Below are 144,179 nucleotides of genomic sequence, written 5' to 3'. Positions count from 1 at the left end.
TCCCCAGTTTGCCTTGTGTTCTGTCTGCCACCACCGCTGGCCGGAGCTCTCCCAGGGCAGGCTTGCAGCACATTCCTCTTTGAACCCCCTACCTCCCAACTTAGTATCTGCACATAGTAGAGGGTGAACGAATGTTTGTTGAGTGAATATCTCTACCCTGACTCATTGAGGCCAAGTAGACGGGAAGAGACTTTCCCTACCGATCCCCACCTCCCTAATTTGTTGAGGGGATTATGGGACTGTGGTGGCTGGACCACAGCTTGGGAGTGGGACCTGAGTTTGTTTGTTTAAGATTTTATTTATTTATTTGACAGAAAGAGAGAGCGCGCACAAGCAGGGGGAGCAGCAGGCAGAGGGAGAGAGAGAAGCAGACTCCCCGCTGAGCAGGGAGCCTGATGTGGGGCTCGATCCCAGGACCCTGAGATCATGACCTGAGCGGAAGGCAGATGCTTAACCAGGCGCCCCTGGACCTGAGTTTAAATCCTGGGTTTTCCACTCCCTGTCTTTGTGACCTCAGCCAGGTCACTTCTGCTCTCCGATCCTTAGGTTCCTCATCTGTAAAATGGGGCTAAAGTGACAACCTCACCGGGTTGTCCTGGCAACGATGGTGCTCATCCGAGCGTGGTTATGAGCGGGCAGAAATGCAGAACGCAGACTATATGCTATTACTGCTCACATTTCTTTTTTTTTTTTTAAGATTTTATTTATTTATTTGACAGAGATAGAGACAGCCAGCGAGAGAGGGAACACAAGCAAGGGGAGTGGGAGAGGAAGAAGCAGGCTCATAGCAGAGGAGCCCGATGTGGGACTCGATCCCGGAACGCCGGGATCACGCCCTGAGCCGAAGGCAGACGCTTAACCGCTGTGCCACCCAGGCGCCCCTACTGCTCACATTTCTTATCTGGCCTTGGGCCCAAACCTTTCTAGAAGAATGGGCCTGGCCTCCATGTCCCTGTCTGGGGAGCTGCCAATGCTGTGGGGAAGCAGCCAGGCCCCTGACTCTACAGCTGGGGTGGCCGGAGGGTCTTTTCTTTATGGGCCCTTGCTCTATTTTATTTAGTCCTCACAGTCGCCCTGTGGGGCAGGTTACCATTACTATCCCCATTTGACAGATGAGGAAACTGAGACCAAGAAGCTCATTAACCTGCCTAAGGTCAGAAAGCTATCTGCTGTAGAGCTGACAGCCCCCAGGCCTGCTCACCCCTTCACTTGTGCTGTGCCCCTGCTCCCCGAGAAGTCTAAACCCCCTTCTTCCCTGCACCTTGGTGACTCCGCTCTTGTTTGCACTTCCCACAGACCAAGGGAGCCATCAACATCATCTGCCCCTGCCAAAGCGGCTTGAGTTGCATATCCAAGGACCCAGTCTGCCCCCGCCGGTGCCATTTGATTTAGAGGAGGACACGGGCTGGTTGCTGGCACCTCTCCTGCCGTTGGGGCCAGAGGCCTGAAGAGCCCCCATCTTGCTCACAATCCAGCTCCTGAGACATTAAAGTCACTTCCTGACTCTGGCCTCTGTCTGCGCTTCCTGGGAAAGGGAACCTGGTAGGGATTATTCCAGTCCAGGGGCAGGAAAGTTCAGCCCTATCTGGAGGTATGGTGATCTTGGGGCAGAACTGCAGGAAGGGAATGGGGTAGGGGTAGGTGAGTGAAGAGGCTGGGTGCTGGGAGAGCGTGGAGGGCTGTATGGGAAGGGCGGGGATGAGGAATATGGCTGGAGAGTGTATGTTGGGGTGTCCATGGACGAGTATGTGGTAGGAAGGACTAGAAGCGAATATTGAAATGCTTTCCAAGGGGAGCCCAAGGGTGGATCATTGAGAGAATGTTGATGAGAATGTGTGAGAAGTGTAAGTGCCAGAATGTTCATGCCTATGGTGGGAAAGACCTGGTGTACTGAGGTCTCCAGTCTCTCAGATTTTATCAGGTCTGTTTTATGGGTAAAGAAACTGAGGCTCGGAGAGCTACATGACTCCCAAGGTCACACCATGGGGGTATCAATGAGGAGTCTTTCCACTGCAAGAATCCAGAACAGCCCAAACTGGTCTAGATGATCAGGAAATTCCTGGGTGGTCAGAACTAGAAGTTCAGTGGCAGACGGGCCTCAGGTCTGGCTGAATCCAGCAACTCTATGGCCCTGAGGATGGATTCCTTCTCAGTAGCCACAAAAGTTCCAGGTGTCACCTAACAGTAACAGCCAGGATTTCCTGAGCGCTTATGCTCCACACACGGTGCAAAGTGCTTTCTTATCTGTATTAACTCATTTTATTGTTACAAGTTTAGAGTAGGTCCTATAATTATCCCTATTTTACAAATGGGGGGGGGGCGTCTGGCTGGCTCAGTCAGAAGAGTATGTGACTCTTCATCTTAAGATCATGAGTTCAAGCCCCATGTTGGGTCTAATGATCATTAAAAAGTAAATAATTAAACCTGTTTTACGAATAGGGTGTTGAATACCCTTCTCAGGAGTTCAGAGTAAGGGATCGGGGTGGGACTTGAACCCAGGCTGTCTTGCTCCCTAGGGCAGGCTCTCAATCACAAATCCACCTCGCCTATGCACACCATGCCTTCCAGAGAAAGGAAACGGCTCTGTGCCACACTTCCTCCGCAAACCACCTAAGATTGTTTCTGACTGGATTGGCTTCGTCCGTGTGTTCAACCCTTGAACCAATCGTTGTAGTGTAACTTTCTGATTGGCTTCGCCTGGGTCACGTGCGGGGATGGGGTCAGCCTCCCGGGAATATTCTAACGGCGGTGGCTGCCGGTTTTACCCGGTGTCTCCACAGCTGACAGGGCACCAACTCGGAACCCCACGCCCATTCCTGGCAGATCCTGATGAAGATGCCTGGCCTCAGCTCTGATGTGTGGACCCACTCGCCTGGGTCAGACTGGAACCCTGCGACCCTACCTTGCCCCCAAGTTCAGTTTGTCCTGGAAGCCACCCTGCCCCGGACCCGCTCGCCCCCTATCATTTGACATAAGGACAGTGTAGCTCAGAGATCCTTTGCCTCACACAGAAATCAGGACTTGCTTTTTCCTATATTATTATATCTTGATCATTTCCCTCATGTCACCGAACTCTTCTTTAAAACGTTAATGACTGCCTAATTTTATTGTATTATGCGGACCATATCTTGCTCAACCATTTCCCTCTGGGTAGACGTGAAGATCATTCCCAAATCCAAACCATCTATTCGGATACAAGTTTCTGGCTAAGGAAACAAAACCCTGCTGAAGCAAGGTGGATGATTTCTCCCGCACCTGCTGGTGGGGGAGGCTGCAGAAGGGCTCTGCTGGGTGAGGCTGTCCTTGCGCCCACGGCCTTCTATCTTCCTGCACGGCCATCGGGTGCTCTCCTCCCCCTCCTCCCCCTCCCCCCCTTCCTCCCCTCCTCTCCGGCCTCCCTCTCGTTTGTTTCTTTGTTGCCTTACAGGAGTTAAGAGGCAAAATCAGAGGCATTGTTTTTCTGCATCTGAACGTGCAAATATTAATATGCTCCTCGCATGGACGTTTTAGAGGAATAATCTTAATGCTGAGAAGGCAGAAGCTCCCGGCCACCTTCATTTAACCAAATCTTTTTCCTCCCATCTGATCAGCCTTTTCTCTGCCCAGACGTGGTCTCTCGTCGTCTCCCTCAGAAGCCTTATTTCTAAGGTGAGGTCTCTCCCCTGCCACCCATAGTTTCCTTTCTTCTCCTTCTCCTTCTCTTTCTCGTTCCCCTCCTCCTCCTCCTCCTCCTTCTTTTTTTTCCCAACACAAGGCAAGAGACAATGCTATGAATTCAAGTCCCCTTTCATTTTCTTCATCCTTGGTACCAGAGGGATTGCTTTCGTTACAGGTAGCTCGGGCTGTGTGAATACTTCTAGCCAATGAATGACAGGTGTAACTTCTGGGCCAAAGCAGAGAAGCCCAAGTGTGACACAATAAAAAGCAAGACTCTGTTTTTGATGACTGGCCGGTGACAGCTTTGAAGCCCCCACGCCCCTTCTGCGCCACACATAAGCAAGCCGATAAGACATACGCCCCCTCCCTTAGCACTGGTGGGCAGTGCAGACCACCCAACCCCAGCCTGCCCTGGGGAACCCTCACTCTGGCCCCAGCGCCTAGCCTAGCCACAGTAAAAGCCAAAGCCACACACCCCTTCATCCTTGCTGCTCACACCTCCTTGTACCTGCCCTGCTGTCCCAGAAGGTTCCTGTGTTCGAGTAATAAACCTTTTCCTATCATCGTGGTACGCGGGTGATCCAAAATCCAAACCAATTTGGGATGAGAGTTGATTTCCCCCTCCATGAAGCACCCAGAAAAGCCTGGAGTTCTCCAATTCCCTTGCCATGTCCAGGTGGTCAGATGAGGTGGTGGCTGGGGGTGCCCGGATCTCTAAGTCACCACATGAAGGATGGCTACCCCGAGAGTGTCCTGATTCACAGCCGACTTTGCGGGAGCAAGAAGTCCACGTGTGTTGTGTTGAGCCTCTGTGATTCCTGGGTTCTCTGCTCCCGCAGCATTACCTAGCTTGACCTACCAGCCTCTGTGAAAATGTCCCGCTGCTCTGCCCTCGGTCTTACCGGGTGTTCCCACCGCCCAGGCTCAGTCACGTCATGGGTTGTCAGCGCCACAACCCACCCACAGGTCTGCGTCCTGGGCTTGTAAGTCCTGTGCTGGCCTGCGGAGATGCCTCCAGGCACACAGGAACTTTCTCAGGAGGGGGAGTTATTGAAATTCCAATCGAGGGGCGCCTGGGTGGTTCAGTCAGTTAAACACTGGACCCTTGATTTTGGCTCAGGTCATGACCTCAGGTCCTGGGATAGAGCCCCACCGTGGGGGCTCTGCCCTGAGCGTGGAGCCCGCTTACATTTCTCTTTCTCGGACACCAGGGTGGCTCAGTCGGTTAAGTGACTACCTTTGGCATAGGTCATGATCCCAGCATCCTAGGATCGAGTCCCACATCGGGCTCCCTGCTGAGCACTCTCCCTCTCCCTCTGCCACTCCCCTGCTCTTGCTCTCTGTCAAATAAATGAAGAAAAATCTTTTTTAAAAAAGAAAAGATTCTCTTTCTCCTTCTCCCTGACCCCCCACCCCCCTCCCCCCTTTCATGCACTCTCTCAAAAAATTTCTAATTGAAGGCCTCTGGGGGGAAAGAGTGGAAAGATGAAAACTAGAACCTCACTTTCTGCTACTTGAAGCTTTGTGACTTTGGGGAGGTGTGGCAACTTCTCTGGGCCTCAGTCACCTCATCTGAGTAACAAAATATTCATAATACTATTTATTAACAGTAATATACAAGCGGATTCCATGAAAGAATCTTTTCAAATCCCTCGAACTCAGAGACCTTGGAATTCTAAAGATAATGAGAACTGCTTCCATACATCGGGTGCCGACTCTATAACAGCACCTGTTATTTAATGGGGAAGTGACGCCGGCCCCTGCGTTGACTGCATTAGCCCCCGTGCTGCCGATGGTGAAGCGGGGACTCGCGGAAGTTAAGAAGTCTGCCCGAGATCACACAGCCCGTAGGCAGCGGAGCTGGGATTTCAACCCAGATGGTGCCAGCGCCAGAGCCCGAGCGCAGACTAGACTCTTCTACCGGCGGCCAGATGAGTGCAGAAAAGGGTCCAGGACACAGCAGCTCTTCTGGGGAAACTCCCGCTTTCCCCGCATTGCTTGTTCCTCTGTCCCGTTGATCTGGGAGTTGGCAGCCGGCCTCTCCAGTCAACCCTAGGAACGGGCATTCGCACCAATTTAGCTCCCCTGCGGGCCTGAGGCACCGGGCAGCCACAGCCGAGGAGGGTGTTCCGATGGACCTTAGAAGCCACCACTGGCTCTGGGCTGTGGGGCATCTGCTGTTCCTGCTCTTCGTCGCCCTCCTGTTTGCTTCCTCCTCACCAGTGGCTCACTTGACAAATCGAGTATTTGCCAAGGAACCTAGAGCACACAGTCACCTCCTCAGCCACTGTGCCAAGACCTGTGCTGTTTGGGGAGCTGGGTGGGCTCAGAGGCTGATGCGGGGGAGAGCCGGAAGTTGGGGACAGTGGGGATGGTTGGGTGGAGGGTGTCGGGGAGGAAAAAGAAAACCCATCCTCGTCATGGGAGCTATGCCAGGACTGTGCGAGGTGCTGCCACCGACCGCACAGGTGAATGTGACACAGGACTCCCCGCCTTGGGCTCACATCTGATAAGAGAGACAGGCATTCATTCGACAAATTTTACTACTATATGGAAATTATCCTTCTAGGTGCTAGGGATAGGGCTGTGAGCAAGACATAAAAACCCTTGCCCTTGTAGACCTGACATTCTGCTGGAGGAGGCAACTAGGTAAAATATTTCCATAGCCCAGGCGATAAACCCCTAGGGACAAAGAAAACAAGGAAGGGGCTTCAGGTGTGGGGGTATAAGGAGAGGGTGCAGTTTGAAACAGGGGGCTTAGGGAAGACATCATGGACCAAGCGAAATTTCAACAAAGACCTAAAGGTATAGAGTATTACAATATTCTCCCTTGTTTAGCACTTACGCGTTCAGCACCTACTGTGCGTGAGGACTTTAGTCCTTGGGGCTAAGGACTACGGCAGGGAGCAAAATAGGGAGAGAGACTTGGCCCCCTGGAACTTAGGGTCTAGCAGGCGGGAGACAGAAAGTTAAAAGAAGAGAGAGAGAGAGAGAGAGAGAGAGAGATGAAGATAATTTCAGAGAATCCTAGCGTTGTGAACACAGTGAGGGCAGCTGATGGGGCCGGGGGGCGGCGTGAATCTGGTGCATTCAGAGACCCAGTGGCGGCTGCCAGGTGTGTGTGTGTTGGGGTGAGGCAGCCAAGAGATCTAGTGATGGGCTGGCAGCCCTGGGATGAGGAAGCCTGGCAGGTCCCATCAAGCGTTTTGGTATCTAAATGCCTTGGGAACTCCTTGGAGGCTTTGAAGCAAGGAAATGACATGATGGGATTTACCTTTTAAAAAAGATCCCTCCTGTTCTGGGAAGAATTGGGGAAGGTGGGGCTGTGGGGGTGGAGAGAGCCTTGTGAGGTGGAGGTCAGAGTCCTGGGCTGCGTTACTGGGAAGAGTGGAATGGGGGAGGCTATTGCCAATCCAGTCCTCTCCTGCTTTATTTCCTTTATAGTACTTGTCAAACATAATAGATATGATTTTACATATGTAAGTGGTAATTATTAATACTAACACATATACGTTAGGTAAAAATTATGTACAGTGAAATGTCCCAACCTTGATTTTACATTAAAATTAGTGAATTTAAAACCCATGCAAACACCCTCATAACCGCCCCCCAGCTCAAGTCACAGAGCACTTCCCCGCACCCCACGAGGCTCCCCTACATTCTCTGCCAGTCTGTAGGTCCCAAAGGTAACACTCTCCAGACCTCTTTTGTTGTAGATTAGTTTTGCTTGTTTTTGAAATTCGTATAATGGAATCACACAGTATTTTTTGTTTACGGCTTCCTTTGCTCAATGTTTTGTCTGTGACACCCTATTTCACTTCTTTATTATCTGTCTTCTCCCCTAGAGCTGCGTGCCCTTGTCCAATAGCACAGTCACGAATCCCACGAGTTACTTAAGTTACAATTAATTAAAATTTCAGGAAAATTTAAAATTCAGCTCCTCAGTCCCCCTCACTACATTTCAAGCGCTCATTAGCTATATGTGGCCAGTGATTACCAAATTGGAACATGCAGAAAAAGCACATGCTTGTCGTTGCCGAAAGTTCTATGGGACAGCTGCCCTGGAATGTCAGCTCGAGGAGGGCAGCAGACGGCATTTCTGGGCGTTTCTGTTTTTGTTCCCAGCTGCATTCCCATTGCCCGACACGCTGCCTGGACACGGTGGGTGCTCAGGATTGAATGCTTGTTGAATGACTACTGCACTTGCCTGGCAGAGAGATGAGGTGGCCGTGATAGACGGTGTCATGGCCTGCGCCCCAGCACTAGGGATCGCTATGCGGAGCCTGTAGGAGGCAGGCAAGCCCCACTTTAAGAATAAGTAGGAGTTGGTGGAGAGACGGCTGTGCAGCGGAAGGAACCGCCGGAGCAAAGACAGGAAGGCCTGGACCACCAGGTGTGTGCGAGAGAAGTAACCTACTTGGGGTACACCAAAGGCAAACCTGTAAAATCTCTTTAGCCCCTCCGGGCACAAGTGAGGTCCCGCGGGCGCCCCTGCGCACAGACATCCGCGATCACCAGCTCCAGACCGCCGGGCCTGGCGGGAGTGGGGGCGCTGGTGAGGGCGCAGCGCGGGGAGTGCGGGGGAGCCTGCATGTAGGAAGACCCGGGGCGCCGACTCCCCGCAGCACACCGGGGCGCTCTGCATCCCGAGCCAGATGTGCAAGAGCAGGTCCGGCCGCCGGGCTTTCCGAGGGCTGCGAGTCGCACTGCGCCGCCACGGCGTGGAAGAGTAGGGAGTATCACACGCAGGTGCGTCGGCGCCCGGGGTGGGGATGAGCGGGGTGGGCCCCGGGAAAGGAGGGGCCGCGGCCGACCCGGCGCCCAGGGGGAGGAGGGGCGGGGAGGTGGGCGGCAACGACCGGGAGCCGGGAATTGTCTGCTGCTACTGCACCTCCCAGCCGCCTGGGGGAGCCCGTGGACAGACCCAAGGTGGGACCCCCAACCCAAGGGCTTGGAATCCCGGGTGGGAGGTGTGGGGCGTGGCGAGGCCTCTTTTTCTAATATGAGTTCCGGCTCTCGAGGGGTAAGCTCAGCAAACTTTGAAAGGAGCATTGTAAATGGGCACAGCTAGAAGGTGTGGTCCTAATCATGGTTCTCGGCCCATCCTTCTCAACAGCCCCAGGGGTTGTGCTGTGGCTCCAGGTGTTCCTGGCGGGAGGTGGTGGGCAGAGGTAGCCTCTGAGCTGGGTGTGCAGGAGAGGGGAGTTGGTTTGCCGGTGAAAGGACTTAAGGAGAAAAGATGGAGGCCCCCTATGGGTAGGGGTTCATTCACTCAGGATAGGCACATGGGTTAATGACAGGAAAGGTGATGCCAGAGATTGAACAATCCCAGGGGTCAGCCTGGAGGAGGCAACCAGAGGCACAGACTGAACAGTGTCTGAAGGGGGTCCCTTAAGCCCAGGCTCCTCTGCTGTGTGCAAGCAGATGGGCCCCAGAGCTAGACGGGGGTGGAGTGGGGCTGCCCCTTAGGGCTGAGGGCTAAGCAACCCCCAAGGTCAAGGTCAAAGTCCTGCCTTTCCCAGACATTCCTGGACCTGTATAATGAGATGTCCCTGTCGGCTGGACCTGACTTGTGTATTTCTGAAGAATGAGAAATCATTTAAAACCACCTGTGGCCATTGTAAGAAAATTGAAAAAAAAAAAAAAAAAGTCCGCTAAGAGATTTTCTTCTAATGCTCCCTCTTCTTTGCTGCCTCCCCCTCCTCCTCCATCCACGCCCATGCCTACCCAAAACAATGTTCTTGCCCCTGGTCCTCAGCCTCCACCAGCAGGAAAGGGTGGGAGGACGGGAGGACGCATCATCATTGAAAAAAAGAGCTTTCAGTGGTTGCTGCCCCCTGGTGCTGGGGGCTGGGGAGGCCGAGCTGGAAGGCGCATGGCACAGGTTGCTGGGGCTGAAGGGTCAGAGAGGCAGGAAGCTTAGGCTTGGGCCTTTCCTGTATTGGGGCATGAATAAAAATCCCCCAGAGGAGACTTGAGCTCCCCTCCCCACCCCAATGGGCTTCAGCCCATTCCACAATCCACCTTCCAAAAATTTAGTTTACACCTGAACTCTTGGTTCCCCTGACCTTAAATATCAGAAATGTGAAAGAAAATATACAAGACAAACGTGTATAAAGAGTTGCAGTCTCAGTTGGTACAGCAGGCAACACTTGATCTCAGGGTCATGAGTATGAGCCCCACATCGGGTGTAGAGATTACTTAAAAAAATGAAAAGATTTGCCGGTGTTTATGGAGCATTTACTATATGCCAGGGGCAGTGCTAGATGCTTTACAAACATGATTTCAATTAATCCTACAAAAAACCTTATGAGGGATCAGAACTGTTATCACCCCTATTTTACAGGGGGGAGCCCGAGACGGATGAGCACCTTGCTCCCAGTCACATGGCTTGAAAGTGATGACGCGGACTCTTCCGGGAGAGAAGAGAGAGCAGGGACGAAAAAGAAAGGAGAGCCAAGGAAAGAGCTTGAGGAAAAGAAAGATCGGAGCACCTGCTGTGCTGTGGGGATTTCTGGGGAGAGAATGAATCAAGAGGAGTTTCAGGAAGTTGTGAGGCTCTTGGAGCCGGATGCTAGCTCTCCGGCTGTGTGTGTCGTGAATTCCCAGCAGAAGCAGGCGTCGACGCAGCCCTTGCTATATGCGGGTGATATTTTGGAGATAACTCAGGTTTTGGACCCAAAGTTCTATACTCGGCTACACTTCTGATTCAGCGAGCCCCAGACCTGAGTCAGGTGTGCCCTCCAGGATGCCAGGCTCGTGGCGCAAGAGCTCAGGAGTTGAGACAGACGCTGAGGTTTACTTAGAGCACCCCCTTAAGTCCTAGAGACACTATAACCCATGTCTTGGTAGAAATTGCTCCTGTACTCAATGTGTCAGATACCTGGGGTTACACGGACATCAGAAAGACACAGGATTACTGTCCATGGTGGTACACGAGCTCCTCTTATTTGGAGAAAGTCTAGGAAACACCCTTGGAAGAAGAGATTGCAGGCTGGAAACCCAGCCTCCAAGGATGCCAATGTCTTCAAATTTAGAAGGGGAGGGAAAAGATACGCTGCTGATATGATTCAACTGGTTTCATGCAATGGGAGGAAAACGTTCCCTCTACCCCCTTAGGTTCAGTTTTTGGGGTCTGCAAATTGACAAAAAACAGATTGGCAAGAGAAAAGACAGGTTTTCGGTTTTCAGTTTTTGTTTTTGTTTAGATTTATTTATTTGTGAGAGAGAGAGAGAGAGAGAGAGAGAGCAGGGGGAGGGGGATGGGTAGAGGGAGAGGGAGACAAGAAGACTCCCTGACAAGCGGGAAGCCCAGTGTGGGGCTTGATGCCAAGACCCTGAGTTTATGACCTGAGCTGAAATCAAAAGTCGGATGCTTAACCGACTGAGCCACCCAGGCACCCCAAGACAGATTTTTATTCACATGCATATGTGGATAGAATTTACAGAAAAAGGTGACTCAGTGAGACAGTTGGAATTTGGGGCATATAAACCATCTTAATTGGAGAAGGGGGGTGGGGGAGGGACACTTTGGAAAATGGCTTCTTAATAGGAGAAGGAATGGGAAGAAAGGGCACTTAGGGGAAAGTGAATTACTTTTAAGAAAGATAAATGGGCCCTTAGGAGAGTAGATGACAGATAATGATAGTTTTGTGACAAAGTCTACTTAGGTGCGGTGCTGACTTCTCCAGTGGTAAGACTCCAGTGATAAGAGTCAATCTTTCCTGGTTGCAAGAAACCTCCCCAGGAGGGAATTTATGAGTTGAGTTCTTTTGCGAGGCTCTGCTTTTAGGCAGATAAGAGGCTTCAGAAAAAAAGCCTATTCTCAAATGCCTCCAGCTTAAAATAGCAGCACTATTCAGTGGAAGTGAAATGTGAGCCTATATGTAATTTTAAATTTTCTAATGGCCATATTTCAAAAGTGGAACCAATTTTGGTAACATATTTTATTTCATTTTATTATTTATTTTTTAAAAATTCTTTATTTAAGTTCAATTTAGTTAACATATACTGTATTATTAGTTTCAGGGGTAGAATTTAGTGATTCATCAGTTGCATGTAACACCCAGTGCTCGTTACATCACGTGCCCTCCTTAATGCCCATCACCCAGTTACCCCATCCCCCCACCCATCTCCCCTCCAGCAACCCTCCGTTTGTTTCCTGTAGTTAAGAGTCTCATATGGCTTGTTCTACTCTCTGTTTTCATCTTGTTTTATTTTTCCTTCCCTTCCCCTATGTTCATCTGTTTATTTCTTAAATTCCACATGTGAGTAAAATCATATGGTATTTGTCTTTCTCTGACTGACTTATTTCACTCAGCATAATACCCTCTAGTTCCATCCATGTCATTGCAAATGGCAAGATTTCATTCTTTTTGATGGCTGAATAATATTCCATCATACAAATATACCACATCTTCTTTATCCATTCATCTGTCGATGGACATCTGGGCTCTTTCCCTGTTCTGGCTGTTGTGGACATTGCTGCTATAAACATTGGGGTGCAGGTGCCCCTTCGGATCACTATGTTTGTAACCTAGTAGTGCAATTGCTGGGTTACAGGATAATATATTTTATTTATAATCCAATCAAAAATGTTATTTCAACCTGTAAAATATTTGAGATAGTTTACATCCTTTTTTTGGTAATAGGTCTTCCAAACCTTCCAAACTTGGATTTTACACGTACCCCAGTTCAAGTGAGCCATACGTCAAGGGCTCAACATGTGGCTAATCGGTACTCTACTAGACGGCATATGTCTACAGGGTCCGGCATGAGGAATCTTTTTGGATTCAAGCCTGCAAATACCCTTGCCTCCTTCTATAGCTGAATTTCTAGCAGATCTAGAAAAAAAAGGTACAGCAAGACAGGGAGCTCCTGGGATTAGAATATTAAGGTAGGACATGTCAATGGCAAGGCTACAACCTATAGGACATCCTTTTTTTTTTTTTTTTTTGAATAGAGAGAGTGCGCATGCGGGAGTGGGGGTGAGGGTTAGGGTGGGTGGGGAGGAGCAGAGGGAGATGAGAGAGAATCTTAAGCAGGCTCCATGCTCAGCTCGGAGGCTGACACAGGGCTCAGTCTCATGACCCTGAGATCACAGCCTGAGCCAAAATCAAGAGTCAGACACTTAACTGACAGAGCTACCCAGCACTCCCCCCAGGACATCTTTATGGGAATTAGAAAATGATGACTCCTCTGGGCTCCAGGCTTGGTGAGAGGAAGGTGCTTTCAAACAATAGCGACATAACAACAAATGCTCCCCTGCTCCCAGCAGTCTTGTATGAGTGCAGAAAAACAAGAACCACTCCAGAGGGTTCAAGTAGAAAGGATGTAATACAGGGAACAGGGGCTTGGGGTCTTTGCCGCTTGCTTCCACAGAGCCCAGCTTCCCACCCACCCCTGGAAATGAGGGACGTTTCCCTTGCGTCCTTTACAGTCCGTAACACAGTGCTGGGCACTACGGTCATTCAGATGTGTGAAGAAGTGAATGAATGTGGATCTGCACCCAGGGCTGAATCTGGGCGCCAAGGAGTATGACCCAACCCTGCCTCAGGGCCTGAGACCCCTACTGGGTTAAGGTCTTGGAAGCTACTCTGGGATGCCTGGGTGGCTCAGCCGGTGAATTGTCTGCCTTTGGCTCAAGTTGGGATCCAGTCCTGCATCGGGCTCCCTGCTCAGTGGGGAGTCATTTTTCTCCCTCTGCCCCTCCCCCCCTCGCAAAAATAAATAAAATCTTTAAAAAAAGCAAGCAAGCAAGCAAGCAAGCAAGCTACTCTGCTTGAGCACTAACTTAGGTACGGCACTACTTGACTCCCCAACAGCCATTGCCCACCTTGCTTACTAACTGAACCCCAGTACTGTTGGGGCAGTTCTGTGCCCAGCCCTAGGAGAGGGATCATAGTTAGTCCAGGCCAGTCATGGGGATCCCGTTCCTCTGCCCTGCACCTGCTTTCCCAGCCTCCCTGTGGCCAGAGGTGGTCATATCACCCAGTTTGGAGCCATTGTGATAAGAAGTCAGCAGGGAGGCTTTCGGGCGAGATGAGAAGGCATGCTGGGAGAAACGCTCTGCCCTCACCCCCCTGTGCACCCACCCTCTACGCCATGCTTCCTAATGGAGAATATGGTGAGAAAACATGACGTTAGGAGCTGCTGTGAAGGCAAATGCCAGTCGAGAGGAGTTCGAGAACGGCAGGGCGGCCAGCATCCAAACAGATGCCAGCACTTCTTATCTCCAGACTTCTGGAGTCTTGAGAAATGTGTGTCCCTAGTCGTTTAAACCATAATGGCATGGATTTTTTGTTCCTTTCAGGTAACTCTATCCTAACTCAGAAACCTAATGGTTACTCTCAGGATTCATTGATCATGAACTACAGAATCCTGGGGCTGGGAGAGCATCTCAATTTTAATTAGTTCACTCTCTTCTTTCTTTGAGTGCATCTTCTCTCGTGCACCCCCACTGAGGCTCAGTGAACCTCCACTTGCACATGTCAGTGATGGGGACCTCAGGACTGCCTAAGGCAATCCAGGCTTTTCGGCTCCAGGGAGTATAACATTTTTTGTATTAAACCAAAACCAAATTCCCTACAATTCCACTCATTTGCCTTAGTATGAGTAATTGGGAAAGCACTGGGAATTGCAGAAGGGGTAGGGGGGTGGAGTTAGATGGGGGTAGTGCCAACTTTTTCTAATTATGTGACATTGAGCTAGTTACTGAACCTCTCTGAACATTAGTTCAGCTACAGAGACAATAAATTCTCCCTCCTGGATCATCGTGAGGACTTGCTAGCACAGAGTCAGCTCACGGCAATTGTTCGTGGTCTGAGCCCTTACACACGGGCTGTGTCAGCTAGGGGGCACATCTGGGAGCTGGGCCCAGAAAGAAGGTATGAACCCAGGACAGGGACCAGGAAGTTTTGATGCAGGGCAGGAGTATGGGCCATTCTAACTCCCCACTATAAGTGTGTGAATATGTGTGTACACACGTGCACCTGTCTGAGAATTTGAGGGCCAAGAAGGGCATCCCAGGGAGGTGTGATTGGTCCCCAGATGGAGAGGTTCCCGGAATGGCTGCTTCACAAACTTGTCTCCAGGCTGCCCAGACTCATCCACCTGGTTTCAGACCCAGCCATCCTTCCTCACCTGTTTGACACCTGCCTTGATGAGCCAAAGGCTTGATGTGACATCAAGGAAGGTACTGACTCAGCAAGAACATTCAGGAGCCCGGGGAAGGTTGCAGGAAGAGCTTTAATTGCTGGGAATCCAATCAGAAAAGGGAGGTGCTGGTGGGGGGCGGGGCAGGGAGGGGTGGTGGAGGAGGAGCATCCTTTCAGGGGTTTTACTCCCTGGAGCGTCCAGCATCGTGGCAGATGCCGAAGTTGGTATTGGTGATGGAGCCCACGATGCTCTTGTCACCCTCACAGCTCAGGCCCCGCTCACAGGGACACTTGTAGTAAACCCCATAGAGCGTCTGCAAAGACACAGAGCCAGTGGAGTCACAGGCTGGGGGCGGGGGTCTACTTCGGGCATATCTCCCCCCGCCCCCCAGCCTGACCCAGAGAACCCGAGGCCCGGCTCTTTTCAGTCTGTCCCCTCCCGACTGCCACGCCAGGGGGCGCTGTGGGCCTGGAGGACCCAGGTTCTGGTTCCCACTCTGTGCTTCTTTCGCGCTTCCGAACTAGATCTCTCTGGGGAGCCTCTATTTACCCATCCGCGAAGTGGGGATGACGAATCCCCGGCCCCACCCACCTCACTGGTTAGTTGTGAGGATCAAAAGAGATGAGCGGATGGTCAAGCCTGTTGATCTCCCTCTCCTGACGCCAGCGTTCGACGTCCAGGCTGCCCCTCCCCCCTGCTCGTACCCCCAAGCCGGAGGGCCCTCCTCCTCTGGGGTGTCCCCCTTCCCACCAGCAGCATACCGCGCCCGCCGGCACCCACCTTGGCAGAGCACTCGCTGTTCTCCCTGGCCTTGGGCGCGCAGCGGGCCAGGCTCAGCCCGGTGTCCCGGTGGCAGCAGCTGCTCTTGCACTGGGCGCTGTTCAGGCAGAGCTCGCCGTCTTCCTGCCGGGACAGCCGGTTAGCCGCGACCCCTCCCCTCTGTCCCTTCTCTACCCCCACCCACCCCCGCCCCGGCCCCCTCTACCGCTGACAGGGCCTCCCGGAGCGGGCGTATGTGGAGGAACCCGGCCGGGCGGCTGACGGCCGGTCTGCACCCCCACCCCGCTCGTGGGAGAAACGCGCGGGGCCGTGGCTGCGAGACGGGACACGGGTTCTAGGACCTGCGGGGCCGCGGGCAAGTCACTGCCCCACCCTCTGCCTCAGTGTTCCCTTGGAATGTGCACAGGTGACTCAGAACAGGGTTTCCAGACGTCTCTGGCTCCCCCGGTCCACTGAGGAGTCTAGGGAGGTGGAGGACCGTCTCCCTGGAAAACGCTTCCCTCCCTGGACAGACTTTTACCTATAACCTCAGGGGGATCCTGGCCCCTCTGAGCCAGGCAAGGCTCTGAGTGAAGAGCCTTTGGGTAGAGGGGCGACGTGGGGCAGTGGGAGAGCGCGGCTCTGAAGCCACCAGCCGGTTTCCCAGCGCTGCTCCGTGCGTTCCAGCCACGTGCCCTCGGGCAGGTGGCTTCACCTTTCTCTGCAACTGCTTTCCGTCTGAAAACGGGCTGGATGTTGACAGTAGCTGCCTCGCGTGGTTGGTAGGAGAACCCAAGGAGTAAACGTTCCCGAGACACTTTGAACTGTGTCTGTGTGTCCCTTGAGGTCAGAACCAGAATCACTGGGGGAGCTTTTTAAACTGCTGGACCTTCTGAGCCAGGGTTTCCAGGGCGGGGGCCTCGGGCTCTGAACTTTGATAAAGCTCCCTCAGCCAGGCCAAACTACGGCTCTGAGCATGCTCCCTGCTGATCAGCCTTATCCGAGGCCCCCAGGGGAAGAGGCACAGGGCAGACATGGGCAGGAAAGGGAGAGATGCCTCGCCTCTCTGCCTCTGGGCAGCTCCAGGTGGAGACATTAGAGGTAAAGACCTAAGTTTTAAAAAATCCCCACCTGGATCTTCAGATGACTCCTCCCCTGACATCCGGCCCTCTTACCAGGTTGATAATTATCCCCCGAGGGTCAGGAACTGCATAGACCACTGCAAGGGCTACAAGCAGAAGGACAAGGACCTTCTCCATGATGAACGGGGACAGCTGGGTTAGGTAGCAGCTGGCAGGTCAGGTGGCAGAAGACAGCCAGCCAGGGCGGTGGAGCTATAAAAGGGGTTCTGCCCACGTGTGACCCACCTTCCCGGTCCCACAGGGCTGGACCTGAACAGCGGCCCAGCTGTGGCCAATCTGCTGGGGGGCGTGTCCGTGATAAAGCAGCTGGGCGGCACCTGGCACCGTGTGTGTGTGTGTGTGTGTGTGTGTGTGTGTGTGTGTGTGTGTGTGAGAGAGAGAGAGAGAGAGATACTGTGTCATGGTTCATTGTGGACTCTGGACACTTGGACTTGTACAAGTTATAAACTGGGCAAGTTATCAGTTCTGAGTCTCAATCTCCTTATCTGTCAACGGGGGATCATTTCAAGGGTCGGGGGGCTGAGGGAATGAATGTGTTAGATATATCTTGACACACATAGATCTCACTCTGGGTGTACTTCCTTCCTGCCCTCAATCAGCGGGCTGCCTCCATGAGTCATCTCAGGGGCCCTAGGACGGTGCTCCTCAAATGATCCTTTCCTGTTTCCTTTCCACTTCACTTAATATCTGCAATCCCAGACTTAAAGGCTCAGCCCTGCAGTGAAGACTTCCACTCCCCCCGCCCACCCAAGGCCACATGTGAGCATGTACTGTAGTCGGTTCTGGCTGAGAGCGAGGCGGTCTCGTGAGGTTCGGTGGCCCTGGGGCTGGAGGCTGGGAAGGGCGCAGCTGCCCGAGTGTGCTCAGCTGCGGGACCAGGGCGGCTTTCCCTGGAGGAGCGGTCATTGCGGCCAAGGCCCCCTCCGCATCCCGGGGCGTGGAAGAGTGCTCCACGGCGGAGGCCCCAGATGGGGTTGCTGAGAGCAAGGCTTTGATCCAGACAGACCTGGCTCCCAAACTCAGCGCTCACAAGCTACGTGGCCCTGGGCAAGTCATTTCGACTTGTAAGCAGTCTGAGCCTCCGTTTCCTCATCGAAGCAAGGAGGATGATGGCTCCTCCTTTGTAAGGTCGGGATTGAGTGAGACAATGAATGTGGGAGTGCCTGGCCCATAGAACACCAGCCCCCTCCCATCCCCCTTACACCACTAGAGGGTGGAATACAGGGGAGCACCTGGAGGAACCACCCAGGAGACCCTCAAACTGGGAGAAACCCATCAATTCCAGACACAGAAATACCACAGGTAAAGAAACACTGCTCTCATATTTATGGATCTCAGTGTCTAAAAACCGCTTCTCCCCCTTGAGCTCATTCTGGCCCCTCCTTCGCTCCCCCCCCCCAATACCCCTGTGAGCTGAGCCACAGGGAGGGTAATTATGCTTTCTTTCTCACAAGTCAAGGCCAGGAGGCCTGGGAAGGAACTGGAGGAGCAATTTCCATCTGTGAAGGGAGCTGCGAAAAATGCATCAGTCTTCTCTCCAGCTGGTCACAGCCAGCTTCCCACGGGAGAAAGAATGGGTTTTTCCTTTATAAATGAAGAGTATAGCAAAGAGAACTTTGACAAATGTTTGTGCTTCCAAAATGTAAGCAAAAATTAGATTTTTTTAAGTGGGCCCCACGCAGGACCCAAACTCATAACCCTGAGATGGAGACCTGAGCTGAGATCAAGAGTCAGACATTTAACCGACTAAGCCACCCAGGTGCCCCAATTAGATGCTCTTTTATTTATTTTTTTTACCAAAACCTCGTAAGGTTTAACCACCCCTTCCCCCATCTAAAGAGTGTTGTGCTTTGAGTTTGTTCTCTTCAAAAAGGAACCCCACATGCAATCACAGGGATTAACCTCAGAGACACAAAGTTGAGTGAAGAAGCCAGACACAAAAACATAGATGGTGTATTACATCTACGTGGGGTTCAAGAAAAGGCAAAACTGGGGGTGCCTGGGTGGCACAGCGGTTGGGCCTCTGCCTTCGGCTCAGGGCGTGATCCCAGCGTTATGGGATCGAGCCCCACATCAGGCTCCTCCGCTGGGAGCCTGCGTCTTCCTCTCCCACTCCCCCTGCTTGTGTTCCCTCTCTCGCTGGCTGTCTCTATCTCTGTCAAATAAATAAATAAAATCTTTAAAAAAAAAAAAAAAGAAAAGGCAAAACTGAGGGGCGCCTGCACGGCTCAGCCGGTTAAGCGTCTGCCTTTACCTCAGGTCATGATCTCAGGGTCCTGGAATGGAGCCCCACATCGGGCTCCCTGCTGAATAGGGAGCCTGTTTCTCCCTTTCCCTCTGCTGCTCCCCCTGCTTCTGTTCTCTTGCTCTTTCTCTCAAATAAATAAATACGATCTTTCTTTTTTTTTAAGTCTCTTATGGGGGTACCTGGGTGGCTCAGTTGGTTAAGTGTCTGCCTTCCACTCAGGTCATGATCTCAGGATCCTGGGATCAAGTTGCCCATTGGGCCCTCTGTTCAGCAGGGAGTCTGTTTCTCCCCCCACCTTCTCAAATAAATAAATAAATAAATAAATAAATAAATAAATAAAATCTTTTTTAAAAAAGTCTCTTATGGTTTATTTCCCTATCTCTCTTTCCCCCCACCCCTTCCCATATGTTCATCTGTCTTCTTTCTTAAATTCCACATGAATGAGATCATATGATATTTGTCTTTCTCTGACTTATTTCGCATAACATAATATACTCTAGCTCCATCCACGTTATTGCAAATGGCAAGATTTCATTCTTTTTGATGGCTGAATAACATTCCTATATATATATATATCTATCTTCTTTATCCAGTCATCAGTCGGTGGACATTTGGGCTCTCTCCATAGTTTGGTTGATAATGCTGCTATAAACATCGGGGTGCATGTACCCCTCCAAATCTGTATTTTTGTATTAAGATTTTATTTTTAAGTAATCTCTACACCCAAGGTGGGGCTCGAACTTACTGAGCCAGTCAGGAGCCCCTGATCCCATGTTCCTTTTGCTCTTGGTCAGGATCTCTGCTGATCAGAGTTCTTTGGGCCGTATGGGGGCCCAGACCTTCTATTCTTGAGATGTCTGGGCCTTGATGGGCCTGCCCCTGTGTTGGGTTACTAAAGTCTTTATTAATTTATTCCTTACTTCCATTAATTTCACAACTACACCTGACAGCAACGGGAGGCAGTCCAGGACTCCCCCGAGCTCTACACGCATGCCTTCTGCTCCCCCTTGTGTATTAGCACCCTCTCTCCCCTGGATCCTCAGGATTCGGCACCCTACCAACATTAGTAACCTCTTTTAAAATATTACAGCATAATTGACACAGAAAAATTCATTCACCCTTTATAGTGTACAGTTCTGTGAGTTTTGACAAATGCATACATCATGTCACCACCACCACAACCAAGATACAGAATGCTTCCATCATCCTAAAAATTTTCCTTGGACTGCCCCTTGGTAATCAACCACAGCAGCAGAGCCGAGCTGGCAACTGCAAATAGGTTTTATTTTCTATAGTTTTGCCTTTTCCACAATGTAATAGAGATGAAATCACACAGTATATACTTAAAAGCTTTTTTTCTATTTTTGGTATGGCTTCTTAGCATAACACATTTGAGATTCGTGCATGCTGTGGCAGGTTTAAGGAGTTTGTTGACATCGCTGACTAGTAGTCTGTTGTGTGGATGGAACCACAGTGTGTTTATCCATTCCCCAGCTGAAGGGCAGCTGGGTTATTTCTGAAAAGTTTTGGAGAGTTATTAATAAAGCTGTTAGACATAGGGGTCCCTGGGTGGCTCAGTCAGTTAGGTGTCTGACTCTTGATCTCAGCTCAGGTCTTGATCTCAGGGCTTTGGGTTCAAGCTCTGTGTTTGGGCTTCACACTGGGTGTGGAGACTACTTAAAAAAAAGGGGGGGGGGCGCCTGGGTGGCTCAGCCAGTTGAGCACTGGGCTCTTGATTTTGGCTCACGTCATGATCTCAGGGTCGTGGGATCAAGTCTCAAGTAGGTTTCCAGCTCAGCAAGGAATCTGCTTTCAATTCTCTCTCTCTCTCTCTCTGTCTCTCTCTTCCCCTCCCCCATCCATGGGCATGCACTCTCCCTCTCTCAAATAAATAAAATAAATCTTTACAAAGAGAGAGAAAATAAAGCTGTTATACATACTCATGCATAGGTTTCTCTGTGTGTGCACGTTTTCATTTCTCTGGGACAAATACTCAGGAGTGAGATGGCTGAGTCTCATGGCAAATGTCTGTTTCAATTTCTAAAATATGTCAGACTGCTTTCCAAAGGGGCTGAACCAATATGCATTCCACCAGCAAAATATAAGTGTTCCAATTGTTTTCCTCATCCTCACCAGCACCTGGCATTGCTGGTGTGTGTGTGTGTGTGTGTGTGTGTGTGTGTGTGTGTGTGTTAAAGATTTGCTTATTTATTTGAGAAAGAGAGAGCGTGGGGGGAGGGGCAGAGGCTGAGACTCTTCAAGCAGACTCCCCCCTGAGGCTCTCTCCTTACAGGACAGGTGGTGTACTTGCTGAGACTGCCATAGCAAAGGACCACATACCTGGTGGCTTAAAACAACAGAAATGTGTTTTCTGACAATTCTGGAGGCCAGAAGTTGAAACCCAGGTGTCAGCAGGGCTGTGCATTTTAGAGGTTCTAGGGGAGAATCCGTCCCAGGCCTCTTCTAGCTTCTGGTGGCTGCCACCTTCCTTGGCTGAAACCACAGCATTCTCTATGGCTATGTCACCTCTGTGTGTCTCTTAGAAGGACACTTGTCATTGGATTTAGGGCCGACATAGATAATCTAGTAGGACCTCGTTATCTCAAAATCCTTAATTTAATTATACCTGCAAAGAACTTTTTTCTTTTTCTTTTTTTTTTTTAAGATTTTATTTATTAATTTGACAGAGAGAGACAGCCAGCGAGAGAGGGAACAAAAGCAGGGGGAGTGGGAGAGGAAGAAGCAGGCTCCCAGCAGAGGAGCCTGATGTGGGGCTCGATCCCATAACGCTGGGATAACGCTGGGATCACGCCCTGAGTCGAAGGCAGATGCTTAACAACTGAGCCACCCAGGCGCCCCCTGCAAAGAACTTTTTTCTAAATAAGGTAATGTTCACAGATTCTGGGCATTAGGATGTGGATCATTGGGAGTAGATAATTATAGCACTAGAAGTTCTACCTTCCAGGAAGATTTCCCTTCCTCGCTGTCCCCAGGGCTGTCCTGAGTGAGGCTGTCATGCCCCAGCAGTCCACTGCCCCCTTGGCCAGCATGCCATCAGAACTCTCTCTGGAGTGGGAGAAGAGGCCCCACTGTACACCAGGACTCAAACAGCTGGGTATCACCCCCACATAGGAAGGAGGTTAAGATGCTGGTCAGCCAAAACCAAGAATAAACAATGTGACAGGTGCCCACTAGAGATTGCAGTCCCCCCCACCCCTGCCTTCATCTTTCAAGTCATTGATAGTGACTCATTTCTACAGCTCTCTTGGGACATAAAACTGCTTTTGATTGATTATTTGGAGACTAAGAGGGAGCCATGGGCTTTCATTTAGCCCTTCCTGGTACATTAACTTTTAGCTCAAGGGTCAGGGGGCCAAGGTGAGGATTTGACCAGTTCCTCAGGAATATAGGATGGATTTCAGGCCTTGCAGTTCGGTACTCTCACACCCCCTGAATCTTGTTTTAATGGTCCTATGCCTTATAGCAACAGGCCTTAAAAGATTCTTTGAGCTATAGCACGTAAAGGTCTTGACTTTCTTTCTTTAAGATTTCATTTTTTAATTTTTTAAAATGATTTTTTAAAAAGATTTTATTTATTTATTTATTTATTTATTTATTTGACACAGAGAGAGAAGAGCACAAGTCGGGGAGAGGGGCAGAGGGAGAAGCAGACTCCCTGCTGAACAGGGAACCTGATATGGAGCTCAATCCCAGGACCCCAGGATCATGACCTGAGCAGAAGGCAGATGCCCAACCAACTAAGCCACCCAGGTGCTCCTAAAGATTTTATTTTATTTATTTATTTTTTAAATATTTTATTTATTCGACAGAGAGAGAGACAGCCAGCGAGAGAGGGAACACAAGCAGGGGGAGTGGGAGAGGAAGAAGCAGGCTCCCAGCAGCGGAGCCTGATGTGGGGCTCAATCCCATAACGCCGGGATCGAACCCTGAGCCGAAGGCAGACGTTTAACCGCTATGCCACCCAGGCGCCCCTAAAGATTTTATTTTTAAGTGATCTCTATACCCATTGTGGGGCTCAAACTCACAACCCTGAGACTAAGAGTTGCAGGTTCCTCCAAATGAGCCAGCCAGGCACCCCTTATTTTACTTCTTGAATCAATAATCTAGATATTTGAGCTTGTGTTGCTTGATATTATTCAATGCCATTTTAAGCAGCCACCCCACTCTGTGTTCCTAATTTCTTCATTCCCCTTATTTTATTTATTTATTTTTAGTAGGCTCTACACCCAACATGGGGCTTAAACTCACAATCCCTTGACCAAGAGTCACATGCTCTATGGACTGAGCCAGCCAGGGGCCCCTTCTTTATTCTCTTTAAGTCTGTTTAGACCAAAGCCACTCAGCTCCCAGAACTTGACCTTTCGGAGGACACATGATCTCTGGTGTTCACAGCTGATAATTTTATTAGCTATTTCTCCTCTGTGTGCTGTGAGATGCTGTTTTCTCAATACTGACCGTAAACAGGAATCTCAGAACCTTTTGCCTAAAGCCTAGGCCTGAAGCCCTCTTTCTGGTATCAGTATTTGGATCAGTTAGGGCTCTTTGGTGCCAATGGCCAAAACCTACTCTGGCTAATGAAATAAAAGGAGAAGGAGGGACGACTGGGTGGCTCAGTTGGTTAAGTGTCTGCCTTCGGCTCAGGTCATGAACCCAGGGTTCTGGGGTTGAGTCCTGCATTGGGCTCCCTGCTCAATGAGGAATCTGCTTCTCCCTCTGCCGCTCCCCCTGCTTATGTTCTCTCTATCTCTCTCAAATAAATGAATAAAATTAAAAAAAAAAGAAACAAAAAGAGAAGGGAATAGAAGGATATTGGGTGGGTCACAGAGCTGAAGAAGGAACAGGGTAACCTGCCTTGGAGTGGGAATTGCGGTGGCTCTGAAGCTCCCATAATAGGAGCTCATGGATTGTTTCTTAAGGATGTTGCCAAGACCTGACTAAGCAATAGCTTTTTCTCCTTTTGTCAGTCTACCACTAATTCAGATTCTCCAGGGAGAGACTCATGGCCTTGTTGGGGTTACCCACCCATCCTTGTCTCTAGAGTCTGCAAGCGCTGTGATTGGCTGTCTCACCAGAGCCTCAGGAAGCAGGAGAGGCTGTTCTCAGAGGCAGGGGAAGTTGTGCCGGGCAGGCCAAACATGGCCCCAGCCTCTGGCCTTCTCTGAGTGGGGAAAGATACAGTCCCTGCTCTAGGGAAGCTGCCAGTCGGATGGTGGAGACACAGCTTCTGCCCTCAATGACCTTCCAGTTTGATGGGAAGACTAGTCACAAAACCAAAGAGATTTAAGAGAAAGAGGAAATGTAGGTAATGGCACAAATATGTTCAAGACAGGGTTTTGGGAGGGGCCCCTGGGTGGCTCAGTCGTTAAGCCTCTGCCTTCGGCTCAGGGTGTCATCCCAGAGTCTTGGGATCGAGCCCCAAATAGGGCTCCTCTGCTGGGACCCTGCTTCTTCCTCTCCCACTCCCCCTGCTTGTGTTCCCTCTCTTGCTGGCTGTCTCTCTCTGTCAAATAAATAAACAAAATCTTAAAAAAAAAAAAAGACAAGGTTTTGGGGAAAAAAAAGAAGACAGGGTTTTGGGTTTTTTTAGTAGTGAAAAATCAGAAACTGCTAAAATACCCTAAAAAGGGGAAATGATTAAACAATTAAATGATTAAATGATTACATACTCTGAATCAACATACAAGCATTAAAATCATGCTTTTGAAATAATAGTAATATAAGAAAATATTAATGGTGTAATACTAAGTGAAAAAAATTGTCCAGCTGTGTAAAGCAGTATAGACAGTAGAGAAATACACCAAATAAACATTTTGAGTACTTTTATATGTGAGGCCCTGAACCAAACAGTTTACATATGTTATTTTACCTAACCCTTGTGTGATAGATACTATTTTTAAAAAGATTTTATTTATTTATTTGAGGGAAGGGGAGGAGCAGCGGGAGAGGGACAAGTAGACTCCCCACTGAGCATGGAGCCCCATACGGGGCTTGATCTCAGGACGCTGAGATCATGACCTGAGCTGAAACCAAGAGTCAAACACTCATCCACTGACTGAGCCACCGAGGCACCCCTGTGATAGGTACTATTGTCCTCCCCATTTTATAGATGAAGAAACTGAGGCTTGGGAAGGTTAACTCCACAGATGGTCGCTTAGGTAGTAAGTGGCTAACTCAATTCAGATCCGTCTAAAGACAAAGTCTGTGTTTTTAAGATGATCTTGGCTTTCCTTAGCTCCCAATGTTGGGGTTATGAGTTATTTATATTCTTTTATGTAACTTTCCTGAATTTTCCTATCTATCTACACCAAACATGTATTTACCTAGGCAGTCAGGAGAAATATATATTTTGAAAAAAAGGGGTAAAAAAGAAATATGTAACAAAAGTATAAGAGAAAGATACTGTATTGAACAAAAACATATGTAAGGTCTGGGAGGCTTCCTTTGTGGTACTATGTTTGTTATCACACTTTCAGTCTGCATTGCAAATATACATATGCATATACATATATGTAAATATCACACTGTCTTTGAGGGCAGGGGCCCTGTCATTTTTGTCTCTGTGGTTTTGCTTAGGGAAGATATCCTCCAACATAGGGCTTAGGACATAGTACGCTCTTAGTAATTGTTGATTAAGAGAAACCAGAGATGAGAAACCACTGACCGGAAGACACAAGCAGAAAAGGTTTTGCTGGACTCCAGGAAGTTGGGAGTTCTGAGAGGGCGACCAGGGAGCCAGGGAGGGGTTGGATGGGTGGGGTGGGGGTTGAGAATGGGGGGACGGACAGTGCTCAGGACGAGGTTTTGGTTTTGTGGCAGGAATTGAGCGGGAGGAATGTGACAGTGACAGTCGCAGCCTCCCAGTTTTTGTTCCTCCCCACCCCCGCGCTCAGGAAAGGTGAAGAGGGGTCTCAGTTCCGCGGCGGGAGTGCGCGGCGGGCGGGCTGGGCGCTCTCGGCGCCTCCCCGGCCGGGTCTCGGTTTCCACTCCCTCCTCCGACCGGAGTCCCTAGGCGCTGGCCGCGGTGCTGAAGCAGCGCTCTCGAAGGCGGGAGGAGGGAGGGGCGGCCGGCGGCGAAGAGGCGGAGCTCTCTGGAGCTCTGAGCTGGAAAGGGGGGAAGGGCAGGGCGGCGCCAGTAGGCCTGAGACCCTGGCAGGCTGGAGGGCAGGCTGGAGAGGAGGCAGGAGACCGGAGACAGCCTGGCTAGAGCGGACAAAGGCATCTGGACAAGCTTCCCCTGAAGAAACCAAGGTTGTCTTCCTTGTCTTATATCCTCTTTCTTCTTCCTTGGAGGGACCTCATCTTGTACACCCGGCTAAGGAGTGACCCATCCCTAGGCCTCTGTCTGCAAAGCCACTGGCTTACAGCCCACCGGATCCCAGCCCGGGGCCTACCTCCTCACCATGGTGAAGTTGCTGCCTGCCCAGGAGGCAGCCAAGATCTACCATACCAACTATGTGCGCAACTCGAGGGCTGTGGGTGTGATGTGGGGCACGCTCACCATCTGCTTCTCCGTGCTGGTCATGGCCCTCTTCATCCAGCCCTACTGGATCGGCGACAGCGTTAACACACCCCAGGCAGGCTACTTTGGCCTTTTTTCCTACTGCGTGGGCAACGTGCTGTCCTCTGAACTCATCTGCAAGGGTGGCCCGTTGGACTTCTCTTCTATTCCCTCTAGAGCCTTCAAGACTGCTATGTTTTTTGTGGCCTTGGCCATGTTCCTCATCATTGGCTCCATCATCTGCTTCAGCCTCTTCTTCGTCTGCAACACGGCCACTGTCTACAAGATCTGCGCGTGGATGCAGCTAGCTGCAGGTGAGCAGGGTTAATGGGAGAACAAGCAGAACCCCCCGCCTGGCCCCACCCCAACCCAGACCACAGGGAAGCTGCACAATTTTACCCTCTGTGGAGGCTCTGGGTTTCCTACACAGCTGTTCTCCTTTACGTTTATTTTATTTTATTTTTCAAAGATTTAATTTTTTTAAGTAATCTCTACTCCCAACAAGGGGCTTGAACTCACAACCCCAAAATAAAGAGTTATATGCTCCACCAACTGAGCCAGCCAAGTGCCCCTCAGCTGTTCTCCTTTAGCCCAGGCCTACTCAGTGCTCTGCAAAAGCTTCTGAGGAGTAGAGAATTTTAGAATGGCTGAGACCGAAAGGATTGTTGAGATCAAATTGTTCAACCCCCTCATCTTGCAGATGGAAACTGAGGTCCAGAAAGGGGAAGTGACTTGCCCAGGAGCACACAACTAGTTGATAGAAGGTGTCCTGACTCCCAGGCCACCTGGGAGCTGGTTGTTGTTGCTCTGGGAAGGAAAAAGAAGGAAGCTTCCATTGTTTTCCATGTGGGAATAGGCCCCAACCCGGGGCAAAATAGTCAAGTACATCCTAGATGTCTCCATCTCCCACTTCTGGGCATTTGTTCTTTCTCCTTTAAGGATCCACAGATCCCTGCCCTCACTCCTTCCCTCCCACCCAAAATTGCTCTCAGGGAGATTCTAAGGTCAGTCATTGATTTGGAGTGTTATGCTGTGACCTTACCCATAGAAACTTGCATTTAAGTTCCCTCTTTCATGGTGGAGTGAAAGTTTTTGTTCCCTAGTTATAGGTTTCCATACTTGAGGCAATAAATGGGAGTGATATTTTGTGATGGGGGAGTAGGGTGGTGGCTAGGGTCTTTTAAAACTATGTGGGGTAGGTGGCTACTTATGGTGCCCAGAAGCAAGGCCTTCCCTGCCCCTTTTTCTTGCTCCGGGCCCAGGCAGACCTCTCAGTCCTTGAGCCAGCTGGTCCTGTTCTCTAAAGCCTTGTCCTGCAGCCCTTGCTCCCTTTCTACTCCAAGGACCATGCACAGGCTGCCCGTACTAGAACATGTCCAGGAGCAGTGCTAGGGCTGCAGACTAGAGAGAAAACCATCTCTACATCATTGGTTAGAAGGAGAAGCAGTATTATCCATAACAGGGGGAATGGAGCAGAGATCAGAATCCCAGACAACCAAACACATAGACTCAATGCTCTGTCAGAGTTGGAGGGGGACCCAGAGAGCTGTAGGTACCCCCCGCCCCCAACTACAGATGAGGAATCTGGGACTGAAAAAGAGGAAAGGACTTGATCAAGGCTATGGCAGATCAACTAGCAACTAAGGACCAAGGGGAATTAAGGCAATGTGTTCCAAGAAACTAGATATATTTCAAAGACATTTTTATTGAGTCATGCATTTACATAAGTATGACTTACAAAGCACTTTCATATATATCATCTTGGAGGGCCCCCATCTCTACCTTAGTGAGGGAGATACTTCTCTTATTTTATACATAAAGCTCTTAGTGGGTAACTTGTCTTTTAGCACAGGTAGTGATGGACAGAACCTTTGATTCAAAATCTTGTACTCAGCCTATCCACCTGGCTCCAGAGCTGCCTCCCCAATCCATCTACCATCGCCCTCTCCTCTGGTCTCTCTGTATGTTGAGGAAGAGGCTGGGGCAGGGGTGAGGTAAATCTTGGTGGGCAGTGGGGAGAAGGAGAGGGAATGAAGATTTAGCAGTTTTGTGACAAAGAGGAGTAGAATGGACCCTGGCATGCTTACCAGCTGGTCCTCCATATCAGAGCTATGGAATGCTGGAAACACAACCATTCCTCTCATTCTCTACACTGCTCCCTCCCATAACATCCTGCAACAGGTGCTGTTTGCTGAACAGGCAGTGCTTGGGAAGGCCTGGGTCAGGGAGGCATCAGCAGATCCCAGGTCAGGAAGCTGGCGACATCGAGAGTAGAGGTGGCCAGATGCCATCCTATGAAACATTTATGTTGGGGGAGAGTGAAGGTGGTGTCATGTTCCATCCTTTAGTGTAGGGGAATGGAAGATGAGACAAAGGGAGGGTTGAAGAGGGCCATGTGCTCTGCAGACAGCAGCTGGGACATGTGTCCATTTGAAGATGCCTAAACCAATTAGTTTAACCATGCCAAGAAGCCTGAAACCAGGGATGGGAGCAGGAGAAAGGAAAGAGGATCAATGACTGGGGCAGTGTGGGGCTGTAGTTTAACAATGGTAATCGAGCTTCTGGATGCCAGGTGTAAGCTGTTCATGGTTCCAGCTCCTAGAAACGCAGGTGGGGCAAGTTGCTTGTCTCTCTGAGTCTTGGTAACCTCATCTGTAGAATGTAGCAACAGTACTTCCTATCACAAGGTTCTGGTGAGGATAGGATGTCTAATGCACGTAAAACACCTTCTGAGTGTAGGTGCTCAGTAAACGTGAAAAATACAAAAGCAACTTTATCAGTCAGGATGGGTGGCGTGACAAATAACTCCCAAATCTTAGTGGCTTAAAACAAAGCTTTATTTTTTGCTTGTGGTACATGCTCATTGAGGATCAGCTGGGGGCTCTGCTCTCACTGTTCTCTCCTAAAACCTTGGCTGATGGAGCATCAGCAGTCATCTGGCTGTCATCATTGCAGAACTAAAGGGAGCTCTGGAAGGTCTCTCCCTAGCAGTTAAATGCTCTGGCCTGGAAATGCACACATTTCCACTCACATTTTGTTGTCTAAGGGAAGTCTTATGGCCTTGCCTAACTTGAAAAGAGGAGAGCAAGGAAGTATAATCCTACTATGTGCCTGAAATACTTGTGGACACCTCTAATGACATCCACATCCACTGAGGTTGCTTCCGTTTGACTTTAATGCCAATAATATAGCAACAACTGACAGTATCTGGCTGCTTACCATGAACCAGATGTCTCGGTGAGGGTTTTCTCTACCTGACCACACTTAATCCTCATAAGTCTGCTATGAGTCAGGCATTATTATCCTTGTTTTACAGATGAGAGACTGGAAGTCAGAAAGGGTAGGTAAACTTGCCTGAGAATACCGTGTTGGCCTCCTGTTGGAGCTCTGAGACACTATAAATGGGGTTGACCTCCACTGTGCCCAGGAGCTTGGGTCAGGTGCTCACAGAGGGCCGTGACACCTGTAGTAACAACCTGCTTCCAGGTTAGAGGCCCTGGGCTATTTTCCAGAGATGCTATGGAAGGAGAATGGGGCCAAGGGGAGGAGATGGAGAGAATGGAAAGTCCAGAAGGGCAGCTCCTTTCCACATTGAACTGTTCCCTTCCCCCACCACAGTTAAGGCGCGAAGCACTTGTCTTACACCAACTGGGGAAGGCCATCGGTTTTACCAAAGAACTCTAGGAGGGTTCTTGCTCCCCTCCCTTAAGTATCTTCCTGAAACACTTCTCATTTTGTCACTAAGTCTGAAATGTTGGCACCAAATACATTCAGCTCCTTGGAGAGGTGTGTCTGGGAGTTGAGGGAATTAACTTTGAGCTCAAAAAGGTCAGGAGCCATGAGTTCAGGTACTGGCTCTGCTATAGTTGGATGACTGGGCAATTCACTTGGTTTCTCTGAAACCTCAATTTTCTATGTAAAATGGGAGATTAAAACATGGCCTACTTCATGGAACTGTTGTAAGGAAAAATGGGGAAAATGGTACATGAAATATTTTGTGACCCATAAGAGAACTATATAAGTAAGTTTGTCCTGTATAAAATGAAAGGAGAGTTGATACATTTAGGTGGGGAGGTGGGATCCTGATCTTTATACTTTCTATGCATTCATTTGATCTGCTGACCTTCCTTGCAAGTGCAAGCTGAGCCCAAGGTAGGTAACTGGGTCTTGTGAGGTGCTTCTCAGGTGCTCCTGAGTAGGGCAGAGCCTTGGAACTAAAGAGCCTCTGGGCCTGTGGAAGGAGGGTGAGGGATGGGAAAGTGGCACAGATAATGGAAGGCGCCCCCTGCCTACATGGTGATTGTCCTTGGGGTCGCCTTGGTCGCGTTCCAGGATTATGTCACCTATCTATGCAGCTAAGGTGGAGTGGTCATGGGTGGGAGGGCATGGGAGAAGTGAGGAGAAGGTAGGGAAAATGACATTTTTGGCTGTAAATACTAAGTCAATGAAAGCGCAGGATGGGATAATCATAGCTAACACTCATGAAGTACTAAGTATGTGCCAGGCACTTTTCCGGTATTAACCATTTAAACCTCACTACAACCCAAACAAGTAGGAACTATTCATACCCCCACCTTATAGATGAGGAAACTGAGGCCAAAAAAGCTAAAGTGGCTTGCTCTGACCCACACAGCTAGTTAGCAAAGAGCTGGGCTTGAAATCCAGGCAGACTGTGCTAGTGTTTCCCAGCTTTTCCAATTGAGAGAATTACCGGAAAGAATGCTTTTGAAAGCAGAGATTCCTGAGCCCAACCCTGGCCTGGAAATCAGCATTTTAAATAAATACTAGGGATTCTTAAATTCAGGGAAGTGTGAGCAACTGCGCTGACCTGTGCTGGGTCAGGATGAAGAGACCTATTTGCTTGAATGCAAGGGTCGTGAAGGAAGCCGCCAGAGGTGGGGCTGGAAAACTTTGTGGATTCATTAAATCTAAGGTGCCAAGTTGTAGGGCGTGCCATTATTCTATGTGCTGTAAAAAGGAAAAATACTTTTTCTTTTTTTTAAGTAGCCCAATGCGGGGCTTGAACTCATGACCCTGAGATTAAGACCTGAGCTGATATCAAGAGTCGGACGCTTAACTGAGTCACCCAGGTGCCCAGGAAAAATACTTCTACTCCAACCACAGCCTGAAGCTTTCTTATTATACTTATTTCAAAGATATTGGAGTATGAACAAATGTACATCTTAGGAGTGATGAATTCTCTGGGCTGGGACCAGATTTTGGAGGGATCTGAGGCCAGGGTGGCAGTGCCTTATCAAGTCCAAAGTGAGGGGCATGGCTGAGGGCCTGGTAGGACCACCTGGTGCCATGGCAGAATCTTCCCTGGGCTGAGGAGCTCCGCTTTCTGCCTCTACCCCTGACCAAGGGCAAGTCTTTTTAGCATTTGGATCCTCAATTTTCTCCCCTGGATTCTATAAGAATGGGGGGGGGTAGGAGCTGCCCCATACCTGTCAAGGCTGTTGACACAAAGAGAAGGAAGGTAACAAGATGGCAGCAGTGCAGGGTGGGAGGTAGCAGGCTGAGCACACCCAACCTGACACCATCCGCACCCCCTCCTACCCCCTCAGCCACAGGCCTGATGATTGGCTGCCTGGTCTACCCAGATGGTTGGGACTCAAGTGAGGTGCGGCGCATGTGTGGGGAGCAGACGGGCAAGTACACACTGGGTCAGTGCACCATCCGCTGGGCCTTCATGCTGGCCATCCTCAGCATCGGAGACGCCCTCATCCTCTCCTTCCTGGCCTTCGTGCTGGGCTACCGGCAGGACAAGCTCCTCCCTGATGACTACAAGGCAGATGGAAAAGGTAACTCACTATCCCCCAGGGAGGTGGGGCTTCCTCTCAGCCAGTCACCAGAGGATTGGTCCCTGGCCAGGGGTTGGGGACACCAAGACCAATAAGAGACAGCCCTTATTCCAGAGGCCAAGGCCAGTGGGGGTTTGCAAGCCAGCAGGTGACGAGGTAATGACAGAGGCTGTCTGTGGTAGAAGGGTGTCCTCCTGCCTCCCCCACACCCCCAGTCCTGTCAGGGTCTACAGGGGAGAGAACCCCGATCCAGCCTGGGGAGCTGGGGGTGGCCTCCTGTAGAAGGTGGCACTGAGGCTGGGTCTGCAGGTTCACGGGAAGTTTGCTTGGTGGAGAGAGAAACAACAGGTTAGCAGAGGGGCTGATTGTTGGGGCAGGAGGAGAAAGGCAGGTTAGGGGGCAGACGTGACAGCTCCTGGAGTGCAGATGGTGGGCGCTTCCTTGAGTTGGGGTGAGAGCTTTGGGGTTCTCTGCATGCCATCCTGTTTTAATTTCCTGCGGCCCAGATCCTATCCCTGAGTCGTAAGAGTCAGTTGTAGCTGACCGAAAGCCAGGCACACCCTTCAGCCTTTTCTGTTTCCCATTGACCTTTCTTCCTCCTACGGTACTTTCTGCTCCTGTCTCTCATTAGGCGCTTCCCTTGTGTTAAGGGGCTTTTTCCGGGCATAAATTTTATCTCCTTGTCATAGGGCAAGTTCCTGTCTCACACCCTTGCGAATCCCAAAATGCCTACACCCAGCAGGTGGCCACTGTGAGGGGCCTGTTGCACCTCAGGGACCTCTCCAGTCTCCTTTCCCCATAGTTGTCTTCACCCCATTGACCTGAAGTAGAAGAAAGAGGCAAACCCCCTTGCTCCCCACGATCAAGGACCCTTCCCAGATAAGGAACTTGAAGCCCGGGAGGCAGACCCACCCAGAGGTACACAAAAAGGTGGTGGCAAGGAGGACCCATAATTCTGGCTCAGCCCAGGGCCCACTTCTCCATAAGGAAGTAATCAAACTCTCGCCCTTCCTTGGGGGTAGAAGAAGGTGACTCACATACCTAAGTTATGTGGTTAAAGATGAAAAGTAAATTACTAGAATGAGCTGGGTCAGGGAGGAGAGGAGAGAGGTATCTTTCCATTGCAGGAGGAAGCCTATAGCTTCTAGGTTCTGGGAACACTTAAGGCCTGGGTCCCTTGCAAACCCCATAAAGGGAAGGGAAATGGAACTAGTATTTACTGAGCCTTTTCCACGTGCAGGAGTGATGTAAGTTTTGTTCACAGGAGCCATTTTTCTTTAATCTTCACAGCAACCCTGTGAGGGCAGGTTGGAGGTGGGGGAGTCCGGCAGCAATTTGCACATCCAGCATTTTCTCCAGCGAGGGTTTCTCAGGGAGGCTTCAGCAGGAGCTGCTGGAGCATTTTGTTCAGCTCTCAGCCTCAAGGCAGGGCCAACCTTAAATCTGTCTGGACACATGCAGAGAATATTTTTACATTACTCATTTGCATTCTTTCCTTTCCAGAAGGGATTCTTTCAGCTGGCAAGAAATTTTATTGACTTTATTCATGCATTCACTCATTCATTCAGCAGGCTACATGCATGGAGCCCAAAGGTCTCGACCCTGAGATCAAGACCTGAGCTGAGGGGCGCCTGGGTGGCACAGCGGTTAAGCGTCTGCCTTCGGCTCAGGGCGTGATCCCGGCATTCTGGGATCGAGCCCCACATCAGGCTCTTCTGCTATGAGCCTGCTTCTTCCTCTCCCACTCCCCCTGCTTGTGTTCCCTCTCTCGCTGGCTGTCTCTATCTCTGTCGAATAAATAAATAAAGTCTTTAAAAAAAAAAAAAGACCTGAGCTGAGATCGAGAGTCAGACACTTAACTGACTGAGCCACCCAGGCGCCCCTACATAATTCTTTAAAGTACTTTCTTATGAAGAGATGGTTTTGCCCCTTTGACACTTTTCTTTACAAATAAACATGTCAGTTGGCTGTCCTCTCCTTCCTTGTCCTTCTCCTTTCGTATCTCATGAGCCTGTCTTCAATCTTTTCAGATTTTTTCTCTCCATATTTTAGTTCCTTCACTATCATGCAGGATTTAGTTCATCCTTTTTGTTTATTACTTGTTAGAAAACACCCACATAACCTTTCTGAATATATTTAACTACACAGTGAAGTAGTTATTGCCTCTGTCAAAGCACAGAATTGGGTCAGGAAAGCAGAGGTTGAGTCCCAGTTCTTCGAAGTCACTTTCTTCAAGGTAAAAAGGGGGACACCAATTCCTGCTCTGCCACCTCTATGATTGTGTGGCATGAACGAAACAATGGTAGCAGAAATGAAACCTTGCACAAGCACATGGTTGTTGATCCACTCCTGAAGGGTTAAGGAGGCAGAGGAGAATGAGCGTGGGCTTTGGAGTCAGAACTGGGTTTAAAATTTGGGCTCTGACAAACCGTAAGACTCTTAAGCATAGGAAACAAACTGAGGGTTGCTGGAGGGGAGGTGGGTGGGGGGATGGGGTAACTGGGTGATGGGCATTAAGGAGGGCACGTGATGTAATGAGCACTGGGTGTTATATAAGACTGATGAGTCACTGACCTCTACCACTGAAATCAATAATACATTCTATGTTAACTGAATTTAAATAAAAATCTAAAAAAATAAAATTTGGGCTCCACTGTTATCTGGCCGTGACCTTGCAGAGATTACTCAACTTCTCTGAGTCTCAGTTTCCTCATCTGAGCCTCATTTTTATGGAGATAGGTGGCAGGTTTCTCCTCATTTGTAAAAAATACCTACTTCAAAAACTCGTGAACAGCGAGAAGATAAGGATCTCTGCTCTTGTCACTGCTGCCCAAGACTGTTCTGGAGGTTACAGCCAGGGTGATTAGGCAAGAAAAAGAAGGAAAAGAAATCCAGTCTGAAGAGGAAGAAGTACAACTATCTCTATTGGCAGATGACATGACTTTGGATACGGAAAGTCCTCAATAGTCCACTAAAAACTACTACAGCTAACATACAACACCGGCAAGGTCGCAGGGTAGAAGCAGCGTACAACCATTTACTGCATTTGAACACACCAGCACTGAACAATCTGAAAATGACATTAGGAAAACAATTTCATTTACAATAGCATCCAAAAGAATAAAATACGTAGAAATAAATTTAACAAAAGTGTAAGATTTGTACATGAAAATGAAAAAAACATTGTTGAAAGCTATTAAAGGCCTAAATAGATGGACATCCATATTCATTGATCAGAAAACTTAATATATGAAGATGGCAGTGCTCCCCAAACTGACCTGCAGATCCAGTGCAATCCCTATCAAAATCCCAGTTGGCTTTTTGCAGAGATTGACAAACTGATTCTAAAATTCATACAGAAATGCAAGGGACCCAGAATAGCCAGAACAATCATGAAGAAGAACAAAATTGAAGCACTCACATCCTGATTTGAAACTTACTACAGAGCTCCAGTAATCAAGATGGCGTGGTACTGGCACGAGGACAGACATACAGAGCAATGGAATAAAATTGAGAGTCCAGAAATAAAGCCAAACATCTATGGCAAAATGATTTCCTTTATTTTTTTTAAAGATTTTATTCATTTATTTTGAGAAAAAGAGAGAGAGAGAGCACGAGTGAGGGGGAAGGGCAGAGGGAGAGGGACAAGCAGGCTCTCCGTTGAGTGGGGAGCCTGATGGATGATGGACGTGGGGCTCGATCCCAGGACTCCGGGACCACGACCTGAGCTGAAGGCGGACGCTCAACCGACTGAGACATCCAGGCGCCCCTGGCAAATTGATTTTCAACAAGTAGAGGGAAAGAATAGTCTTTTCAATAAATGGTGCTGGGACAACCAGATATCTACTTGCAAAAGAATGAAGTTGGATTACTCACCTCACATCATGTACAAAAATTAACTCAAAATGGATTACAGACCTAAATGTAAGATGTGAAATTATAAAAATCTTAGAAGAAAGCCTAGGTATAAATCTTTATGACTTTGGATTAGGCAGAAGTTTCTCAGATGGGATGCCTAATACACAAGCAACCAAAGGAAAAATATATAAAAATTAGATTTCATAAAAAATAAAAACTTCTGTGTTTCAAAGGACACCAACAAGAAAGTGAAAAGACAATGCAAAGATTGGGAGAAAATATTTGCAAATCATGATTCTAGTATCCAGAATATATTAAGAACTCCTACAACTTGACAAATAAAAATATAGATAACTCAATTTTTAAAGTGGCCAAAGGATTTTTTTTTTAAGATTTTATTTATTTATTTGACAGAGAGCACAAGCAGGGGGAGCAGCAAGCAGAGGGGGAGGGAGAAGCAGGCTTCCCACTGAGCAAGGAATCTGATGCAGGGCTCCATCCCAGGACCCCTGGATCGCGCCCCAAGTCGAAGGCAGACACTTAACTGACTGAGCCACCCACGCTACCCCTGGGCAAAGGATTTGAATAGACATTTCTCCAAGGCAGACATCCAACTGGCCAATAAGCCAATAAGCCTTCGGCTCAAGGCGTGATCCCGGCGTTCTGGGATCGAGCCCCACATCAGGCTCTTCTGCTATGAGCCTGCTTCTCCCTCTCCCACTCCCCCTGCTTGTGTTCCCTCTCTCGCTGGCTGCCTCTATCTCTGTCGAATAAATAAATAAAATCTTTAAAAAAAAAAAAAGATAGTCATGTCAATAGTCATTAGGAAAATGCAAATCAAAACCACAGTGAGCTATTATAACCCAGCCACTAGGATAAATAAAAAACGATGAACAACAGGTGTTGGTGAGCGTGTGGAGAACTTGGAACTCTCATACGCTGCTAGTGAAAATGCAAAATTGTGTAGTTGTTGTGGAAAACAGAAGGGCAGTTCCTCCAATGGTTAAGCATAGATTTAGCGCGTGGCTCAGCAATTTATTCCTAGATATGTATGCAAGAAAATTGAAAACATGTTTGCACAACAACTCGTATACAAATGTTCATAGCAGCATAATAGGCAAAAAGTGGAAACAGCCCAAATGTGCATCACACTGATGAGGTGGAGAGATGATATGTGCACGTCCATACAGAGCAGTACCATCCCGCTCTAACAAGGAATGAAGTCCTGATAGTTGCTACCATGTGGAGGAACCCTGAAGATGTGAGAGGAGCCATGAACAAAAGACCGTAGGTTGTATGATCCCGATTATATAAAATGTTCAGAATAGGCAAGTCCATAGAGACAGAATGTAGATTTTAGTAGTTGCCTGGAGCTGTAAAGAGGGGGAACTTGAGAGATTGAGAATGGGCATAGGGTTTCTTTTTGGGGTGATGGAAATGTTCTAGCATTGGATAGCAGCGGTGGTTGCACACCCCAGTGATTATACTGACAACCCACCAAGGTGCACACCTTAAATGAGTAAATTTTATGTTAGTGAATTATACCTCAATTAAAAAATAAAAGATAGTGTGAAGGATTAGACAGTGTGTGTAAAGCACTACCAGTGCCTGCGTGTTATACAGGCGATTAATAAATATCAGTTCTGTCCCTCTTTTGTCCTCCCAGGCTCTCAAGCTTCTTCTTTTTTTTTTTTTTTAAAGATTTTATTTATTTATTTGACAGAGATAGAGACGACCAGCGAGAGAAGGAACACAAACACGGGGAGTGGGAGAGGAAGAAGCAGGCTCATAGCGGAGGAGCCTGATGTGGGGCTCGATCCCATAACGCTGGGATCACGCCCTGAGCCGAAGGCAGACGCTTAACGACTGAGCCTCCCAGGCCCCCCCCAGGCGCCCCCCCTCTCCAGCTTCTTAAATCATCCATCCGCCCACCCAGTAACAGTCCTGCGCCCACCGACACCTTCAGGCAGGGGCGGGGGGAGCACTGAGGGAAGAAGTCTCATTGGACATTACCATCTGATAAGGGACACCACATGCAATATGGAATCACAAGCTGATGAACACTAGCCTTGAGAGTGAATAAAAGAAATCTGATCTACTTTGGAGAGAGAGCAGTGTGCAGGGAATTATCCTGAAAACAAGGCTTGTTGTAAACAAGTATGCTCTCTTTTTCCTTGCAGAGGAAGTCTGAAGCAGCTGGGGTTCGGTGAGTAATTCCATTGTTGGGTGGTCTGCGTGCCTTTGGAAGGGCTGTGGCCTCCCTGTTTCCTTATTGACTCATCAGGCTGCAGGGCTGGTGGGGGGCTGGGCTGTAGGGGCTGCGGTAGGGCCTGGGGAGAGGAGCAAGGACTCTGGCAGGAGCTGGCCAGCATCGGAGACCCTCTAGTTCTACTTCTGTCTTGAGAAGGAGAAAAAGAACAGGAAGAAATAATTTAAAACAGGCAGGTGGTTTCCTAAACTCATCTTTTTCTGGAGCCTGGCAAACAAGAACAGACTGTTTACAAGTCGGCCTTCTAATTGGGGCCTTTATTTTCAGAAAGATTTTAAGTGATTTGCAAGAAACATAGTAGAAAACTTAATAAAATAAAAAAATAAAAGTCATGGAGAGGAAAACAAATATTCCAGAAAGCTAGGCTAATAGAAATACTGTATTGAGTATTAAATTTAGCTTTCTGCTTCCTGATAGCCGAGGCAAAAAGAAAAATATGATATAACCTGTTTCAATGTCTGGTTGGAAAGGAAGCACAACGTATCAATTTCCTTATTGTCTTTTAAGTTTCCAAAACGCGATTTGGCAAGAATAGTAAGGAACACTTAAAAAGAAAAAAATAGAAGCCCATCATAGTATCACCTTCCAAATGCTGCCGTTCACTGAGGACCCCCGGTGGGCCAGGGACTTTGTGTGGGGAGGAGGGATTATCTCCATTTCAACTATTTTAATTTTTGCAAAGTACCTTCCAATATTTGACCAGATAGATACATTTTTCTGAATAATTATAAATTCGCACTGCCCCCCCATACTTACTAGATGATTCTCAAACTCAAATATGCATACTATCCACCTGGGGATCTTATTAAAATGTAGGCTGATACAGGTAGAGTGGGGCCATAAACACTGCTTCTAACCTGCTTCTCCTAATGGTCGCACTTGGAGTAGCAAACTGTGAGAGCGTATGTGAACACACATGGGGAAGTTGTTTTGTTCTGATTGGCTTTTTAAAAATGTCAAATTTTATACTCTTGCAATTTTTTTTTTTAATACCACAGGTCATCTGTTTCTCTGACAACGGAAAATTAAGGAATCGAATTCTTCAGAGATAAAAACTTGTTCCTTCCATGCTTCCCTGTCCCTGGCTACTGCAGACCTGATGTTCTGAAGCCTTTCACTCTAGGATTAGGACCCGACATTGAGACAGGGCCTCCTTATACAAAAGGCTTTCAGAGGAAGAACTGCAGTGACCCACATCAAAGATATTCAGAGAGACGTGGGCGGTACTCTCCTGACGGGCCCCAGCGATCACTTTACCCTCTGGAGGCCTCTCCTCTGTACAGTGAGCGGACTACATGAGTCCACGTCTCGGGGCTCCAGGTCTGAGTCTCCCGCAGCCTGCCTGCCTGAGGAAACGTTCGTTTGCAGGCACCCTAGAAACTGGCACCCAGCTCTGAAACGGCAGCTGAGGAAGAGGTGGTTGCTAGGGGGGAGGTTTGGGGGTCCTTTGTTTCTCCTTGCTCACACTTTTTCTTGTTGATGATCGGGGTGGGTAAGGAATGGACGGGCCACCAGACCCTGAATCCATCAGGAAGTCCTATAAAGACTGGGTGAACACAAGATCTGAAAACTTAGGAGACTAAAACTGACTTCCTCTCCTTTGGACCCCAACATTACATTCCCTTAGTGCCCACCCTGACCCAATAAGAACTGGCCACCGGCTTGAGAAATTTGTTACTTACGCCCAGCAGTTTGTTATGGATTACATTTCTTGCAAAAACAACAACTTTCTATTTGGCCCTTTAAATGGTGCATCTTTTGCCTGCAGACGGGAACTGGATTTTGGTAATACCTCCTTGTAGCCAACGCCAGACAGAAACAGGGTCTTTAGGCCATTCCCTGCCTGGGGATGGTGCATAGAAACCGGGTTTCGTGGATCATCGCAGCGGATAAACCCGACGAACGGGTGTTTTTTCCTGGTCTTGTGCATTCACTCTGTGAAGAGAGAAAGTGGGTGCCGGTCGAGAGGAGAGGAGGGAAACGCTGAACGAAACTGTATTGGATCTTGTTACTTGATCCAGGAGCACGCACCGACACAGCCAACAGTAGGTTTCTCATTCCTGGGCTGGAAGGGATGCTTTTTTTTTTTTTTTCTCTTTGAAGTAAACTCTACCCCCAGCATGGGGTTTGCACTCACAACCTAGGCGAGAGTCCTGTGCTGTACCGACTGAGCCAGCCAGGGGCCCCGTAGGACATGCTTTTTAACCAATGCCTTGACAACCTGCCAGAGAGTGGAATGAGTACCCCAACCCTGTCCTGTCGTTGGTAATGGGAACTACTGGGATGGGACTTAATAATCACATTAATATTTTCTTGTGTTGATAAAATTATTTCAGTCAGGCACTTACTTTATGCAAACCTGATGAATGACAGAATCCAGCTAATTCTGTAGCTTAGTGCCTCTTCCAGTTATATTTGTTTACGTCTCATAATTTTACTTTTTATAGGAAGTTAACTTTCCTAGAAGTCTACCTTCTAAAGCTCTCTGGCTAAAATAGTAACTATAGTGGTCCACAGAAGCTTCTGGGGGACTTAGGGTGCATCTGCCGACAGCCTGCACCTTGCTTTTGCCAGGAACAGCACATTTCACCAGAGCACTCGGAGTCGGTTTACCAACGACCCGGTGCTGGGGGAAGGATCTGCAAATCTGCCTGAGTCGGATGACCCAGATGACCTTTTGCTTCATCTTTAAGAAACGCAGAATTCAGCCTCTCCAATCACTGTATTGATTTAGGTTCCCCTCTAGTAACTCAGGTGGTTTTACTTTGACATAAATTCCTAAAGGCGGGAATCTCATCTTTGAAAGTATGTAGAAAATCAATAAAATCAGCACTCTTCTAACCAGGCCGCCTTATTCCTTTCTCCCTTCTGGCTTTTCCTTCTGGCTTATTCCTTTCTCCCTTCTGGCTTTTCCTTCTGGCTTATTCCTTTCTCCCTTCTGGCTTGCCTTTGCCTTGGGCCAGGCTGTTGGGATGGTTGCGATGCCTACGCTTTACCAACGCTGACTAGGCCTGAGCAGCTACAGTCAAGAGAGGGTTAGTCATTTGTATCTGACAGGTGACTGGGAAGGAGACTTTAAATGCTTTCATTGCCTCACATCCCTGTATCAGTTACCTATGCTGTACGCATAACACATTCCCACAGAACTCAGTGGCTTAAAGTGTTTCAGTTTTTGTGGGTTAGGGGTCTGGCAAGGCTGAGTTAGGTGTCTCCTCCTCGAAGTTTCTCACAGGGCTGCAATCCATGTGTCGGGTCTGCCTTCAAGCTCAGTGGTGTCTGCACGATGCAGTTTCTCACAGGCCGTTGGGCTGCGGGCCTCCCCGTAAGGCGACTCACATGGCAGCTCACTTCCCCAGAATTCCAAGACAGAGCGAGAGGGGGCACAGAAGACAGCAGCCACAGCCCTTTGTGACCCAACCTCGAAGTAACACCCGTCACTTTTGCCTTAATCTGTTAGAACAGTCACCAAGTCCGGCCCACATTCAAGATGAGGGTATTATAGGGGCGCCTGGGTGGCTCAGATCATGATCTCCAGGTCCTGGGGTCAGGCCCCACATCGGGCTCCCTGCTCAGCAGGGAGCCTGCTTCTCTTTCTCCCCCTGCTTGTGCTCTGTCTCTGACAAAAAAATAATCTTAAAAAAAAAAAGATGAGGGGATTATACAAGTGTGTTAGTATCAGCTGGGAATCATTGGGGTCCTTTTTCCTGAGGATCAAACAAGGGCCCTAACCCTCAAAACTCATGTAACCTCAAGATGACTCAAGGGTCCACTAATTGCCCACACCAACGGCGCCTTCCGCTGTGTCCACGAACTCCAAAGCGACCAGGGCGTCTGAAGGCACAGCTCCTAGCACAGCCCAGCCGCGGGCAGCTGGCGTGCTGCAACAGTCCAGTTCTGTCGGCTGGAGGGCAAGGCTTGCTACTGCGTTCAGGTGCGCAGAAACTGGATCGGAATTAAGGACCAAAGACGACGATAAAAAAGCCTCCTCCCTCATAAGGAATGGCACAACTGGCAACACAACTATATACTAACGTAAACTTAATTAAAACTTCCAAACACTTAAAATGATCTCACATTTTCTGGCTTTTTAACTAGGATATCTGATACCACAAGGACTTCGTGTGGATTAATATTTGCGCAGTGACTTAAAGACAAATGTGTATCATACACGTAGTTTCTAAATTCCAATTTTTAAAAACAAGACTTTAGGGGCACCCGGCTGGCTCAGCCCTTTAGGGGTCTGCTTTCGGCTCAGGTCATGATCCCAGAGTCCTGGGATTAAGCCCTGAATCAGGCTCTCTGCTCAGAGGGGAGCCTGCTTCTCCCTCTCCTTCTGCCTGCTTGTGCTCATAAAATCAATAGAATCTTAAACCAACCAACCAACCAGCCCCCCGCCCCCTGACTTTAGTGACATAAAAACAAGCTTCCTCCTCAGGTCTCAAGGCTCATATATATAAAAGTTATATATATTTAATCTTCATATACTGAAGACTGCAAGCGATCCAGTAGTTACCAACGCCTTGCCAAAGGCGCCAAATTGGTGGGCAAAACACAAAGGACTATTCAAGCTTCTCTGGTGTCATTAGGCCTTATTTTTGGAGTAAATATAATTTTTAAAAACAATTTTATGTATTTATTTGACAGAAATTGAAAGAGCACAAACAGGGGAAGTGGCAGAGGGAGAGGGAGAAGCAGGCTCCCTGCTGAGCAGGGAGCCCAACGTGGGGCTCAATCCCAGGACCCTGAGATCATGACCTGAGCCGAAGGCAGATGCTTAACTGACTGAGCCACCCAGGGGCCCCTGGAGTAAATATAATTTTGACTCTACTATCAATAAATCATCAGTTCTGTGATATAGTAATCTAACAGCAAATCTCTTCCCTCGTAAGGGCAAACTGGAAGACTACAGTCTTCAAAAATAAAAGAATGGGCAGTAATAAAGTTCATTTGTAACCTGGGCCTCTCTGGAGCAGGCAAATGGTTCCCCCGTGGACACTCAGGGCAAATGAAGAGTGAAAAGTAGGGGCCCTAGGGGGTGGGGGATTAACTCGAACCCCAGTTTGCTGATTCTTATTAGATACAAGCTCTCCTAGGACAGCACTTAAGTTTTCCAAAACCTTCCGAGTTCTAGGTCCATACATTTAACATAAAGCTTAGAGAGACTGCCTAAACTGGTCAGTCTGGTGAACACACTGGTCTGATGAATTCCAGTTTAATTTTTAAAGATTTTTGGTTTAAAGATTTATTTGACAGAAAGAGAGAGGGAGAGAGCACAAGCAAGGGGAGTGGCAGGCAGAGGGAGAGGGAGAAGAAGACCCCCCGCTGAGCAGGGAGCTCAATGTGGGACTCGACCCCAGGACCCTGGGATCATGACATGAGTTGAAGGCAGACGCTTAACCGACTGAGCCACCCAGAGCCTCCGGGTTCTTTTTTAAATGTGTTACATTCTCTCCTGGTCAACACCACAATATGAACACACTACGTATGCCTTAATTATGTCGCAATTAAATTAACTAGAAGGATTTATGTAGCTCAGGGTTGGGGAAGGACTTTCTATGAATAACACTAAAAAACACAAATAGGGGCGCCTGGGTGGCGCAGTCGTTAAGCGTCTGCCTTCGGCTCAGGGCATGATCCCAGGGTTCTGGGATCAAGCCCCACATCAGGCTCCCGGTTCTGCTGGGAGCCTGCTTCTTCCTCTCCCACTCCCCCTGCTTGTGTTCCCTCTCTCGCTGGCTGTCTCTCTGTCAAATAAATAAATAAAAATCTTAAAACAAAAAAACTAAAAAACACAAATAAAAATGAAAGGCAAATTAAAAACTGGAAGTGTATGATGGAAAAATGACAAAAACGCATTATCTTTAATACAGAACAAATCCTTACCAAATAAATAGGGAAGCACACAAAAAGAAAGCTGGCAATGTAGCAAATAACCAAAAAATACAAATGGCCAACAAAACCCATGAAACGATTTTCTGACTTCACTAGTCACCCAATATGCAAATTAAAACAAGGCGCTCTTGTTTTTTGGCAAACTGGCTACCGGGGATAAAACGAGTGTGATCGTAACAGGCCCATTCAAATGCTGCTGGTCACAGCAAAACAGCCCAACTCCTCTCCACATAAGTTACCTGACTTCTACTACAAGCCATGAAAATGTGCTTACTCTCTGGCCCAGCCATTCCATTTCGAAGAATTTATCCTAAGGAATGAATCAGACAAATCTATGAAAGCCTGTGCACAAGAGGGCTTGTCATGCCAGTGCTTTAGGCAGAGTTCACAAATCTCTGGCATTTTGCATCTACTGTGACTGTGATTGTAATCTGAGGGGGGGAGTGATAAAAGACATACCACAAATATTCTGGGAAAATACTACTGGATATAGGGAGTAATGACTTTCCTAAGATTTTCCAAAATGTACTTTGTTAATCTCACCTACCCTCAATCTAAAAGACAGAAGCAAAGCTACCAATGTCATAAAGTGGTGCGTGTGTTCCAGCCAGCCAGCTTCACTGCATATTGACGTTCAAAAAAGCATATTCAACAATTCTTCCCTCCATCCTGAAGCCTGGGTCAGACCAACTTGGGCAACAAAGGTACAGAAATGCTCTGGAAACATATAGGTTATTAAATAATTTGTTTATTGTACTGCATTTATAAAGAAAACAGACAATGCACCCAGTAGAAAGAATAAAAATGCATCGGGGGTTGTAACTGACAGCGATAGAAATCCTTTAGTGAGATCGTGGCAATTTGACAGTATTATGATTAAGTTCGATAAAGGTACAGGGGGTACTTGGAAGATCAAATTCTATAGCTGCCTCTTTCTACGGCTTCTAATTCATCTGGCTCCTTAAATGATAGGGGGAAAAGCCCTTATTTGGTGGGAAAACATTTCCAGAAAGAAGTTATATAGGTTCTCTCTTACTAAAATTTCTTCTGACATCAGTTGTTAAAATAGGGCCTTCTTTTTGTGTTTTGGTTATTTCACTTTAATATCGTCACCAGAATTCCTGTAATTGCGCAACTGGTATTTTACAGTGTAGACAAGAATTCAGTTCTAGTCTGCTATTGCTTTAGATATATATATCGCTGAAAAGCCAAAGTGGATTAGAATTGCCGAAGGATTTTCCCTGCCGTTGTTGGATACAATCTATTTTCTTTATTCTTGATAGGTGCATAGACAGCCTCACTTAAAATTCTTTCTACAGGAACATGTCTGATTTCAGGACTACCCAATCAAGGATCCGATGAATGGCTGGCCATGGTTACTCAAGGTTCTGTTTATGGGTTAAATGGATCGCATGATTGCACCACTTTTTCCTTTGCTGTTGTTGGTGGAAAAATGGCAGAATCTGGACTCCAATCTCCCACACAGAGAGTCGGCTACCTGAAAGTCTCATCGGCAGCTTTGCAAGTCGCACTTCCTCGGCTTTCTGTAGACCAGTCCAGGAGCCGCCTCCGCAGAATGCTGTAATCCCCAAGGCCCACTTGGTCCGTGTGAACAAGTGGCTGTGACCCCAAACCTGCCCCTCTTTTGCTTTTCAATATGACCCAAGGAATATGTAATGTCTAGGGCAAGTCTAGGAGAGGCCCATTCTAAAGTAAGATTCACAAAGACTTTTCTCATTAAAAAAAAAAAAAAAAAAAAAAAGCCTCAAGGACATCTCAATTATCTCAAAATTGCAGTTTAAAACTTCCATTATACAAAGAAATAGCAGCAGAGAATGGCTAACCTTAAAACAACCAAAAAAAAAAAAAAAAAAAAAAAAAACCCAAAACAAAACAAAAAAACCCACGAAACAAAAACAAAACCCAAATTGCCATCCCCCCACCCTTCCCCTTGGCCTTGGCTCTTTTATGCTGGGATTTCATTTAAGACCTGAAGCCTCTGAGAAAATGAGAAGGGCAAAGCCACAGAGGAAAAACGCTTCAAGGTTAAATTTTGGACAAGGTAAAGAAAAAGCTGTAAATAAAAGTAGGGGACTGACTGGAAAAGAACCGGGAATTCTAGGACATTTTCTTCTTAGATGGGAAATCTCTGAAACCCAGATCTCCTTTCTGGAGTCAGCCTCAATTCTTTAGTTATGGGGCAGTAAACTCAAGTGCAATGAGTAAAGTGCCAGCCAGGGATTAAAACAACAAAACCCAAAATAGCCAATCAAAGTAACTCTGCAGTTAGGGTGACAGAAGACACACAGGAAAGGACTGTTTTTGCAGAACACCTGGTTCTGAAGAAATCACTAGTCAATGGTTCCATGTCTGTTTCCACCAAAAATCAGACCAAAGATCCAAGGATCTTAGAGTTATGGGAGGATGAAAGGAATTCGATAGTGCTTTGAACAGTGATAAAATGGTATCCAAATTTGGTGTCAGTACAGCTCATTTAAAAAGATAGTAGCTTCAAAGTCACGGGACAAAATGTGAACATAGAGAACAGAAACAATCCAGGAAGATGATGCAGCCTGGATACAGGAAGTTTAATGTCTCTGCTGTACACAGAAGTAACACCCTTTCCCCTTCTCATCCTTATGCTGGCAACAGGAGATGCACTAGAAAATTTGACTCTTAGAGTCAATGAATAAAAGGATGAGCTCGTCATCTTCACAGCTCTTTTTAAAAAGGATGCTTATAATTTAAAGGGTGTTTTAATGGAAAGACAAGGGTACAGGGTGAGAGGCTGTTTCACGTTTTAGTCTATTAGTCTTTGGCAGAGCCCAATCAAGGCCAAATTCACCTAGGATGCCCAATGGCTGTGGGGGATCTATGCAGGGTCAAGCAAGCAAACCCAAATGAACATGTTGGATTAAAAAAAAAAAAGAAAAGAAAAAGAAAAGAAAAACAAACAACAAAAAACCTAGGAAACCCTTGAAGGAAGAGCTTCACCCTGAAAAGGGAAGAGGGAAATGCTTGGCAGGGAGGGGCGAGGGTCAGCATGTGGTCTCTGCTGCAGTGCAGGGCTGGGGCTTAGGAGTTGAGCCAAGGGTGCCGGAGACAATCGGCGGCAGTGGCTCTCTTCTCGGGTATCAGCTCCAACATGGGCAGTAAGAAATCCGTGAAGCCAGCTGCCTCTTCCTGAGACCACTCGTACTTCTCCACTAGAACCTCAAAAAGGCCCCAGGGTTTCAGTTTCGTGATGTGTTTCAGGTCACCTATGGTAAAGATAATACAAAAGAAACTGACCGACATTGACAAGTGACAAGATCCTTTTGTGGAAATCCAGGAACTAATCCAGGTGCTCTATAAAGAATCAAATTTTGCCATCAGAATCTAATCCCTTTCTATTCACAAAGCTCTTCTTTAACACATTCCTTGGAAGTGTCCCCATTTTCCGTGAGGGCCTAAAATCTTAACTTGTTTGCTCCACCATTCCAGGATACTTTGTCCCAAATTGGGTAGGCCTAGCAGGAACAAGGTGTTCACTAAAATGACTATGAAATGCCGATATGTGCAACATGGTCTCATACGGTGTTCAAAGACAGTTTATCATCACATACCAAGAACAATTTGATTTTTTGGCTTAATAGTCTAGTAAATGTTGCTTCCAAATAAAGCAGTAATTAAAAAATAAGGAGCTAACACCATGTCAGACCTGTATACAAGCAACAAGACTAAAACAACAGACCCCACACAGCTTTCAGATACAGCTCCATCAACGCTTTTTACTATTCTGAAATGTCGTTCTAATTCTTGCTTCTTTGACCTAACCATTTTTACTTATACAACACTTATTTGAAGTCTCTTTCTGTAGGCAGCAAGTGCCTGATTATTAGCCACTCGGTATACACATGCACACATGCCATTAACTGGTCAGCACAAGGAGGAACTCTTAAGAAGCACTTCATGATTCTCCTCTCAAAAAGAAACATTAAGAAATGTTTCTGAGGATGCTTGCTGTCAAGTGTAGAGGTCATGAGGAAAAAGGGAACTGTGGCAAACAGGGAAAAATGGCCAGTTTTCTAGTCCCTCCTAGGTCAGGTCTTCAAACTTCAGCTTTTAAATTTTATTGGGATGCATAAGAAATACACAAACTATGCCAACATATATAATCGAGTCAAAAATTTCAGGTGAGAGTATTATCTTTGTTTCTTTCACCAATCGGTGATAACAAACTTATAAAACTGCAAAGGGTGAAGTTAATTTGTAGGACTGATGTGCTGAAGTGACCATATTAGGTGTCACTGCGCTACAAGATGAGTGAGATGTAGTCCTGTCCTTAGGAAGCTTAAACTGAACTACTTGCCCTTTGTTAGAGGCAGTTCTTAGATCAAATGCTAGCAAAAATCTGCCCATTTTTCAGAAGTACTACAGTAGGAGTAATCAACCAATTAGGTGCCAGGTACTATAGACACAGTTAACTTATTTAGTGTGAAGTAAACGCTTAAAATCCCCATTTAGAAATCAGCAGACTGCGGTTGGGTAGCAGCTGGGATTTGAATCCAGACAGTGAGGCTCTAGTCCCTGCTCTTGGCTGCACTATTTCACCTCCCTGCTGTTACAGCTCGGCATCCAAGGCAGGACCATTCTTCTGTAGGTGTTGGGAACATGTACCCGGCTGTACTCACCTCCTCATTTTTAAAGACTTTGCCCCCTTAATGTCTGGGAACAAACACATTTATTTTACCTTTTTTGGTGAAAAATTCCTTGGAATATTTTCCTGCCACAATGAGCTTGCGAGGCACCTTCCCCAGAAGTTCTATGATCAATGCAATGTGATCTGTATGTTTCAAACATTTCAGGAGAGGGGGAAAAAAAAGACATACATAACAGGAGTAACAAATGCAGTTCTAGACAATGGCAGAAAGAGTAGCATGCACACCTCTTTGTAAAGCATTTCAGCCTTGCTTTCTGTCCTGAATAGGAAGAGGACTCTATCCATCTAATGGAGAATCCAGAAAAGCATAAAAAAGTCAGGCGCCCACTCCAGTGGGACTTGAGAGATAACTAAAAACAATCTTGGTGTGAATGCTCTGCTTCCTGAAGTTGTATCCCTGGGGCCTAGATGAAAACTCATGTTAATAATACTACCTCTGCGATTGAAGAAGTCCTGTGAATATTTCCCACTGAGGGCAAAGCGTCTTGGAATTCTGCCTATCAGCTCTATAATGTGCGCAATGTGGTCTAAAATAGAAGGGTAAGAAGAACAGGATCAAGGACAAGCTGTAGAAGAGGTTTTTTTTTATGAATAGCTTTTTCAGGCCTAGCTGTTTAAGAGTAACTACAAATATAACCAAGGATACTCCAGGGGAGACTGGGAAGGTCAAGAATTATTTCAGGTGGTTGGTCACCTGAGAGCAGCTGGCAAGTCCCACTCTAGAGTTTGGAGGCTTATCTGTATCTTTATTTCTATTTTGTCTACACATCTAGGTTCAGGTGGGTTTTTAGATAAGGTAAAAAACTGTACCAATATGCTTTAAACACTGTTACTTATTTATGATACTTCTCTGGGCTTCAAGTAGTAATAATATCACTTTATTTAACAAAGTTCATGACAATTAAAGCATTCATATATGATTGAGTTTTTACAATCACCCCGAAAAACAGGTCAAAATTAATAGATACCCCATTTTAATTATGAGAAAACAGAACCCTCTTCAGAAAGAATAAATGGCCTACTTGAAGGTATAGGGCTAACAGGAGCAAGGACTCAAAATGGACCCACACCTTATCATGTGTAGTTCAGAGCTGTGTGTTTGTTTTAAAATAAATCACACTTTTAAAGTAGAAAGTGGCACAGACATTTTGAAGTATAACTACTTGACTTCTGTAGGTCACTAAAAGATGTCCGTATCATAGCAGTGCCTTGCAACTGTCACAGCATGAATACGGACTGTGAGCGCTGCCAGGGAAGTGTGCACCAGCCAGGGAGCCTGCGACCAGCCAGCAGCCACATTTACAGGCAACTCTACCACCTTCTTACTCTGCAGTTGACAGCAACTAAGAGGAGGAAGAAATTTTAAAAAGTGATGGCTGTGAGCCACAAATGTGCTTTATAAAGGACTTTAATCCTGTAGTTATAGAATCATTAAGGTCAAAAGGGATGACTATAACCTTTCCGATACTATTACCTTACAGGGGAGTAACAATACGCCAGAGACACCACTAGGAATTTGTGAAGGTCTCAGGTCCTGTTTCTCAAGTAAAGGACGCAGTGCTATCATGTAAAAACAGCTTTACATTCATTAGGTCACTACAACCTTCTGGCAGTTTTGACTGAATTTATGGTTTGCTAACAAGACTTAGCCGCCAAGAAATTTCTGCCCATTTTAGGCAAAACCTGCAAATAATTGTCTTTGTATAAATGAAACTACAGTTTATCTTACGGTAAGGAATCTTCTTCTCTTGAATGTGTTACTTTACATTGGATTCCAGTGGTCTATCTCTGGCTTATCAATTAATCACAGGACTGATATACCCGATAGGCAAAATTATCAAGTATTATTCCAAGACTTAGGGCTGTAGAACATCAAAAACATCAGAAAATATGCTTCGTGGGTAGGCCCCAGCTCTACCATGACTTATAACAAACTATGCATATACTGGCTGGGGGATAAGGGTTTGGTTTTTTCCTGCTCTTATGGGTCAAACTGCAGTAGTTTGACGTTTCGTTTAAGGACTATTAGTACTGACTGGTATGGGAGGAAATAAATTTGGATCTAAATATCTAGAACAGACAGTTCTCCCTTGCCCCATACTTGGGACTTTTTATACACATTTCAATTTTCAGGTTTGGTAGTGTAAGACCCTACAGAGTATAATTCAGCTGCGATATGTGTTCTGTACCACACACTATTTACAGGGAGTCTAGGAAAGTAAAGAGAAAAAAATCAATTATTTGCTCAAACAGATATAGTAGGGCATTTCTAAAAAAGTCCAAAGCCCCAAACTCATAACCGGAAGAAAAAACAGAGATTAGGGAAAATTAAGTATGTACATAGATAGTAATTACAGTATATTCTTAAAAGGGCTTATATATAGAAAATACGTCCAAACTGTACCCACTAAAATAGGCATTTGGTGATTGGAATTAGTGTCACTTTTCCCCAACAGTTTGTGTTAGCAGTATCAGCAGGCCCCGCTAACATTGCCTATTAATATCCCAAGGGACCACGGTTTAAGAAATGGAGAGCATTCTTGGTTCTACAGAGCACAAAGCCTGATCTCCCTATGAAGTGAGGAAAGCACAGAAAATAAAGGACATATTTTCCACACTGGGAGGGTACATTGCTAGTGCTCTCAAAGTAATCCCCATTAATCCTAAAAACAAAACCTTCTGAAACTGTATAATAAATAAGGTAAAACATTTCTTAAATAGTTCTTTCATTCACATTATTATCTAAGTTATTTGGACACCACCATGATTAAAAAAAAAATCACATATTCAGTTGTGTGCTTTCACAGCCTCTCAGATGGAGCAACTGACAGCTTGGGCCTTTCCCATCAGCTATTACAAAATGTAAGTCAATAACACTGTTTTATATTATTTTATTTTTTTAAAGATTTAAAAATTTATCCGAGAGACAGAGACAGAGAGAGAGAGAGAGTAAGAGAACACAAGCAGGGGGAATGGCAGGCAGAAGGAGAAGCAGACTCCCTGCCGAGCAGGGAGCCCGATGCAAGGCTTGATCCCAGGACCCTGAGATCATGACCTGAGCTGAAGGCAGATGCTTAGCAGACTGAGCCACCCAGGTGACCCACTAACATTGTTTTAAAATGGAATTCTAAATGTTAGTATCATTTACAAAGAAAAAAGTATGGCTTTCATTTTTTTTCTTTTTAAAAAGATTTTATTTATTTATTTGACGGAGAGACAGCCAGCGAGAGAGAGAACACAGGCGGGGGAGTGGGAGAGGGAGAAGCAGGCTCCCAGCGGAGGAGCCTGATGTGGGGCTCGATCCCAGGACTCTGGGATCACGCCCTGAGCCAAAGGCAGACACTCAACGACTGAGCCACCCAGGCGCCCCTGGCTTTCATTTTTAAAAAGGGAAAAACAAACAAACAAACAAACAAAAAACAAAAAAACAAAACAAAAAAAACCCCCGCTAAATATTGTAGAATTTATATAGACAAATAGGATACAGTGTCTGCATTCACAAACACCACTCACGTAGTATGTTGGCATATAAAATTACTGACTTCCAAATGAGGTTGCAGGCATAACTGAGTAACAAGTTGATGAACAGTAAATTCAAAGTGGGTAAAGAATGAATCACTGATTTATACAGAAAGGAAGATAACTAGATGTTTTAGCAGAAATCACCTGGCAAATACAAGTTTTAGTTTAACCAACTGTGGCCTTTTCTCTAATCCTCATATAGTTCTTTAATAGCTATTATAAAATACCTAGTGTATCTAATACTTAATATAAAACATCCTATATTTCTGTCTTTTCTGGGATTTACATATTCTTAGCACACTGAAGAGACTACACTCTTCAGTACTAACAAACCGTGCTGGCCACGCACGGATCCTCGCTCGGGAGACTCACCTTCATCTCGAGTGTACTCTTCCCCTGAATGAGGTTCAAACAAATAGTCGCCTGTGGCCAGTTCAAAGGCCTAAGAAAAGAGGAGCATATGGAAGCATTAAAACAAAACAAAAAGGCAGCTTTGGGAAGCTTACTGCTAACTATTTGGATCAATATGAAGTAATTTTTTTCTTCTTTGAAAAAGCTGCAGATGATCATTTAAATAAATGTCTGAGATTATTCCTAAGGAGTTTTCCTTCCACGCCTGTTTCTTAGTAAAATGGAGCATGAAAACAGCAAAAACTGTTAACATCAACGTATGGATTCTGCCATCCCATCCCCCTATCAGCAATTCAGCTCTCTTGAATTTCTCTTTTTGCTTAGAGAGGCCCACACGTGGATATTAAGGTGATTCTAAGTTATTAAATTATTCGTGAGAAGAGCAGGTCTTATTTTCTTACGTTATAATTTCACATGGTTTAAAGAAATTAAGATTCTGTACACAAAAGCAAACCAAAAAACTCAGACATCTCTCTACCTATGACTCTTAATTATTTGGCAAAAAGTACATTTTTAAGTTTTGCTTTGGGAAGTACTCCCTAAACTGTTCCAGTAGAATCCCCATTTCCTAGGTCTATAGAAAAATTAGAAAAAGATGAAGTGAAAATGCAGTGAAGAGCCATTTGTGTTTTATGTAACTGGCAGGTTTGGCATTCACCCACCAGGAAAAGAAAGGCACATGTCTTCCACACGAAAACCTCTTGTAAACAGTGTTAAGAAGTATGAAAAAGTGATTTCCTTTAGAACACATGCTGAACATTATGGAAAGACAGCATCTGAGTGACAGGGCTATATTTTCACTGATTAAAAAATGGGCTAAAAAGAGTACTGTAACAGCAATTTTATAAAGGACCATATTGGTATAAAAGTACAGTTGTAAGTCAAGTGCCGGTTTTGACTAAGTCAACAGTCTAGACAATTTCAGGAACTGTGGGGTGGATTCTGGAGCACAGTCTCTAATTCAGTCCTAGGTTTAGGTCTCAGTGGCTTGCCAGAGTCGGCTTCTGCAGTTTCATGAGAGGACAGCTGTTCTCAAAACTACATAACCTGAACTGGGCACTAGCCCCCAGGCATAGCTAGCTGGTTTTATATTCTAGCAGTTCAGTATGAAACTGAAACGGATACTCGTTCTACCCTCTAACTGTCTTGAGGCTTATAGTCCCAACGCAGAACAGAAACAAACTGTGATGCTCATTCATCAACTTGTTAATCTCTTCTGAAACCAGTATTTTCTCAAAGCCTCATAGTGGGAGTTTGGTAAAAATACTGAAATTAAAATTCAAAGAAATAAAGAATTTTTTTTTAGAAGATTTTATTTATTTGACGGAGAGAGAGACAGCCAGCGAGAGAGGGAACACAACCAGGGGGAGTGGGAGAGGAAGAAGCAGGCTCCCAGCAGAGCAGGGAGCCCGATGCGGGGCTCGATCCCAGGACCCTGCGATCGTGCCCTGAGCCGAAGGCAGACGTTTAACAACTGAACCACCCAGACACCCCCCAAAAATTTCTAAGATTTTAATATTTTCTAAATTTTTTTACCTAGATACTTATAACTAGTTACCTCAAGCTCTCTGAGAGAACTTTATTTTTTGGAACATATGGTAGTTGCTAGTAGTTACAATTCTGTAAATAAGATAACAGCAGAAAAACACAAACCAAATAATCACAATGTCAGAAGTGAAAACTAGAGAAGCTCTAGTTACAAACAAAACACTTTAGTTGAACACCCTTCCCTTTATAGATGAGAAACCTGTAACCAAAACTGACAGGCAAGAAAGCCCATCCTGAAATCCAGGGTTCCTGACTGCCACTCCTGTGCTGGTCTCACACTGACCAAAGAGCCTGTTCTGTGACAGTCAAGGTCATGCTGACAACCAGAAGCAACATCAGTTATGAAATCCCGGTGTGCTGGTATATATTCAGACGGTGCAGTCTTATTTAGTGCTAAAAATGCAAAAGAGCTACCAAGTCATGAAAAGACATAGGCAAACCTTGTATTATGAAGTGAAAGAAGTGTATTAAGAAGTGAAAGAAAAGAAACCTTGTATTATGAAGTGAAAGAAAGAACACTCCCTTCTTATAACTGCCCTCTAACTTGTAGTCTCAATCACTAAGGTGGCAGGCAATCTCTTTCTCTCTCAGAAATGGCTCCAATCTTTCCATCAGTTAATTGCATTGGATGCAGAATGATCCATCTTTCCAGACACTTCTGATATTACAGGATTTATTTTACTTTCTGGTTATGGCTAAATGGAAAGCAACATTTCTACATCTATTAGCAAAATAAGAGAAACTGAAGGGAACAAAGGGGGTTCAAGTTTTCATGATATTGTCTCTTGTTAGATAAGTGCTTTCCCTCCCTTAGTCAAGAAAATTCCTACATGTGAGCTGGTCCAAACAGGGGGCAAGGTTAATTCCTCTTTTATCTTTTTGCCTTAGTATTAATATACTAATTAGCAAGCAGGACCTACTCCCCCCCCCAATTAACCCACTACTAAGAACAACATCATAATAAATCAGATGTCATCTATAAACTAGTTATATTTTGTACTTGGTGGTATCTCTTATCACTTATTTTCTTTAGCAAATCAAATTCCTCAAAATACAAAGCTTTAAGGTATGGCAAGAAAGAAGTGAGATTTTACTCCAATGTTCTTTCATCTTGTGCACACAGTGCCAAACCTTGCATTTCACACAGTCCACCATCTTAACAGACCACTGATATGCCAAAACACAATGATTTCCTAGGTCATGCCGTATTAAAAACATGGTTTTAACTCTATTACCTCTGGAAAACAAAGTTTTTAAGGAATGTGGGTCTCAAGAAATCTATGACCTAAAATGGGGCTTCTAGTTTGTAGCTCCTCAAGTTTTGCCCAAAGTTGACTATGAATAATGTTAATTATTCAGGTTAATAGGTTAATGACAGTTTAATAGGTTTCTGGTTTAGTTTACTCATTTGATGGCCCACCAAAATTTATTAAGTACTGCTATATAACAAAGAATTTGTTTGGTCTTTGTTCCTGTTTCCTGAGAGGAAGCCTCTAAAAGCTTGGCATTTCCAAGTGATGATGACTTTTATCATTCACGTTGTCCCCCTACCCTCTAATCATTAAACCAATGAGGTGACTCATGGTAGGTTCCTAGACAGTTTTAAGAAGAGGGATGGATATGCCCCCTGATTGGACAAGACCCAACTGCTGTGTTAGGACTGAGGCTATGAGCCGGTGTTATCCTAATCTCCAGGGAAGGAAAGGGGACTGGAGATTGAGTTCAACCACATGATCAACATTCATTCTATCAATCACACCTAAGTGATGAAACCTCAATAAAAACCAGGGTACCTGAAGCCCATGTGAACTTCCCTGGCTGGTGGTACACACTAATGTGCTGGGACAGTGATACGTCCTAAAGACACAGAAGCTTCACCTTTGCGACCCCTTAGGCCTCACCCCATGCATGTTTTCATCTGACTGGTTCTAATATGTAGCCTTTTATGACAAAACTGCAATAGCAGTTTAACACTTTCCCAAGTTCTGTGAGTCACTTTTTTTTTTTTTTTTTAAAGATTTTATTTATTATTTGACAGAAAGAGAGAGATAGTCAGTGAGAGAGGGAACACAAGCAGGGGGAGTGGGAGAGGAAGAAGCAGGCTCCCAGCAGAGCAGAGAGCGCGATGCGGGGCTCGATCTCAGGACCCTGGGATCATGCCCTGGGCTGAAGGCAGACGCTTAATGACTGAGAAATCCAGGCGCCCCTCTGTGAGTCATTCTAATAAGTTACTGAATCTGAAAGGGTAATGGAACCTCCCAATTTGTAGCCAGTAGGTCAGAAATGCAGGTGGTTTGTGGACTCCAGAGCTTGCAGCTGGTGTCTGAAGGGAAGGGGCTTCTGGAAAACTATGTCCTTAACCCATGAAGTCTGCCGTAACTCTGGGTAGTTAGCTTCGGACTCGCACTGTAAGCACCCACTCAGAATGAGCCAGGCCCTGAACCAGACACTTAGCTACACTAACAGACATGGTTCCTGTCAGCATGGCACTTACAACCTTGTGGAACAGAAACAAGTAAAGAAACACACAATTACAAGTTGAAGAGTACACTCCATTTCAGGAAACAATATAATACATTCCGACAAAGGCTACTTGTGGGAAACCATTCAATATCAACCAGATCTGACTACTTGAATACTTGTTTGACGGGGACAAAGCAGCAATTTAAGACTCTTTGGAAGACTGGGCTTTCACATCTTTTGAGGTGCAAAGGTGTCTGAGGAACTGTCAGACTATACAGAATGACGTAGTTTCCAGGCGTTTCCCTAATCTGAAAACAGATCAGGGCCGCAAGGGCACGGGCGCTGGTAATCTCCTACTCAGAAGTGGTTGTTTAATCCCCTCTGCCGACCCCCACACTGAGAAACGTTTGGTGCCTTCAACCAACAGCAATTTGGCATCAGAAAATGGAATGCTAGATGTTTTAGTTTTTGAGACAGAAAATTTCAAGCAGGCTCCACGCCCAGAACGGAGCCCAACGTGGGGCCTCGATCTCACGACCCTGCGATTATGACCTGAGCCCAAATCAAAGAGTTGGAAACTTAACCGACTGAGCTACCCAGGTGCCACAGAATGCCAGATGTTCTCAACTAGCTTTGAATTCCTACCTCTCCAGACATAAGATTTAGAGTGCTAGTGGTACATCACAAAAAAATTTCTTTTCGTGTTTGCACATCTGCTGGTCTACTGAGATTACATAAAAGCGACCATATAGCAAGTTTAACAAGTGAAGGTCAAGGGGAAACCCTTACCATGCACGCTGTGCTCCAAATGTCGGCCGGGGTGTTATAGCCGGATCCTAGCAGAACTTCCAAGGAGCGGTACTGCCTTGTTTGAATATCTTCAGTGAAATGTTTGTGCTGAGTAAATGGAGAAGGAAATAGTACATTAAAATTCACTTATTCTAAAAAGTAACAAATCATGAAAAAAATGGAGATTAAAATAAATCTCTTAAGTTTTCCTCAAACCAGTCTTCATTTAGCTAGTTTCCTCAAAGTATCATTTTGATGCTATTAGCTCCAAACAGTACTTTGCTTTCATACCCCATCCACTCCAAATTATTTTTGCAAAATATAAGTTTCACCTTAATATACATACACAGATTAGGGAATAACAATCACTTTTTAAGAAATGGAAAACTATTACCCCAAGCAAAAATTAGGTTGGTCATTTGTCTATAGTTAACAATATTGGTGAACTGTCAACTTTTTAGGTGTAGCAGGTGTCAGGGTTACCTGAAAGAATCATCTTTCAGAAAGCCATATTTAGGAATGAAAATAAGATACCAGGGATGTAGTTCAAAATAATCTGGAGTGGGTGGCAGAGTGGGGGTATAGATGAAAACAGACTGGCAATGAGTTGATAATCGCTGGGCGATGTTAGTATAATGACATAGGGTTTCGTGTTCCCTTCTATTTTAGTATAGGTTTGAAGTTGGCCATAATGAAAAATATTGCAGAAAAAAGCTTAAAATGAGTTATAGACACAAAACAAAATCCAGATAATATTAAAAAACATGTAACAAAAAAGTGTGAAAGATGATTTTTTTTTTTTTAAAGATTTTATTTATTTATTTGACAGAGACAGCCAGCGAGAGAGGGAACACAAGCAGGGGGAGTGGAAGAGGGAGAAGCAGGCTCATAGCGGAGGAGCCTGATGTGGGACTCAATCCCAGAACGCCAGGATCACGCCCTGAGCCGAAGGCAGACGCTTAACGACTGCGCCACCCAGGCGCCCCGCAAGATGATTTTCTAATCCTACTGGAATTCAAAACCTAGGAAGATCATTTTTTATTTATTTAAGTAATCTCTACACCCAGTGTGATGTAGAGAACTCATGACTCCAAGATCAAGAGTTGCATCTTCCTCCAACTGAGCCAGCCGGGCACCCCAAGGAAGAACCAGCCAGGTACCCCAAGGAAGAACATTTGTGGAGGGGAGATACTAGGCAGAGAACGCTTCAGGTAGAAAACCAGTTTTGACCAGAGCTCCAAAGGGCCAATGACTGATCAAAAAGAGCAACTCCTGTACACCCTGGTAGAGGGAGCATCACCAGTAAAAGCACAGAGAGACATCTGCTAGAGCCACATGCGTTTAACTGCTAGGAGAGAGTCTGCATTTCACCTGGCACCACTGTGTGTTAAAGCACAGGACAGTGTGCTGCAGCGAGACTGACAAGACATCTGAGGACACCATTCCAGTCATGTTCTGGTTGGTGGCCGGTAATGAAAATCTGAACACTGGTCGTAGAAATAGAGGGAAGAGTAAACCCAGGGACAGTCAAAGACAGAATAAGCAGAATTTAAAAATTCAACGGCTCCATGTGGGAGACAGTAGGAAGACCCAAAAGGAACTCAGTGGCCGAGGCCTAATGGGTTAGCTGTCTGCTGACAAAAACAGAGAGTGAGAGACTTAGGGAAGTGGTTTTGCAGGAAAACAATGGGCTCAGATACTGAGTTTGAAGTGGAAATGTACTGCGGGTGATTATGATACTATGATTTATAAGACATATATAGCTATTCAGGTGTATAAGTCATTCAAAATGCATCTCTTATACATTTGGTCTTTAACCACTCTTTTTGGCTACAACTCCCTAAGCCCCAGGAGTTTCTGGAGCAGTAAGAGCAAAAGGGAGTATATTTGTTATATATGGTCTCATGTCCTCAGTTCCTGAAAACACTTCAGAGCTGTAAAGGTAAAATGGGTATCTTACTCTTAAGCCCCTTTCCACCACAACTGAGTTCATGTTAATGAGCTGACTTTTGGAAAGCACCTAAGAATGGGCGCTGGTTGCTAGAGGAACTAACTAACCATGAACAGAGTCCCACCCTCTGATTTTGGGCGGGGGGTGGGGGGGTGGGGTGGGGAAGAAAGGCTAGAGATTGAATACTCACTAATGGTCGGTGAATTAATCAATTATGCCTATGTAATGAAGCCTCCATAAAAAATGCAAAAGGAGGGGGTTTGGGAAGCTTCCACACTGGGGAACCAGAATGCTTCCACATGCCATGGGGGAGGGCCCCAAGCTCCATGAGGACAAGCTCCTTTGAGACCTCACCCTATGTATCTCTTTCTCTGGCTATGGATTTGTACCCTTTAATATCCTTTGTAATAAATCAGCAATGTAGTGAGTAAACAGGTTTTTCTGAGCTTTGTTAGCCATTCTAGCAAATCAATCAAACCCAAGGAAAGGGTTGTGGGAATCTCTGATTTATAGCCAGTTGGTCAGAAGTACAGGTAACAACCTGGACTTGTGATTGGCATCCTGAATTGGAGGGGGTTGTTGGAACCTCCAATTTAGAGCTGGTTGGTCAGAAGCAAAGGTAACTTGGGCCTGCAACTGGCCTCTGAAGTGGAGAGAGGTCTTGTGGGACTGAGCCCTTTACCTGTGGACTCTCATTTTTCTCCAGGTAAAAAATGTCAGAATTGAGCTGAATTCTCAGACTAGTGTCCAAGAATTGCTTGGTGTGGGAAAGCCTTCACACACACACATGGACTTTAGAATTGGGTCCAGACCTCCTTTTCAGTGATATATTTAGAACAAAGAATATGCTATTCAAGGGAGTTGTCTTTACTCCTTGTGCCTCACTACTGCCTTAAAAAGATGCTGTAAATGATAAATGAGGTCAAGAATCAGCAGGTGGATCAGACACAAACACACACATCCACTCACTCCTAAAACTCCACCTTAGTAAGAACTTAGTGTTAATTTTTAAAGCATAAACGGACAAAGACAGAGAATGAATGACAAAGAAATTAGAGCAATAAAATTTGCAAGTTGAAAAACAGATCACTGGTAAACATCTTAGTGGATCCAGGAAAACTGAATATGCCACTGGTGAAAGCTGAGAAGCACGAGGACGTATACCATAGTACTCCTTGCCTCAGCGCTCAGGGTTTGGCAGTATCAGGTATCACTGCAAGTGAGGGTAGGATTTAACACAGAAACACTGCTTTAAACATCTTTTAAAGGGGACCTGCCTGGGTGGCTCAATCAGTTAAGCATCTGACTCCGTTTTGGCTCAGATCACGATCTCACCACCCTGAGATGGAGCCCCAGGTCAGGCTCCATGCTCAACGGAGAATCTGCTTGTCCCTCTCCCTCCACTCCTCCCCTTCCCCCCACCTCGCACTTTCTAGTGAGTTCTCTAAAATAAATAAATAAAATCTTAAAACAACATCTTTGAAAGAAACAGGGCTCCAGAACACAGGGCATGATGCACTCTAACAGCTTCTTCCCTGGCCAGACAGGTCATTTGGAGGTTTTCTCTGGAGTGGGTAAAATAGGGTCTCTGGAGGATGCTCCACACAACTGAGTGGAGAGTATCATTCTGAAAACAGGGCAGTCAAGTGACTATGTAACTGCATGTTGAACCCCATGTTTTCCTGCAGAAAGAAGGCAACAGACATCACATAGGAAGAAAAAAATGTCAAAAATGGGATAATAAATTATATCCTCTGAGAGATAATCAGAGAACCAAAGAACTCTTGAAAAGTAAAAATGTAACAGGAGAAATGAGAAAAAATAATGCTTATAATAACTAGTCAAGAAATCTCCCAGAAAATAAAGTAAAAAGAAAATGACAGAAAATAGGAGAGAGGTAAGATAATACCTGTCTAATACTTGAGGAATGAGATTTCAGAGCTAGGTAATAGAAACCAAGGAAATATAAGAAAAGGAAAAACCCAACCAACCAACCATCCAATCAAATAACAAAGAAAGAATCAAAACCAAAGAACCAGAGTTTCAAAATTGAAAGCACACACCAGGGGCGCCTGGCTGGTTCAGTTGGAAGAGCGTGTGACTCTTGATCTTGGGGTTGTGAGTTCAAGCCCCACGTTGAGTGTAGAGATTGCTTAAATAAATAAACTAAAAAAAAAAAAAAAAAGGGCACACCAAGTCCTTAGTATGATGGATAAAAACAGACCCAAGTGAGGCATAGCACTGTGAAATAACGATCCTAGAGACTTTCACAGGGGAAAAGGTTTTGTACACGGATCAAGAATCAGAATGGCAATGGTCTTCAGCAGCAACAAGTTAGGGAACTAGAAGATAATTGAGCAATGACAAACATTCTGAAGGAAAATTATTTTCAACCTAAAACTTTGCATGCGGCCAACTGAGTGTGAAAGTAGGACAGAGACATTAGCAGACGTGCAAGGTGCACCCTCCCAGTCTCACACACCCCTTCTTGGGAAGCTTCTACAAGTTGTATATACTCAAAAACAAAACAAAACAAAAACCACAAACAAAAAACAAAAAAATAATCATTTTACAGTAAACCAAGAAAGATGACCAAAGAGACAGAAAGTAGGGGATATAAAGAAAGAGTAAACATAATCTCCAGGATGATGGTGAAAGGAAATCCGATTGGCGGTAATGCCGCAGGCCTACGGGACAAATCCAACAGGTGAACACAGTTTAGGAGACTCCAGGTTCCAGACAGAGCTCTTCAGGAAGAAGCTGAAAGGATACTCAAGGTATCTGTATGCATTAAAGTATACATATTTACGCCACTGGGTGAAAGCGGGGGGTTGAATTAAGTAATAAACAGTACAAAGATGACTAAGCAAATGAAATACAGTGTTAGGCAGAAATGGAAAGAGAATCAAGATATGCTCAAGATAGTGTTGGGTCCCAATAATGCAAACACGGAATGATTAGCCAAAATTATATTAAATTGGGAACATGGGGGATGGGTGAAGTGATGGTACGTAAATCCTGTATAATGCCTAAAACTGAAAAAAAAAAAAAAATTGGGAGCAGTACAGCCAAGTTATTTGTTAGCAATATGAAGGTAAATACTGTTGTGTGGGGAGTAAAAAACTGGCAAAGGGAGGGGACAGATTTTTGAATCAACATAAACTATATACATACATAAAGATAAGTATATAGTATTTTAAAAAATCAAGCAATCTGAAAATCATATCCAATTCCATTACTGAAGGCCAGATGCTGCTCTGTTGCAGAGATCAGTAAGATGTGGCATCTGACTAGGATCCAGCAGGACAAGACACTGATGTCTAGTTCACACTGTGTCCTAGTACCAAGGTCAGAGCATGTGCCAATATATTTGCTGAAGGAGTAAATGAATGAAAAGAAGGGAAAGTATAGGGACACATTTAGCATAGGGACACATTTTTTAAAAAGAGAAGAGACACGTAGACAAAAAAAGAGAGAGTTGGGGCGCCTGGGTGGCACAGCGGTTAAGTGTCTGCCTTTGGCTCAGGGCGTGATCCCGGCATTATGGGATCGAGCCCCACATCAGGCTCCTCCGCTATGAGCCTGCTTCTTCCTCTCCCACTCCCCCTGCTTGTGTTCCCTCTCTCGCTGGCTGTCTCTATCTCTGTCAAATAAATAAAATCTTTAAAAAAAAAAAAGAGAGTAATTGTGGTAGTAAAAGTGATGTGAAAAGTCGCAGCAGAATAAAGAAGTGTGCTAATTGGGTAAGAAAATAATGGAGGAAGGTGTTCTAAACACAAAGGCCCAGAAGCTTGAAGCAGCTGATGTTTGTACCATGTGATATCTGTGACAGAGCCAATGTGCTTCTCACAATTCATTTACTTAAATATTTATTGAGCACCTCCTAGGTACCAGGTTCTGTTCTAAGTACTGTGGATACAGCAGTGAACAAAAAAATCTGTTGTGATGGGACATACATTTAGGGAAAGGGATAGTAAGGAAACAACCATATAGTATCAGACTGTGTGTGTGGTAAGTGCTATGGAGAAAAAAAATTGAGGGGGGAGAGGAAGACAGAGACAATACATGAATGAGTATAATAAAGGTGTATGGGTTTGGAGAATGGTGGTTTGCTAATTATTTTAGGTGTTCAGGGGAAGATCTCCCTAATGACAGCCGAATAGGTACTTGAAGAAAATGAGTGAGTTGTACACATTATCTTGAAAAGAAATCCAGGCAGAAGGAGGACACCATTTGCTTGGTGGTGTGTGAGACATGGTCAAGACTTCGGCGTTCATTTTGAGGGAGGTCACTGCAACTCACATTTAAAAGGATCACTCCGATAGCTGTGTTGACAACAGTCTGTAGGGGGCACGGGCAGCTGAAGGGAGAGAGTGAGTAGGCTACTGCACTCATCCAGGTGAAGACTGGCTGGCCCAGACCAGATTGTGGTATGGTGGAGTAATTCTAATTACTTGAAAAGTTTTTCCCCTTTCCTACCAGTCAGTATAAGCTCTGACTTCATTTTTTTCTAAAAGGTTATCGCAATATCCTAGAAGTGAGATCCTTCTAGGGTATGAATCATTAGGTACAGGATGCCATACGGAATAGAGAATTTGAAGTATAAAAATAAATGTAAAACCTATTAAAGTGGATTTTAAATAATGCACAGTTTTTGCTTCAGCAATCTTCAACATTCCTGTTTACAAAGTATATGACTCCGAGTAGTTCATTTGTGCAAATCATTCTACTGTAGATTTCTGAGGTGTCCATTAAAAACAATGCCCTCCCCCAAATTCTTAACTAGGTAAACAACAGTATTAACAGGACACTATACAACAAAAATCCATTTTTAAAAAAGCACCCAACTTTTGACTTAGGAATTCTATGTTTAGGTCATGTCCTAAGGACAACCACACAAAGATTCATGAGTAAAGATGCTATCACAAAGAGCTATCAAAAATGTGTAAAAACTAAGTACATTAGAGAATACTACATAACCAACTGAATTTGATATAAATTTCTGGTTGATAAAGAAAGTGTCCAAAATATGTTAAATGAGATAAAAGGTCACAATCAGTAAGTCAGATTCCAACTTTGAAAATAACGGGGAAGTATGAACATAAGCATCGTTGAGCATGAAAGTGAATTAGGATACAGATGAAACAAGACTGGCCAGGAGTTAACATTACTGAATCTGAGTGATAGGTACCTGGAGTGGGAGTGGGGGCTGCTTTATTATACTACTCTCTCTACCTTTGTAAGTATATTTGAACTTTCCTATAATGGAAGATTAAGAAAAACGTGAAAAAATAGTCACTAAAATGTTAACTGGCAATCTGGGTATAGACCCGCAGATGTTTTCTTCCTTCACACATTAAAGTTCAAATTTTCATGCATTCCTAGTCACTTCAAAACACAGCACTAAGGCAAGTTTAACTTACCACCCAACACGCATTTCCAAGATCAGCAATCTTCACTTGGAGCTTTTCTGCATTTTTTGGCTCAAGGGGATTAACAAGAAAATTTCCAGCAGTGGATTTTCCTATAGACAAAGGGTATCATTAATAAGAGTGTTTAGTGAACACAAAAATACCCAAAGGTTAATAAAATTCTCTGAAGCAATATACCCCAGGCCTTCAACTGGAAAACTTCACTAAATTTTGTAAGATAAAAAGACTACAAAAACAAAGCTGGGGGCATCATGATGCCGGATTTCGAGCTGTACTACAAAGCTGTGATCACAAAGACAGCATGGTACTGGCACAAAAACAGACACATAGACCAATGGAACAGAATAGAGAACCCAGAAATGGAACCTCGGCTCCTTGGGCAACTAATCTTTGACAAAGCAGGAAAAAACATCCGGTGGAAAAAAGACAGACTCTTCAATAAATGGTGCTGGGGAAATTGGGACAGCTACATGCAAAAGAATGAACTTGACCACTCTCTCACACCATACACAAAAATAAACTCCAAATGGATGAAAGACCTCGATGTGAGACAGGAATCCATCAAAATCCTAGAGGAGAACATAGGCAGCAACCTCCACGACATCGGCCAAAGTAACCTTTTTCATGACACATCTCCAAAGGCAAGAGAAACAAAAGATAAAATGAACTTGTGGGACTTCATCAAGATAAAAAGCTTCTGCACAGCCAAGGAAACAGTCAAAAAAACTAAGAGGCAGCCCACGGAATGGGAGAATATATTTGCAAATGACACTACAGATAAAAGACTGGTATCCAAGATCTACAAAGAACCTCTCAAACTCAATACACGAGAAACAAATAAACAAATAAAAAAATGGGCAGAAGATATGAACAGACACTTTTCCAATGAAGACATACAAATGGCTAACAGACACATGAAAAAATGTTCAAAATCATTAGCCATCAGGGAAATTCAAATCAAAACCACACTAAGATACCACCTTATGCCAGTTAGAATGGCAAAAATGGACAAAGAAACAACAAATGTTGGAGAGGATGTGGAGAAAGGGGATCCCTCCTACATTGTTGGTGGGAATGCAAGTTGGTACAGTCACTCTGGAAAACAGTGTGGAGGTCCCTTAAAAAGTTAAAAATTGAGCTACCCTATGACCCAGCCATTGCACTACTGGGTATTTACCCCAGAGATACAGACGTAGTGAAGAGAAGGGCCATATGCACCCCAATGTTCATAGCAGCATTGTCCACAATAGCTAAATCGTGGAAGGAACCGAGATGCCCTTCAACAGATGACTGGATTAAGAAGTTGTGGTCCATATATACAATGGAATATTACTCAGCTATCAGAAAGAATGAGTTCTCAACATTTGCTGCAACATGGATGGCACTGGAGGAGATAATGCTAAGTGAAATAAGTCAAGCAGAGAAAGACAATTATCATATGATTTCTCTCATCTATGGAACATAAGAACTAGGAAGATCGGTAGGGGAAGAAAGGGATAAAGAAAGGGGGGTAATCAGAAGGGGGAATGAAACATGAGAGACTATGGACTCTGAGAAACAAACTGAGGGCCTCAGAGGGGAGGGGGGCGGGGAAATGGGCTAGACCAGTGATGGGTAGTAAGGAGGGCACGTATTGCATGGTGCACTGGGTTTTATACGCAACTAATGAATCATCGAACTTTACATCGGAAACCGGGGATGGTGACTGTATGGTGACTAACATAATAAAATAAAAAAACATTAAAAAAAAATGATGGACATCTCTTTAAAGAAATAATAAAAAAAATTAAAAGCTTAAAAAAAAAAAGACTACAGCAACACCCTCAGTTTATACAGTTAAATCCGACCTCTGCCTTCAGAGCAAGTGACAGGCTGTGCACCCACTATATGACCAATACAATTCAAAATTAGCTAAAAATTTATACATTGAAGGTAACTTGGGAACCTGCTATGAAGCTTTATTTACAAAGACATTGGTAGATTTAGAGTAGAAATTCATGAATATGCTATTCAGGGAACGAGTCCTGGGGAAGTATGTCTGTTCAGGTACCTTTGTTGTCCAGTGGTCCATTCTGTTCTTGCTCTTGCTCGTCCTCACAGGGGATCTCTGCCCGAATGCTTTCTTGAAGTTGGCTGATGTCCTGTTCACTGAATGACTGGTCTACGTTTGGTGAAGCCTGGCACATCATGGTATCTGACACCTCAGAGGTTACAGGTGTGCAAGAGTCTGTTTCTTGAGATGTGCTGCTGTCTCCATTTTGGGAGCTTAGGAAACTAGGTTCCTGCTTCAAATTTTGGACATCACAGTCATTAGCATTATGGAGATCCTCTTTAAGCCTCAATGTTTCTTTATTACTGTTTTCAGTATAATTAACGATTTCAATTACTCCATTGCAATTAATTTCTGCTGCACCACCCTCTACACCACGTTCCATAAGTGTTTGATCCTGGTCAATGGTACTTGACTCTTCTAAGGAACAAACAGACAAAAAGGATGTATGTGTATGTGTATGAGTGAAAGAACAAAAAAATTTCTCCACAAGATTAAAAACGTTTTCTAGAACTTATATAGGGTGACATAAAAACATGACTGAACATCTAAGACCTATTGATGGAAGGACAAAAAGATCTTCTTATCCTTACTCAACTGCAAAATGAAGTCTATGTTCCATTTCCACAGAAAAGTCAGAAATTACATTTGAATATTACCTGCCTGACATTTATGAAGGTTCTATACTCTTACTGTATAAGGACACCCCCAGAGATGTGTTGTATGCATGAAACCACTATATCATAGAACAATGATAAATTAATGTTAAAGTAAATTTTTGTGTATGCTCTATTTATACCAAGTTTTTCTTGGGTCATTTTATTAGGTGGGTTCTCTTTCAAGGGTCTTTCAACAGGACTCTCTGATTCTTCTTGCTTGTTTGGTCTTTTTTGCCCAGGGCCCGACTCTTTCTCCATTTCCTCAATTTCCTGCATTCGCTTCTCTAGTAATTCTGCCTGGCGCTTCTGCTTCTTCTTCAATTTCTTCTTCTTATTCTTTGACATTTTGTCAGCCTGGGCGGAGATTACAAACAGATAAAGCCTTCAGGTGGCTAATCCATTACCCCCAGTTGGAGATAACTGTTAACTTTAATATTTCCTAATTAAATTTCACTCTTTTCCTAACATAGCACTTAAGTTTCTCATTAACTTAAACAATGTGGATACTCTTATGAAACCAAATAGAAACAAACTTAACAATAAATTTTGGTCCTCTGAGCCGTCTGTGGGGCTGGTGTACTCTCAGACACACTCATGTTTATAGAAGCCTCACCAGTACAAACTTGTTAAAGATGCGTGGCATTTATTGGAGAAAATATAGAAGCGCAGGAATATTTTTTTCTTTGGTTTTCAAACTCTATACAAACTGTGATCCCTAATAGAAGAATCCCTGCCCACTGCCCATAGATCAGAATTAAACATAGAAACACCTTATACTTACTGGTTTAGGCTGGGGCGCAGTACTGACTGAAAAGAAAAGAAAACCAAGTAAGAATCCTGGCATTCAGCAGGCCATATAAGTTTATGTTATAAACTACTGTTTTTAAGCAACTTTGGTAGAGGTACCATCTTTTAAAAAAGAATAATGCATATGAAAGTTGGCAAATTTAAACAAGTTAAATTCTTCTCCAGATAAAATCCGTATATGCAAAAAGCCAAGTCCCCATTTCTGGTTTCCACTATTAATGCTGCAAAAATCTCATTCCCACATATGCTTAAAATAGACAATGACAGGCAACAACCCTCATCCCCACCCAGAACCCCCATCTCTTAATTCTTTCCCTTGGCGCTGGTCAGTTTTAAAAGAAGCGTGGCATTAAGAGCTACATAGTAATTTGTAACATAGCATGTTATGGATATTAGTTTACATTAGGTGGGAGGTAGAATCTTCCTTAAAAACATTTTTTTTCTTTAATTGTGGTAAAAGCCACACAAGGTAAAATTTCCCTCTGAACCATTCTTAAGTACACAGTTCAACAGTGTTAATTACATTCACATTGTTGTATAATATTTCTAGGGCGTTTTCATTTTGGAAAAACGAAACTCTATGCCCATTAAACAACTTCTCATTTCCCCCTTCTTTAGTCTTTTTTAAAGGAAGCCTATGATAATTGACATTTCAACTTGAGATCAAGAAAGTTCCTCCAAAAAAAAAAAAGTTCTTCAAATATAATAAAACTACTAAAATTAAAATCTATACCCCAAATGGCAAAAAAATCATCATAATCATAGCCATCATTTATTTAGCACATAATACTGCGTGGCAACCTATGAACTGCTTTAACATGGAACTAATAACAAAAATTCCTGCATGAGGAAAAGGAAGCCAAGACACTTGCTCAAAAACACCCAGCCAATGATGAAGCCAGGATTCAAACCAGGTCTGTCTACTCCAGTGCTTAAACTCAAGTTCTTGATAGCAAAGTTATCCTGCCCCTGCACAGATCACACTGATCTATAAGCAAGCATGTATGTGTGACCATAGTCAGAGGTAAACACATCAAAAACGGCCACCGAATCATAAGAGAAAATATTTTAAAACAAAGAACATGAATCAGCTTTTACAGTATACAAAATATCTGTACCCAGAAGACACAATTTCTAGACTTTTTTCTACAGAAGAGCAAGACTAAAGATTAAAAAAGTCTTGAAGGCTGAGAGATTTCTTAATAGTACTTAATACTTAAGTACTTGCTGTTATTTTATTGTTAAGTGAATGAGTGATGCTTTACTTAACTGCCTGGTAATAGAATAAAAATAGGAACTTCTCAACTTTTTTTTTTTTAAAGATTTATTTATTTGAGAGAGAGAGAGAGACAGAAAGAGTGAGCAGGGAGCCTGATGCGGGGCTTGATCCCAGGACCCTGAGATCATGACCTGAGCCGAAATCAAATTGAGTCGGACACTTAACCAACTTAGCCACCCAGGCGCCCTGGAACTTCTCTTAACTTCTAATGAGATCCAAAGTACTCAAAGAAAACATACCTGCAGATCCAGAAGGTGGAGGAGCTCCAGATCGCTGCCATTCTGTTGCTTCTGCAGCCAGTCTTCGGATATACTGCTCGTTCACTGACAACAAGATGTTTTCTGGTTTAATGTCAGTGTGGATGATACGGCACTTGGTGTGTAAATAATCCAGACCCTGTAACACCTGGATGGGAATAGAGCAGTAGACTTGCAAACACAGAATACAAGTCTTTCTGGAGAAGGAAGAAATCACAATACAACATTTAAAAAAATAAAAATATAAAAACAATATGGTACTTTTCAACAGAGAATAAAGCATTTTAAGTAAGGCACAAAGAAACTTCCCCAGAAAGATTTACTTGTAAACTATGAGCAAAGGCAAGAGCTTATAATAAAATTTTTTAAAAAGCTAATTGTTTTAAAAAGCTAATTGTATTTGGAGATATTTAATGAAGAACATAAAGGCTGAGAATAAAAGTCAATATGCTCTTTAAATGTTGAAATACAGGTGATGAAAGAGATTTAGATATCTCTTAATGCAAATTTCCTTGTTGAACTGAGAGAACTGAGGTCTCTTGATTTCCAGTTTAGAGCTCTTCCTACCAAAACACATTATCCAAACAAATTATTTGCCCTTTGGAGTATGAATATTTTTCCTGAGAGTAAACTTCTTTATTGTAAAGCTATTTAGAATATTAGAAAGCATCCTAGAATAATGTTCTATAAAGAGACAGTAATAATTTGACATAGCAATTCCCTATTAATATATAATCAATATTTGCAACCAGAACTTCCAGATAAGGGCTCCAAATTTCCAGCACCAGTCACTGAACACATCTTCCCCTCTAATGATTATTATAGGAGATGAATCTGGGAAAAATGGTTTATTGCGAAAACACTTAAAGACAGAATAAACACTAGGGGCTGAATAAAACACCTAATTTTGGCAATTAAAAAAAATCCCTAGTTTTTAAAATAAAAATTCTATTGGATATAAGAAACTCCTGACACTTTAAGAATATAAAACAATCACCACATAGAAAATATTAGGATACATACTTGCTGGATAATTTTTTTGACACAAGGCAGTGGAAGCCCTTGATAATTGGACTTGATGATCCACTTGAGCAGATGATGCCCCAAAACTTCAAACACCATGCAGATATCTAGGAGTTTGTTAAGGAAGGAAAAGGGAGGCACAAGAGAAGAAAGACGCCAGGTAAAATGTGTTCTACTCCAACGATATTGTTACTGTATTATTCTTTCAGTATAAAAAGTTATAGAGTATGACTAAAAAAATAACTAGCTGTTAATATACTGAATTCCAAAGGCTAATGAATGCTTTAGTTACTGAAAACATTCAAGAAATGGAAAATTCGGGGAGGGGGTGGTTTACTGATAAAACTATGCACATTAAAACACTCAGAGTAAAAGAAAAGTGAAGCCTGCACATTCAATTAGTGAAAGCACTAGCCTTAAGTTGTTGATTACTTGTCCCCCCAGTGCAAAACTAATGCTCAGGGTAACAACTCCTACTCTCATGGTCTCAAAGCAAGAAAAAATAACTTCTGCTTTAGCTACAGGAGATAATGTACCAAAACTTAACCTAAAAAAATGTGAAGGCCAGTATTTTTTAAAAATAGGAAATGGACTATGTTCTGTAGTTTAACAGAACTAATCTTGATTCTAGTGCCACCGAGTGTTCTCTTTATGTATCAACATCCAATCACCATAAGCAGGAGTAACTCTATGAGCCTACTAGTGTGCAGGGCACCGCTGGGATTTTAGTATGTTGCTACCTTACACCTCCAGAAATTTCTACATATGGGAAAAGTCGAGATATACATATGTAATAATGTAATAGTGCCCAGACTTTTCCTTTAAATAAGATTTTCCACTAAAGGAAAACCTGGGCTCCTTGAGGAAATGGCCAAATTCTAGATGAACCTGGAAACCTTGCTATGTGAACAGTAATGGAATATATCAAGAGGAACAGCTTGGACAGGACGCCACTGGCCAAGTTGAAAGCACTTTAAAAAATGAAGTTATGCATTAACTATAAATAAAAACTGAACGAGTACAAACAGATACCTTAAAAAGTATGTGTTGTGGATAGGGAAATATCTTTTTAATTTTTTTAAGATTTTATTTATTTATTTGACAGAGACAGAGACAGCCAGCGAGAGAGGGAACACAAGCAAGGGGAATGGGAGAGGAAGAAGCAGGCTCCCGGTGGAGCAGGAAGCCTGATGCGGGGCTCGATCCCAGGGGTCTGGGATCAGGCCCTGAGCCAAAGGCAGACGCTTAACGACTGAGCCACCCAGGTGCCCCTCTTTTTAATTTTTTAATTATTTTTAATTTTTAAAAAGATTTTAATCTTAATTTTAAAGTAATTTCTACACCCAACATGGGGCTCAGAATCACGACCCTGAGACTGAGCCAGCTAGGTGCCTTTGGAAATATCTTTTTTAGAGAAAAAGTCAAGTAATAGATATACAAAGAAAGACAGAAATAGAAAATCACCATTTTATAATTAATATAGTAATAATTGATTCAAGTAAGAGTCAACAAACACTAAAACTACCGAGTTAAAGATTGTTGGGAATAAAATAACAATGTCACAATATCACCCCAGATTGCTTATTAATTATGAAAGGACAAAGGTACTTCTAAACAGGGAAATCGGGAAGACTGTGCCTTAACCTAGTGATCCAACTTAGTACCCACTAATGATAAAGCACATACTGATGTCAGGTACCCTCTGTATGTAATACACTGAGAAGAATAAAACATCATCCATGTAGTACATGTGACAAAAATAATCTGGATTTAATTTTCAGGAAATCATCAGACAAATCCAAATTAAGACACAAAATATCTGCTCTGGATTCTTCAAAAAAAAAAAAAAAAAAAAGGTCGATGCCATTACAGGAAGGCAATGTTCTAAATTAAAGAAGATTAAAGGGACATACTACCTCAGGGAAACACAACACTTTAATAAGATAGCATTTCAGATTCACTAGAATAACTAAAATAAAAAGACTAACATGACCAAATGTAGGGGAGGATATGGAGCAATTAGAACTCTCATATTTGCTAATAGAAGTATAAAACGGTACAACCACTTTGGAAAACTGGCTGGCAGTTTCCCAGAGTTAAACATACCTAGGAACTTCTGCTTCTGTCAAGATGGAGTTAACAGGGCATACATTTACCCTTTTGCTTAAAGTAACAACAACAAAAGCAGACAAAATACATAAAACAACAGATTTATTGACCCTGACATCAGGCAATAAAGGCAGTGATCCTTGAGAAAAGAGAAACAAATGAGCTGAATCCTATGATTGCCCCATCTTACCGCCTTGAGACTTTCCAGATCCCTTGAGTTTAAGGGAAGGAGTTAAGAGTCTTGGGAGACCAAGGCAGCTACAGAAAAAGAGAACCTTGGAGATCTGTGGAGGGATCCCCTCAAGTATTTAGCAGAGTACTAATCAACGTAAGTATACAAAGAAACTACCAGAGGCAGGGGGAAAATATCACCTGAAGGGATTAGAGGGAATAGTGGCCAGCGTCCCCAAAGGGCTCCAACAATGTCTGTTCTCATCAAAAGTGCTAGACAAATTCATAGTCATAGTCATGGGCCAGAAATATACCCATACCTATAGTCAATTTGTTTATGACAAAGGAGCCATAAATATATATTGGGGAAAGAACAAGTCTCTTCAATATACATGGTGCTGGGAAAACTAGTCAGTCACATGCAAAAAAATGAAACTTGACCACTATCTTACACTACATAAAAAATCAACTCAAAAATGGAGACTTGAATGTTAAGACCTGAAACCATAAAACTCCTAGACAAAAACATAGGCGATAAGCTCCTTGACACTGGTCTTGGCAATGATTTTTTGGATTTGACACCAAAAGAAAGAAAAGCCAACAAAAGCAAAAATGCACAAATAGGACTAAATCAAACTAAAACTTCTGCACACCAAAAAGAACCCATTAACAAAATGAAAAGGCAACGTAACGAATAGAAGAAAGTATCCGCAAACTATGTATCTGATAAGGGGTTAGTATCTAAGGAACTTGCACAACTCAATAGAAAAACATTTTATTAAAAAATGAGCAGAGGATGTAAATAGAAATTTTTCCAAAGAAGACATACAGATGGCCAACAGGGACATGAAAAGGTGCTCAACATCACTAATCATCAGGGAAATACAAATCAGAACCACAACAAAATATCACCTCACACCTGTTAGAATGACTATTATCAAAAAGACAAGAGATAAGTGTTGGTGAAGCTGTGGAGAAAAGGGAGCCCTTGTGTGCTGTTGGTGGAAACATAAATTGGTGCAGAAAACGATGGAAAACACTGTCAAAGGTTCCTCAAAAGATTAAAAATTGAACTACCATATAATCTAGCAATTCTACTTCTGAATATTTATCTGAAAGAAATGAGAATGTTATCTCAAATTCATTAAGTTAGCTGCATCCCCATGCTCATTACAGCATTATTTACAATAGTCAAGACACAGTCCACTGATGGAAGAATAGATAAAGCTGTGGTGTGTGCACACACACTTCTAGTTTAAGATGAATAAGTCCTGGGGATATAATATACAGAATGGTGACTACAGTTAACAATACTATATTGTATATTTGATAGCTGCTCAGAAAGTAGATCTTAAAAGTTCTCATCACAAGAAAAAAACCTGTAACTATGAGGGATGGTGGATGTTACCTTACTGTGGTAACAATTTGCAAAGTACACATTTTTCAAATCATTATTATGCATAACACCCAAAACTAATGCAATGTTCTATGTCAATTTCACCTCAATTAAAAAAACATAAAGAGTAGAAAAATTCATATTCATGGGGTTTTGGGTAGATTATTCAGGAAGGTCTTGCCTCAGTATAGGGAGTAATTAGTCCTCAACTGAACACTACCCTGGATCTACCCAACAAATCATAAATGTACAATCTGAAACGGATCACACCGTCTCCATGTGACATACCTGCATCCCAGACAAAGCTCAAGAAGATTTATGGGAACACAAAGTATCCAGCAGCCAAATAAAAATCACAATGTATCTATCAAAGATTACAGGCAGGAAAAATGCAGGAAAACATAGCTAAAAATTACAGTAATCAATCCTTCAAAACTGAACCAGCACTGACATAGATGTCAGAATTAGCAGACAAGGAAATTAAGCAGTTACAGCTATAGTCCATATATTAAAAAGTAGAGACACAGAATATATATCTATATATAGATATTTATCTATATCTACATAAAAAACACCCAAATAAGAATGAAAAACTCAAAGAAAAAAAAAAGTATGCAACATCTGGAAACACCATCAGATTAGATACTGGATGACTAAAAACCTGGTTCCAATTTTTTTAGGTAATTGTATTGAGGTTATATTTTAAAATCCTTGTCTTTTGAAGATAACATTCTAAAATAATTATGGGTGAAATAATATACCTAGGGTTGGCCACAAAATTAGTAGGCGGTAGAGACAAAACAAGATTAAACAAGATCCTAAAATATGTAAGGGGTCTGTGGAGATTCATTAAACTATTCTACTTTTGTATACATGAAATATACCAAAACAGGGTTTTTAAAAATGCAGATTGTTTAAAAATAAACCCAGAAAACGGGATTTTTAAGTTATTCTATTATGTTCCTAGTTTCAATCTTTGATTTGTTGAGAGAAGCACTGCAATTTGACAATGGTATTTTAATCTGTAAGCAGTGATATAAAAATGACCAAACATTTAGTAGCTTAAGAAACAAAAAGAATTGGATAAAAGGATACATGAAAAAATCTTCTTGGGGAGATGGTGTAAAGAAAAAACACAAAGGGCTGAACACTAACAGGAGTCACATTTAGAGCACATCATGAGTAAGAGGAGCTAGGAAAAGAGGCCAAATACATACTAGAAAAAAGAAGTTTCCTAAAGACATAATAGGTCACATAGATGGCCAAAAAGGATACTTACTCTCTGGCTAATGTCAATAGTATATATAGAACAGCTGTTCCTCTAATCACTCCTCGCCCCTTACCACCCACAGAAAGTAGAATGAACCACCTACACTGAAGTATACTGAAGTCTGCATAACTGACTTTCTATGTTAGGGCCCATTATATTTCAGTATGAGAAGGACAGTGCTCTGGAGATGCTCAGATACAAAGAAAAATACAGATATATGGCTCCATGCAGACATGCTTATGTTGTGAGAAGAGAAGCATAACCCATTAACCCTTAACTCAGTGCTCTGACTTTTATCCTTTTCAATCCTAGTAGCAGCAAATAATGCAGTAGCCAAGATAGTTGGGAGACAAGTAGGAGGAAGAGCAGAGAGAAATGGACTCAGGACAAAGAGAGACTCAGTGGATAAAACTACAGAGAAATTACCTGGTAATATTCGAAAAATACCTTGCAACTTGAAATTCAAACCCACTAACATTTCAAAAGTTAAAAAAAACCCAAACCACCCTTCTTCATTGGAGTCAAATAAAGATACTCAAACATTACTGAGGAGACTATTTAGAATATTTCTAGTTTTATTTGTAACTCTCCCAAATTAACAGAGAGAGTTGGCATGGTAAACATTACAAGATCAAACAATAGGGAAACAGAATCTAACAGCATCCTATGTATATTTTTATATCTTGGTTAGCCTTATTATATACCCCCGGAGTAAGCCATCTACAAAGTGACCACAATAGCCACAAGCTTCTTTTTTTTTTTTTAAAGATTTATTTATTTGTCAGAGAGAGAGAGAGAGAGAGAGAAAGCACAAGCAGGGGGAGCGGCAGGCAGAGGGAGAAGCAGACTCCCTGCTGAGCGGGGAGCCCGATGTGGGACTCGATCCCAACACCCTGGGAAAATGACCTGAGCCGAAGGCAGACGCTCAACTGACTGAGCCACCCAGGTGACCCAAGACTGTTTTAAAATGGATGATTCTTGAAGTAGTTTTCTTCAGACATCAGGGATATGTGATTTGTACTTCTCCAAGGAAATAACTCACAACTAAACTCAGAATGACAGACAAAATTTTTACACATTATCACCTGTTCTCTCCCTCTTCTCCATTCAAATCTCTTACCATAGTCCACATGATGCCAGAACCATATGCAGACCACCTCCTTAAAAAGAGATAATTGGCAATTAACAGTGTGTGTTAAGAGAAGCTAAATATGCAGGAAAAGCAGAATGAGAGATGAAATGTCTTTCCTTTTACATTTTTCAGTAGTTCATGAATAGGTAGTTTTCGACTCTCCAATCCAACTGCGCTGCCACTTCATCCTTTATTCCGACAAGTCTGATAAGCCTTCATAAGCACGGCTGTTGCAACAACCTCTTAAGCAGCTCACCACATGTCACTCTGATATTAACTTACGAAAGAAATCAGCTAAGGTTTCTTCCAACTCTAAAAATTCTAAAAATCCAGATAAAAACATTAAACGAGTCAGTTTTTTCATTTTGATAGAACACAATCACACCTGTTTAGATTCTAAGCATAACCTATACGCACAACCACTTCAATGTTGAAGGCTGGTAGATAATACAATGTGTTAAATTTTTCCTTGTACAGTGTTTATCATGAAAAATTACTTCCATTAAAATTTCCGTGCGAATTAATAAAAATCACAGAACCTTTACTAATACAAGGCTAATTAAAGAAAAAAAAAGTTTTTCTTCTGACTTTGGTTTAATTTGCCTGGAAAGGAGAAAGAGCCTAAAGCAATACCCTGACAAGTCACAACATATAAACATTATTCACATCTGTGTTCAGAAGTTGACAATAACCCAAAGTAGTTTGATTATACTTTGCCTTGAGAAAAGAGATGAATGCTATTTATATAAATCTGGTTTCCTTTCTTGGAGATAAGGTTATAATGTGATTTATTTTCAAACAGTTCTTAAAAGGATACGTGTTCCATTAACTCCTGATATTTTAAAGTCATCTAGTAGTTGAACGACCATTTCTCTATTTGGATCGTTAGGGTCTGAATTACGAACCTACAGTGGGAAAGAGCAGAATTTAGCAAAAGCGAAAGCACCAAAATAAGCCAAAGAGTGGGGAAGGGAATACCTGCAGCACATATAACAAAGGATTTACTCCCAAGAAAGAGCTCACACGAGGAAAGGAAAAGGAAATATAACTGACAAAGACTATTGCTCTAATTCAACCATTTTTCTACTAAAAGTGTGACTCTCAAATTAATTGCTGGCTACCAGCCCATGAGGAATTAAGGAGCTTTTACAGGATGCAAAACAACCACGAAACCAACATTTATCACAGTGTTTACTCAGCTGAGGTTTTTTTCCCCCCATAAAAAACCTTCTCAATGAAGGAAGGAAGCACTAACAACTTTCGGGCACAGGCTCCTATTTTGTCAGACTGGCACTCAGAAAATTACTTTCTCAGAGCTCTCCTGGTCTAACCCCCTCACTTTACAAATGAAAACCCAAGGTCTCAGAAGAAGTGGAGTGATGAGGTGGGGGATATACTGGCCTAGGGCTGGTTTAGTGATTGATCAGTTGCCCATAACACCCAGTGCTCATTACATCAAGTGCCTTCCTTAATGCCCATCACCCAGTTACCCCATTCCCCCTGCCCTCTAGCAACCCTGAGTTTCTTTCCTATAGTTAAGAGTCTCTTATGGTTTGTCTTCCTGTTTTTATCTTATTTTTCCTTCTCTTCCCCTATGTTCATCTGTTTTGTTTCTTAAATTCCACATGAGTGAAATCATGATACTTGTCTTTCTCTGACTTATTTCACTTAGCGTAATACCCTCTAGTTCCATCCGTGTCATTGCAAACGGCAAGATTTCATTCTTTTTGATGGCTGAGTAATATTCCATTATATATATACATATACGTATACATATATACGTGTGTATATATATATGTTTGTGTATATATATATGTGTGTGTGTATATATATGTGTGTGTGTGTGTGTGTGTATGTATATATGTATATATCTCACATTTTCTTTATCCATTCATGTTTTGATGAACATTTGGATATTTTGGCTATTGTCAGACAACTTTACTTTTAACCATAGCAGGAAAGTACAACATTTCTTGTGCTCTCTGGTACATAAAATATGCTCAATAAATATTTTGAAAGTTTTTTTTGGTGTTTATGATGGGAATCCACCACTTCCCCTACCATAAGCACAGAATTTATAAATATTGTCATCTTCCTGTACCTCTTTTTTTTTTTTTAAAGATTTTTTTAAATTTATTTATTCGACAGAGATAGAGACAGCCAGGAGAGAGGGAACACAAGCAGGGGGAGTGGGAGAGGAAGAAGCAGGCTCATAGCAGAGGAGCCTGATGTGGGGCTCGATCCCATAACGCCAGGATCACGCCCTGAGCTGAAGGCAGACGCTTAACCGCTGTGCCACCCAGGCGCCCCCTTCCTGTACCTCTTTAAGGATATTGGAACTTTACAACAAAAATTAGTCATGCTAAAGAGTCTACAATTGGTATGTCTTAATTCAGTAAAACTTCGTTTATATGCTTTGTGGTTCACACATAAGATCTAATACTCACTGATTTCAGCAACCGGATTTCATCTAGTGCTGTTTCAGTATAATGTTCAGCACTTTTAACTACTTTCATTGCCACAAACTTCTTCCCCCTAAGAAACAAACACAGGCAGTTAAGACTAATGCCCTATCCTCACTTCAGGAAGGTAAAATTTAGCCATAACTGGGAGGCAGTGACAAAAGTACAAATATTGATTCCATGTTTCCCTGTATTTAAACATAGACTATGTCTACACAATCATGTGTACCTGTTAATGGTACTAATTGGCCAGATGTCATTTATAGGAGGAAGAAAATCTGTTCTCAGGTAATCTTAGCACACATTTTCTCCAAGTTAAAGTCTACCTTCTGAATGCCTCTCTGAATCCAAGTAAAACCATGAAATGGTAATAAATACGGGGCGGGGGGTGGGGGAGAGAGCATCAAACCAGAAGTATTCTGTATATCTGCATGTCAAAAGCTAAAAGGTTAAAACCTTTAACACTTTCCTAGAAGAAGCCAGAAGAAATACCTGGGGTGAAACCAAACTGATAAAAAACAAAGTGCATAGATCTCAATTACTGTCTCATCAAAGATAGTACACTTGTAAGTAAACATCCAATGTTAATTACCTGTGATTTTTATGTAGGAAAATTTTTAGACTACATGGTTAAGCAAATCTCTTACCAAAACAAAATACAAGAAAATAATTTCATAGGTTGGTATAGGACATCGTCTAAAAATTTAACTCTACTCCAGTAAAACAAAAAACAAACAAAAACACCCCATGAACTTACATATCATACTTTCATTGAACATTTGTAATGTTTTGAATTTCTAAGTTCCAAGTGGCTTATAGATACTAATGTAATCAATCTTTTGTCTCTAAGGTGATTCTTCCTCACAGGAAAGACAAATTGCCCAAGAACATAAAGATTATCAACAACAAAATATTGATCAAGAAATCGGTGTAGAGCTAGACAGAAGACTGATCATCTCTGGAAAATCAGATGAAAACTCTTAGGCATCTCCTAAGTAATTCTTTGGCAGGACCACTACAACTTACTGAATATCCCATGATAACCACACTGTTGAAAAGTGTCCCCAGCCCAACTTTCGGATCACGTGATATCTCCCATTGAATAGATCTCCAATTTTCACAAGATGATAACCTCCTGGAAGAAACAACAGGAAGGAACAGTCACTTATGTAGTAAGAAAAGATAGTTCACATTCCATTTTTCAACATCTATACACCGTTTATCAAACAAAAATGGTTTCTTCCATATAACCATTTGAACAGAAAAAAATTTTAAGTCAGCCACACAGTATTACTGAACTCATGTTATAAAAAAATTCTTAGGGGCGCCTGGGTGGCTCAGCTGATTAAGCATCCAACTCGTGATTTTGGCTCAGTCATGATCTCGGGGTTGTGAGATCGAGCCCTGTGTTGGGCTCTGCACTCAGCAGCAAGTCTGATGGAGATTCTCTCTCCCCCTCTGCCCCACCCCCTTCATGTGTGTGCATTCACGCTCTCTCTCTCTAAATAAATCTTCATTCTTTAAAATAAATAAGTCTTTAAAAAAAATCTTAGAGAATAAGATTAATGATTTAGAGTAAGCAAGTGATGTTTTGTTGAACAACCAAGTTATTACTTAAAAAAATAAGTCATTCTTTTTTTTTTTTATTTAAGATTTTATTTATTTGTGTGTGAGAGAGAGAGCACGAGCACACACACAAGCAGGGGGAGGAGCAGGCAGAGGGAGAAGCAGGCTCCCCACTGAGCAAGGAGCCCAATGAGGGACTCGATCCCAGGAACCTGGGATCATGACCTAAACAAAAGGCTAATGCTTAACCGACTGAGCCATCCAGGCATCCCAAAATGAGTCACTGTCAAACAAAAATAGGGTTATGTATCACAATATTCCTGCCCCTCAATAATCTAATAGATTTATCTAAACATATAAATGTTTATAAATAAAATCTATTTATAGTTGCAGTCTCAGGATGTATTTTTATGAGTGAGATTAATGAATTCCATTTATTTAACTTAAAAAAGAAAAGAAAAGAAAAGAGAGTTTGTTTTCCTAAAACACAACACAACAAAACAAAAACAAGGAAAGCCTGAAAAGGCTGCCAACAGTGGCAGGAATCAAGATATTTCTACGTCTTTGCTTAACACAAACCAGGTTCTCCCAGATGGTAAGATACACTCTGATATCACCTGCTATTAAGTACCTATAATTCCAGTTTAACTTATCTTAGCAATCATTACTATGAGAAAAAAGTAATGAAAAGGTTTTCTAAAAAGTCTATATACCACATCTCATCATTGGTTATTTCTGGGTGATACAGTGTTACAGATGGTTTTTATTTTCTTTTTGTTAAATGTTATGTCTGAAATTTTCTAAGGTAAATATGCACTATCATTTTTAAAAAGAAAAAAGGTAAAAACAGATTTAATATAAAACCAAGCTTTAATAAATTAAATTGAACTGAGGGGAAATATTATTTCTTATACCTCAAGTAAAGGATGCAAGAAGCAGAAAACATCAAAACAGCTTACACTCATAGACCAAATATTTAGGTGAGGTACTGCATACACATGAATCATGTCTTACTTGGTATCTTCTTATCAAAAGTCTCACCTTTACAATAATCATTGGGATCTTCTTGCTCATCATCATCAGACCCCAGAATCTCCTCTTCCTGCTCTGGTAGATCACTTTCAGAGTGGGGAGCAGAGCCTCGGTGCTGAGTTTCAGATCTAAGAAATAATACAAACATGTTCACTCCATATGGACAGAATAAAATAGGACATCAAGAGAACGTCATTATCAAAATGTCTCTCCACTTAACAGATAATATAAACAGAGTATTATCTAGTGGTAGCCTAAGAAAATATTAGCTATCACTTTATCTTATGTTAGGAAAATACTTTAAAAAAAAAAGATTTGAGAGAGAGGGAGAGAGCAAGTGTGCAGGAGTGAGAGGGGCAGAAGGAGAGGGAGAATCTCAAGCTGACTCCATATCGAGCCTGATGCGGGGCTGCATCTCATGACCCTGAGATCATGACCTAAGCTGAAACCAAGAGTTGGATGCTTAACTGACCACCCAGATGCCCCAGGAAAATAATACTAAAAAAAAAAAAAAAAAAAAATTCAGTACATGATTAAATAAAATCTGGGAAACACATAAAAGTACAAAGGGAAAAAATTACTTGAAACTCAATATCCAAACAAAATTGCTGATAAAACTATTATATTTTTCTTTCAGTATTTTTCCTGCATTTTAAGAAAATATGTATCTGTATTCACACACTATATAAACAAATTGGTATCCTGCTTTTCCTATTATATTTTAAAGTTTTCTCCTCATTCCTATGCAATCTCTTAAATCTTACATATTTTCCTTAGAAAAATTGTGTCACCACTTACTTTCGCACATTCTGCTCAGCTGGACATTTAACTTGTTTCTAATTTCTTTACCACTAAAAATAAAGCTGGTGAGTATTTTTGGATAATCTTTATTCTGCATTCAAAATTATTTCCCTGAAGTTAAACTACCACGTAAGGATAGAAACATTCTCCCCATTTATAAAAACAACATGTTAAATATAGAAAATTTGGAAAGTAATTATTTTGTTTTAAAACACTTCTATTCTGAACAAATTAATATTTTAAACTATTTCTTTCCAGCCTGTGGCCATGAACAGCTTTTAGAATTATTATGTAAGTATGACTTTTCTAAAGAGGTTGTAACTGAGCTGCATTTCCTGCCATATATGGGCTTTTGGTATGTAACTAGTAACAGGTTGGGAAAACTTAGCTTATTTGATAGGTAAAAACGGCTTCTCATTTTATAATGAATGAAAAAATTTTACTAATTCCTTTCTCTACATGCCATCAATTAGTTGTATCAAAATTTCTGTGCACTGAGAAGTTCAGAAGCAGAAAGACTTGGATTTGTATTCAGGTTGACACCTATTAGTTGCCTGCTTTATAAAGTTTTAAGCAAATTAAGCAGGGTACACAACATTTCTTTCAGTAGCTGCAGGAAAAGGAATTTTAATCTCTATTTTTCAATATTTTATTTACCTTTTTATCATTCTGTCTCATCAGATTGTTTTTCAAAAGATAAATTTAACAGAGAAAAAATTTTAATAGCAAAACCAGTTACGTGGGCTATTGAGACATAAGAAATACCTTGGCAAGCATGACTAATGATTCAGATTTAGATTTTTGGTGACCTTTCCAGCCTGCCTCAATTCTTAGTACTTTTTTGTCTTCCAGGAATAAAAAAGTAGCTACAAACTACACTATTCAATGTGTTCATTTTTAGTGAAAACATGTCCTTGGGAAACTTATTTAGTAAAGAACTAACTGGCCCACTTTCCTAGGTGGAAATAATGAATCTGAATGAATATTCCTAAATTTAAGATTAAGATGAATTTCTAAAACAGATTCTCTAACTTCAAACTTGTGCCTTTTATAATTAAAATTACAAAAAATAAAATAAATAAAATTACAATTTGACTATGAGAACTGCAATTGTGAAACTTTTGAACAGCAGTGAAATATTAGTGAAAACCAGACATAAAAATGCTGAAATATTAGAATTTACAAATATCATGGGATTAATAATGTTAAAAAATTATTTTTAAAAGATTTGGACATTCTTGGAAGCAAATAGATTTGTGAAGAGTTTTTTTAGTTATAAGAATTCCCAGTTAAAGGATTCAAGATTGAATTATGAATTACAAGTCACAATGTGAAATACAAGTCTCTACCCCGACATGTGGGGACAGAAGAAACGCTCCTCTTATTCTAAAACAAGAGAGAGGGGCGCCTGGGTGGCTCAGACGGTTAGGCGTCTGCCTTTGGCTTGGGTCATGATCTTCAGGTTCTGGGACTGAGCCCCACGTCCGGCTCCCTGCTCAGTGAGGAGTCTGCTTCTCCCTCGCCCTCTGCCTCTCCCCTTGGCTTGTGCTGTCTCTCAAATAAGTAAAATCTTAAAAACAAAACAAAACAAAACAACAATAGAGAAAGATTACTTAAGGGGGGGAATCCTACTTTTTAACTTTTAAATGTCATTTTAAAAACATAACTAAATTTACGTTTAAGTATTAATTTCAAATATATAATGTTTTAATATTCAGTCATCTCTCTGTGATGGATGTCCTATCCCTTCAGTCCCACAGTCTTCCTCTCTCTTGATTTATTCCTTCATTTCCACAGTGCACATTTATCTGTAACTTCTGGAGAATGAGCACATGGGACGTAAGTTTAAGATCTCTTATTATTTTATCCTCACCCTTGATTGCTGGTCTGGGTATAAAATAAATGCTCTGTTGCCTTCTAGTTTTCAGTGGTGCTGTTGACAAGTTCAAACAATGCCTTCTGATTTCCTGTGTCTCCAAAGAGGGCTTGTTTTTCTCCCTTGGTATTTTTTGTTTCTTTTTTTAAGGACTTTCTCTTTAAACCCCATGTTCTGAAATTTCCTGAATGGCTTTTAAAAAATCCAGCTTGCTAAGTACTTTCTGTGTAATTACTTGCAAGACAGAGATTCATTTAGTTCTGAGAAAACTTCCTGTATTTCAATGTAAATTTAATTCTCTTCATTTTGACTATTCCCTCTGGAACATGTTTTTTCAGGCACTGGACCCTCTGACTCACTACATTAATTTTCTTACATTTTCTACCTCCTTAGATTTTGTTATTGTTCTACTTCCTAGATTTATCTAACTTGTGTTGTCTATTACATTTCTACCATATTTTTAATTTCCTACACTTTTTTTTTTTTTTTAAATAAACTCTATGCCCAACACAGGGCTTTAACTCACAACCTTGAGATCAAGAATCGTATGCTCTACCAACTGAGCCAGCCAGGTGCCCCATTTTTGCTCTTGAATGTTCCTTTTTTACAGACTCCTGAATAGTTTCAATGACACACTGTCTTTTACCTTAAGGATACTAGTTATAGTTTTAAGTTTTCTTCTGATCCTGTATCATCTTGGCTTTCTCAAACTACACATGTTTTACTAATGCCATACTTTTGTAAATGATGTCCATCAAGGAATATCAGACAATTGAAAAAAGTGTCATAAAAAGACAAAAACAAAAAGAAAAGTGAAAATTTGAGGAAACAGAGTTACTATTAGTTAATGAGGATAATATGGTGATATGATTAAAGAATTCAAAAACACTGTACCTTTCACTGATGATGGGTGTTAAGAATAAAGAGTTGGAACAGAAAGAAATTTCAGCTTATTAATATTAGGAACTAAAACCCATTCTTCCTAGAACAGAAGAGGGGAGTTCTAAAATAGTTTCAGTCTGTGCTTTTAAATTCTTCATACCTACACTTCAGGTCTCAAATTTTGCTATTCATGTTCAGAAGAAAAAAATTATGTCAGCACTTTAAAGCTCTCAAAGCACGTAAAATTTAACCCAGTACATCTACAAAATCACATATAAACTGAAATGGACAACGGATCAAATTTTAGTAGCTGTATGATTTCAAAAGAGATAACCTGATCCAAACAGCAGTACTGTTAGAAACAGGAATGTACTTGGCTAGGGCACAGAATGAAGCCAAGGCAAAAATCTGTAAGGAAGGCAGAAAGCGATGGAAAAGCTTCACAGTTTTGCTCCTCTTATATTTCCAAGCCAGACTTGACACAGAAGGAGTAAGAACAGACAGATGATAAAAACCATATTAGTCAGGGTGTTCCCCCTTATTTCTAAGGATCTTTCCTTTCTTTTCTTCTTAAGATTCTATTTATTTATTTGACAGAGAAAGACAGCCAGCGAGAGAGGGAACACAGGCAGGGGGAGTGGGAGAGGAAGGAGCAGGCTCCCAGCGGAGGAGCCCGATGTGGGCCAGAACGTCAGGATCACGCCCTAAGCCGAAGGCAGACGCTTAACAAGTGAGCCACCCAGGCGCCCCCCTAAGGATCTTTTCTTTTCTTTTTCTTTTCTTTTTTTTTTTTAAAGATTTTATTTTATTTATTTGACAGAGATAGAGACAGCCAGCGAGAGAGGGAACACAAGCAGGGGGAGTGGGAGAGGAAGAAGCAGGCTCATAGCGGAGGAGCCTGATGTGGGGCTCGATCCCAGAACGCCGGGATCACGCCCTGAGCTGAAGGCAGGCGCTTAACCGCTGTGCCACCCAGGCGACCCCCCTAAGGATCTTTTCAATTCAGATTCCATTTCTGGTATAATCCTCATTCCTAACCATCCTTTACCCCAATCTCTAATCGGCCAAATAAATAGTAAAACCAAAGTGTCAAACAAAAATTTACTGTCTTGTGAGCAAATACTATATATTCATAATTGCCATATAGAATATGCTACTTATGAGTTTTCACTTATACATTTCATGAATTTATATACTAACATTAGTTACCTGAGCTCCCCACTCGTCCATTTTTTTTTTTTTACAAAGTTTATTACTAACCCACTAAATTGGTTTATAACCTACTAGTGGGTTGGTTTGAAAAATACCATCCTAGAAATTATTTTTAACTTCTTTAGGGAGAGATAATTCACATGTCATAAGTTCACCAATCTAAAGCATATAATTCAGTGGTTTTTAGTATATTCAGAGTTGTACACTCTTACAACCTAAATTTAGAACATTTTCATCACTCTCACAAAAAAACCAATCCCATTAGCAGTAACTCACCATTATACTCTTCCCTTAGACTCTGGAAACCACTAATCTTCTTTCTGTCTCCATGAATCTTACTTTTCTGGACATTTCATGTAAGTGGAACCACTCAATATATGGTCTTTTCTGACTGACTTCTTTCACACAGTGTAATGTTTTCCTAGGTTCACCCATGTTGTATAATGTATCAGTACTTCATTACTTCTTATGAATAATATTCCATTATATGGATAGATCACATTTCATTTATCCATTCATCAACCGATGGACATTTGGGTTGCTCCTGTTTTTTGGTTACTGTGAGTCACGCTGCTATGAACACCCTAGGAGAAGCACATGTGACCATGTCTACAGCAGCACTGTTTGTAATAACCCAAAGCAGGAAACTAAAGGTCCATCAAGAAGAGAATGGAGAAGTCATGGTATTTTGATATAATGAAATATTATATCTGACAAAACGAATGAATTACATGCATAAAACAGCATGAATGAATTGCACAAACAAGATGGACTGAAAATAGCAAGATGCAGAATATATACATACATCACTTTAACCAAATTTAAAAGACACACAAAATGGCCAACATACAGTTAAAATATAAAGAAATACAGAACTGTAACTAGTAAAGATCTAATACACTGTAGAGTTATTACAGATAACAAAACCGTATTACACACATTAAACTTTCTTAAAAAAAATTTATTATTTATGTAACATCTACAGCCAATGTGGGACTTGAATTCATCACCCCAAGATCAAGAGTTGCATGCTCCTCTGACTCAGCCAGTCAGGTGCCCCCAAACATTAAACTTTCTGAGAGACTAGATCTTTTTTCTTTTCAAAAGATTTATCCATTTATTATTTGAGAGACAGAGTGCATGAGTGGGACGAGGAACAGAGGGAGAGGGACAGAATCTCAAACAGACTCTGTGCTGAGCTTGACACAGGGCTCAATCCCACAACCCCGAGATCATGACTTGAGCCAAAATCAAGAGTTGGAAGCTTAACCACCCAGGCTAAGATCTAGATAAGATCTTAAAAAAAAAAAAATTTTTTTTTTTTTTAAATTTAAAACATTTAAGTACACTTTTGCTCCCCCCCCCTTTTTTAAATTAAAGTAAGCTAGCCCAGCATGGGGCCTGAACTCCTGGCCCTGAGATCAAGATTCCCATGCTCTGGGACTGAGCCAGCCAGGTGACCTGAAACTAGATCTTAACTGTTCCCACCATTAGAAGAAATGATAATTATGTGGCACGACACGTTAGCTAATGCTACAATGGCAGTAATATTGCAACATAAATGTATCAAGTAAATATGTTGTATAGTTTAAACTTACACAATATTATATGTCAATTATATCCCCCAAAAAGCTGAGGAAAAAAGTAATTAAAACAAGAAAAAAAGAACAAATTCAGGGTAACTATAAATTCTACAGTGGAGCTACAATATAGGGATATGATCAAGGAAGAGTACACATGCGCATCAACTGTATGATAATTTAATATATTAAATTGATATACTTTCATGGGTAACTTTGTATTTAGTCTTTCTGAACAAATCCCAAAGGCAAGATGAGATCCCCAAATTGGGCATACCATAAAATACAATAAAAATATCTTAGATCTTGATTTAAAGAGGAAATGAAATTTAAAATTTCAAAGTAGGGGTGCCTGGGTGGCTCGATCGGTTAAGCGTCTGCCTTTGGCTCAGGTCATAATCCCTGAGTCCCAGGATCGAGCCCCACATCGGGCTCCCTGCTCAATCGGGAGTCTGCTTCTCCCTCTGCCCCTCATCCTGCTCGACCTCTCTCTCTCACACTCACTCTCTCTCAAATAAATAAAATCTTAAAAAAAAAATTTCAAAATATTTAGAAATGAGTCTATTACATGTTAAACTCTGTGACAGTTTCACTTGAGAAAAATTTGTAACCATGAATATACCAATTATAAAACAAAAGCTGTTACTCATGAAATATTCACATCATTTAAAAAATAGATAAAATTAAAAAGATACAACTCAATGTTAGGCTGGTAAGAGTGCAGGGACAGGATTGCTACTTTCATACTCTGCTTCATCTTCTGTCCAGCATCATTTCCTTTTAGGAAATAACCCTCTACAATTTGCCAAGGCTGCAATCATACGGCCCTATCCACCCTATCTCCCTCCAGGGGTAGACACATGATCCAAGCAAGATCTAGGATCCTTTTGAGGGGGAAACGATGGATAATGGGAGCTCTATTTTGAAATCTTAAGCAATAAGGACCAAGGAGTTGTCCAAGATGATTATTGCTGCCAAGTAGGGAGAGAATTCTGAGAATAAAGAAATAAAGAGAAAGAAAGCTAAGGTATTTATTGGCTAGGGGTGGAGGAAAATGGGCACTGAATGCATCTCCAGGGCCCACAGACAACTCCCTACCTATTAATCCCTCTGGATATAGCTTAAATGAGTTTCAATTTGGGTACTTATAACAAGAAGCATTCTAAATAAAACAAATGCATAAACATAATTAGGCAATAATCACAAAAATTTTAAATTATTTCACTTCTAAATATCCCATAAATTAAGATAAACACACACTTGATACCAATGTCAACTTCCTAGTTTTGATATAGTTACATATGAAGCAACTATCGGGGGAAACAGGAACCTCCCTATACAATCTTTGCAACTTCCTGTGAATCTGTAATTATTTTAAAATTTATTTTATTTTAATTTTTTAAAAGATTTTATTTATTTATTCGACACAGAGAGACAGACAGCGAGAGAGGGAACACTAGCAGGGGGAGTGGAAGAAGGAGCAGGGAGCCTGATTTGGGGCTCCATCACAGGACCCTGGGACCATGACCCGAGCCAAAGGTAGAAGCCCAATGACTGAGCCACCAGGCGCCCCTATTTTAATATTTTATATATATATATGTGTATTACTTATTTGAGAGGCAGAAAGAGAGAGCGCATGCGCACAAGAACAAGCGAAGGGGAGGCCAAGGGAGAAACAGCCTCCCCACTGAGCAGGGAGCCTGATGTGGGGCTCGATCCCAGACCCCAGGATCATGACCCGAGCCGAAAGCAGATGCTTAAACAACTGAGCCACCCAGGTGCCCCACCCTATTTTAAAATTTAAAAAGCTTTAAACATTTGTGAAAAAAATTAAGATATGCACAAAGATTTGGACATAATGATGGTTATCACAGCATTTATTATAGCCAAAAACTAGAAACAAACTTTAAGATGATGGATTGCACAACTATTTATATCATCTTTCTGCTCAAAGCCAACAAAAATAAAATAAAGGAATATGGTTCTAAATCTAAAACAATGTGGAGACAGAAGGAGCAATGTCCTGGCAACCTAGAAAGACAAAGGTAGGGTGAGCTACAGTGGTGGAGGGAGACAGCCAACCTGTGATACCCGATTAAAGGATGGATACACAGGTATGATGGAATGCAGGTATGAGATGAGGGATAATGAAAGAGATTAACTGAAGGTTTGTAAAATAACACTGACACCCTAACACAGCACGGTAGATAGCCTAGCATTTAGCCTGTAGGGCTATTGTCTAAAGAAAATAAACACAAATGGAATAACAGGCTGTCAGTGTGGATGCTGGTATTCCAGAGTAAAGTTTTCCAGATGCTGGTGCCCAGCATCATGAATAACTCTCTACTTATTCACCTTAAAGAAAAATCCTTGCTAGGGACACAAGGCTTTCAATCAGTTCTCTAATGGCTCATTTCATAAATATGAAAAGCTTACCAAGTAATAGTAAACATTTGAGGAAAGCCTCCAACCCCCAAAGATAGAGACCAAGATAAACAACTGGAAAACTGATTTGACAGAAGTGCATTCAGGAAGAACACAATTTTTTTAAAAAAGGTTTTCATTCATTCATTCATTCTGAGAGAGAGGGAGAGTGTATAAGAGCACAATGCACAAGCAAGGGGTGGGGTGGGGGGACAGGGGGAGAGAAAGGGGAAGCAGACTTTGCTGAGCTGGAAGCCCAACACAGTGTTTGATCTTGGGACTCTGAGATCATGACCTGAGCTGAAATCAAGAGTTGGGCACCCAACTGACTGAGCCACCCAGATGCCCCAGGAAGAACACAATTTTTAAAGCTACATTTGGGGGCACCTGGGTGGCTCAGTTGATTAAGCATCTGCCTTTGGCTCAGGTCACGATCTCCAGGTCCTGGGATCAAGCCCTGTGTCGGGCTCCCTGCTCAGTAGGGAGTCTGCTTCTCTCTCTCTGCCCCTCCTTCCTGCTCGTTCTTTCTCTCTCTCTCAAGTAAATAGATAAAAATATTTAGAAAAAAATTTTAAAAAATAAATAAAAAATAAAACTACAGTTGACCCTTGAACAACATGGGACTGAACTATGTAGGACTACTTACATGCAATTTTTTAATGATAAATACAGTACAGTCCTGTAAATGTATTTTCTCTTCCTTATGGTTTTCTTAGTAACATTTTCCTTTCTCTAGCTTACTTTATTAAAAGAATACAGTATATAACACATACAACATACAAAATATGTGTTAATCAACTATGTTCCTGGCAAGGTAAGGCTTCAGTAAGCATTTAGTAGCTGAATTTTTGGGGAGTCAAAACATACATGGATTTTTCACTGTGTTGGGGTCAGCATCCCAAACCCCCGTTTTTCAAGGGTCAACCATAATTTATGTGAATAGAGAGATCTAATATCTTAAATGATATTGACTTCAAATGGAATAAGGTGCTCTAAAGATAAGTAATGTAGGAAAGAAGCTTTGGAATATAAATAGTCTTCTAAATGTGGGGGAAAATCACCTATGGAGATGACAGGTGTACCAAAAAGAGGCAAGAGACAAAGACAATAAATTCAGAAGGTCCAACATCTGAATAATGGCAGCTGCAGAACAAGAGACTTCAATTTGGAGGGGAGGATATTATTAAAAGAATACAAGAAATGTCTGAGGATTAAATGGAAAAAAATATATATATATAATTTTCTTTTACTTTATTTTATTTTATTTGGGATAGAGCAAGATGGTGAGTATAAGCAGGGCAGAGGCAGAGGGAAAGGGAGAAGCAGGCTCTCTGCTGAGCAGGAAGCCCGATGTGGAGCTCAATCCCAGGACCCTGGGATCATGACCCGAGCTGAAGGCAGACATTTAACTAACTGAGCCACCTAGGCGCCCCTAGAATCTCCATTTAAATCAAAACAGCCCTCCTGGTGCTAAACAGGATTACTTTTACCTACATATAGATATATTATTAGGGAAATCTCAGAATTCAGTATTAAGATCCTAACAGCTTCTAGGGGGGAAAAGAGGTTTAAAAGAGCAATAATCACACCAGCATCAAATATCTCATTAGAAATCCAGGATATGAAAAGACCATGAGGCAATGACTTCTAAATTCTGAGGAAAATAAATTTTTTTTTAACCCAGTCTAGCTCTGAATAGCATCTGAAGGCAGAATCTTTTAAATATGGAGGGATATAGAACTTATCTATCATTCACCTTTTCTGAAGAAGTTATTTGAGGACAGGGAACAAAAGGTTAAAGATAGAAGACATGAGATCCAGGTAAACAGTGAATCCAAAACAGATGACAGAAAAAAAAGTTCCAAGAGAACAACTGTAAAGAAAACCTATGGGGACTAAGGAGTGCACTTGTGATGAACAATGGGTCATGTATGGAATTGCTGAATCACTGTATTGTGTACCTGAAACTAATGAGACTGTGTATGTTAACTATACTAGAATTAAAAAAAAAAAAACCTGAAATGCATTTACTCTGAGATTAATCTACAGTCAGAGGCTTGAGGGCTCTAAGAGGGAGGTCTCAGGAAAAACATACAGACAAGAAAGTACATGTGAGACACTGGAGATACATGATAAAAGGAGATGACACAAAGGGGAAAAATAATAAAAATTCCAAAAAACAGCCAAAAGCCAAACAAAAAAAGTATACAGAATTATAGGCCTAACAGTTAAAGTAACATAAGTTATTAACAGATTATTGATTTTCTACTTTCAAAATCAGCATAATTAAACATGAATCTAGGGCTGACCAGTCCTTTCCAGAGACTTCAGAAGATGGGCACTACCTCTGCACTCTCCTGCCATGCTCTGAACACCGCTGCCTCCTAGAAGGGAATGTTACATGCAGTTGGTGCCCTGGTTTTTGCAGCTGCCACCAGAGGATGCCCATCATCACCTGGTTCCAGTGGCCAGTGGGGCTTGCATTCTTGGGTCCCATAGGACTGTGGTGATCAAGGAGATGGGTCCTGGCAGGAAGCTACCTCCAGAGCACTGTGCAGACTGCATATCAAGGCACAGTCTTTCTGTGAAGGCCTCCTGGCTTGTCCTGGAGCTTCATTCTGAGCAGCAGGCTTCAGGTTTGGCAAACAGTAGCCTATGGAGTTGCCCTCAAGGAATATAGTCGCAGATGCCTCTTGGCACTCTTCTGCCACGTTCCAGCTCACCAGCATCTCCCAGAAAAGAGATTATACACTCATCTGGAGGCCTGATTTTTGCAACTGCTGCCCAGGGGACACTGCCAGATTGCCTGGCCAGTGAGGCTTATGCTTGTGGTCCCACAGGAATGTATACATCTGCACACATTTAAAGCTGCTGCCTGAGGGTCCGGCTTCCAAAGAGCCTGATTCTAGGTGCTTAAATCCTCCCCTTAGGGTTATCCTCAATTACTGGGAGCTATTAAAAGTTGTCTGCCATATCCTCAACTACTGGGATCCATTAAAAATATAACAGGCTGCTTGGACAACCACAAAGATCTGAAAGACAACAAAGAGTTGGGGCAGGGTTAAACAACAAGGTTCATATCCTACATGAGGCCACTCCTTCAAGACTTGGAGAGGTGGCTGTTTCCAACCAACCAACCAACCAACCAAGAGCCAAGCAAAATGATGAAACAGAGGAATATGTTCCAAATGAAAGAACAAGATAAAACCTCAGAAAAATAAACCTTAATGAAACAGAGACATTCAAAACAATGGTCATAAAGATACCTACCAACCTTGGGAGAAGAGTGGTTGAATGCAGTGAAACTTTAACAGAGATAGGAAATACCAGAAACTACCAAAGAGAAGTCACGGAGCTGAAGAATACAATAAATGAACTGAAAAATACACTAGATCCTACAGGCAGATTAGATCAATCAGAAGAAAGGATCAGTTAACTCAAAGGTAAGACAGTGAATCAAAGCAGGAAAAAAAAAGTGAAGATAGCCTAAGGGGCTTATGCAACAACATCAAATGGACTAACATTTGCATTATAGGGGTCCCAGAAGGTGAAGGGAGAGAGAAAAAGGCAGATATCTTGTTTGAAGAAATAATGGCTGAAAACTTCCCTAACCTGGGGGAGGAAACAGACATCCAGATGTAGGAAGCCCAGAGAATTCCAAATAAGATAATCCAAAGAGAACCACACTAAGACACATAATTAAAATCTCAAAAGTGGGGGTGCCTGAGTCAGTTAAGCATCTGTCTTCAGCTCAGGTCATGATCCCAGGGTCCTGGGATCGAGCCCCATGTCAGCCTCCCTGCTCAGTGGGGAGTCTACTTCTCCTTCTGCTCCTCACCCAGCTTGTGCTCCCCTTCTCATGCTTTCTCCCTCATGCTCTCTCTCAAATAAATAAATAAATAAAATCTTTTAAAAAAAATCTCAGAAGTTAAAGACAAGGAGAAAAATAACTCATTATGTGCAAAGGAAGCCTCATAAAACTATGAGCAGACTGTTTAGCAGAAACTATGCAGGCCAGAAAGCAGTAGCAACAATATACTCAAAAGTATTGAAAGAAAAAAAACTTCCAGCCAAGAGTACCCTATCCAGCAGTTATCATTCAATATTGAAGGAAAGATAGAGTTTTCCAGATAAGCAAAAGCTAAAGGAGTTCATCACCATTAAACCAGCCTTACAAGAAATGTTAAAGGGACTTCTTTAAGCTGAAAAGAAAAGGCACTACTTGGCAACAAGAAAATATATGAAAGAATATATCTCACTGGAAAGGTAAAAAGATTGGAGAGAAAATGAATTAATCACCTATAAAGCTAGATGGAGGTTAAAAGACAAAAGCAGTCAAAATAACTATGATTACATTAAGGGATATACAATAAAATGTGACATCAAAAACAAAACATGCAGGTGGGAGAGTAAAAATGTTAAGCTTTAGAAGGGGCTCAAACTTAAGCTGTCAGAAACTTAAAATAGATGATTAGATATAAGTTGTTATATGTAAGCCTCATGGTAACCACAAAATAAAAAGCTATAGTGAATACAAAAAAGGTAAGGAGAAAGAAATATATAATTATACCACTAAAGAAAGTCATCAAATCACAAAGGAAGACAGCAAGAAAAGAACAGAGAGGAACTACAAAAACAGCCAGTAAACAATAAACAGTAAGTACATACCTATCAATAATTGCTTTAAATGTAAATGGAGTAAATGCTCTAATCAAAAGACACAGAATGGCTGAAGGGATAAAAAAGACAAGATCCATCTATATGTGGCCTACAAGAGACTCACTTCAGATGTAAGGACACACACAGACTGAAGTGAAAGTATGGAAAGGTATTCCATGCAAATGGAAACCAAAAGAAAGCTGGAATACCTATATTTTTATAAAAAATAGACTTTAAAACAAAGACTATAGTAAGAGACGAAGATGGCATTATAAAATGATAAAGGGGTCAATCCAACAAGAGGATATAAGATTTGTAAGTATTTATGCACCTAATGTAGGACCACCTAAATATATTAACAGACTTCAAGGGAGAAAAAAACCACCAATACAATAATAATAGGGAATTTTAATATCCCACTTACATCAATGGACAGATCATTCAGACAGAAAATCAAAAAGGTAACTATGGTCTTAAACTGACTTATTAGACCAGATGGACTTAACAGGTACATAGAGAATATTCCACCCAAAGGCAACAAAATACACACTCTTCTCAAGTGTACATGCAACATTCTCCAAAATAGATCATACATTCACAAAACAAATATTGATAAATTTTAAAAGCCTGATATCATATTAAGCATCTTTTCTGAGCACAATGGTACGAAACTAGAAATAATTTACAAGAAGAAAACTAGAAAATAGAGATTAAACAACATGTTACTGAACAACCAATGAATCAAAGAAATCAAAGAGAAATAAAAAATACCTTGAGAGAAACGAAAATTGAAATGTACCAAAATTTGTGGGATACAGTGAAAGTAGTTCTAAGAGGGAAGGTCATAGTGATAAATGCCTACCTTAAGAAACAAGAAAAGTCTCAAACAACGTAACTTTATACTTCAAGGAACTAGAAAAAGAAAAACAAAGCCCAAAGTTAGTATGAGAAAGGAAATAACAGAAACTAGAGCAGAAATATATAGAGACTAAAAAGACAATAGAGAAGATCAATGAAACTAAAGGCTGATTCTTTGAAAAGAAACAAAACTGACAAGCCTTTAACTAGACTAAGAAAAAAAAGAAAGAGGACTCAAAATCAGAAATGAAAGAGGAGATATTACAGCTGTGCTTAAAAAATACAAAAGGTCGTAACAGACCACTATGAACAATTATATGCTAATGAACTGGACAATCTAGAAGAAACTGATAAATTGCTAGAAATGTACAACCTACCAATACCGAATCATGAAGAAATAGAAAACCTGAACAGACCAATAACTAGTAAGGAGACTGAATTAGTAATCAAAAATTTCCCAACAAACAAAAACAAAATGGGTTCACTGGTAAATTCCACCAAAAAGTCAAAGAACAATACAAATTCTTCTCAAATTCTCCCAAAAAATAGAAGAGAAGGGAACTCTTTTGAATTCATTTTATGAAGCCAGACTTACCCTGATACCAAAACCAGACAAGCATACCACAAGAAAGGAAAATTATAGGTTAATATCCCCAATAAACATAAATGCAAAAATCCTCAACAAAGTATTAGCAAACCAAATTCAACAATGCATTAAAGGATCATTCCTACAATCAAGTGGGATTTATTCCTGAGATGCAAGGATGGTTCAACATTCGCAAATCAGTCAACATGATACACATAAACAAAACGAAGGATAAGAATCATATGATCATCTTGATAAATAAAAAGATTTAACAAAATTCAACAGCCATTTATGATACAAACTCTCAACAAAGCAGGTATAAAGAGAAAATACCTTAACATGATAAAGGCCATATATGACACAGAAAGCCTTTTCTCTAAGATCAGGAATAAGACAAGGATGCTCATCTCACTGCTTCTATTCAACAGAGTACTGGAAGTCTTAGCCAGAGAATTAGGCAAGAAAAAGAAATAAAAGGCATCCAAATTGGAAAGGAATAAGTAAAACTGCCACTGTCTGCAGAGGACATATTATATACAGAAAAACCTAAAGACTCCACCAAAAAACTGTTAAAACTAATAAATTCAGTTCAGTTGCAGAATACAAAATCAACACACAAAAATTGGTTGTGTTTCTATATACGAATAATGAACTATCAGAAAGAAAAATTAAGAAAATAATGCCATTTACAACTGTATCAAAAAGAAAAAAAACACCTAGGAATAAACCAAGGAGGTGAAACACCTGTAAACTATAAAACATTAATGAAAGAAAATGAAAAACACACAAATAAATGGAAAGACAGTCCATGCTCATGGACTGGAAGAATCAATATTAAAATGTCCATACTACCTATAACAATCTGCACATTTAATGTAATTCCCATGAAAATTCCAATAGCATTTTTCAAAGGAACAGAACAAATAATCCTACAAATTGTATGGAGCCATAAAAAAACCTAAATAACCAAACAATCTTGAGAAAGAACAATGAAGCTGGAAGTATCCTGTTCCCTGATTTTAAACTACATTACAAAGCTACAGCAGTCGAAACAGTATGGCACTAGGCATGCGTGGGTGACTCAGCTGGTTAAGCGTCCAACTCTTGAGTTTGGCTCAGGTCATGATCTCAGGGTTGTGAGACTGAGTTCCACATTGGGCTCTACACTGAGTGTGGAACCTGCTTAAGATTCTCTCTCCTTCTCCATCTGCTCCCCTTGCTCGCTCTCCCTCTCTCAAAACAAAAACAAAAACCAGTATGGTACCAGCATAAAAATAGACACGTAGATCAATAGAACAGAATAGAGAACACAGAAATGAATCCACACATATATGGTCAATTAATTTATGACAAAGGAGCTATGAATATACAATGGGGAAAGGACAGTCTCTTCAATAAATGGTGCTGGGAAAACTGGACAGCCATTGGCATAAGAATGAAACTGGACCACTATCTTACACCAGACACAAATGGATTAGACCTTAAACATTAAGACTGGAAACAAAGAAACTCCTAAAAGAAAACATAGGTGATAAACTCCTTGATGAAGGTCTTGATGATTTTTGAATTTGACACCCAAAGCAAATATAACAAAAGCTTTTTAAAAATAAGTAAGTGGGACTACATCATACACTAAAAAGCTGCTGCAGAGAAGGAAAATCAAAGGTAAGCTATTGAATGGGAGGAAAAATTTGAAATCATATATCCGATAAGGGGCTAATATCCAAAATATTAAATAATTCATATAACTCAATAGGGAAAAAACAAAATTCAATTTAAAAATGGGCAGAAGATCTGAACATTTTTCCAAAGAAGATAATACTGATGGCCAACAGGTACATGAAAGGGTGCTCAACATCAGGGAAATGCAAATCAAAACCATAATGAGATAACACCTCACACCTGTTAGGAAGGCTATTAACAAAAAATACAAGAAATAACAAGTGTTGGTGAGCATATGGAGAAACTGGAACACTCATACATTGCTCATGGAAATGTGAAATAATGCAAACACTTTGGAAAACAGTTTGTCAGTTTCTCAAAATGTTAAATATTAGAATTACCATTTGACCCGCTAATTCTACTTCTAAGTATACATCTAAGAGAAATGAAAACATGTGCCCACACAAGAAATATTGTACACAATGGTTCACAACAGTATTAATCATAACAGTCCAAAAGTGGAAACAACCCAAATGTCCGTCAACTGATGAGTGGATAAATAAAAGGTAGTATATCCATGTGATGGAATATTATTCAGCCATAAAAAGAAAAGAAGTACAGACACATCCTGCAACATGAATGAACCTTAAAAACATTATACTAAGTGAAAGAAGTCACCCACAGAAAACCACATATTATATTATTTCCTTTACATGAAATGTCAAGAATAGGCAAATTCACAGACAGAAAGTAGAGTAGTTGCCAGAATCTGGGGGAAGGGTATAATGTTACCATTATATGACTGCTAATGAGTTTGTTTGGAGGGTATTGCAGGGGTGGTGAAAATGTTGTAAATTTAGACTGTGGTAAGACCGCACAACTCTGTTGTAGGAACGGGGAGAGTAGAGGTGGGATAAGTGAATTAAATCTTCTTTAATCATAGTACAAACTGATGGCAATAGCTAAAGCCGATCAATCAAGAAATAGCAATAAGTATGATGGAGATATGCATTGAACAAAAGAATATGAAATGAATACGTTACATGTCAATTACACCTCAATAAAACAAAACAACCAACTACAAAGAAACAGGTAAAAATAGTTGCTTTAAGGAAGCAGGCCCACGACTGGGGAAAAAGGAGGACAGAAGACTGCATAGCTTTTATTCAAAGGGCTTCCATTCTATATATATATGTATTTTTTAATACTGAGTGACATAATTCCTTATGGGACAAACTAGAAACCTAAACATCCAACAAGAGAGGGCTAGTAAGTTTACTGGCTGTTTAAATCACCATTTATGTAAAATTTGATTGCCAATTTGTTCGTTTAACAAAAAATTATAATTGCTGAAAGGATTCTCTATTTGTACCCTTTAATCAATACATTCTATTTTAAATGCTCACTGTTTTTAAAAAGGTTTCTGTGCAATGCACTTCTAAAGTATGTATTACTATCTTCTTTTAAAAAGCTTATTTATCACACTCACATTCTTCCAGTGTCTCAAACCTATCTTCTTGTCTATGTGTTTTCCCTAAGACCTCCGTCTTAGAGCCCTCTGACCTCTGGCTCCAGTTCAAATTTTCCAAAACAAAAATGACAACAGAAACATTCTAAACCAAACACTTGCAGAAAGAAAAGGAGTTATTATTATATTATTATATATTATATAATTATATCATTATATTATTCCTATATCTTCACAGTCCCAATAAGATTAAGGGACAATATCAGGGAATACACGGCAATTCAGATTATGCAGAAAAAGAAAATAGATTTTCCTCTATATGAATTGACCATAAGACCTTTGACATTTGATGCTACAGACATGTATGTGCCCTATCGTCCCCCCTCTTCCAGAACCTCAATGCCAAACATGTATCCTATCTTATGAAAGACATTATAACACAGAGTGTAAGAGCATGGAGTGCAGCATAACTTGTCTACAGTCAAATCCTGGGTTTGTTATTTATTCCCTGCATGATCTTAGGCAACTAACTTAACCTGTCTCTGTTTCCTCACCTATAAAGTCATAAAGATAAAAGCACTTAGTTTATAAGGTAGCTATGAGCATTAAATGAGTTAGTAGTACTTATAAAAAGGCTTAGTATAGTGTCTGACAATAAATACTATTATTTCAAATAGAGAAATTTGGACAGTCTCTTTGGCTGGAGCTCTTCTCTGTGATAGTCTAATATTAACAAATATTGGCAGCAAGGCTGAGGAATGCAACTTAAAAGTTCTGGGAGAAAGGTACCTGCATTTAACACAAGTACAATTAAAGATATCTCTATTTAGATAAAAATACTACCTGGACTTAGAAAATATTTGTTAGATAGAAGTTTTTTGTTGTTGTTTTTTTTCCTTTTTAGAGTGGCATTTTTTGTCATAGTTGAATCATCACTTATTAGGATACTTAAAGCCAAGATGCACTGATTCTATCCCTATCCCTGTCAATAAATAAGGGATCTTATTTTGTCGCTTGCCATTAAAAAAAAAAATTTAAGTGAGTTCAGGAAAGCTTCTTGTGTAATAATGTACATGAAAAGCACTCTGACAGTGAGAGAGAGATGGCGCTTTTTCTTGTAATTATGAAGTTGCTTAGCTGTGCTCATCTATTTGTGCCTGATGCTTAGCACACACCGACGTGCCAGCAAACACAATTCTGTCACTTCTCACGGAAGGGTAGTTGTTCACTAAAAGTAGAACAGGAAGGAAAAAAGTCTGAACTTTTGTGATTTTCCTCCCCTTTATTATGTGATTTGGAGACAGTCAACTAATTCATGACTGTACAATTAATTTGCTGGTACAATAACCTTAAAATATCTCTTGACTTGAAATCATTACACATCGCTTAAAACCTTATTGAAAAGGAAAGTGACAGCTCCCATCTAGGACAGTTCCTGCACTCCAAAAGAATACAGTTTAGAAATTTCAACTCCTAAACCATGTTAAAATCTCCCCTCTTCAAAGAGGGATCAGATTTAAAAGAAGCAATAGGTTTTAAGCAACAAAAATATCAACTTTAAAAACTGCATACACATCTACTTTTCAAATTAGTGATACCAAAAAGACTAAGCCTCCTTGTTTCAGTCTAATTCAAAACACAAGGATATTAAGCTCCACCACTGCTTTATGTAATGGGTATATACGTAATGAAGGAAAAGTTATTTTGAGTATTTTACCAAAGTACATGGGAATATAGAACAAGATTGCATCGCTGATCCAGAAATAAAGCCTATTACTTCCTGTCTAGTTCTTCGTGCACTACTGAAAATAGCAGTCCAGGAGAAAGTATGCAACAAAATCAAAACTTGTTCTCCCATTTGGGGAACAGAAAAAGCCATCAGGTTCAATATATTCACAAATATTAATGTTTTCAAATTAATCAAAGGGGATTTTGCACTGTAACAAGGTTTTACCTTAAAAATTATTCAAAAACTAGATTCCAATAACCATACGGTCAAACTTCTCATTACAAATAATGATTCAATATGAAGTATACAGCAGCATCTTGACTACTGTAATCAAAATGTTTAACTGAAACCTAATCATTCTTTTGGTTTGAACTTTGTTTTAAGGAATACAAGGGAGAGAGGAACAAGTTAAATCCAGAATGTGGGCTATTTTCCAAGACAACTGGCCTAATCTCTTGGAAAAAAAAAAATCAGTTATTGGGGTGGTGGGAGGCAGGGAGACTGTTTTAGATGAAAAGAGATAAACGTACACACCCAAAATATGCGAACCTTGTTTTAATCATGACTTAAACAGCAAACATTTATAAGGCAACTGGGGAAATATGACTATAAACTGTCTGTGAGATGATATTAAGGAATTACTGTTAACCATAATACCATTACCACAGTCAAGACAGAAACATAAAAGAACATCCTTATTCCTAGGAGGTGCAAGCAAGCTGAAGTATTTAGGGATATGGTGTCATGGTTCTGTAACTTACTTTCAAACAGTTCAGTCAAAAAAAAAAAGTTGCCAGTCTTCCAACTTTTCTAGATTTTTGAAATTTCGCATAATTGAGAAAAAGGACTAGGATAGAATCAAACCGTTTTCTTATGCTTTATATGTATTTTATTCAACATTTTATAGTCACTATTATTACATTTAAAAACATTAATATTCGGGGCGCCTGGGTGGCTTAGTCATTAAGCGCCTGCCTTCGGCTCAGGGTGTGATCCTAGGATCCTGGGATCCAGCCCTGCATCAGGCTCCCTGCTCTGATGGGAGCGCTAGGAGCCTGCTTCTTCCTTTCCCACTCCCTCCGCTTGTGTTCCCTCTCTTGCTGGCTGTCTCTCTCTGTCAAATAAATAAATAAAATCTTAAAAAAAATAATAAAAACATTAATATTCCACACAGATGCATTATTTGTTATTTCTGCTTTATTGGAAATTTAGGTTTCTGCGATTAACAACTTCAAACATTAAAAAAAAAGGGATACACAGGAAAGCATTAAATCCACTTTCTTGACATGGTACAACTATAAACTAATAAATGATTTTCTTGTGGCTTATAGAAATCTAGCGCAGGTATAGTTATGAATTCCATTTACGTAAACCACCAGAGTGTCAAAGCAGAGATTTCCTTTTATAAAGCAGTATTTGTTCAATAATGAAAAATATGTTCTCTTTTGTGTGTTTTCTTTAGAGAGAGAGAAACTCAAGCAGGCTCTACATTCAGCTCAGGCCCAACTCAGGGCCTGATCTCATGACCCCTGAGATCATGTCCTGAGCTGAACTCAAGAGTATGACGCTGAACTGACTGAGCCACTCAGGTGCCCCAGTGAAAACTGTTTTTTTTCTGACACCTGGTTAACCAGAGTTAGTCAGCCGGTAGGATATCTGTGCAACAATATTAATTTTTCTCTGCCCTCAACCAATCTGAAACTAGGCTGTAATTTTCACAAGGACAGGGACTGTGTCTTTTCCACTTTTGTTTTACATACTCCCTAACATTTCATAGGCATTCACAAATTAACTGAATTGAACAGACTTATTTCTTCGGCCCCTGTTAATAAATCATAATCATCCTTCAATTTTACAAAAGGTTTCATTTTATCTACTGATTTCCATGAAAAGGAATGTTTCTCCTAGGTCCAATCCTAATGAAATGAAAAGATATGTTCAAAGGTTTATTCACAAATTCGTAGAAACTTGATTCATAATAGGCCCAAACAGAAAATAACACAAATGGCCACCAATGGAGAAAAGATTAAAAACTGAGGTACGGTCATAGAATAGATTAGTATTCAGCAATAAAAGGAACAAACTACTAACAGGTAACAAACATGGGTGAATCTCAAAATCATTATGCTGAGCAAAAGAAGACAGACACTACAGAGTACATCCTGTATGATCCCATTTATCTTAGTTTGCTGACCAATCAAATTAATCTACAGTAACAGAAGGAAGACCTGGCCCAGGATCAGGATGGGGAGGGGGGTAATTACATGGATGCCTATGTTTGTCAAAATATACTGAACTATGAAAATGGGTTCATTTTATTGTTTGTAAATTACACCTCAACAGAGTTGACTTTAAAAAAAGGCACGGTATTCCCTTCCTTCCGTTTTTAATAGAAATTAAAGCTAGGTATTCCCTTCCTTCCGTTTTTAACAGAAATTAAAGCTATCCCTGGATTAATACAAAGCCAAGGAATTGAGGTTTTCCTTGCTTATTGAGAGTTCTTGCCCCAAGGGCGGCGAACTAATAGCTCTTCATAAAGAAAGGTCCTGCAATGGAGCAAGAAGAGCAGCAACAGAGACAAAGGAAGCAGTAACAGCAGATCTGAAGACCAGCACTTAATTTTCAAAGGGCACTTGAAAGAGCACAAAGAATGGAGTGCTAACTACAGAAACGAGCAAAACTGTGGGTCAGCTTAAGTCTCTACAAAATGCCGATCTTCATGAGGATACGTTGCAGAACAATTTCCCCTAATTTAGTTAGGAAAAATTAATAAATTTGAAAGTCTGCTTAATTTCTATGACCTCAGGTGTTCCTTTTAATAAAACCTACTTGAAAACATTTCCATACCTAATACTTTTTGGAAACCTAAAGTTTAGTTTAGTGTCCTGCAGTCACTTGAAATCCCTCTATGATTTCTTTTCTTTTTTTTTTTTTTTTAAGATTTTTTATTTATTTATTTGACAGAGATAGAGACAGCCAGCGATAGAGGGAACACAAGCAGGGGAAGTGGGAGAGGAAGAAGCAGGCTCATAGCAGAGGAGCCTGATGTGGGGCTCGATCCCATAACGCTGGGATCACGCTCTGAGCCGAAGGCAGACGCTTAACCGCTGTGCCACCGAGGCGCCCCGAAATCCCTCTATGATTTCAAGCAACTGCCATTCAAAGGAACTAATGTACTTCCGGATTTTCAGGGTAAACTAAAAGCTTTATTATACTAGTTAACTATTTTGCCATATGGCTTACTTAACCTTCAGACTGGAAAAAAAAGGTTTAGGTTATCAGACCAACTGAGACTGCTTACACAACAAAAACTTCAAACTATTACAATAGGATATTATGGCAGAGACTGCTATACCACTTTCCATTTTATTCTTCTACAGTACTACGTTTTTAGGTCAGACACAGGGACTACCAGAGAGAGACACATTTCCCAGTCTCCTTGCAGCTATTTATGGGCCACGTAGAGGGAAACTCTCCTCAAGAAACTGGCAAGCACCCTACGCCCCTTCCCATGACTGAAACAAGATGCCCCCTTGGCCCCTAAGCGCAAGGGCCAAAATTCAGGATGGCAGGACAGTGAACTAGGAGTCTGTGGGTCCACGACACTTCGTGGAGCAGAGCCAGTGTAAACAGCTAAGGGTACATCCCCAGTTTTACCTTGGGAAGAAATAATCTTGTTTCAGCCACTTATTACTTTGGATCTTTTGTTACTCACTGTAAAAAATAAGTCTTTCTTTACTTCAGCCTCCCCATCCCCCTTTTCCCCTCTCCAAAGGGATAAGACAGTTTCTCCTGTATCATTCCGAACAATAAATGCATGTACGGGTTTATATGCACATATACACATATTCTTATTTTTAATTATTGTTAGCATACAATACAATGTTCAAAGCATTCTTTTTTTCATTCAGTAACATTTTAGAATAATTCCTCAAGTAGGGATGCAGGTGCTTCATTTTTAATGGAAGCACGATATACCCTAATTTTTTTAAAGTATGCTTTTTGTGGACATTTCCTTCTACCATCACAAACTTTTAAACCTTGTATTTAATACTTTTTTACACATGTATATCTGTATCAGTGTAACAAATTCCTGGAAGAGGAAATGTCAGGTCAAAGTGTATGTGCAAATTACTTTTTGATAATATTGCTGATGGGCTTTCATAGATGCTACATCAATTTACACTCCCATTAGCGACGTATAACTGTGTCTCTTCGTTTTCTTTTCAATATCATGTATTATTTTTTGTTCTTTGCCAACCCGACGGGGAAACAGAATCTCAAAGGATGGTAAAAGCCCTATAATTCAAGTTGATCACACTGGTAGTTGTGTTAAGTGAAAACACTAGGTAAAGCACATATACTGTAAATAGTTATTTATATAACTTATATATAAAACATGTAAGTGACAGGCCATTTCTTGCATACAGGTGAAGTGACTCCTGTTCCTAGTCACCTTTCTTGCAACCATCACACCCATATGTTATCAATTCTAATTTCCAGTTGGGGTTTCTTTGAAATAAGAATTTGAGAAAACTTGGGACTCCATAAAAAGAATGATGATCTCTAAGAACTGGTATGAAGTGATTTCCAAGATACACTGTTACGGAGGAAAAAAAAAAAGCACAGTGCAAAAGAATGTATGTTTATTACGTTATGTATAAGACAGATGGAGAAATAATACATATATACTTGTTTATTTTTACAAAAAGGGATAAATCAGAAATGAATGAGGAATACCTGGGTGGCTCAGTCAGTGAAGCGTCTGACTCTTGGTTTTACCTTAGGTCATGATCTCAGGGTTGTGAGATCAAGCCCGTCATCGGGCTCCCCGCTCAGTGTGGAGTCTGCTTGAGATTCTCTCCCTCTCCCCCTCCCACCATGTGCATGCTCTCTCTCCCTAAAATAAAATAAATAAAATCTTGAAAAAAGAATGAATGAAATGGTCACCTTTAGGCAGGGTGGGGGGTGTGGGGGGACAGGGAAGAGGGGAAAGGGATGGGAATTGACTTCCTGAACCATGCACAGTATTTTGTTTACTGAAATGAAAGAAAAAAATGATGAAAAAAGCAAACCTTAAAATTGAATGTAAACAGATGGAAAAAATAAACTTAACTGAATATTAAATTAATAAAACAGAGGAAAAAGTTAATTCAATTAATTTCGGACAGTTGTCTATGCATCCTTGAGTGGGATATATCGTTAGGACTTAAAGAACTACAAAGAAACCTTGCACTTTATTGATTTAGTGTTGACAGTGGCACGTAATCTTGAAAGTACTTATGTGTAACTGGAGGAAAAAAAAGGAATAATACAGATTCACTGAGTACAAAGAAGGGATATACCAATACAGAAAGAAAGTAAAGAAAACCTGTCATACACTTGAATTGGAAGTAAAATGAAATGAATATATATATATATATATTTATATAAATATATATATATTTAAATACATTTCCTAGCTCTACCCTCTACGCCCACTGAAAGGGCCTAGAAACAACAGAACCCTAATAGCAATGAGCAGGACCAGCACCTAGACCTTGGTTTCCAAATATAATTACTCACTAAAAAGCACCAGGGGGTTCTCTGGAGCAATGGATGATTCCAGTCTGGGGTAGGGAAAGCATAGAGAACCTGGAAAATCTCTTTATGCAGAAAGCTAAGACACAACTACTGCTCAAGAGACATAACCAAATGTAATGCTTGAACTCTGATAAACTCTAGATCCAAAAAAAGAAAGAAGATATAAAAGACATATTTGAGATAATAGGAAAATCCAAATACGGTCAGAGTATTAGATGACACTGAATTAATATTTACTTTCTTAGGTGTGATCATTATCAGTGTAATAACATTATTGCATTTATTAAAGGAAATGTCATTCTTAGGAGATGTATCTTGAAGTACTTATGGATGTGTCATGAGACCTACAACTTTCAAATGGTTCAGCAACAAAATTACCATGTGGTCAAGCTTTATTTCATAAAGGCCAGAAACTGGAAAAAATCCAGATGATCCTCAAAAGGTAAATGGATCAACGACTGTGGTACATCCACACACTGGAATACTATGCAGCAATAAAATGAAATAAGCTACTAATACACACAGACATGGATGCATCTCAAAATCATTATGCTGAATGAAAAAAGCCAATACAAAAGAATACATGCTGTGTATTTACATTTATATAATACTCTAGAAAATGTAAATTGATGTGTAGTGTCAGAGAATAGATCAGTCATTGCCTTGGGCCAGTGGTATAGGAAGGAATGGACCAGAAAGGAGCATAAGGAAATCTCTGGGCACAACGAAATTTTTTGTACTTTGATTACGGTGGTGGTTTCATGGACGCATACAGCTGCCAAAAGTCATCAAATTGTGTACTCTCATATAGAAAGACCGAAGAAAATATGGCAAAATGTCAGCAGTTAGTGAACACAGGAGGAGACAATTACAGGTTATCGTACCATTTTTCTATTCAACTTTGCTATATAAGCTTTAAAAAAAAAGCTGGAGAACAGACAATTCAGAAAAAGAGGTAAAAATGACACTCCACATATTTAAAAAAGGTCAAACTCACTGAAAGAGAAATATAAATTAAATACCGAGATATCATTTCTCACCTATCAGACTGCCAAAAACTAACAACACATCCTGTTGGTGAAGCTGTTGGAAGATGAGCACTCTGATACAATGCTAGTGAAAACGCACATAGCACAACCCTGCTGAAAGGAGATCTGGTGACACTTAATGATAAATCTACTTGGGTTCCAATTCAGCAATCCCACTTCTAGGAATCGACCCTGAAAGATACACCTTCAACAAACTGGAAATACGTTTGCAGGAGGCTATTCATTTCACAGCCTTGTTTGTAATTGCAAAATACTGAAAACAACTTAAGTGCCCACACATGGGAGTGGCTGAATACAGTGTGGTACGTGCACACAACTGAGCACTACGCAGCTGCAAAAAAAAGAAAAAAGAAAGGGCCAAGGAAGTTCTTTATGAACTGATATAGGGTAACAGATAACCACGTCATACGGCTAAATGGAAAGGCATAGTGCAAAGGAGTAGCTATGGTCCTTCCATGGAAGAAAGAAGAGGATATTGAAAAAAAATATATGCACCTGCTCATTTGTGCAAATGAAACACAGGAAGAATAACAGAGAAACTAAAGCAACAATAGACAAATGGGAAAGAGGTGGAAAAAGAGGGGATGGGAGTAGCCAGGATGAGGAGGAAGTGCACTTCTGAGTATCTCTCTTCTTACAGCTCTGACTCTTCAGAACCACAGCAACGTGTCCTTTGGTTCCCAAAATTAAAAAATAAAACCAACCAGAATGTGAGGAGAACCCAAAATGGAATGCAAACACTAACAAATGAAACCAACGGCATGCCAATGAACATCACACTTCAAGCACACGTTCAAAAGTACTTTTTCCCCAGTGTTCTTTGGTTTGACTCTCCTTTTTCCCTTTTGTCATATATACATTTTTTATTCTTACGAAATATTTCAATCTTTAGATACAGTTTTTGGTCACGCTTAGGAGGCCTGCCTTCCTTCAAGATTATTTCACTTTTAACTTTCACATTTTTTCTTATATATTCATAGTGTCTTTTTTAATGTTTAACTCTTTGATCCACCTCTAATTAACTGTGTTAAGAACAGGGCAAGAATAATTTTTCTAATCCCAGCTCTGCCAACAGCAGTGGGAATCCATTTTTTTCTGAATTCATTTGAAATACAACTTTTATGGTGTTAAATTCCCATGTCTTTACTGCTTTTTGGATTCTCTATTCTGTTCTACTGTCTTGTTTATTCAAGGGTAAGTATCAAGCAACTTTAATTATTGTAACTTCACAGCATTTAAAATATCTGGGCAGTTCCCATCCCATCCTTATTATTACACTTTTCACAATTTTTATTACTTTTACATTTGTATTTTTCCATAAAATTTAAAATCTGTAGTTAACAGAATATTGTTACTAGATAGGACATTTAGGGAGAACTAATTATTGTTTAAATGAGTCTTCACGTATTCAATATTTTAGGGGACTTATTAATCACAAATTCTACAATGGCATTGTTTCAAGAATAGAAATATGGAGCTTTACTACAACATTAATTACCATTGCTCCAGTAGCCTACTCAGTGTAGGGTAATGCCAAAGAACAGGTGTGAGGAGGTTATCACAGGTTCTGCCACCTAAGATTTTCATTGGAAATAAAGGACTGTAATGTCACAGAAACCTCCTACTATGCCAATATACTGTCCAACATAAAAATTTTTGGACCTTAAAATACTCAAATCTTGGTTTCTAAATACCAATCTTCACTAAAAGGAACCAGGGCTCCTTAGAGAAAGGACTGATCCAGGGTTGGAGCAGGCAATGTACAAGATGAACCTGGGACATTTTGCTGTGCTAGAAGCATAAGTGCTCAAAGAATGCAGGAGACTTGTCGAAAGACAAGGTACCAGCCTGACGGGGCTCCCACTGGCCAAATATGAAAGAATATGAGCATCAAATGGATTAAAACTCACTGAATATAGCCATCAGGGAAATTCAAATCAAAACCACACTAAGATACCACCTTACACCAGTTAGAATGGCAAAAATAGACAAGGCAAGAAACAACAATTGTTGGAGAGGATGTGGAGAAAGGGGATCCCTCCTACATTGTTGGTGGGAATGCAAGTTGGTACAGCCACTCTGGAAAACAGTGTGGAGGTCCCTTAAAAAGTTAAAAATTGAGTTACCCTATGACCCAGCCATTGCACTACTGGGTGTTTACCCCAAAGATATAGACGTAGTGAAGAGAAGGGCCATATGCACCCCAATGTTCATAGCAGCAATGTCCACAATAGTTAAATCGTGGAAGGAACCGAGATGCCCTTCAACAGATGACTGGATTAAGAAGTTGTGGTCCATATAGACAATGGAATATTACTCAGCTATCAGAAAAAACGAATTCTCAACATTTGCTGCAACATGGACAGCACTGGAGGAGATAATGCTAAGTGAAATAAGTCAAGCACAGAAAGACAATTATCATATGATTTCTCTCATCTATGGAATATAAGAACTAGGATGATCGGTAGGGGAAGAAAGGGATAAAGAAAGGGGGGTAATCAGAAGGGGGAATGAAACATGAGAGACTATGGACTATGAGAAACAAACTGAGGGCCTCGGGGCGGGGGGAATGGGATAGACCGGTGATGGGTAGTAAGGAGGGCACGTATTGCATGGTGCACTGGGTGTTATACGCAACTAATGAATCATCTAACTTTACATCGGAAACTGGGGATGTACTGTATGGTGACTAACATAATATAATAAAAAATCATTTAAAAAAAAACAAAAAAACAAACAAACAAACAAAAAAACAACTCACTGAATAAAATAGACTCCCTAAGTTCATACCAATGATTAGGACTATGATGATGAATGGCGAAAGGGGAAAGTTTTTTCTAACAGAATGCTGACAAATAACTATAGTAGAAAATGAGAGAATTAGGTAATCATTATTTGCAACTGTCATAATAACTGATTTAGGCAAGAATCAACAATGGATACTAAAATAGTGAAATTCCAACGAGGAAAAAGTTATTTACACAGGTCAAAGTATCTCCCCACAAAGAACTTAAATGATATGCAAAGGAGAAAAACATAACATTATGCTGGAGAAAGTGGGTAGTCACCACCTTAATTAAGCAATCGAAGTTAACACCGCCAACACCGGGACAGATATGATATGATGCACCAAGGAAGACAGAATTTACTTAGGTGGTACCAACACGCAAAACTTGAATCATGAGGAAATAGACAAACCCGAACTGAAACACATTCTAGAAAATAAACGGCCTATGTACTTCAAAAATATCAGTGTTAGGAAAGACAAAGGCAGGCTATGGAACTGTTCTAGATTTAACAGACATAAAAACTAAATGCAATGCATGATCCTAGGTTAGATACTAAGCCAGAAAAAAACCTGCTTTTCTGTAAAGACATTGGGACAGTTGACAAAATTTGAATAAGATCCAGATTAAATAATAACGTTGTATCAACGTTTTATTTCTTATTTTGATAATTCTGGTTATATAACGGAATGTCCTGGTTCTAAGGCAATACATGAAGTATTTAGGGGTATGGGGGACAATGTCTTTAACTTACTCTCAAATAGTTCATAAACAAAGGTATTCTTCAGGCATCCACATTTTCCATTTACATGACTGAGATGGCAAAACAAACTACTGACTTCTAGAGCCTTCTTACTGTCTGGAAGGCTCACCCATATTTATGATGAACAGCCACTAGATGGCACTCTGTGACCTCCCAATCCCAGCAGCCTAGGTTTCCACAGGCAGCATTTTAGATTTAATTATACTAAAAAACAGAAACACAACTATCTTTAAATAAATACCAATACCAGGCAACCACTACACTCAAAACAGATGTTTTCACAATGGCCTTACAAGGCCTTTCATGATCTAACTTTTCACTGGCCCCCAAACCCATCTCTCTGACCACATCTCTTTAGTTCTGTGTTTAGTGTTGCCTTTTCAGAGAACTTTGTTAACACGCCTACATAAAACAGCAGGTAGCTGCATGCCCTCCCCCACCCCCTTACCCTGCTATATTTTTCTTCAGCACCTGACATTTTCTTGTCTTCGTTCCCACACTCCCAGAATATAAGTCTCATGAGGACAGGTTTTATTTTGCTCGATGCCTGTATCCCAAATGCCTAGAAAAGGCAGGTATCCTTCAATTGTCCATGACACCCCCCTCCCCAAACCAGTCCCCTAACTGAAGGAGACAGTGAAGAGCCTTAAATGTCAAGCACTGAATTACTTTATGTGGAAGTCATCAAGACACGTAAGCAGCAAAGTAACCCTATAAAAACAGCACTTTAGAAAAATTCCTTTGTCAAAAAGGTGGTAAAAGGTAGCAGGAGTAGAAAGCAAAGATACAGGAGACATTGCAAAGGTATTAGTTACAAGCAAGGCCTCTGATGCCATGAGACTTAGGTTTGATCCTGGCTCTACAGTTTACCAGAGCTCCATGACTTTGATAAACTGATAGTTCAGGAAGCTCTTTGTCCTTCAGCTGCCCAGTGTGTAAAAAAAGGACAGGATAAAAATCTGCCTTATAGAGATTATGCTTATCCTATGGGTCTGATACAGGGCCTGATACATAAACTGTAACATTACATGTAGGAAATAAGGGAAAAGGAATAAGCAATTATCTCTTCATTAGTCAACTATTTTTACTAAGTATTTGTGTCAGGCACTTTTCCAGATGATGGAAATGCAGCCATTAGCAAAAAAAAAAAAAAAAAAAAAAAAAGCCTAGGGTCTTCATCATGTTTACATTTGAGTATGAGGTGACAAAAAATAGCCCTAAATAATCTGAATCTATCTGTTTCTTGAGTTTTTGCTGGTGAATAGCTAAAGCTGCAATAGCAAAGTCCCATCAAAGTCCTATTTCAATGTCTCTCAAGGAGATACAAGTTCTATAGTGTCAGGCTACGAGAAAGGCTATGAAGAAAAATTAAGGTAAGGGGACAGAGTACACTGACATTATTTTAAATAGGGTTGTAACATTTGAGTAAAGAGGTGAGAGATGCTAGAGTTTAATCTGGAATGATTCTAAGTAAAACTGAAGTCCAGGAGGAAGAACTGATTTGAAGATGATGGGTTTTGGGTCTTAGAAATGATTTAGCTCCGGTTTCAAAAGACAAATTAAAGGTGACTAGAGAAAGCACCCTAGCAGCTCTAGGTTACGTACTTGTAAACTTTAGTCTTCATTTCTTTTGACTGAGGGGAATAGAGAATTGTAGGATCTCCTAATGCAGAGAACCGTCTTCTAGGGCATGTGTTATGGGTTGAACTCTATCCCTCCCAGAAGATACACTGGAGTCTAGCCTCCAGTATCTCTGAATGTGACTTCATTTGGAGACAGGATCTTTACAGAGGTCACCAAGTTAAGATGAGGTCATTGGAATGAACTCTAATCCAATATGACTAGTGTCCTTATAAAAGGGGAAAATTTGGACATAAATTGAGACACACATACAGGGAAGATGATGCAGACAGGGAGAAGATGGCCATCTTCAAGACAAGGACAGAGGCCTGAAACAGATTCTTTCTGCTCAGCCCTCAAAAGGAACCAACCCTGCTGATACCTTGATTTCAGACTTGTGGCTCCCAGAACTGTGAGACAATAAATTTCTGTGGGTTAGGCCACCCAGTTTGTGGTATTTTGTTACAGTAACCCTAGGAAACTAATACAGATGAAGAGAAAATCATATCTGTATACTCATCTCCCTTAAGGTCTCCCTTAAGAGATCACAAGCTCCTTGAGGGGAAGAGCTGACCGTGCTTGAAATCCTCTTTGCATCTCTTCTGAAGTACCTGCTCTGATGCAAAAATTTAATAAGATACTATTTTAAGTTCCAGCACCTGAAGTCAGTACGTACTCAAATTCTCCCACTACTTTTCCATATATTTTTCGGGACAAGTATTTCTTTCTTTTGCAAATTGAAAAGCTGAATTTAACTTCCGAGAGATACTCTAGTAGTAATCTCTACTCAGTAATCCTAAACTGGAGCTAGGGTTTGGCACCGTCAAAATAAAAGTTTGAGTGCCTAAGTTTATCAGGTGTTAATATAAATTATCCCTGACTTTTAGGCAATTATACCTCAAATCAGACTTTATATATACGGATTCATATAGAGGAAACACAAACAGATAAGTTAAAACCATTAGTTTGACACATGAATAATAGTAATAATAAATGTCACAGAAAAGTCAAAGGAAAACCCACCTAAGGGAGTAACCACCAGCACTTTACTCTAGCTTAACACTAGGCTAGGCACTCACATGCCATTTCACCCCCCTCAGGATCTCACCATCTACAGATAAGCCAAGTCAGATTCAGGGAAGTCAAATGACATTGTCCAAGTTCACCCAGCAATGGTGTTGGAGAAAAGCTGGAAGCGGGGACTGTGTGATTCAAAAGGACAAGCTCTTTTTGGTCAATAGCATACAAGCATACCTATACTAACCTTTCACCTAGAAACATGAGCACAACTAATTTAACCACATTACATTGTTAATAGTAGCAAAGAAAAATGCAAAATACAGTTTCTGCTAAATCTATTCTCAAAAGCATAGGTAGTTGTAGAAGAGAAAAGGAGTATCAAGGGAGCTTGCCACCAAGCTCATGTGTAGAAAGAACCTGACATCTTTGATCAAACTCCTTGGTTAAAAGGACATTCAAGAACATTCACAAACTGGAGCAGCACCATAATTAAAAGCAAAGTGAATGAGAAGATAGAGTTGCCATAAATTACATTTATAATCAGTTACAAAATAAGACTACCTTGGTATTTCAGGAAACAAAAGTTCACAAAATCGCCCCCAAAAGTACTGGCAGCCTTTTTAAAAATGCCTAGCCACCCAAAACAAAGAATTTAGAATCTGAGTAAATCAAATACACAAAGGTCATCAATGTGACTCATGGTATCTCCCAACACCAAACTTCATGGCATTAATGTTTGTTCATCATTATTGGTGACAATTCTTATATGGTAGCTAAAGTATGTATAAAAGGGCGTCTGGCTGGCTTAGTCGGTGGGGTGTGCGACTTTTGATCTCGGGGCTCTAAGTTTGAGCCACACATTGGGTGTAGAGATTACTTTCAAAAAAACCCAAAATCTTTAAAAAACGTATGTATTAAATGTTCTCAAACTTCTTGATAAGCTATCCTAAAATACCCATCCATATTGTCCAAGGCATTTAAGCCACCAATTAACTTATTTCCCAATAGCAGCAAATTACCCCTGACTTTAATCTCCATCTATACAAACGAACAAGATTTTTACTTATCTAACTCCTGCCAAATGACTGTTGTGTCCAGTACTACTATACTTCTCTGAAAATGAACAAAGTATATTTAACTTATTTTGTGGCTTCTGATAACTTTCTGAAATCATTCTTTGTCAAGAGTTGAAAAACCGGATACGCCAGTCTTCATAGCTGGTCTCATGTTTTTTCCCAAATTCCCAAAGTTAATTCTACAGTAAGGGTTACACAGAACCACAGGGCTCTTCCACAACTGTGTTTACTGTAACTTTACGAAAGGGTACTTGAGATAGTATTAAGCCAATTAATTAGGCTATTAATGTCTGTTCACCATCTATGGCAGAGATAACAAACTGCAGACTGTAAGCCAAATCCTGCCCCTAAACTTTTGTTTACAATGGTTGAAAAAGAAAAAATATCAAAATAGTTGTGAACACCAAATAATCTGGAGAATCACATGAAAACGATGATTTCCAGGGTCTCTTGAAAAATCTGAAGATCTGATTACACTGGACTCATTTTCTCAAAGGACAATGAGGGAGAGCTAAGAAGTCTTTTCTTCTTCAGATACAAAGGAGGCCCACTCCACACAATCTAATAATAATCACTATTCCCTTTTGGCTCACTCAGAGTATGCTTTAAAAGCCACGTTCTAAAAATAAATCAACACAATCACAAATTACATGCAATATTCATTTCAAATTAAAAACACAGATGACTCAAATTCTGCAAGAATCGGAAGCTTAAAAAAACGCCAAAGATGATGTAAAATGAAAGCAAAATGACAAATGAATCTGTGTTAACCAGGTGGTAACATAATTACACAGCTAGGAACTGGCCCAAGTAACTTTAAAACTCAGTAATTTGACTCTACATCCCTAGGGAAATGTATCTTAAGGTTTAAGAGCAACAAAAAATCATTAGCTTTCTTCAATAATCCTATGTTGGTGGTAGTGTTGGCATTGTCATTCTGAGGCTATTTTGTATTTATACTGTGGGAAAAGGAAAACAAGTAGTCATGTTGGTGCTGTTGAGAATAAGGGGTTTTCAGTGTGGGAGACAGGAGATGGGAGATGTAAAATCAAAGAAGGTTAAGAAAAAGTCTCTGGGTCATTTAATTTGATTTTTAAGTATAACATGAACTCATGATTTTTTTAAAAAAGAAAAAACACAACTTATTTCCTAGCTCCAATCACAGACAAGGCCTAGAAACAATGACTAACTCAGTAGGAAGAAGCACTTTAAGTGCCTAGATTGTGATCTTGAAATGCCATTTCCCACTAAAAAGCTTCTTAGAGAAAGGCCTATTTCCTGGTCTGGGCAGAAAACGCACAAGATAAGTCTGGACAAATTGTCATACCAGATAGCAAAAAAGCTATAAAAGATGGCTCAGATTAAGTCAAACGGAATTTAGGGCCAGGCCATCGAGAAGGGACTCCAACTGGCCAAAGAGGGGCAATCAATAAAAATAACTATACATGCTACAAAATGCATGAATGTTGAAAACGTTACGCTAAGGTAAAGAAGCTGGTCACAAAAGACCACTTATTGTATGATTCCATTTCTATGAAATGTCCAGATAGGCATTGGAGGTGGGGTACTGTTGGGGGGTAATGAGGAGTGACTGCTAATGGGTACAGGGTTTCTATTTGGGGTGATGAAAATGTTTCAAACTTATTAGATCATGGTGATGATTTCACAACTCCGTGAGCATACTAAAAACCACCGAATTATACACATTAAACAGGCAAATTTCATGGTATGTAAATTATACCTCCATAAAACTGTACCAGGAAAAAAAACCCAACTACAATGGATTGAAACACAAATATGTTTAAATCTGTGAATTTATATGAAAATAAATATTGGTCATTTTGAAGGATGCTACGAATCTAATTCATTTTATGAAAACTGGGAAGTACTTATCCTGTGTCTTACATATATGAAGTGTCTCTCTGTGTGACCAAAGAGATGAGGCAAAGTTTTTCTCTTTATAGAACAATATAATTAATAAATTAAAGAACAGAATATTACCACTTTGCAACCCTAATGGATCTCGGCAACATTACAAAAAGTTAACCAGACAGTAGGTGTCTCCTGGGAGAAGTATATAACACCATCTATGAAACAGTCTAGCAAAAACAAATTTGCAGGGAAAAAAAATCCATGAAGAATCTATAGATAAAAAGACCAGAGAGACTTTTCAAGCAATAGCAATATAATGACCTTATGAATCCTGATTCAAACAAACTTAAAAGTAGCAGGAAAATTTGAACCCTGATTAAATATTTGACATTAAGGCCTTGGTTCAAAAAACTTTAAGTGTGATAATAGTACTGTAGCTATGTTTAGAAAACTAAGAGTCCATATCTTACATAATGATATGTCTGCGGTTTGCTTTAAAAAAAGATGGGGGCGCGTAGAAGCAGGAAATAAAGATGAAACATTAGCCGTAGCTGATAATTACTGAAGTTGAGATGGATACACAAAAGTTTATTTTGCTATTTTCTCTATGGTATATATTTGAAATTTTCCACAAAAAAAGCTTTTAAAAAGACAAAATGCTGCCAATTTCACACATCACTGGAATTACTGCATTTCACAAATTCAAACACTAATAGGTCTCCCACCATTTCACAAATTCAAACACAAATAGGTCTCCCACCATTCCCCCATCTCTGAAATCAAGACACATCTTACAGCAAATGGTGTATCAGATTAATTAGTAGTATTTTTTCTATGTGGTACATATAAGATGGTATAATTTAAAATTGACAGTTGTCTCAAATTCAATGAAAAGAACTGCAAGATTATAAATACATCTAGTTATCTATCTCTCCTTAGCTAAATCATTATTTGCGTTGTACTGGAAATGAAGGATTCAAAAAAACCTCTTGGCTATCTGAATTTTCTTACTTGCTTGGAATTAATTCAGTTACAATGAGAGAAGCATTAAAATAATACATTAACCAATATAAGAATAAAATTAGTCCCTAAACTAGTATTAGTGACAGAGAAGATCTAGGGAGCATGGAGCAAAAAGTCTTCCTAAGATGGGGGGGGGGGAGGGGGAAGATTGCTGCAGTTATCTCGCCAGGCCTAAAAAATATAGTAAAAACCGAATCTAGTTGACCAGCCTGTCTTTTCTTCATTTTTGATAAAGGAGCTCCTAAGTACTCACGACTTCAGCACTTTTGTAAGTTGCTGGTTTCAAGTAATCTAAAGGAACATAGTAATTTGGCAAGCCTCTGAGCCTCACGGTAGCAGAAAAACATGTAAACAAAATTTACTAACATAATATAAACTTACTGAGGAAGAAAAGAGGACAAGAAAGTATTTCTGACAACTGTAATTCTAGAAATGCAATTTTATAACCACATACTTTAATGGAATCACAAATATAAAACTTTTTTAAAGATGACAATTGACATTGAAAATTTCAATGATAAAAAGCAAAGGAAAAGACAGATTTGCCACATTTTAAAAAAATCAATTCAGGTAAAAAACACATTATAATTGAAATTAGAAAGGCTTGAGAAATATAAATCTGCCACATGACAAAGGTATAGTCTTAATAAAAAGCTCTTAATATCACGAAAATGATCAACAATCCAATATAAAAATGGGTAAAAGGTAGGAGCAGGCCAATAAACACATCCCACAAATGGCTGACCTTATTGGTAACAAAAGAAATTAAAATTATAGATTACCTATCCATAGGTATATAGATTATAAATTAACAACAAAAAAAATAAAATTATAGATTACCGAATTTGGGAAGCTTTTTAAGTAACACTGCCCAGATCTGGCGGCCAAGCAGGACGTGGAAGAATATTACCACTTCCAACACTGTGCCTGGAGCAGTCCTCCTTCATCCCCCTCCAAGTGTTACCTTCTTAATATGACTTCAATCACTCTATTGATTTATTTTTTAATTTTCTTTAAAGATTTTATTTATTTATTTGACAGAGAAAGAGACAGCCAGCGAGAGAGGGAACACAAGCAGGGGGAGTGGGAGAGGAAGAAGCAGGCTCATAGCAGAGGAGCCTGATGTGGGGCTCGATCCCATAACGCCAGGATCACGCCCTGAGCCGAAGGAAGACACTTAACCGCTGTGCCACCCAGGCGCCCCCAATCACTCTATTTAAAACTGCATCCCCATCCCCACTTCTCAATTCCCCTTATCTTCCTCTATTTTTCCACCTTATTGCCTAACAAACCACATAATGTACTTACTACGCACACTGTTTATTCTCTGCCCCCTATCCCCATGAAAATGAAGTTCCCAAAGACAAAGATGTTTTTCTTTCACTGATGTATCACAGGATGGAAAACTGCTGGGATATGGGAGGTGTTCAAAAATTATTTGTTTAATGAATAGGAAAATTCAACTAGTTAATTCCTAATAAACTAGTTAATGTCTCTGGAGAATTTTGTTAATGACATGAATTTAAAAACCTTTATTGGGGATGCCTGGGTGGCTCAGTCGTTAAGCATCTGCCTTCGGCTCAGGTCACGATCCCAGGTCCTGGGATCGAGCCCCGCATAGGGCTCCCTGCTCAGCAGGAAGCCTGCTTTTCCCTCTCCCACTCCCCCTGCTTGTGTTCCCTCTCTCGCTGCGTCTCTCTCTGTCAAATACATAAAATCTTTAAAAACAAAACCTTTATTTATTTTTATTCATTCATTTGAGAGAGAAAGAGAGGGAGAGCGAGTACATGCACAAGCAGGGGGTAGGGTCTGAGGGAGAGGAAGAAGTAGACTCCCACTGAGCAGGGAGCCAGACGTGGGGCTCTGGGGCTCTATCCCAGGACCCCAGGATCATGGCCTGAGCCAAAGGCAGACAGACACTTAACTGACTGAGCCACCCAGGCACTCCAAATTTAAAAACCTTTAAAATGTACATACCAGTAATATCACTTTTAAAAATTTATCCTAAGTAAATAATCACTGATGTGAGCAATGGTTATCCAAAAGCTTATTCATCTTAGCTATGAATTGTGAAAAACTGGAAACAATGTACACTGGAACACAGAAAAGGATATGGAATATTTAATGCTATGAAAAACATGCACGATAATGTTAGCTGGGGAAAAGTATACCCCAAAATTCCACTTTTGGATGTATATATAGATATGCTTAATAGGAACTAAATATGTGTGTATACATATGCTTAATAGGAACTAAAATAAAAGTATGATACATACAATTAATGGAAAGATGGACTGCTAGATGAAGCTACTCACTGTGTCCTGATACGGAACCATTTCTTCTTCTTCTTTTTTTTTTTAAGTAGGTCCCATTCCCAGCGTGGAGCCCAAAGCAGGGCTTGAACTCACGACCCTGAGAACAAGACCTGCAAGACCTGAGCTGAGATCAAGAGTTGGATGCTTAACCAGCAAAGCCACCCAGATGCCTTAGTGAAAAAGACAGACTTTACAAAAACTGTTAAGGTTACACTGTAAGGAACTGATAGAGAATCAATTCCCAAGGTACACTGTTAAGTGTAAAAAGCATCCAATACCATTTAATTAAAAAAAAATTGTTTCAAGTTTATGTACTCTACTCTCTACTGGATAAAAATGTTAGAAATTTTCAACTATCTTTTCTTCTAAATTTTCAATATAACAAATTTTTTGGAAAATCAGGAAATGAAGCCATCTCTCCTTTGACTCCATAGAGTCTAAGTGAGCAAAATCACTTTTTCAGTGCAAATAATTTTACTACCAAATTTATAAAGTTCTTTAACTGCAAGGAAAGTAAAAATTACTGTCCCAACTATTACTTCCTAAGCTAAGTAACAAAATTCATAGATATGAAATCCATCCTAGAATCATGTTCCATAGAATTTCAAAAGCAAACATAAAGAGTGTTAAATTATAAAAGCTTATGACAAACAGATAAAGGCAATTGTGCCCTTTTAAAGATACAGCCAGTGGGCCATGAAAGGGTAAACTTTAACCCAGGCATCCTGATGTACCTTATTCAGAAGCTCCAGTTTGTTCAGTTTCTACCCTGTTTGTCCTCAGGAAAAAGGAGCTGTCACTTGGGAGACAGCAATGGTTAGTACCAACGGCTTTGGGGTCTATCAGACCCTGGGTTGAATCCTAGCTTTACAGTTTTCTATGGGAGTAATCTGGAAAATCTCAATTTCTTTATCTGTAAAGTAAAACAGGGATTATCATCCACTAGTTAATGTTAGTAAATAAGAGTACAGTGTCTGAAAAAGCGAAATGGAGACAAAATTCTTCAAATAAGACAACTGAAAATCCCCAAAGTCAAATCTTTCAGCACAGCAAAAGAACCCAAAGGAAACAAATACTACAGAGCACTGAGCCGGAAGGCAGGAACCCTGGATCCCAGTTTCGACCCTGCTACAACCAGCTCCGGCTCCACGGACATATTATCTCATGTATGTAGGTTCTAGTTTTAAGACCTACAATATTAGGGGAAGGAAATCCTTTCCATCCATACTACACCATGACTAAATTAGTAAGATGTGGTTACGGCTGTACTTCCAAAAGTTTCTAAAATTTTTCATTTAAATGCTTAATTTTTGTAACTTCTTAATCAGTTTTCATCATGACTAAGCTTCTAGTCATAAAAAATATAGGACCATTCCCTTAACTAAATTATCCAAGGTCAGATCGCTAAAAGTGGCAAAACTGCAATTCAAACCAGATTTGACTCACTCCGAAGACCAAATTTTACAGCATGCTTCCTCCTCAGACCTTCTCCCTGACTAATCTAGCAGCTTGCCTTTGCAAAACGACTGGAAATCAGGAGTGCAGCCAGGAGTCATGGAGCAGAGTCAAGTTACCTGAGTCAGGTGGGGCTTGAACTTCTGACACAGTACTCTAACCAAGTTAATTAGACATTTCAGCTACTTAAAAGGAGTCTGGAGAAGCAAAAAAAGAAAGGTAAAATTGTCAAGAAAAACTATTAACTGAAGACAAAAACAAAAATAAAACACCCCTGAAACTACAAGTAAATGAGGGTGGCTCATTTACATACAAGTTCAGGAGTTAAAGTTGTACAACACCAAATAGTAAAACAACTGCTAGTTTATCTGTGCTATTCAGTTGCTTTTGTGCAAGTATATAAATAATGAACACGAATTATCTAGCAGTGAGTGAAGGAGTAACAGATAATCCAAAGCACATATATTCGGTTTTAGAAATAAAGCACACGGTCTAAATAGATAATCCAAAGTAATGAATATCTGGTGCTAAAAATATACGATCCAGAGGTGCCTGGGTGGCTCAGTCCGTAAAGCGTCTGCCTTCGGCTCAGGTCGTGATCTCAGGGTCCTGGGATCAAGCCCTGCAACCAGCTCCCTACTTGGAGGGGAGCCTGCTTCTCCCTCTCCTGCTCCCCCTGCTTGTGCGCGCTCTCTGTCAAATAAATAAATAAAATCTTTAAAAATAAATAAATAAAAGCTTTTCAAAAATAAAAAATAAAAATGTATGATCAGGGTGCCTGGTTGGCTTAGTTGGTAGAGCATGTGACTCTTGATCTCAGGGTGGTGAGTTCAAGCCCCACAATGTGTGTGGATCCTACTTAAAAATAAATAAATAAATAAGATCACCTATATATATTTTCCTCCCAAATTACAGGCTATTCAGGCTGGTATGAAATTAATTTCCACGTGGAGAGACCAGGACAGATCACTTCTAAACAATACAGTAAATAATAAAATTACCATCTCCCTACATCAGCAGAAAAGATAACGTTTTATAACACATTCCTATCAGCTCCACAGGGAATAACAAAACTAAGGCACATACAAAAAAAGAGTAACATTTAAATTCCCACTGCAGACAAGAACCCGGTTAGCTCCATGGCTGCTTCCATTAAGCCAATCTGGGATTAAAAACTGGTTTTGAAATAATCCATACATGGATAATCGAGAAGCAAACACACACACAAGCACGTGTAGATAAACTCACATTTACATGTGTGGCTTACCAAACACTTTACAAATAAAAAAATTTCATAGAAATCGGGCAAGAGGTGAGGTCACCTACCACTTTAGCTCTACTGATAGAAGTCATTATGTGCTCTTCTCAAACATTAGGCAGCCACCAAAAACCACAGAGACACACCACCACATCGGTTAATATCATTCAGAAAGGTAACCTAGGAAAACCTGCGAAATGCTCGTTTTATCAGCTCAAGAAGAATGAAGCTGTATACAACTCCACAGTAACATCAAGTAAACGTAAAAGTGTCAAGAAAATGCATTTATTTTTCTCAATACAAATTGCCTAAACACAACTTCCAACACACGGTGCAATTAAACGTTAGCACGAGCTAAAAGTTCTTTAGACTAAGCCTCACTGGCAGAAGCCCTCTACTGGGCGTTTCTAAGATGTGACCAACTTTTGTGTTTCCCACAGTAGCGCTAAACCACGGTTATGCATCCTGCTGATAAAACCGGACATGTGGCACTTAACACACCAAACCAGAATGGCCAACGGTGTCGGCTAAAGAACGCTCCCGCCACTACTGTGAGGCCCACTCCAGAAGGCATGTGCATCGAGCGCGAGGACTTGAGGTTTTGAGAGAAGAGGCGCAGGAAGAGACGCCGGCGGTACACACAGCGGTCTGCCCGCCCGCCCGCTGCAGGGCAGGCGATGCGCCGAGCAGGCTCAGGAAGTTGACTAACCCAGGGGAAAGCTCCATGCCCTCCTCTACGAACGAGAGCGTGTGGCTGGCGGACCGAAATGCGGAAAATCCGCTTAAGAACTCCCTGACGGCCTACCGTGCAGACGTAGGAGTCAAGACTCGGGGAAGCAGGTATGGAAGAGACCAACAGTCCACAAACTGATAATCATCTACCCGCTCCGCCGGGAGGCCCAAACTCGGGGAGTGGTGCCTCCTCTCCGGAGTCGGGCAGCTAACGCGCCGGACGGGCTCTGGTCCTCCTCCAACAGCCCTTTCCAGCAGGCCCGGGGCTGCTAAGACCGAGGCCTGGCCCTCAGCAACATCGGCTCCGTTCCCCATGGTTCATTGAGTGCGACCCTCCAAGGCCACTCCGAGGCCATGTGGCCGGGGCCGCGCAGTGCCCAAACCCGGCGCACGTTCAAGAGGTGAAACCAGAGGAGAGGAGGTGCGGGAAGAAATCCAAAGAATGGGATGTTGGGGTACAAGACTCACTTCCTTTGGGCTTTGTCCTTCTTGGCCTTGGTCCTTTTCTTTCGGGCCTGGAGCGCAAGCACTGCAGGAGAGAGGGATGGATGAAGGGCGAATGTGGAGGAAAGGAGGCAACCAAGGTGAGGGCGGAGACCCAGCAGGGGCGCGAGGCCCGGGTGCGGGGCCTGCCTGAGGGGCGGCTCCGGGGCGAGCGCTGCGGCTCCGGTTCCGGCGAGGCGGCCGGCCGGGCGGCGGGCGGCCCGCGGGGCGCAGAGCAGCGCCCAGGCGGGGTGCGCCGGCGGGGGCTCGGGCCGGGTCAGGGAGCCGGCGGGCGGGGGTCTGCCTGGTTCGCCGAGCGCCGGGCCCTGCAGCGGCCCCAAGGCGCGGGCCGGCCCGACGGGGAACAAGGGGCGATGACTGCCGGCGCGGAAGGACTCCCGGGCTGAGGGGCGCGGACCGGCAGCCCCGAGGCGGGGGGTGAGGGGCGGCGCCACCTCAGAGGGGGGGCGCCGCACGCCCGGGGACCGGACTGCGGCGGTTAGGCGAAGCTCCAGCGCTGACCCGGGCCTCGCCCCGCCGGCCGTTGCCCCTCGTGGCGAAGGCCGCTCCACCGCTCACCTTTCCGCTCCATGGCGAGACCGGTAACCGCCAGGCGCCTGCGCACTCGAGTGGCGGTGACTCCCGCTCCCGCCGCGGCCCAAAACCAAGCCCGCGCACACCCCGCCCCCCAGTTCCCGCCCCGCCCCCGCCCCACGACGGCGCGCGCCTGCGCGTTGAGTGCGGAGCCTACCACCTGCTCCCCAGGAGAGGGGGGGCTGTAGAGAATCGGGGGCTGGGAGGAGGAAAGAACGCGGAGTGTGAATGCTAAAGAGGTGCTGAGAACCAGCTTGGAAGCCTGGCGGGGCCAGGTTCGTTCTCTCTGCAGGGTGGTTGCTCCTGAGGAAACGAGAGGAGCGTGGCTTTGAGGGTTCCCTGTGTGCTGAGTCAGTGTTCCGCAGCCAACAGGAGTCCGCCTCACTTTCCTGGTCTGTAAAATGGATTTAATCCGGCGTGTCCCGGTTTCTTTGCTGAGCTCTTGTGAGGGTCACACCGGATACTATAGAAAGAAAATGAGGACGGGCTGGGGAAATGACAAGTGAGAAAGCAAAGAAAGTTGGAAGAGCACGAAAGAAAGACTGGAAAGAAGGAACCTGTGACCTTATCCTCACTCTAAAAGTGCAAACCTTAAATAAATAAAATTTTTAAAAGAGAAAACCTTAAAATTGAATTTTCTTTTAAAATTTCACGTTTATATGAAGGCTGTAAAGGAAGGAAAGGGAAGAATAAAAACTTTTCTCATCTTACCGCTTTATCATCCTTTCAGTATGTGATACAGTTGTCTTGTAGGGTGGTTTTATACTTTTCTAAGTGCATTATCTCATTTGATATTTATGACAACTTAAAAGCAAAATATTACCTCCACTATACGAAGAAACTAAAAGTTGGCGGGGATGTGTACCCAATCTTGGGTGTCCTGACCCAATGATTCAATCATCAAATCCATGTCGTAAAGCAAGGTTAGCAAAGTTTTTCTGTAAAGGGCCATATAGTAAACATTAAGGCTTGTGGGCCATAAGATCTCTCTCAATTCTTCAGTTCTGCCCCTGGAGCTCAAAAGGAAAATAGAAAATAGGGGCTGTGTTCCAATAAAGCTTTATTTATGGTCCCTGAAATTTGCATTTCATGTAATTTTCACGTGTCATGAAATACTACTCTTCTGTTGATCTTTTTCAACTGTTTCAATCATTCTTGGGTCAGGCCTTAGTTTGCCAACCCCTGTCGTAAAGTACTAAAGCTGGAGAGGGTGTAAACTCTGAAGACCCTTGCTGTAAAAGAAGTTAGAGTGTATGGAGAAGACAAGTAATTGACTGAAAAAGGAAGATGAAAGTATAATAGTACTGTACAAGTGAACCACAGGGGCTTGAGCGGCATTTTATTGAGCAAAGTAAGTAATTAAATTCAGCCAGGGAGGAGGCAGCTTTTGAACTGGGTCTTGGGAAATGTGTAGGGTTTCCATAGGCGGAGAAGGAGATGTTAGNNCATTCCTGAATGAGAAAATCAGTTGAGCAAAAAGGCACAGATTTAGAAACTTAAGGGTGGGGGCGGGGCTGGTGATGACTGATGTGTGTCAAGTGGAACGTGAGGACAGAAATGCAGGTTGTCCAAATTTGAAATTTAGATAATTAATATCTGTTGCATGGAACCTGAATGATAGCATTTCTGGACATATTGCAAAAGAGGACAGCACCTGTTGGCCAAGGAAAACTGCATCCCAGTTTCCTCCCCGCTCTACTTGAGAACAAAAGGAGGGTTGGGGCAGACAGTGAGGCCCCGGAGCCTGAGGATTGTGCTAGCTCGGGAAAAACTCACGTGATTTAGAAAAGACAGGAGAGCTGTGATGGCTGACGAAAAGTTCCAGAATTGGCAAGGTACTCTCCACCAGAAAGTAAACTCTATGGGGGTAGGACCCCTGTTTAAAACCTCGGTGCCTACCATAGAATCCAGCCCTCAGGAGGTGCTTAAGTATCTGTCTGATCAAAGAATAAATGATGTGCAGTTTATAAGAAAGTTCTGGATGAGAGAGAGAGAAAACACTGAGAGGGACAACGTGAAGCTGCAGTAAGACAGCCAAACAGGTTACTGGATTCATCAAAAAGGAAATCAGTTTAACTCGGCATGAATTCGTCATACCTATTCTGGCTCTGAGTGATCATGGCTTCTTTCTCTAAGAACTTACTGTTTAATAACTCACTGGAGAATATTTCCAGAGTCAGTGTCAAGTTCACTGGATTGAGTTCCCTGAACAGACAATTTTTCCCTTTTTCGTTTTTCTTTCCCATTCTCTCAGCATGCTTCAGTTCTCCACACTTTTTCTAAAATCTGTATAGTTGTTCATATGAGCTAGTTTGTTTCCTCCCCATTCTAAAGCCTATGCCTTTGAGAAACAAAAGAGATGAACATAGAGGGGGGAGAAAAGGCAAACCAGGAAACAGACTCTTAACTGCAAAGGACAGACAAGGTTGCTGAAGGGGAGGTGGGTAGGGGGATGGGTTAGGTGGTCGATGGGTATTAAGGAGGACACTTGTGATGAGCACTGGGTGTTGTATGTAAGTGATGAACCACTGAATTCTACACCTGCAACTGATATTACACTGGATGTTAACTAACTGGAATTTAAATAAAAACTTGGAAAAAATAAAGAATAAAAAAAAAAAAGCCTGTGCCTTTTTGGTGCTTCTTGCTTTAAATGTAACTTTAAAAATCACTTCCCACCCTCTCATCCCCAATTTCACAGGGCTTTCCCCATTCTGGATTTCACCCTCTTCAAGTGGTGGCTATTCTTGCATGCATATCCCTCTCACGCAACTGCTTTTCTCAAGTTCTTTTAAAAGTAGAATTATTCAGAGAATGTGAACTGTTCAGGAGCGGTGTCAGAATTTAATTTCTGGAGGCGCTTGGGTGGTGCAGTCGTTGAGCGTCTGCCTTCGGCTCAGGGCATGATCCCAGCGTTCTCGGATCAATCCCCACATCAGGCTTCTCCACTGGGAGCCTGCTTCTTCCTCTCCCACTCCCCCTGCTTGTGTTCCCTCTCTCGCTGGCTGTCTCTCTCTCTTAAATAAATAAAATCTTTAAAAAAAAAAAAAGAATTTAATTTCTGAAAAGATCCCATTCCTCATGAGCTAATTTATTAAGACTGCCCTGGGATCTTCCCTAATGCTTCTTTGAAGTTTTTGAAATTTGATCACCTAAAGTTTAGGATACACGTTTCATCAAACCCTTATACTTTGTCAGAAACCCTTATACTTTGTCCAAAGTTTTGATCTGAATTAAATCCAAAATATCATTTCCCTTTATAGCTTCCCCTTTGTCTTGTGAATGAAATGGACAACAGAATAAAGTGAAAAATACATCAGATGCTTTATTTTGCAGATTCCCAGTAGATGTCTGCATAATTGGAAAACCCCAACAGAATTTTATATAGTTTTGTGAAGTATATTGGCAAAACAATTATATTCTAGGCTGGAGTTTCAGGAAACACATGGCACGAACTGAAGAGAATTGAAAGGGTTGAGGTTTGAGTAGGGTTAAGGGAAACCAAGAAGGAATGGTGAGGCATCCAAGGCCTAGCAATAGTGGGAGTCTTTACCACCCCTAGGCCTGAAGGGACAAGGGGTGGAGGTGTCAACCAGAATCCAATAATACTTTATATTAGTCTGCTCAGGGGGCCATAACCAAGTACCACAGATTGGGTGGCTTAAACAACAGAAATTTATTGTCTCATAGATCTGGAGGCTAGAAACCCGGGTGTCAGCAGGGCTGGTTCCTTCTGGCGACTCTATCCTTGGCTTGTTGAGGATTCTGTGTCTCTTTACATTTTCTTCATTCTTTGTGTGTCTTAGTCTGTGTCCAAATTTCCCCTTTTCATAAGGACATCAGTCATACTAGATTTGGACCCATTCTAATGATCTCTTTTAACTTCTAATTCTTCTAACTTCTCTTTAACTTTAACCTCTGTAAAGATCCTATCTCCAAATAAGGTCACTTTCTGAGATATCGGGGGTTAAGACTCCAATATATCTTTTTTTGGGGGGTGGAGGCGGACACAGTTCAGCCCATATCAGAATTGTAGTGATGAGAAAGATCTGCCTGCCAGCAGCTGTGCCCTTTGATAAAAGGACAGAACCATTGCCCAGCAGGGAATTAAATGCCCAACTTCTCTCTCCTCTCATCCTTCCAGGCTAGCGCCTCGCATCGACTGGACCAACTGGAAGTTAGAAGGCAATGGTGCCTGGTGATGCAGTCTGTGCAAGCCAGCCTCCCAGGGCACAGAGGGGGTGGAGAAGGGTGGAGGGTTCATCCGGAGGCGCAAACAGAGAATATCCAGCACAGCCTGTCTGGGCAGTCTATAGGATACACCCAAAGTGGCTAGCACTTTCCAAGCAAGTCAGTCAGCCTTTTGGGCTCCCTGGCCCCTGAAGAGGCTTGAGAACAGAAGCTGCTTGGAGATAACCCCCTTTCTGGCTTTTTTTTTTTTTCTATAAAAACTTAAGCTTCACAAGGAAATTGTGCTGGAGTGAAGGGTTGGAGAGAGTAGGGAGAAGAGATACAAGAATAAAAACCTTGCCTTGGTGGAACGGGAAACTAAGTAAGTTCTTTGAGGTCTCAACTCCCTGTCCTTTTGGATGCTCTGGCCACAGCAGGAAAGTTGGAGGAGAGAGGGGTTTCTCTAGCAATGAGGAGTTTACAGAGATGGGTGGTTCCAGAGGCAGGTAGAGCCCTTGCTCTGCTCTCCGCAAGTGCTCAGGGGAGACAGCAAGCTGTTGCAAACTGAAATGAGCTGATCATGTCCAACTCTACATTCTGTTTTGTTGGTAACCATACCTGCCAGAGAAGTTTGAAGAGATGAGCAGTGGCCGGCTTCACATCCTCACTCCCAGAATGTGAAGAAAAAAGACGCAGACGAAAATCTGCCACACATTTGTTTAACATTCATAAGCAGGTGGGCACAAAACAGCTCCTATGACTATGTAAGTTCTTTGAGGTCTCTCTGTCCTTTTGGATGCTCTGGCCACTGCGTGACTACTTTACTGCTTTACTCCAGGTGGGTAACCGTATCACAGGGGCAGGACTGTCTCCCGCAGAGTCGGCATCAGGCAACCAGAGACAGAGGCTCCTTTATAATTTGTTATGCTGTTTCAATCCTGATCAACACCAGAGGTGTCATCAGAAGCAGGTTTCCACTCGTGAAATGAGTTGCTTGTTAATTTGTGTAATGGATGTTATTCAAAAAAAAAAAAAAAAAGCTGCCGTTGGTGGAAGTTGCGGTAATCGATGACCCTGAACCCCTTTTTCGAAGCCGCCTTCCAATTAGAATGCTCGCAAACAAACCACTCCCAGCACGGGAATCACAGATTAGAATGCAAGCCACACCTGAGTGTAAACTATAAGTAACAACACCTACAAATGTTATCTGGTCTTTGCCAGAAGTTTTAATATGCTCAAGTGTTTTATTTTCAAAAAGTGGGGATTCGTTTTTTGAAAAATGCCAATTAAAGAAAAAAAAAACCCATGGGAGTCCAACCCTACGGGAATGATGAAAAAAGTTTTATAGCACATCCCCTCTGGGTGAGTTGCCAAAACAGGGACGCCTCGAGCCCTCTCTAAGGTTCTGTAAGTACCGGAAGAACATCTTCACCTAGAGGATCTATCTAGAGAGTGACCTAGGGCTCAGTCTTTCCCTGAGTCCAACGGAGAATCCCAAAGTATTTTAAGGCAAATTATAAACATCATGAGGTGGCGGCCAGCCCCAGACGCTCTGCTGAACTGAATGCGTTCAAGGGGCCGCGCGGACTTGGACAAGGAAAATAAAGGATGGAAGATCAAAACTATTTTCCCTATTTTCTGAGCCGAGCTTAAACCTCCCAGGCTCTTATGGGACCCCAGGGAGAGCAAGGACGTCATGACAGGGATTTAATTTCTCCAGCTTGGCAGTCTCAGGGTCCGAGTGAAGACAGCAGTAGGAAATACATAGAGATGGCTTATGCCCTTGAATTCTGATTTCTACCTGCTGCCCTATGTTGAGTCCATTTTGCTTTTCCTTCTTTCGGACACTTCACACCATGCTCCCCTCATGACGGACATTGAGCGGCCTCCTGCAGGCCAGGGCTGTGAGAAGCAGGCAAGGGAAAAAAACCAACGCCTTGCCCTGGAGGACTTAATAGCTAACTCATATAATAATTACTGTTTACTAGGCACTGTTGTCCCTCAGCTGTCAAACCACACCACCAAATAGGTGCTATTCTCAGCATCTCCGGCAGACGAGGAAACTGAGGCACAACCAAGGTCACCCAAGCTCGTAAGAGGCAGGGTTTTGAATCTGGGCCGTCGGGCTCTTGAAGCCACACTCTTGGGCACACACAGTATCACTTATCTCATTTAGTGGGGGATGGCCATCTCGATAAATAATTCACACGGCGCATAATGGTAGGAGCACAAGGTACCACGGGAGCACAAAAAAGAGGCCCACTTAGCTCAGGGTCGGAGGAAGGATGTCTCTCCTGAATGAGATGACACCTGGACAGCGCTGGGGAGCATGAATAGGTGTCAGATGGGAATGGGAGAGCGTGGAAAGGAAGCTCTAGCCAGATAAGACCGCATGGTATTGGGGAGTGGGGTGGGGGAGGGCCTAGACCCCATAGACTCGCTGGAGAATACAATGCAAGGAGGGAGATGGGAGAGAGGTTGTAGGTTGTCCCTCAGACGTCTGTTGGGCCTCTTCTATGTGCAGGACTGTTCTGTTGCTGTGGGTATGGCAGGGATAGAGCATCTAAGGAGCTTGAACTTGAACTTTCAAACATTTTGCTCCCTTACCCCCTGAAATAACTTTTAAACTGCCACCATGCAAAACATTCAACGAACTGGAAACAGAAGGGTACTTCCTCAATCTGATAAAGGGATCTATGAAAACCCCACAGCTCACATCATATTTAATGGTAAGGGATTGAATGTCTTCCCCCTAAGATCAGGGATAAGACAAGGATGTCCACTCTCACCGCTTCTATTCAGTATTGTACTGGAGGTTCCAGCCAGGGTTACCAGGCAGGAAAATTAAATAAAAGCATACAAGTTGGAAAGGAACTTGACACTTTGAAATACAAATGTTACATCAGCTTTGAATGCCAATTTAATACCCACCATCACCCACTAATATATGTTTAAAAAAAAAGTAAAATCACTTTATTAACTATAAGAAAGTTTACATTACTCCTTTTTCTCCTTGAACTTGTGTTTTTAGTCCATTTTACTGTCACAGACATTTATCCTCAAGTGATATAATTTTATGCTTTAAAGTCTTTATTGAAAGTTGAAAATAGAGCTACCCTACGACCCAGCAATTGCACTACTAGGTATTTACCCCAAAGATACAAACGTAGTGATTTGAAGGGGGCACCTGCACCCCAATGTTTATAGCAGCAATATCCACAATAACCAAATTATGGAAAGAGCCCAGATGTCCATTGACTAATAAATGGATAAAGAAGATGTAGTGTATATATATATACAATGGAATTACTACTCAGCCATCGAGAAATGAAATTTTACCACTTGCAACGATTTGGCTGGAACTAGAGGATATTACACTGAGAAATAAGTCAATCAGAGAAACAATTATCATGCAATCTCACTCATAGGTGGAATTTAAGAAACAAGGCAAAGGATCATAGGGGAAGGGAGGGAAAAATAAAACAAGACAAAGTCAGAGAGGGAGACAAACCATAAGAGACTCTTAACTATAGGAAACAAACTGAAGGTTTCTGGGAGGGGGGTTGGGTATGGAGTAACTGGGTGTTGGGCATTAAGGAGGGCATGTGATGTAATCAGCACTGGGTGTAATATGCAACTGATGAATCATTGACCTCTACCCCTGAAACTAATAATACACTGTATGTTAATTAATTGAATTTAAATTCTAAAAAAAGGGGGTATGAGACAGGAATAAAATCTCACCTGGGCAAGAAAATAACTGCAAAATATTGGAGTTGGAAATAAAGTCCAAATGATTTAAGATGGGGAGAAAAAAAGAAAGTCTTTATTGATCATCCTTTCATACTTCTCTACCACATAAAGGTGCATTTACACTGAAATTTAATTTTTTAAAAATTTTTAGAAAGATTTTATTTATTTATTTGAGAGAGAAAGAGAGACAGCACGAGTGAGAGGGAGAGGAAGAGAGAATCTGAAGCAGACTCTGCACCGAGTACAGAGCCCACTGCAGGACTCGATCCCCCAACCTTGCGATCATGACCTGAGCCGAAAACAAGAGTGGTGACTGAGCCACCCAGGTGCCCCTGAAATTTAATTTTTAAAAATATTTCTTGGGATCATAATCTTCTAAAACTTTCTTACCTGTTGTTACAAGTACTTTTATTGCAGGATTAATCAAAATAATGTATAGATCATTTTTTGATAAATGACATTTTATTGCAAATGCATCTCAGTAGAATGGTAGGTGATTTTTCTCAAAGAGTCCTGCATCCTTCCACTCCTATTTTTTTTAAGAGTGGCTAAGAAAATTGGTCCATATAAAACAAGTAGATGGGAATAGAAAGGGTTTTGCTATAGTAATATAATTCTCAGAGTTCTTTTGGAACTCCTTCCAAATAATTTGGAAAAAATCATGCAGTAATCATCACCAAAGCTTATTTTAATCACTCATCGGCTGACAATTCCAAGAGGTCCTGATTCAATTTTGTCAAAATCAAATAATGGGAAACCACCTGACTTGCAAAAAGATGTGTTATCCAGTCAGTCAAGTTATTTACTTTCTCAATCCAGACACCAGTATTTCAATATGTCTCTTTGTTTGGACCCTGAACGGAAGTCGGTCTCTGGGACAAAGGTTGCCAGATACCATGGGCTTGTGTTTTTCCATGAGCATTTACAACACGTAGTTAAAGCCCTTCTTTTCTAATAAAAGAAAAATACACCTGTCTGAGTTAATCCTTGCAAAATGCCCTTTTCCTGCTGGCTCAGATTTAGCTCCAAAATGGCATTTGATTACATAGCATGTAGGCCCTGTGAAACCACATTCAACATTTTTCCATCCAGTTGATCCATATTTGGCTTCTACAGAGGATAAAGAACATAAGCTTAGAGAGAGAAGGTGGCCTAATACTGGGGAAGGGGTTGACACCCCTCCCAACGCACGAATACATACATTGAAGCCGCTGCACAGGTTAATTCGTTATATGAACTGGGGCCAAAGTTAGCTCATGGAATGCCCGAAATAATCGGGGACAATTTTGCCATCAAGCTAGTTGTGACTCAGAAGAGGACACAACCCCCTGTTTTGCAGTCACGTAGGCAGAAGCAACATCAGGTATCTGCAGGCACCCGTGCCGGTGTCAGCTCCCTGGGAGCTCAGAAAGTCCGTCCACAGATTGATTACATGCACTGCCTCGCGGCGGTTTTGCTTCTGATCACAGGGAGTCCCTGTTGCCGGGGAGTGATGGGCCGTTGCAAAGCAGAAGCCCTTCTTGAAGCGAAAGCTGCAGGCACATTTTTGCTCGGGGACTCTGCACAAGAGAACCACCTCTTCTCTGTGAGCTTTCTTTGCTACAGCGGATCCCGTCGTGCCCAAGTCGAACAGTGGAACCGCAACCTTCGTTCTGATGTTCAGGACCCGTGTGTGTTTCACTCCACCGCTGTAACAGGACTTTCGGAACATTAAAAGATCCCAGTTCTTGCATTTTTGAGCCATTGCTTCCTATATCACCAGACAGGACGTTCCCTTTTAGCCTGTGATGTATCTGCCATATAGTAGCCTGCAGATGCCCTACATGTAATGGAACTGATGGGCTTCCTTTACCATCGACGTTACAGAATTGTTTAAAAGAGTATCATTACGTATACGGACCACAACTCAGCTATCAGAAAGAACGAGCTCTCAACGTTTGCTGCAACATGGACGGCACTGGAGGAGATAATGCTAAGTGAAATAAGTCAAGCAGAGAAAGACAATTATATGATTTCTCTCATCTATGGAACATAAGAACTAGGAAGATCAGTAGGGGAAGAAAGGGATAAAGAAAGGGGGGTAATCAGAAAGGGGAATGAAGCATGAGAGACTATGGACTCTGAGAAACAAAATGAGGGCTTCAGAGGGGAGGGGGGTGGGGGAATGGGATAGGCTGGTGATGGGTAGTAAGGAGGGCACATATTGCATGGTGCACTGGGTGTTATACGCAACCAATGAATCATCAAACTTTACATCAAAAACCAGGGATGTACTGTATGGTGACTAACATAATATAATTAAAAAAACATTAAAAAAATAGCACCGATGATAAAGCTAATACATTAAATCAGGCTAATGCAGCCATATAATTTACAAAAAAAAAGAGTATCATTACAGGGGCGCCTGGGGGTCCCGGTAGGTTGGGTGTCACACTCTTGGTTTTGGCTCAGGTCCTGGTCTCGGGGTCCTGAGATTGAGCCCTGAGCCAGGCTTTGCGCTGAGCACGGAGTCAGCTGGGGATTCTCTCTCCCTCTCTCTGTGCCCCTCCCCCACTAGCATTTGCTCTTAAATAAATAAATCTTAAAAAAAAAAGAATATCATAATAAACAAAAAGTTAAGAGAGAACTCTCCTGTTCTCAAAGGGCATTACTAGATCTGCTTTTATGTACATCAGGGAGTCCACGTATAATAAGCACACGTGTCACCTTTAGGCTTTTTTCAGTACGATATACAAACTTAGGGCTAGTATCTGTCAGACGTGGTCTGCTGTTACTTAGATAAGCGTGGTGCCTATTGAGACCACAGAGGATAAAGCCACATGTATAGACATCCTGAAAGGCTACAGCAACATTTTGCAGATTTAACTAACAGTTTGGTTTTTAATGTCTGTGGTAATTGAGTGAGGCAGCTCTGGGGCATTTGCTATGAAGAATCCTATTTCTTACTGAAGAGTGAATTATTAATATTGGATGAGTGTTTCAAAAGTATGACTCATGTTTAAGTTTTTTTTTTTTAAGAATTTTCTATAAACTTCTGAAAGCAGCAGCGGTGCTTGGAGTTCCGTAAATTAAGATTTGGAAGTCCAAAAAATACTATCTTCCTTTTAGAAAAAAATGCAATTTTCTGGCCACAAGGGCATAGTAGAGTTCACTTATGTGTTGATATAGTTTGTATTCAGTCTCCTTGTCTCTTCTGCGAAAGGTACTGTTTATAAACCGGGTATTATAAATAATAGTTCTAAAATTTCAGATTTATAAAGTTAGTAGTACAGCTGTATTGATAGCTTGGGCATTAAAGTTTAATGAGTGCTTTAACTTAAAACAGACATTTGGGGCCCTGTAGACGCCACTGCCCCAGAGCCACCCACGCCGGCTGGCCTTGGTCAGCCCCACCACGGTGTTGACATCATTGGTGAGGGTGAGCCCTTGGGCCCCATCTCCTTTGCATTGTTGGCAGACAAAGTTCCAAAGACAGCAGAGAACTTTTGTGCTCTTAACACTGGGGAGAAAGGATTTGGTTATAAAGATTCCTGCTTTCACAGGATTATTCTGGGATTTATGTGCCAGAGCGGTGACTTCACGCACCATAATGGCACTGGAGACAAGTCCATCTATGGGGAAAATTTGATGATGAGAAATTCATCCTGAAGCACATGGGTGCTGGCAGCTTGCCCGTGGCGAATGCTGGGCCCCACACAAACGTTTCCCAGTTTTTCATCTGCACTGCCAACACTGAGCAGTTGGGTGGTAAGGGCATGATCTTTGGCAAAGTGGAAGAGGGCATGAATATTGTGGAAGACATGGAGAGCTTTGGGTCCAGGAATGGCAAGACCAGCAAGAAGATCACCATTGCTGGCTGTGGACAAATTCAATAAACTTGACTTGTGTTTTCTCTTAACTACCAGACCATTCCTTCTGTAGCTCAGGAGAGCACCCCTTCACCATCTGCTCGAAATATCCTATAATCTTTGGGCTCTCACTGCAGTTCCATGGGTTCCATATTTTCCTTACTCCCCTCCAAGTCTAGCTGGATTGCAGAGTTATGTTTATGATTATGAAATAAAAACTAAACAACAGCAACAAAACACAGAAAAGACCCAGACATTTGGAATAGCTGCCACAATGCAATCCTGTGTGTGATTTTTTTAAAAAAGATTTTACTTATTTATGAGAAAGAAAGAGAGAGAGAGTGGGAGTAGGGGGTAGGAACAGAGGGAGAAGGACAAGCAGAGTCTTCATTGAGCGTGGAGCCTGACTCAGGGCTCAATCTCAGGACCTTGAGATCATGGCCTGAGCCAAATCAAGAGTCAGACAGACGCTCAACCAACTGTGCCACCCGGGCGCCCCCTGTATGTGACTTTTAAGTTGACATGTGCAGTCTGATCATTGATTCCCACGCTGAGCTCCTATTCCCATGATGATTTTGTGAACCGTGAAGGAAGTAAGACTAGAAGAGGCCCAAACAAGTCAGAGAATAGTAACAACAGTGGCCACTGATGTTGAGATTATTGTTAAACTGTAGTTAATAATTTGGATGGCAGTATTTCTCTTGCTGTAAACTCTCATATCCGAGTTGCTTAAGTACAATCTATAGCATTTCAGAGCAGTTAATTTCTAATGGAAAATCTCAAACCTAAATTGCAGATTTGAAAGGTACTGTACGGTCATTGTATCTGTAAATAAGTTTACTTAGCACCTTTTTGTCACTTAGAATAGTATGCAATACTACTTGAGTGAGCTATTTTGGAAGTAATATCCAGTCTAGTGTTTGCTTCTTAGTATTGAACTGAATTACAGTTCTGTCCTGGACACCTAAAGCGGTTGAATCCATTCTTGTGCATTTTTGTGAATGTGCTCAAAACCACCGGTGGGTGCAACTCAGTTTCCTAACTTGCTGGGGCAGAATGTTATTTTACGTCCTTATGGCTATTGCCAAGGCTACAAAAGACAAAAGCTATATTTGATACTCATATATAACACTAACCCTATCGCTGCTAATGTATGTTCCTACTTAATGGGCCTTGTAATGGCTGTTCTTTCGTACCAGTTAAGTATGCTTGGTGTTCTTGTCGAAGACAGAAACCAACCAAACGACCAAAACTAAAATTCTTTCCCGATGCTCCCAGCAGAGGGCGACGTAGAGGCCCGCCTCACAGTTTGCCCTGCAGCAATTTCAAACCGGGGGAATCAGTGTATTTAACATTCTAGTCCTTGGGTTATATGCTGTCTCCTCCTCCCGCCTTTGATTTCCTCGAGAGCAGAGTCATTCTGTAAAAACCCAGACGAGCATAGGGCTTATCAATTGGCAACCACTCAAATGTTGCCTAAGTGAAAAAAATCTGGAGATAAACTGCTGACATCACAGGCTGGCCCAGGACAACTTGCCCCGAGACTGGAGGAGCAGCCATGACCCAAGGCTCCCTAAAAAAGAGGGTCAGAGAATGGTCATGGTGTCTGTCTACTGGCCGGTACTTCCTCGAGCTTATCAAATCTGAAGAAAGGGTGCTAGAAACAAACTTGCAGGCCTGGGAGCCGCCTGGAGGGCTGGGGCCAGATGTGGGCTGCCAGCAGCACTTCCCAGTACCCCCTAATTTGCTGAAGTTTTAGAAAGTTCTATAACTTTGGGAGGGAGAATCCTTCCATTACTATGAGAAAGCCCATGCTCTCTAGTAGAGCAAAGGAAGCACCCTGTAGCGTGAACAGAATTTATCTCTAGGGAGCGGAAGTCCAAGGGATTTTTTCCCCTGCTTTTCTATATTTTGTAGATTTTCTACTAAAAGCATGTGTTATTCTTATAATGAAAAACCTTATTTTAACAAACTTGTATCATGAGTTCAAAAAAGTCTCCATCTGCAGATTGATAAAATAACACAAATTAATTAAAGCACGAGGCTCCTTTGACTATGTTAAATCCAATATTTAGAAAGACTTTGTCTCAGTTTAGGGGGAAAATTAGCCCTAGATTCAATGCTGCTCTGGGCTCACCTAACAAAGGATAAATAAGTAATACTTAAAGTCATCAAAATGTTTCCGAGTCATTTAACCACATCCCACAATGAAGATCAAGAATATTTAGAGGAATATAATTATATCTCATGCCCCAAAAGATAAAATCTACAATATCTCACATGATTGGTCCACTATCCAATAAAAGTTAATTCATATGCAAAGAGGCAGAAAAATATGACCCTTAAGGAGAAGGAAAATCAACCAACACTGAGCCAGAAAATACCTTGATGGGATTAGTAGAACACATGAAAACAACTATAACTGTAGTCTGTATGTTTAAGATACTAGAGGAAATGTTAAAATATGTTAAGTAGAGATGTAGAAGATATAAAAAAGACCAACACTGAACTTCTAGAAAAGAAAACAACAATGTCTGAGATGAAAGGATTTACTGTATGGGATTACCACCTGAGTGGACATTGTAGAAGAAAAAAAAAACAAAACCCATGAACCTGAAGATGGAATTACAGAAGCTATCCAAGATGAAAGACAGAAAGAGAGAATAAAGAAAATAAATAGAAAAGGGGAAAATCAAAACCGAAACCAAAAATCCAGAGTATCAGTTTGCTACAGGGAGACTTCAAGTGGACTAATAAGACATATTAGTGGAATACCTGGAGAAGAAGGGAGAGGGACAGTAAATATTTGAAGAATGGCCAAAATTTTATAATTTGATGAAAACTATAAACCAAAAAATCCCCATAGCTCAATGAACCCCAAGCAGAAGAAACATAAAGAAAACTACATCAGGGGTGCCTGGCTGGCTCAGTTGGTAGAGCATGTGATTTTTGATCTTGGGGTTGTGAGTTTGAACCCCACAATGGGTGTAGAGATTACTTAAAAGTAAAATCTTAAAAAAAACCCCACAACACAACGATTTCAAAGCACATTATAATCAAATTGCTTAAAACCAGCAATAAATAACACATTCTTAATAAAACTAAGCAAAAATAAAAGTTCTGGTAGTCCTTAAAAACAAACAAAAGAACAAATCTTAAAAGCAGTGTGAAATAAAAGACACATTACATACAAGGGAACAGGAAAAGATGACAGCAGATTTCTCTTTAGAAACATGCAAGCCAGGGGGCGCCTGGGTGGCTCAGTCATTAAGTGTCTGCTTTGGGCTCAGGGCGTGATCCCGGAGTCCTGGGATCGAGTCCCACGTCAGGCTCCTCCACTGGGAGCCTGCTTCTTCCTCTCCCACTCCCCCTGCTTGTGTTCCCTCTCTCGCTGGCTGTCTCTCTCTGTCAAATAAATAAATAAAATCTTAAAAAAAAAAAAAAAGAAACATGCAAGCCAGAAGAGAGTGGAACAACCTCTTTAAAATACTGTCAGACCCAGATTCTACTTAGTGACAATGTGTTTCAACAACAAAGATGAAATACAAACTTTTTTGGACATAAAAAAAGTCTGAAAGACCCGCACTACAAGAAACGTTCAAGGAAATCCTTCGAGCAGAAGGAAAACAATTCCAGATGGAAATACGAATCTACAGCTAGGAATGAAGAGCAATAGAATTGCAATGTGGGTAAATTGTAAAATTTTTTAATTTAAATCTTCTTAAAGATAAGTGACTGCTTAAAGTAAAAATAATAGCAATATATTTGGGGGCTTCTAACATACATGGAATTAAAATGTATGACGACAATAGCACAAAGAGTGGAAGGGAAGATGTGGAAGTATAGAGTTATAAGATTCTTATAGATGAAGTCACATTATTCCTTGAAGGTAGACTGTAATAAGTCAAATATGCATACTATAAACCCTACAGCAACCTCTAAAACAATCCAACAGAGAGCTGTAGCTAACAACCCAACAAAAGGGTAGAATCAAATCACTAAAAATATTTGCTTAATCCGGAAGAAAGCAGAAACAGGAAAAATGGAACAAAGAACAAATGATACAAATAAAAAACAAATAGCAGGATGACAGACTCAAACCTAAACATATCAATAATCACATTAAATGCAAATGGTCTAAATATCCCAAATAAAGATGCGAGATTTTCAGACAGAGAAAAGAAAAAGACCAAATTATATGCCACGGACAAGAAACCCACTTTAAATTTGAAGGTCCAAATATGTTAAAAATAAAAGGATAGAGAAAAGATCGACTGTGGTAACACTATTCTAAAGAAAGCTGTAATGGCAATAATAATATTAGGCAAAGTAAATTTCAGAGCAAAAATATCACCAGACGCAAAGAGTGCCATTTCATAAGGAGTGAATGGGTCCATTCATCAAGAAGACATAACAAAGCTAAATGTTAAGCACCTAAGAACAGAGCGTCAAAATACATGGTAAACAAAATGAACAGAATGCAAAGAGAAATAGCCCAACCTGTGATTAGAGTCGGAGTTTTCTTTTTCTTTTTTAAAGAGATTTTATTTATATTACTTTAAGTAATCTCTACACCTAATGTGGGGCTTGAACTTAGAACTCCAAGATCAAGAGTCACATGCTCTTCCAGCTGAGTCAGTCAGGTGCCCCAGTAGTTGGAGTTTTCAATACCCCTCTCTCAATGATTGATAGAACATATGGACAGGAAATCAGTAATGATTTAGAAGATTCGGACAACACGGTCAACCAACTTCACCTTACTGACATTTATAAAATAGTCTTCCCAACAACTGCAGAATACACATTCTTTTTAAGTGCACATGGACCTTTTTTGCACCATAGAACAAGTCTCAAAGAATTTTAAAGGAGTCACATCATGCAAAGTATGTTCTCTCACCGCAAAGGAATTAAGTAAGAAATAAACAAAAGGTATTTAGAAAATCCCCCAAATATCTGAAACTAAATAACACACTTCTAAATAATCCAGGAGTCAAAGGAGAAATCAAGAGTGAAATCATAGGGGTGCCTGGGTGGCACAGTCGTTAAGCGTCTGCCTTCGGCTCAGGGCGTGATCCCGGCGTTGTGGGATCGAGCCCCACATCAGGCTCCTTCGCTATGAGCCTGCTTCTTCCTCTCCCACTCCCCCTGCTTGTGTTCCCGCTCTTGCTGGCTGTCTGTCTCTGTCAAATAAATAAATAAAATAATTAAAAAAAAAAGAGTGAAATCATAAAGTATTTTGAACTGAATAAAAACATAACATATTAAAATTTGGGGAATGTTGCTGAAGGAGTACTCAGATGGAAATTTATAGCATTCTAACACCAGTATTAAAAAGAAGAAAGGTCTCAAGTCAATAACCTCAGCTTCCACATTAAAAATCTAATAAAAGAAGGACAAATGAAACCCCAAATAAGCAAAGAAAAGAAATAAAGATCTGAGTAGAAATCAATGAACTAAAAAACAGAAAAACCATAGAGCGAATCAATAAAACTAAAAGATACATGAATATAAAATAAGCATATGAAAGAATTTTCGACATTATTGGTTATTAGAGAAAAGCAAATTAAAAGCACAGTGAGGGGTGTCTGGGTGGCTCAGTCATTAAGCATCTGCCTTCGGCTCAGGGCCTGATCCCAGGGTCCCGGGATCGAGCCCCACGCACGTCCGCTGGGAGCCTGCTTCTTCCTCTCCCACTCCCCCTGCTTGTGTTCCCTCTCTTGCTGGCTGTCTCTCTCTCTGTCAAATAAATAAATAAAATCTTTAAAAAAAAAATAAAAGAACAGTGAGATGTAACTAGACAGCTATTAGAAAGTCTTACATTAAAAAGACTGAACATAACTAGTGTTGATGAAGATAGGGAGCAACTGAATTCTCCTACACTGCTGGTGGAAATATAAAATAGTGCAAACATTTTGGAAAATTCTTTTTTTTTTAAAGATTTATTTATTTATTTGTTTGTCAGAGAGAGAAAGTGAGGGTCAGCACAAGCAGGGGGAGTGGCAGGCAGAGGGAGAAGCAGGCTCCCCGCTGAGCAGGGAGCCCGATGTGGGACTTGATCCCAGGACCCTGGGATCATGACCTGAGCCAAAGGTAGACGCTTAACTGACCAAGGCACCCAGGTGTCCCCATTTTGGAAAATTCTTAAAATGTTAATCACACACTTAGCATATGACTCAGCCATTCTATTCCTAAGGGAAGTGAAACTATACGTTCGTACAAAGACTTCTGCATTACTGTTTATAGCAACCTATTTGTAATAGCCCCCAACTGGAAACAACTCAGGTCCATAAGCAGATGAGTAAACAGATCGTGAGATATCTGTACCATGGAAAACCAGCAATAAAAGCGGATGAATTCTTGGTACATGCAGCAACATGCATGAATCTTAAAGTAATTATGCTGAATGAAAGAAGCCACCACCACCACCCCCCCCCCGGCCATGCCAGAAAAAGCACGTACTGTATCATCCATTTATGCAGAAGTCCAGAAAATGAGAACCACTGCATGCCGACAGCAGCTCAGTGTTTTTCTGGGAGTGGAGACTCAGTTGGGGAGGCCAGGAGCATTGGCTTACAAATGGGTGTGAGGAAATTTTTTGGGGTGACCAATATGCTTATCTTGATGGTGGTGATGGTTTCGTGGGTGTATACATAAGTCAAAACATCAAATTGGGCACTTAAAAATGAGTCATTTATTGTATGTCAAT

The 144,179-nt window shown here is 42.0% G+C and overlaps 3 protein-coding genes and 1 pseudogene across 3 annotated transcripts; 2 read left to right on the top strand and 2 right to left on the bottom strand.

Moving 5' to 3' along the window:
• Positions 1-14,960: 14,960 nt before the first annotated feature.
• On the bottom strand, positions 14,961-16,903 carry CLPS (colipase). Its single transcript, XM_040645198.1, has 3 exons — positions 16,749-16,903; positions 15,595-15,717; positions 14,961-15,127 (listed from the first exon to the last, which is right to left on the bottom strand). Exons 1-3 carry the CDS (start codon positions 16,830-16,832, stop codon positions 14,996-14,998), a joined length of 339 nt encoding a protein of 112 aa, XP_040501132.1. The 5' UTR covers positions 16,833-16,903; the 3' UTR covers positions 14,961-14,995.
• Positions 16,904-26,384: 9,481 nt separating this feature from the next.
• LHFPL5 (LHFPL tetraspan subfamily member 5) lies at positions 26,385-32,381 on the top strand. The gene is made up of 2 exons (XM_008693488.1): positions 26,385-26,796; positions 32,050-32,381. Exons 1-2 carry the CDS (start codon positions 26,385-26,387, stop codon positions 32,379-32,381), a joined length of 744 nt encoding a protein of 247 aa, XP_008691710.1.
• Positions 32,382-45,035: 12,654 nt separating this feature from the next.
• Positions 45,036-125,700, bottom strand: SRPK1 (SRSF protein kinase 1). The gene is given in 16 exon segments (XM_040644701.1): positions 45,036-47,565; positions 49,038-49,130; positions 52,902-52,971; positions 57,741-57,848; positions 65,115-65,215; positions 67,174-67,593; positions 67,973-68,186; positions 68,614-68,639; positions 70,158-70,323; positions 71,199-71,305; positions 78,094-78,181; positions 79,724-79,811; positions 80,765-80,873; positions 82,346-82,464; positions 125,094-125,622; positions 125,625-125,700. Coding segments are annotated over 16 exon segments (2,499 nt in total). The 3' UTR covers positions 45,036-47,380.
• Positions 125,701-134,401: 8,701 nt separating this feature from the next.
• On the top strand, positions 134,402-137,714 carry LOC103665540 (annotated as a pseudogene).
• Positions 137,715-144,179: the final 6,465 nt, after the last annotated feature.

This window comes from Ursus maritimus, unplaced genomic scaffold (genome assembly GCF_017311325.1).
Source record: "Ursus maritimus isolate PB19 unplaced genomic scaffold, ASM1731132v1 scaffold_30, whole genome shotgun sequence".
NCBI lineage: Eukaryota > Metazoa > Chordata > Mammalia > Carnivora > Ursidae > Ursus > Ursus maritimus.
The sequence above is the reverse complement of the archived record's forward strand: the minus strand, read 5'-3'. Positions and strand labels throughout refer to the sequence as shown.

Excerpts from the sequence above, each read along its gene's own strand:
- CLPS (XM_040645198.1), bottom strand. The coding sequence starts at position 16,832 with ATGGAGAAGGTCCTTGTCCTTCTGCTTGTAGCCCTTGCAGTGGTCTAT. Across the intron at positions 15,718-16,748 it reads GGGGGATAATTATCAACCTG|GAAGACGGCGAGCTCTGCCT; the intron begins GTAAGAGGGCCG and ends CTGTCCCGGCAG. Across the intron at positions 15,128-15,594 it reads ACAGCGAGTGCTCTGCCAAG|ACGCTCTATGGGGTTTACTA; the intron begins GTGGGTGCCGGC and ends GTGTCTTTGCAG.
- LHFPL5 (XM_008693488.1), top strand. The coding sequence starts at position 26,385 with ATGGTGAAGTTGCTGCCTGCCCAGGAGGCAGCCAAGATCTACCATACC. Across the intron at positions 26,797-32,049 it reads GTGGATGCAGCTAGCTGCAG|CCACAGGCCTGATGATTGGC; the intron begins GTGAGCAGGGTT and ends CTACCCCCTCAG.